Source organism: Coregonus lavaretus (genome assembly GCF_964263955.1).
Source record: "Coregonus lavaretus genome assembly, chromosome: 30".
NCBI lineage: Eukaryota > Metazoa > Chordata > Actinopteri > Salmoniformes > Salmonidae > Coregonus > Coregonus lavaretus.
Genome location: NC_140017.1, coordinates 23,850,992 through 23,980,728, shown reverse-complemented (window position 1 = coordinate 23,980,728; position 129,737 = coordinate 23,850,992). Strand labels below are relative to the sequence as shown.

Genomic DNA, 129,737 nt, shown 5'->3' with positions numbered 1-129,737 from the left:
CTTACCACCACCATCGGTCGGTCCGCCCGTCCCAGGCCCGGAACCCAGGGGGATTCGGCTCTCACTCCCGAGGGCGTATGACGGTACAGCTGCCGGGTGTCAGGGGTTCCTCCTACAGGTGGAGCTCTACCTAGCCACTGTACACCCGGTGCCCTCGGGACACGAGAGCGTTTCCGCCCTCATCTCCTGTCTCATGGGCAAGGCATTGGAATGGGCCAACGCCGAGTGGAGGAGGATAGACGCCACCACCATCTCCTACGCGGAGTTCTCCCGTCGCTTCAAGGCCGTGTTCGATCATCCACCTGAGGGCAAAGCGGCGGGGGAGCGTATATTCCACCTCCGACAGGGGAGGAGGAGCGCACAGGCGTTCGCCCTGGAGTTCCGGACTCTAGCGGCAGATGCAGGGTGGAATGAACGGGCCCTCATCGACCATTTTCGATGTAGCCTACGGGAGGACGTTCAACGTGAGTTGGCCTGCAGGGACACCAATTTCACCTTCGACCAGTTGGTCGACATGTCCATCCGTCTGGACACCCTGCTGGCCACCCGTGGACGTTCCGAGTGGGGTCCGTCCATTCCATCCTCCGGCACCTCCGAGCCGAGCCCCATGGAGCTCGGGGGTGCTGGCGCTAGAGAAAGGAGGAGAAGGAGCCCGAGGGGGTATGTCCCCTGCACCAACTGCGGCCGTGGAGGGCACACTGCGGCCAGGTGCTGGGGAGGGTCTCCAGAAGGAGGGGACGACAGGCCTCGCACTGGGGAGCATTCCCAGGTGAGTAGACGCCCCACTTACCCAGAGCTCTCTGTTGTGCACTTTTGTTTACCTGTTAGTTTTCCACAGGTTGCACCTCATTCCCAGCATAAGGCGCTAGTAGATTCAGGCGCAGCTGGGAATTTTGTTGACCGGAAGTTTTGTTTAGAATTAGGGATTCCCCTCCTGCCTGTCGACGATCCTTTTCCCGTTCATGCTTTAGATAGCCGCCCGTTGGGGTCGGGGTTGATTAGGGAAGTCACAGCGCCACTTAGGATGTGTACGCAGGGGGGTCATGAGGAGACTATTCAGCTGTATCTGATCGACTCTCCTGCGTACCCGGTGGTGCTGGGAATTCCCTGGTTAAGTACCCATAACCCTGCCATTTCGTGGCAACAGAGAGCTCTTAAGGAGTGGTCTGCTCAGTGTGAGGGGCGATGTCTGGGTGTTTCCGTAGGGGCGACCTCGGTGGAAAGTACAAACCAAGTGCCCGCATTGCACATTCCACCTGAATATGGGGATTTGGCACTGGTGTTCAGTAAGGCGAGGGCGACGCGGTTGCCTCCTCACAGACAGGGGGATTGTGCGATAGACCTCCAGACAGGAGCAGCGCTCCCACGGAGCCACGTGTATCCTTTGTCTCAAGAGGAGAGAAAGGCTATGGAGACTTACATAGCCGAATCTTTGAGACAGGGATACATACGGCCCTCCACTTCCCCTGCGTCCTCGAGCTTCTATTTTGTGAAGAAAAAGGATGGAGGGTTGCGCCCGTGCATTGATTACCGTGGTCTCAATCAGATTACTGTGAAATACAGTTATCCACTCCCTCTGATTGGACTATGACGGAGTCATTGCACGGAGCGCGTTTCTTCACAAAACTGGATCTCAGGAGCGCATATAACTTGGTGCACATTAGGGAGGGCGATGAATGGAAAACAGCCTTTAGTACCACCTCGGGTCATTACGAGTATCTCGTCATGCCATACGGGTTGATGAACGCTCCTTCGGTCTTCCAATCATTCGTGGATGAGATCTTCCGGGACATGCAGGGGCAAGGTGTGGTCGTGTACATTGATGACATTCTGGTGTACTCTCCTACCCGAGCCGAGCATGTAGCCCTGGTGCATCGAGTGTTGAGGAGGCTGTTGGAGCACGACCTGTATGTCAAGGCAGAGAAATGTCTGTTTTTCCAGGAGTCGGTCTCCTTTTTGGGTTATCGGTTGTCCGTGTCAGGGGTGAAGATGGAGGTGGACCGTGTGTCAGCTGTGCGTAATTGGCAAACCCCAACCACTGTTAAAGAGGTGCAGCAGTTTTTGGGTTTTGCGAATTACTACCGGAGGTTTATCCGGGGTTTTGGACAGGTGGCAGCTCCCATCACGTCTCTTCTGAAGGGGGGTCCGGTGCGCTTGCAGTGGTCAGCTGAGGCGGACAGGGCTTTTGGGAAACTGAAGGGCCTGTTTACTTCGGCTCCGGTGCTGGTGCATCCGGATCCCGCCTTACCATTTCAGGTAGAGGTGGACGCGTCGGAGGCCGGTATAGGAGCTGTTCTATCTCAACGGTCCGGCACGCCACCTAAACTCCGCCCCTGTGCTTTTTACTCTAAAAAGCTCAGCCCGGCGGAGCGAAATTATGACGTAGGGGACAGGGAGCTGTTAGCCGTGGTACAGGCCCTAAAGGTGTGGAGGCATTGGCTTGAGGGGGCTCAACACCCTTTCCTCATTTTGACTGACCATCGGAACCTGGAGTACATCCGGGCAGCTAGGAGACTGAACCCTCGCCAGGCTCGGTGGAACATGTTTCTAGCCCGGTTCGTATTTAAAATCACGTACATCCCTGGGTCCCAGAACGGTAAGGCAGACGCCCTGTCCCGGCGGTATGATACAGAGGAGAGGTCCGTTGAGCCCACTTCCATACTACCAGAGTCTTGTCTAGTGGCACCGGTTGTATGGGAGGTCGATGCTGAAATCGAGCGGGCGTTGCGTACCGACCCCAGCCCTCCACAGTGTCCTGTGGGTCGGACGTACGTTCCGCTCGAGGTTCGGGATCGACTCATTTATTGGGCTCACACGTCACCCTCCTCTGGACATCCTGGTATTGGCCGGACAGTGCACTGTCTTAGTGCTAAGTACTGGTGGCCAACGTTAGCCAGGGATGTGAGGGTTTATGTCTCCTCCTGCTCGGTGTGCGCCCAGAGTGAGGCGCCTAGACATCTGCCTAGGGGTAAGTTACAACCCCTGCCCGTTCCACAACGACCATGGTCTCACCTCTCGGTGGACTTCATCACTGACCTTCCCCCCTCGCAGGGGAATACCACTATACTGGTCGTTGTGGACCGGTTCTCTAAGGCCTGTCGTTTGCTCCCTATGCCGGGTCTTCCTACTGCCCTACAGACTGCCGAAGCGCTATTCACACACGTTTTCCGGCACTACGGGGTACCCGAGGATATTGTGTCTGATCGAGGTCCCCAGTTCACCTCCAGAGTCTGGAGAGCATTAATGGAGCGTTTGGGGGTCTCGGTGAGCCTTACCTCGGGTTACCATCCTGAGAGTAATGGGCAGGTGGAACGAGTGAACCAGGATGTGGGTAGGTTTCTTAGATCATACTGCCAGGGCCGGCCGGAGGAGTGGGCACGGTATGTTCCTTGGGCAGAAATGGCCCAGAATTCCCTACGCCACTCCTCAACTAACCTAACCCCTTTCCAATGTGTGTTAGGTTACCAGCCGGTTCTGGCACCATGGCAGCAGAGCCAGATCGAGGATCCTGCTGTGGATGAGTGGGTGCGGCGCTCGGAGGAGACGTGGAACGCTGCACACGTCCATCTGCAGCGGGCCATCCGTCGTCAAAAAGCGAGCGCCGATCTCCACCGCAGTGAGGGGCCGGTGTACGCACCTGGTGATCGAGTCTGGCTCTCTACCAGAAACCTGCCCCTCCGCCTGCCCTGCTGGAAGCTGGGTCGGCGGTTTGTGGGGCCGTTTAAAGTCCTGAGAAGATTGAACGAGGTGTGTTACAGATTACAACTGCCTATTGAGTATAAGAATATTAACCCCTCGTTCCATGTGTCTCTTCTCAGGCCGGTGGTAGCTTTTCCACTCCAGGAAGATGAGATCAGAGAGACTCCTCCGCCCCCATTGGACATCGAGGGGGCACCGGCGTACACTGTGCGGTCCATCTTGGATTCGAGACGTCGGATGGGGGGTCTCCAATATCTCGTGGAGTGGGAGGGGTACGGCCCGGAGGAGCGGTGCTGGGTGCCGAGGAGGGACATCCTAGACCCGTCTCTTCTGGCTGAGTTCCATCGTGGTCATCCCACGCGCCCTGCTCCGCGTCCTCCTGGTCGTCCTCGAGGCCGGGGTCGGCGCACGGCTGGAGCCGCGCGTCAAGGGGGGGGGTACTGTCACGGTTTCGGACGAGGCTGCTCCTCCTCCTTGTTCGGGCAGGCTTCGGCGGTCGTCGTCTCCGGAGTACTAGCTGCCACCGTTCTTTGTTTTCTATGTTTGATTGGTTTGGTCTGTTTAGTACACCTGTTCATGTTTAGTGTTGATTATGTGTCCTATAAGTTCTCGTGGTTTCTGTCTTGTGTTGTGTGTAATTGTTTTCCTGTCGCTTGGTGCAGTGCTGTTTGCTAGACTCTCTTTGTTTTACCGTCGCACTATTGTTCGTGCGCAGTTCGGTTTGGGAGTACTTTACGCACTGTGGCGTATGTTTCGCCTCCGGGTTGTTTGACCCGTGTTATCATTTTGGATTTTCTAGTAAAGTCTGGATTAACTGAGCTCCTGTGTCCTGCTATTGATTCGCACCACATCCGCATCAGAGTTCGTGACACCTGGGCATTGTTGTTCACTAATTTACTCGAAGTAGGGAAAGGATGGCGGGGTTGAAAAGTAATAAAGGGGAGTATATATATAAAAAAACATGGGGGATTGGAAGTGATGCAGACAATTACATTGATAGAAGATACAATCTATCTGCAATATTAAGCTGATCCATCCCCCCCCCCAAAAAAATGAAAAAAAAATAAAATTTGGTAAGATTTAGATATGTGAATACTGGCTATCCTTAGGCAAACATATTTTGAAGGGAAATAAGTGGGCAGAATTCATATTTTTTGTTATTCAATAAAAACTGAAACTTTAGAAAGGGTGAATTTTTCCCCAATATCGGGTTTTAAAAAATGGTGACAAAGTGGTTTCTGTGAGAATTACAGGTGAGGGGTGTTTAACCCTGGGGGGTGTTTGACCCCAAGCCACCCTATAGGTCTAAAAAGGGCCTAAAATGTCAAATTTCATCATGATTTTCACGCAAAAAAAGTGATACATGTACAGTGAGGGAAAAAAGTATTTGATCCCCTGCTGATTTTGTACGTTTGCCCACTGACAAAGAAATGATCAGTCTATAATTTTAATGGTAGGTTTATTTGAACAGTGAGAGACAGAATAACAACAAAAAAATCCTGAAAAACGCATGTCAAAAATGTTATAAATTGATTTGCATTTTAATGAGAGAAATAAGTATTTGACCCCCTCTCAATCAGAAAGATTTCTTGCTCCCAGGTGTCTTTTATACAGATAACGAGCTGAGATTAGGAGCACACACTTAAAGGGAGTGCTCCTAATCTCAGTTTGTTACCTGTATAAAAGACACCTGTCCACAGAAGCAATCAATCAATCAGATTCCAAACTCTCCACCATGGCCAAGACCAAAGAGCTCTCCAAGGATGTCAGGGACAAGATTGTAGACATACACAAGGCTGGAATGGGCTACAAGACCATCGGCAAGCAGCTTGGTGAGAAGGTGACAACAGTTGGTGCGATTATTCGCAAACGGAAGAAACACAAAATAACTGTCAATCTCCCTCGGCCTGGGGCTCCATGCAAGATCTCACCTCGTGGAGTTGCAATGATCATGAGAACGGTGAGGAATCAGCCCAGAACTACACGGGAGGATCTTGTCAATGATCTCAAGGAAGCTGGGACCATAGTCACCAAGAAAACAATTGGTAACACACTACGCCGTGAAAGACTGAAATCCTGCAGCGCCCGCAAGGTCCCCCTGCTCAAGAAAGCACATATACATGCCCGTCTGAAGTTTGCCAATGAACATCTGAATGATTCAGAGCAGAACTGGGTGAAAGTGTTGTGGTCAGATGAGACCAAAATGGAGCTCTTTGGCATCAACTCATCTCGCCGTGTTTGGAGGAGGAGGAATGCTGCCTATGACCCCAAGAACACCATCCCCACTGTCAAACATGGAGGTGGAAACATTATGCTAAGGGGATGTTTTTCTGCTAAGGGGACAGGACAACTTTACCGCATCAAAGGGACGATGGACGGGGCCATGTACCGTCAAATCTTGGGTGAGAACCTCCTTCCCTTAGCCAGGGCATTGAAAATGGGTCGTGGATGGGTATTCCAGCATGACAATGACCCAAAACACATGGCCAAGGCAACAAAGGAGTGGCTCAAGAAGAAAAACATTAAGGTCCTGGAGTGGCCTAGCCAGTCTCCAGACCTTAATCCCATAGAAAATCTGTGGAGGGAGCTGAAGGTTCGAGTTGCCAAACGTCAGCCTCGAAACCTTAATGACTTGGAGAAGATCTGCAAAGAGGAGTGGGACAAGAATCCCTCCTGAGATGTGTGCAAACCTGGTGGACAAATACAAGAAATGTCTGACCTCTGTGATTGCCAACAAGGGTTTTGCCACCAAGTACTAAGTCATGTTTTGCAGAGGGGTCAAATACTTATTTCCCTCATTAAAATGCAAATCAATTTATAACATTTTTGACATGCGTTTTTCTGGATTTTTTTGTTGTTATTCTGTCTCTCACTGTTCAAATAAACCTACCATTAAAATTATAGACTGATCATTTCTTTGTCAGTGGGCAAACGTACAAAATCAGCAGGGGATCAAATACTTTTTTCCCTCACTGTATATATGTAAAAAGCTATATGTAAAATTCATGTCAAACATACTTCCTCTCAATTAAGTTTCTATGTGAGAATTGCCAGAACAATCTAATACCAACGATATTTTCAGCTCCTGCTGGCGTTGAATCGCCATACTTGGCGCTATTATTCCTTTTCCGTCGTTTGTCAGTTTACGACATCAGGTTGAACTATCCCTCTAGGGGTCTCGGCGCTATGCCCTTACTAGGAATGGCAAATCAGTCATTCGCCATTTATTGCCACTAAAATGCCACAGTAATCCTTACAAATATCAGCAGTTTGGCATTTCACCGTAACATTTTGGAATGTTCATTCAAATTGTTTAACTGAAATTGTTACTAAGTAACATGCTCACCACAAACAGAACCCTTGTTGAACTCGAGAGTTAGTAGGCCAATCGAGGGTGGCCTTTTCACTGATGAGCTGTTTATAGCAAATCATTCCCCTCGTTCGTTGTTCGTTTTAAGCGTGGCTTCATTTGCATTCTCTGCACGTCGCGAACCAAGTAAGTCTTCTTCGGTGGGGTTTATCGCCGGTTGCCATCCAACGTTATGGAGCATTACCGCAACCTACTGTACTGGAGTGTGGGCCAGAGACAGGAAGAAAACAAATCCTACCTGCCAGCCCCGTTGCTCTTAAGAAATAGAACAAAATATTTGAGACTATATCTAATGACATTCTACTCAATATACTCTTTAAACTAATTTCCTGTATCCCATTCTCCCTCATACTAGATCTCATTCTCTCTCTTTCCCTCTGATACTGCCCACACTGTAGCAATACATGCTCCACGGTCTCTGTTTCCTGGCAATAATCACCCTTTCCTGTAGGATGCTTTCCTATTACATTTAAAGTCTTGTTCAACCGGCTGTGTCCCACCCTTAATCTTGTAAAAATAGCCTCTTCTCTTCTGTCCCTTCCTGCCGTCCTCCCTGACTTTCCTCTGTACTTGAAATGCCTGCCCTTAATATTTCTATTCTACTGCTCCTGCCATGTCTGCACCATCACTGTCCATATCAGGCGTTTTGCCTCTGCCTTGCTCATTGAAACTACAACATCCCCACTACTAAGGGCATTAACTGCCTCGTTCTCCTCCACCCCCACATGGGCTGGGACCCAAGTAAATCTTATCTGTATACCCATCTGTCTAATCCTGCCATGGGTTTGTAGTACATCATAAAGCAGGTCTGTTCTGCTACGTGAGCTTAAGGACTGCAGACTCATCAACACTGAACATGAATCAGAACAAATAACTACTCTGTCTGGCTTGACTTCCTCCACCCACTGCAAGGCCAACTATCAGATCCCAGGATAAGACCCAGATGCAGACAGTTCGAATCACAGAAGACAGAGGGCTGTGAGACAGAGGTTTAATCCTTGATACATGAAAAGTGGAATGTATACGGAGGGTGCGGGGCAACAGAAGATGAACAGCAGAGGGGCTAAGGATCTTACAGTTGGGAAAGGGCTGATAAAACGGGGGGAAAGTTTGCGGGACTCCACCCAGAGGGGCAGATTCCGAGTGGACAGCCATACCCTCTGCCCGAGACGATAACGGAGAGCCGGGGTCCGGTGCCTGTCATCGATACCTGGAGGTGGTCTTGAGAAGAGCAGACCGGGCTCTCTTCCAGGTACGGCGACAGCGGCGGATGAACATCTGGGCCGAGGGTATGTTGACCTCTTCCTCTTGCTCAGGGAAGAGCGGGGGCTGATAACCCATCGAACACTCGAAAGGCGAGAGACCAGTGGCTGAGCAGGTGAGGGTGTTGCGTGAGTATTCTACCCACATGAGTTGCTGGCTCCAGGTGGTGGGGTTGGCGAAGACGAGGCAACGAAGAGTCGTCTCCAGGTCCTGATTGGCTCGCTCCGAATGGATATTAGACTGGTGAAACCCGGAGGACAGACTGGCCGACGACCCAATGAGTGTCCAGAATGCCTTCCAGAACTGCAGAATGTGCATGGTGGGAACTTGGTTCGGACTTTCCACCGTCGTTGCCGCTACAGAAACACCTACACACCTCCCTAAACACTGATCAGACCATCCCTTGAGAGCCCTCTGTTGCCATGAAATAGTGGGGTCATGAGAAGCTAACCAGGGAAGCCCCAACACCACGGGAAACGCAGGAGAATTAATCAAATACAAACTTATCATCTCCTCATGCCCCTCCTGCGTTTTCATCCCGAGAGGCGCTGTGACCTCCCTAATCAACCCTGACCCTAAAGGGCGGCTATCTAGGGCATGTATAGGGAAGGGCACATCGACTGGCACAATAGGAATCCCTAACTTCTGGGTAAACTGACGATCAATAAAGTTCCCAGCTGCACCTGAATCTACTAGCGCCTTATGCTGGGACTGAGTAGAAAACTCGGGAAACACAACATTCATACACATATGCGCAACAGGGAGCTCTGTGTGAGTTGGGTGCCTACTCACCTGGAATGGCTCATCAATGCGCTGCCTACTGCCTCGATTCCTAGGAGGCCCTCCCCAGCACCGACTAGCAGTGTGTCCTCTGCGGCCACAGTTGGTGCAGGGGACGGCCCCTCTCCTGGTCTCCCTCATAGCAGCACCTCCGAGCTCCATAGGGGTAGGCTCTGAAGTGCTGGGGGATGCAATGGACGTCCCCGGATCCGGACGTCCGCGGGTAGCCAACAGGGTATCCAGTCGAATCGACATGTCCACCAGTTGGTCCAGGCTTAGGTTGGTGTCCCTGCAGGCCAATTCCCGACGCACGTCCTCCCTCAAGCTACATCGGTAGTGGTCGATGAGGGCCCTCTTATTCCATCCCGCGTTGGCAGCCAGAGTCCGAAAGTCCAGTGCGTATTCCTGCGCGCTCCTCTTCCCCTGTCTGAGGTGGAATAGACGCTCACCCGCCGCTTTTCCCTCTGGTGGATGATCGAATACCGTCCTAAAGCGGCGGGTGAACTCCGCACAGCTGACAGTAGCAGCGTCTATTCCCCCCCACTCGGCGTTGGCCCACTCCAGCGCTTTACCGGACAGACAGGAGATGAGGGCGGACACGCTCTCGTATCCCGAGGGGGCCGGGATACGACAGCTGTGCCGTCATAAGCCCTCGGGAGCGAGAGCTGAATCCCACTGGACCCGGTGGTGAAGCGATGGGTATCGATGATGGTGGTGGTGTAATCGGAGGAGGTGTAGACAGACCTCCTCTCTCCCATCGCTCCATTGTGTTCACCACACGTTCCATGGTGGTGCAGAGAGCCTGGATCATGGCCGCTTGTTGTTGTACGTGTTCTTCCATTGATCCGGCTGGCACCGCTGCTCCTGCTGACTCCATGGGTTGGTGTGTGATTCTGTCAAGGGCGTCAGTGAATTGCGGTGGGCGAAGTCAAACGCAGGACACAGAGCTTATCCGAAACGTACTTTACTTGAAAGTAAACTGAGCATAACACAATCTCCACACAGGGAGGAAATAACCCGCACACTAACGACAGCCGATCACGAATACAATCACACACAACACACAGTGTACTACAGAGGGTTAAATAGGGAAGACAATACAACATAATGGGAAACAGGTGTACATAATCAAGACATAACAAGTCTAACACAGAAACATGGATCGGTAGCAGCTAGTACTCCGGTGACGATGAACGCCGAAGCCTGCTCGAGCAAGGAGGAGGAGCAGCCTCGGCTGAATCCATGACAAACATGTTCAATTCACTCACAAACTTCATCTGAAAGTTTCAGTATTGATTGTTTTAAACCCAACAACATGTTTTAGAACAGTAATCTCAGTAGGAAATATGCTAACATGATTGCCATTGCTATCTAGATAGCTAGCTAAATCGGTTGCCCAGCAACAAACATCTTAAGAAGATTCGTAAGAAGATATTTGAGAAGTTCGTAGGAAAATCATTACATCTTAAGATATTGTTGAGGAATTGCACTTACGAACTATCTTATGAACTTCTTATTTTTCTTCTTCAGGTTTTGCGTAATAAGTGTTTTGTGAATCTGGGCTCTGGTTCTCTATTCCCCAGATGAGTGTAGCCGCCAGATACTAGGTAGGAAGGATGGTCTCGGGGTCCGAGGGTGTAGCAGCGGGGCTATAGCGGTGTGAAAGCGCATCCGGCTTAACATTCTTGGACCCTAGGCGGTAGGAGATGGTAAAGTTGAACCGGGTGAACAGCAGGGCCCATCGAGCTTGCCTGGAGTTGAGATGCTTGGCGGTGCGGAGATATTCCAGGTTCTTGTGATCCGTCACCACAATGAATGGATGTTCTGCGACCTATAATCAGTGCCTCCACTCCTCCAATGCCATCTTCACCGCGAGTAGTTCTCAATTCCCCACATCATAATTCCTCACCGTGGCGTTAAGATGATGGGAGAAGAAAGCGCAGGGATGCAGCTTAAGGTCCAGGGCAGAACGCTGCGACAGGACGGCCCCCACTCCGACATCCGAAGCATTTACCGCCACCACGAACTGATGGGACGGGTCCGGATCGATTAATATGGGAGCTGTGGTGAAGCGGTGCTTAAGGTCCAGGACCTTTCCCCACGGACCTGTCGGACGTGGACAACATGTTCTTGAGCTGAGCGGGAAAAGACTAGGATGTTGTCGAGGTAGACAAACACGAACCAGTTCAACATGTCGCGGAGAACGTTGTTAACCAGGGCCTGGAACACAGCAGGAGCATTGGTCAGACCGAATGGCATCACCAGGTATTCGTAGTGTGCACTAGCAGTGTTGAAGGCTGTCTTCCACTCGTCACCTTCCCGTATCTGCACCAGATGGTAGGCGTTCCGCAGGTCCAACTTAGAGAAAATAGTGGCCTCGTAGTGGCTCGAAAGCCAAGGCGATGAGTGGTAGCGCGTAGCAGTTCTTAACCGTGATGTCATTGAGGCCCCGGTAGTCAATGCACGGGCACAGGGTTTTGTCCATCTTCTCCACAAAGAAGAACCCTGCACTGGTGGGGGAGGCAGAGGGACGGATACACCCTGCTGCCAGGGAGTCCTCGATGTACGTCTCCATAGCCTTGGTCTCCGGACCCGACAGTGAATACAGCCGTCCTTGAGGTGGTGTAGTACCCGGGAGAAGGTCGATCTTGGAGTCATAGGGTCGATGCAGAGGAAGCGAAGTGGCCCGTGCCTTGCTGAAAACCTCCCGGAGGTCCTGGTACTCCTCGGGAACAGCGGAGAGGTCCGAGGCGTCTTCGGAGCCAACAGGAAGATGTCCCAGGGCAGGCTGCGCCGACTTCAGGCAATGGCCGTAGCAGAACGGCCTCCAGCCCATGATTGCACCAGCAGTCCAGATGATAAGGGGATTGTGTCGCTAGAGCCAAGAAATCCCCAATACCACAGGAACCTGAGGAGACTTGATGAGCATGAACTGCATTGACTCACTGTGGTTCCCTGACACTTGCAGGTTGATAGGAGTGGTATTGTGGGTGACTCTGCCTATAGAGCGCCCATCCAGTGCTCGAACGTCCATGGGAATGGAGAGGGGCTGAGTGGGGATGCCCAGCTCTAACATCAGGGTAGCATCCATGAAACTCTCATCGGCCCCAAAGTCAATGAGAACCCGGAGAGATTTCGACTGGTCGCTCCCACAGCAGGATGTCATGGAGAGGGGTGCGAGTAAGGGGAGAAGGAAAATTCTCTGTATGGTCCACCAGAGTACTCGTACCTACTGATGAGCCTGGTATTTTAATGGACAGGTAGACACGTAATGACCGGTAATCCCGCAATACAGACAACTCTTGGTGTTATGTCTGCGTAAACATTCGGTTGGAGACAGCATAGCTCTGCCGAGTTGCATTGGCTCCGGAAGAGGCGAGTCGGCAGACCTCGGAGACTCTCGGGGGAACTCGGGTAACCTCGGATTCTCTCTGGAACGTAGATGCCAGGGACTTCCGGGATTCCTCGGAGGCGAGGTGGGATCCTTGGGCGAGCAAGTGGGACCGGAATCATACCTCCTCTCCCTCCTACGTTCCCGTAGCCGCCCATCAATCCGGATGGTCAAGGCAATGAGCGAGTCGAGATCCGGAGGCAGCTCCCGGGCTGTGAGCTCATCTTTAACCTCCTCCAATAATCAATGAAGGAGTGTATCGAACAGGGTTTTGGGTTCCAGGCACTCTCGGCAGCCAACGTGCGGAAATCAACCGCATAGTCCTCCACACTGCGGGAGTCTTGACGAAGCTGGAGTAACTTCCGGGGTACGCTATCTTTGAGTGGTCCGAGGGGAAGGACGAGGGCTGCAGATGAAGGAACACTGGGAGAGAAACGCCGACAGGTTCCTGACTCTCCAGCAAAGCGTTCCCGGAGGAGGTAAGCAGGGTTCTCGTTAAGCCGGGGTGGCCTGGAGAGACGCGCTGCTGACAGCGGGGTTACTGAGGGGCTGGGAGGTTACTGTCATGGCTGGCTGCCTAACAGATAATCCGCGGAATTGCTCCAGCAATGTATTCAAGGCACGGTCATGACATAAGACCATAAGACCTCGAAGTAATGCCTCGTGCCTCCCAATGGTGGCTCCTTGGAAAGAGATGGTGTTGCGGAGCTGGTCCGAGTCTGCTGGGTTAGTCATGGCCAGTTCGTACTATCAGAACTCAGGATAAGACCCAGATGCAGACAGTTCGAATCACAGAAGTTTATTAACAAAACAGTGGGCAGGCAGACGACAAGTCAAGGGCAGGCAGAGGTCGGTAATCCAGGGCAGAGTCTGTAAGGTACCGAATGGCAGGCAGGCTCAGGGTCAGGGCAGGCAGAGGTCAGTAATCTGGGGCAGTGTCAGACAGATACAGAACGGCAGGCAGGCTCAGGGTCAGGGCAGATTGGTCAAAACCGGAAAACTATAAAAACAGGTGCTAGGGAGAAACAGGAGTACTGGAAAAACATGCAGGTAGGCTTGAACAGACAAGCACAAGACAGGTGAAACAGATCAGGGTGTGACTGCCACCTCACATTCCTGCACTACAAATGCTGACTCAGTACGTCCTGTCCTTGGATCTTTTGAACCGTCTGTGTAAATGGCCACAAAATCCTGATACACAATATCCAGACGTCTATTAAACAAATCAGATGGATCAACACCCTCCCTATCTTTCTGTAGTCTCTCCAACACTTCTAGATCAACTACTGGAGGTGGGAGTAGCCATGGTGGATTTACAGGAACATCTACCATTTGACTAAACTCCCTTCCATATAGTCCCATCTCCTTCGCCTGGCTATTACCCACCCACCCAAAGCTTGTGTTCTGTCCTCGCTCATGTTCCCATCATGCCTGTAAAATCATTTTCACAGGATGAGACACCCCATGTCCCTGTAGGTTGACCCAATAATTCATTGCCAGCTCCTGTCTCCAAATCTGCAATGGCATATCCCCCATCTCCACCTGTAGTGCAGCCACTGGGGAGGTACGAAACGGCCCACAACATATTCTGAGTCCTTGCCCCTGTATGACATCTAGCCTTTCTAATGAGGTCCAGGCTGCTGAACCATGCGCTATACTGCCATAGTCTATTACAGGTCAAATCAATGCAACATACATGGTCCTCAATGAGGAATGCCCAGCCCCCCACTCCTTCCCTGTCAGACAGCGAATCACATTTAGCACCTTCTCACACTTTCCCAAAACTCTCTCAATGTGTTCTGCCCAGGTCAGTCTAGTGTCAAAATATACCCCAAAGAACCTGAAGGCCCCCACCCTCTCCAAGTGTCTCCCATATAACTTCAAGCATACCTCACCTCCCACCTTCCTCCTGGTAAACAACACTGTCTGAGTTTTCTCTACAGAGAACCTGAATCCCCAGATTAATGCCCACCACTCTACCTCATCAATTGCTTCCTGTACCTTCCTGACTATGTATGGCACATTTCTTCCCCTCTTCCATAAGGCCCCATCATCTGCAAATAACGACCTCCCTATATCCGGCTGTACCTGAGTGTAAACATCATTGATCATGATTGAGAACAACAGAGGACTAATCACGCTCCCCTGCGGTATACTGTTATCCACCAGGTAGCTGCCTGATAGAGACTTCCTCACCCTCACCTGGATAGACCTTCCAAACAGGAAATCCTTTATACAGTTGTACATTCTTCCTCCTACCCCCATAATATCAAGCTTGATTAACAACCCCTCCTTCCACATCATATCATAAGCCTTCTCCACATCCAAAAAGACAGCTACAACAGTCTCCTTGTTCACCTGAGCCTTCCTGACTGGGTCCATAGTTCCCCTGCTCTTCCTTAACCCACTCTGATGTGGCGATACTAGCCCCCTGCTCTCCAGGAAGTAAGTTAGCCTCTCCGTAATCATACGTTCCATAATCTTACATACATTTTCCGATAGCTTGTTGGCCTCGTTGGGTCCTTCCCTGGCTTCCGGATTGGTACCACTACTGCCTCCTTCCAGCTGCCTAGTAGTTTCCCCTCCTCCCACAGTCTGATGTACAACACCAATACCTTATCCAGTGCCTCATCACTAAGATGGGACAACATAACATGGCACACCTCATCTTTCCCAGGTGAAGTTAACCCAGCCTTACCTTTTGCCCTTTTCATTTCTGCCATGGTAAATGGTGCATTCAACGCATCATTTACATCCTCCCTCCTATCCTGCACTCCAGGGTGCTCTTCTCTCATTCTCTCTCTCCCCCTCTGCCCCTCCTCTGACAAATTTGCCGAGCTATGCACTTGGACAAACGCTTTGGCCATCATCTCTGCCTTCTCCTCATCTGTTGCTGCCACATCCTCCCCACTCGTCAACACTGGATAGTCCCACTCCCTTCTGACCCCACTCATCCTCTTAATCATCCCCCACACTTCTCCCACAGGTGTCGCCCTTCCAATGGTGTCACAGAACCGAGGCCAACATGACCTCTTTGCCTGACAGATAGTTCTCCTCACCAGGGCCTGGGCCTGCTTATCCTGAATCAGATGTTGGAAGTTATGCATCCTTTTCAGTACTCTAAATGCCCTGTTCCTACTCCTCACCATTGCCCCACACTCCTCCGTCCTCCATGGGACTGCTTTCCTCCTCCTCCTCCCTGAACTCTTAGGTATAGCCTCAGTAACTGCCCCTACTAAAGCTGTTCTCACCCAGTAATTAATACTATCCACATCCACTCTCATATCCACCCGAGCCATCACCTGCGAATAGTCCGGGTAGCCATTTCATTAGCTGTTCTGGAGTCTTATGGCTTGGGGGTAGAAGCTGTTAAGAAGCCTTTTGGACCTAGATTTGGCGCTCCGGTACCGGTTGTCATGCGGTAGCAGAGAGAACAGTCTATGACCAGGGTGGCTGGAGTCTTTGACAATTTTGAGGGCCTTCCTCTGACACCGCCTGGTATAGAGGTCCTGGATGGCAGGAAGCTTGGCCCCAGTGATGTACTGGGCCGTACGCACTACCCTCTGTAGTGCCTTGTGGTCGGAGGCCGAGCAGTTGCCACAGTCAGGATACTCTCGATGGTGCAGCTGTATAACTTTTTGAGGATCTGAGGACCCATGTCAAATCTTTTCAGTCTCCTGAGGGGGAATAGGCTTTGTCGTGCCCTCTTCACAACTGTCTTGGTGTGTTTGGACCATGATAGTTTGTTGGTGATGTGGACACCAAGGAACTTGAAGCTCTCAACCTGCTCCACTACAGCCCCGTCGATGAGAATGGTGGTGTGCTCTGTCCTCTTTTTCCTGTAGTCCACAATCATCTCCTTTGTCTTGATCACGTTGAGGGAGATGTTGTTATCCTGGCACCACACAGCCAGGTCTCTGACCTCCTCCCTATAGGCTGTCTCATCGTTGTCGATGATCAGGCCTACCACTGTTGCGTCGTCGGCAAACTTAATGATGGTGTTGGAGTCGTGCCTGGCCATGCAGTCATGGGTGAACAGGGAATACACCAGATCCTTAATTTCTATCAGATTTTCCATCACTTGGCCATTTCCATCCATCCATTCCCAATTTAATGTGCATTCCTCCACCTACTGTGCAGGATGGAAACAGGATATCAGATCTGACTCCTACACAGGCTCAAGGGGATTCTGGGAGGGCGGGTCTTCCGGCGCCAGTCTTCAGATGTAAAATCCTTAAATCTCAAAAACTTTTCTGCCGCAGCCACAATAATGTCCAGTTTCTTAGATTTCTTTGAGACTTGTGCCGCACAGTTTATAACTGTTGCAATGAACGCCACAAAATCCACCTTTTTAACACCGAGTATATTTTCCCTGGCAGCAAACATTTACTACAGGCTGTGGTGCGTCCACTACCATATCTTCACTAGCATCACTTGTTTTCTCAATTATTTTAATCACCTCTGCATAGGAGATTTGATTGACCGCTCAAACTTTTGCCACCTCAATCTCCTTCACCCTTACAGGGCACTCCAGGAACTCGGGATCATGATCCCCACCACAATTACAACACTGTCGTCCTTCTACACATTGTTCTTCAATATACTCTTTCCGTCTGCACACACTTGAAACATGGCCAAATCCTTTACAATTCTTACACTGCAATGGTTTGGGGACGAAAGCTCTTACATAACCAAGCTTCACACGCGTAGGTATTTGCTCTTCATCAAAAAACAACAGGACTGACATACTTTCTTCTTTTTCTCCATTCACCCAGCGGTTCAGACGCCGGGCACGAACCACACCAGACATTCTCTTCAGGGATTCAACCTGAACATCCGTCGTCACCCCTGGTGCTCTACTCCGAAGTTCAAAACACAAAACGTATGTTGTCCAGATTCTTTAGAGGCTCAGAAATACAAAGACCACTCCTGGTCACTCTGACAGACTCCACTTTTCCCAGCGCATACTTCACCTTTTTCAACACCTCAAAGGGGTCTCCCACATATGAATCCTTACTCAACAAACGCATCCCAACAAGAAGCAATTAATTATCATTCATACAAGAATCCCCACTCCAATTTTAGAAAATTTCCATTTTGTTCCAGTTTTCGATACTACTGTTGTCCATTCAGAACATTAGTCTTCACCAACTTTGCTCGACACGTTGCTTGATTCGAACTGTTCATCCACTTCCGTCATCTTTCCACCCCTGCGCTACGTCATTGGAGCCTGTATTAACTATGAGGAGGTTTGATTAATCCCGTGTAGGTGTGTTATGCATCGTCTGAAAGTTCATTGCATGCGATTTGGAACCGCCAAACCGGGCTGCCTCCCGGGCGTGAGCCAGGTGCCCCATTCAAAACCCACGGCGAAGTCGGCTCAAAACAAAAGTGACATAATTAAGCACGTGTAGTAATCTTTTTCCCATGCAAAATTGATTGCTTTTGATAAAAACACTTTATATGCCTTCCCAATGTAAACTTGCTAGAAAATTCAAACATTTATTTTGCATTGTTGACAAAATGACCGAGAGGCGCAGATTAGGCCTACTGTTGGATTGGAGAAGGGCCCGTCTCCCTTCCTGCTTTCGCCCGATGACGTGATGGGCCTATGCCCGGTGCCCCGCAGCTCAGTACAATCGAATCCGCCCTGTGATTCAAAGTAAAGTTTCTGCATGAACGTGTGCATTTAGTTAGTGTGTCTGGTCCAATGGACACATGTTGTGCAACAACCACAAAGCAGCCCCTCGTGCATGAAGTTGACTGAGGACAGGTGTGGGGTTGCCTCATCACAGACACACACACACACACACACAGTAGACCTTGATCAAACAGAATGAACAAAAACATAACTGCACTGTTGTATTACATGCCCTCTTTTTGAAGAAAATAAAGTATAAAAAACACTAAGTTATTTATACCTGTCAAAAGGATTCCTCTAAGCCTAAAAGCTCTAAAAGTGAGTTGAAAAAAATATTCCTGTAGACGTAAGCATGAAGTGCCCCCAAGTGGTTATTTTCCGAATGTATCCATGTTCAACTGCTTCCTCTTCATAATGCAACAACTTCCCCTTCAAACTCTGTGCCTCACTTGAGGGTTTGCTGTCACCTGGGTCCGTGTAACGCTTATCAATGTAATGATCTAATACACTTATTTAAATTGAATAATAGAAAATTGGTTTCAAATTTTTTCAATTTCTCATTGGTTTTCAATTTTACGAGTGGATCAGAATATATATATATATATACAGTGGGAAAAAAAAGTATTTAGTCAGCCACCAATTGTGCAAGTTCTCCCACTTAAAAAGATGAGAGAGGCCTGTAATTTTCATCATAGGTACACCTCAACTATGACAGACAAAATGAGAAAATAAATTCCAGAAATTCACATTGTAGGATTTTTTATGAATTTATTTGCAGATTATGGTGGAAAATAAGTATTTGGTCACCTACAAACAAGCAAGATTTCTGGCTCTCACAGACCTGTAAGTTCTTCTTTAAGAGGCTCCTCTGTCCTCCACTCGTTACCTGTATTAATGGCACCTGTTTGAACTTGTTATCAGTATAAAAGACAACTGTCCACAACCTCAAACAGTCACACTCCAAACTCCACTATGGCCAAGACCAAAGAGCTGTCAAAGGACACCAGAAACAAAATTGTAGACCTGCACCAGGCTGGGAAAACTGAATCTGCAATAGGTAAGCAGCTTGGTTTGAAGAAATCAACTGTGGGAGCAATTATTAGGAAATGGAAGACATACAAGACCACTGATAATCTCCCTCGATCTGGGGCTCCACGCAAGATCTCACCCCGTGGGGTCAAAATGATCACAAGAATGGTGAGCAAAAATCCCAGAACCACACGGGGGGACCTAGTGAATGACCTGCAGAGAGCTGGGACCAAAGTAACAAAGCCTACCATCAGTAACATACTACGCCGCCAGGGACTCAAATCCTGCAGTGCCAGACGTGTCCCCCTGCTTAAGCCAGTACATGTCCAGGCCCGTCTGAAGTTTGCTAGAGTGCATTTGGATGATCCAGAAGAGGATTGGGAGAATGGCATATGGTCAGATGAAACCAAAATAGAACTTTTTGGTAAAAACTCAACTCTTCGTGTTTGGAGGACAAAGAATGCTGAGTTGCATCCAAAGAACACCATACCTACTGTAAAGCATGGGGGTGGAAACATCATGCTTTGGGGCTGTTTTTCTGCAAAGGGACCAGGACGACTGATCCGTGTAAAGGAAAGAATGAATGGGGCCATGTATCGTGAGATTTTTAGTGAAAACCTCCTTCCATCAGCAAGGGCATTGAAGATGAAACGTGGCTGGGTCTTTCAGCATGACAATGATCCCAAACACACCGCCCGGGCAACGAAGGAGTGGCTTCGTAAGAAGCATTTCAAGGTCCTGGAGTGGCCTAGCCAGTCTCCAGATCTCAACCCCGTAGAAAATCTTTGGAGGGAGTTGAAAGTCCGTGTTGCCCAGCGACAGCCCCAAAACATCACTGCTCTAGAGGAGATCTGCATGGAGGAATGGGCCAAAATACCAGCAACAGTGTGTGAAAACCTTGTGAAGACTTACAGAAAACGTTTGACCTGTGTGATTGCCAACAAAGGGTATATAACAAAGTATTGAGAAACTTTTGTTATTGACCAAATACTTATTTTCCACCATAATTTGCAAATAAATTCATAAAAAATCCTACAATGTGATTTTCTGGATATTTTTTTCTCATTTTGTCTGTCATAGTTGACGTGTACCTATGATGAAAATTACAGGCCTCGCTCATCTTTTTAAGTGGGAGAACTTGCACAATTGGTGGCTGACTAAATACTTTTTTTCCCCACACTATATATATATATATATATATATATATATATATATATATAATTTTTTTTTTTTTACAAAACATACACATACAAACGACAAGATACAGATGCACACAAACATCCACAACATCACCCCACCCAGACCCACCTGCTCACACCCCCATCTCCAGCACCAGCATCACTTTCCGCAACTTGGCCCATTCGCTTTCAACATTTAGATAATAAAGCATTTGACCTTTCCATTGTGTTAACTATGGAAAATTGGTTGAGTTCCAGATTTTAAGTATTTTAAATAATTGTTAGTTTTACATTTAAGGAATGACTCTGCCGTTGTGCTGTAGAATTTGTGAATTTTGTCTCTTGTGTAATCAATTCTATACATTAGTTTATGCTGGATTAAGCGTACATTTTTTAAAACTGTAATTTCGTTAGTCATGTTCCAACATTCCTTCCATCTTGTGCCAATATCAGTATTGGTTCCAATAGTTATTTTTTCCAAGAGATTGTCTGTTGGATAGGCTCTCTGAAAGGTTTTGTGTATTTGACCTATCATATGATTATCCTTATCTGACTCAAATAGGATTCCCTCAGATTGCTCTGATGTCCAAACGATTTCAAATCGAAAGTTCTTGATATGAAACTTTTTTAAATTGCACCTATTTTTAAATATCTATTTTGGTCATTCCAAAATTGATTTTTAATTCTGTCATGGAAATACATGTATTTCATATTACCAAGTAATTTACTGTTTCTATGCCTTTAGTTTTCCATGCAGACCAATTTATCGGTGAATTCTGAAAAGCTATCCAAGGGTTGTGTTTTTAGGGAGTGATATTGGTTCTTGTAGAATACATGTTATTTTCTTCCATATTGTAATAGTGTTCTTAACTATGAAGTTGTTAATGTTCTTAGCTTTATCCTTTGAAAATAGATACATGAAAAATTTCTGGGGATGAGCATGCGTCTCTTCAATATGTACCCATTGTTCCTCTTTAATGCATTTAACTAAATGCCACAAGTAAAAGCCTTGGGTAGCGAGTTGATACAATTCCAAGTCTGGAAGGTTAAAACCACCCTCAGATTTAGGAAGATGTACAACTTTCCTTTTTATTCTATGGGTTTTATTTTATTTGCCCATATAAAGTTTGCTATTAATGCACCCCTGTTGCCCTGTTAGCAGCAGGTGTGTGCAATTGTAATTAAGGGTGGGGCTTCCAAGTAGGCCTACCTTGTGCATACAATCTTGGCCTTTTGTACCATTCAGGAGGTCCCCCTTCACCTTGTGAAGGTTATTGTGTGAAAGGAGGACGAGAGTGGGTGCGGTGTACTTTAGTCCAAATTCTATGGATCAAGATTTGTAAGTATGTTTCAGGCGAGAGTGCCCATACCCTTGAACTATTTGTTATCTGTCAAATCCCCCACATTACACATGATCTGCAACAACATCATACATATGCATCTTCAAAAGTAACTTTTATGCATTCCTCCAAATCCCTAATTACATATAGCCTTCATAAAATGGAAGGGAAAGTCACTCAGTTGTTTGAAGGCATGTCGAGAGACATTGAACTATTGAATATAACCACTTCTCAGTATTTGCTTTGTACTGTATGTGGGGGGTTTGTAATTGACACAAGTGTTTGTACAAGGCATGGGTTCACTAGGAACCAAATGGGCTAAAAGAAGGAGGGACTAACCTAAACTTGTCCAATAACAAATGCTGGTTATCATTGCAAAAGTTTCCCTGCTGTAAAACATTTTGCTTCGGTATGCACTAATGAATACACCTCAGGTAGTGGTGCTTTGGATGAGTGTGCAGGCCCTGAGATGTTGCCACTGCTCCCCCCTCCTCCTCACTTCCCTTTCCCCTCACTTCCCTTTCCCTTCCCCCACTGGGCCAGAGAGGCCAGCTGTGGGGAGTGTGTGTGCTCTGCTTATGGAAAAAGTGGTGGGGGGAGAACAAGACAGTGGTTTATGGAGCAGCACAGTTTATGGTTCACTATATTGGATCACTTCAATGTATTGATATCACTCCGCGGCGGAGGGATACATCTGAGGTGAGGATATACAGATTTACTCCTGTGTACACCTGTGTCACGGCTGGGGTCCGCCCCTATATAGAGTTGAAGTCGGAAGTTTACATACACCTTAGCCAAATACATTTAAACTCAGTTTTTCACAATTCCTGACATCTTAATCCTAGTAAAAATTCCCTGTCTTAGGTCAGTTAGGATCACCACTTTATTTTAAGAATGTGAAATGTCAGAATAATAGTAGCAAGAATTATTTATTTAAGCTTTTATATCTTTCATCACATTCCCAGTGGGTCAGAAGTTTACATACACTCAATTAGTATTTGGTAGCATTGCCTTTAAATTGTTTAACTTGGGTCAAATGTTTCAGGTAGCCTTCCACAAGCTTCCCACAATAAGTTGGGTGAATTTTGGCCCATTCCTCCTGACAGAGCTGGTCAGGTTTGTAGGCCTCCTTGCTCGCACACGCTTTTTCAGTTCTGCCCACAAATTAGGCTAAACAAATTAGTTGCTGGATTTGTATTTACATTTTAGTGAGAAATTATTTGTTTCAGATATGTGCTCTCTGTGGCTACCACCAAATTCAGTTGAAGTTGACAAATTCCTTCTTTGTATCATACCTCATAAATTCACATTTTATACAGCCTGCTCTGTGACGGTGATCATTTTCCATAGAAACAAAGAATATCGTTTCATAGTAACAATTAAGTGACAAAGTTAACAATCTAAACTCTGATAATGTTTTTAGCCCTGTCATATAGTTCAACCTTCTTGTTTGTTTTGTTAAGTAAAATGAAAGTGGCCCCTCCTTGATTCTCTGGTTTTCTGGAAGCAGGCCACCACCCACACCACTCCCTCTCTAGCACTGCCTTTCTCTCTAGTCACAGCCAGACACAAGCAGACTGGTAACACACTACGAGAGGGGGGAAAAAAATCTGTGGAATTGGAATGAGCTGTTTAAGGGAGCCCTAGCTAGCCTCCCTCTCTGAGCCCAGGAAGTGGGAAACGTGAGAAAAGCTGTGCCTATTCTCTGTGAGTAGTTCTGAAAGGAGCACGAGGGGAAAATACCATATCTAGAAACCCCTGGAGCTGTGACTGTCCTGAGGAGAACACTCCCCTCACACATACTCGCCAACGGACTGTGGAGGCGTGAGAAGAGCCGTGGAGAGGAGCAGTTGACTTCAACCAGACTAAAAACAAGGAAGAGGGTAAAAAAGAGAGAGGGGGAGGAGAATAAGATGGAGGGCTTGCTTCCTGTGTTGCAGCGGCACCCTGGACTGTCTGTGTTGGTGTGCGCTCTGATGTTCCGGGTGGCCCACCGACTACTACAGAACCTGCCTGTGCCCAAAGTGGTGAAGGTGGATGACTTCCGCTCCTGGAAGTGGAGGAACCTCTCGGTCTCTATGGTCCACTCCCTCCTGACAGGGACTTGGGCTGTGACCTGGTGAGTCACTCTCTGCACTGGGACACCATTGTTCATTCATAGTGGATCCACATGATGTTCTGTTATTTAAGGGTGTGTGGAGCAGAGCAGTAACAGTCACTGGCAGGGGAGATGAGGAGAGGGATGTTCAGACCAGGGAAGGGGTGGGGAGACTAAGGCATTCTCAAATGGGGAGGGAAATGCCACAGTACTGCCTACACAATGGCCTCCTCAGGAAATAAATACTTGTTGAGCTCTGCAATACCACAGATAGAACAATGAGACAGATATTTCACCAGATGCATAAATGTGAAGCATCGACTTGGTGTTTCCACTCACTACCAAATATGGTAGTGATAGGAAGCCCTGTGGCCGGCAGTGGGAGAAGATGGAATGAGATGGATTTTGGCCGACATCGTGCAAATTTAGTCATCGACTAAACATTTGATCTCAATACAGTTTTCTGTTCCCAAAACTAGAATCTGTTACGAACAGAGTGGACTAAGTTTTCTAGACTTTACCCTTTGCCAAAGTCTTTTTTTAAATGGGCTGTTTAGGAGTGCAAATCTGAATGGAGTTATTGTGCACTTCACAGAGTAGCCGTTCCCTACTGGAAATATGCAAATGTATGCTAGAACGTGCCAATAGGATCTTGCTAGCTCGTGCTTGGCTCTGCCCACCTCCTTGCGTGTTCTGCCCACTGACTCATTTGTTCGCATTTGAAATTACGGGTGGTGGTCTATCTTGGTTTAGTTATACAATTCTTTGGCAATACTGCATAGGCAGCAAGATTGTGTTAATTTCATGCTTGTAGTTTAGAATTGCTGATTAGGGCAGTAAATGTTCCCATTTGTAGTTAATAACTATCAATATGTGCCAGAAGTTATTGCAAATTAGCCATATATTGAGTCAGCAACGATGGTGCCTGAATCAGATTCAGATTGTAGCAGTTTAGAAAGCACATCTGTTTTGACGTAAGAAAAGTAGGCTATTCTTGAGAATCCACTCAAGTCAGTTAGCCTACCTTTATTGTCACACACCATTTGACAAATGAAAAAAAAAAAAATATATATATATATATATATATATATATCACAGTTGAAGTCAGAAGTTTACATACACCTTAGCCAAATACATTTAAACTCAGTTTTTCACAATTACTGACATTTAATCCAAGTAAAAATTCCCTGTTTTAGGTCAGTTAGGATCACCACTTTTATTTTAAGAATGTGAAATGTCAGAATAATAGTAGAGAGAATTATTTATTTCAGCTTTTACTTCTTTCATCACATTCCCAGTGGGTCAGAAGTTTACATACACTCAATTAGTATTTGGTAGCATTGCCTTTAAATTGTTTAACTTGGGTCAAACGTTTCCGGTAGCCTTCCGCAAGCTTCCCACAATTAGTTGGGCCCATTCCTCCTGACAGCGCTGGTGTAACTGAGTCAGGTTTGTAGGCCTCCTTGCTCGCACACGCTTTTTCAGTTCTGCCCCAAATGTTCTATAGGATTGAGGTCCGGGCTTTGTGATAGGAACTCCAATACCTTGACTTTGTTGTCCTTAAGCCATTTTGCCACAACTTTGGAAGTATGCTTGGGGTCATTGTCCATTTGGAAGACCCATTTGCGACCAAGCTTTATCTTCCTGACTGATGTCTTGAGATGTTGCTTCAATATATCCACATAATTTTCCTTCCTCATGATGCCATCTATTTTGTGAAGTGCACCAGTCCCTCCTGCAGCAAAGCACCCCCACAGCATGATGCTGCCACCCCCGTGCTTCATAGTTGGGATGGTGTTCTTCGGCTTGCAAGCTACCCCCTTCTTCCTCCAAACATAACAATGGTCATTATGGCCAAACAGTTCTATTTTTGTTTCATCTGACCAGAGGACATTTCTCCAAAAAGTAAGATCTTTGTCCCCATGTGCAGTTGCAAACTGTAGTCTGGCTTTTTTATGGCGGTTTTGGAGCAGTGGCTTCTTCCTTGCTGAGCGGCCTTTCAGGTTATGTCGACATCGGACTCGTTTTACAAGAAATGTGTGGAGTGGTTGAAAAACAAGTTTTAATGACTCCAACCTAAGTGTATGTAAACTTCCGACTTCAACTATGTATGTGTGTGTATATATATATATATATTAGATTATGTATGTGTATATATTAGAGTATGTGTGTGTGTGTGTGTGTATATATATATATATATATATATATTAAACGATCCAATCATTAGAGTGGTGAAATAGCCTATTTCAAAGAGAGCAAGTAGGTGAACTGGAAAAACCTGCTGGCTAGACTGTTCTAAAAGCTGTTATGTGAAGTGGGGACTCCTGAAGGACTACAAATCGATCCTCCATTTAGGGTCAGATCAGAGCCATAAATGATTTCATTGTTACACACATTTTTGTTTATATATACCTATGCTATTTGTATAGCTGACTACAACACATACATGCATACATACATACATACATTGGCAGGCTATACAATATAGGCTAGTAATAGATGTATCAACAGTTGTTTCATAAGAAAGTGAAAGCAGTTTTATTCAACAAGCTGCTTGGACAAGCAGTTGTTCATGTAGCTCACTGATTATTGCCATACACGTGTTCACCCTGACCTGCTAGAAAGCACCAGGTTACTCATTAACAAGGGAATGTACTGTCTTACCATAGACTTTGCTATAGACCTTGTTAAGGCACGTATCATCTCGTAAAGAAGCAGGAGAATCTGTTACCAGTTAGTGATGCTAAGTGTCTGCTTAGTCAGGCTATTCTAGCAGGGTTTCCCAAACTCTGTCTTGGGGCCTCCTCTGGGTGCACGTTTTTGTTTTTTGCACCCAGTACCGAGTTTGGGAAACCGTATGCTACAGAAGTGAGCCATGTGTGTCTGAATGAGAGGAACTCAGACCTAACTGTCCATAATCATGTATCCCTCTCCTCTCCAGTGTGATCATTTGGCCTGAAATGGCAACCAACATTCACTCCTTCTACACGGCCCCAGCCTACATGCTCATCTGCATCTCATCAGGTCAGTCACTACCCCTTTAAGATGGCTGCTAAAAGAGCTGTGTGTGAAAGCGTTAATTAATTCCCAGTTTACCTTTATTTAACTATGAACATTGACCACCACTGGCATTGGAGAGTAGGGTTCATCGTGGGGAATCTGTAAACATGCTACTTTGATACTCACTCACTCCAATGTTGAACTTTGTTATAAAGGCTTCAGTCTGGCTTGATCAAATAAAATAAAGTTAAAAGGCATGGAGTGAATTCTGAGCACGTGCTCACACAGAACACACTGTACTTTCCCCCTCCATCCCTTTTTCCTAGTAAAAGCTGGTATATCCTGGGAAACTAGATACTCTCCCACCTTTCAGTGGCAACCAGATTGAGAGAATGAACAATGCAGATCCTCCCATCTCACGGGGCTCAAATAGGGGATGAGCCACACCCTCGGATCGCTAGGTGCACCAAAACAAATCCCACAAAGATCCAGCAGTCAAGAGCGCTGCTGAAAGATGTGATGACAAGATGTGACTACTGTTGGATGTTATTATTCCGTGTGTCTCGCATGCGTGTGTAACTGAGGATGGAGGTCTGAGGAGAGCCAGCCTGACAAACACAAACCTTCCGTTCCCATGAGACAGTTAGCCATATATAGACGTTCACACAACTCATTTTGAAATCCAATCTAAAGCGATTTTCCCTGTGTTTGCCTTTTAAGTGTAACACAAACGTTAACTAGGATGGACTATGCCAGTACAGTCCAATATTTTTCTCTCCACTGATGTACTTAGGACAGGGAAGTCCTGACCATTTGTTTATGGTACCACAATTATCAACCCTTTAGATGGCCTCCATCCATTGTTTGGACCTCCGATAAGTAATCCATAGAAATAGAATCTCAGGCTCTGTTCCAATATTCACACTAGCATAGAATTTGGAATGAAGCAATGTATTGGGCATGCATTCAAATGGGTATGTTGGTATGCACATTGGAACGTTGGTATGCACACCTGACGGGTGTGGCATATCAAGAAGCTGATTAAACATTGGAATATATCTGCACGTCGACTCGGTACTGGTACCCCGTGTATATAGCCAAGTTATCGTTACTCATTGTGTATTTATTATTACACATTTTACTTTTCTATTGTTTCTCTATTTTCTTTCTCTGAATTGTTGGGAAGGGCCCGTAAGTAAGCATTTCACTGTTAGTCTACACCTGTTTATGTGATTAATACAATTTGATTTACAACACTCCAAAAGGCCTTGAGAGACTGAGGCATTGATCTTTACTCTCCTTTGACAGGATACTTCGTGCAAGATGCAGGTGACATCATCCTAACTGGACACGCAAGAGGATCCTGGGAGTTCTTAATTCATCATTTCCTGGTAAGATAACTGACCTCAGTCTGTACCTGCTACCTGGTAAGATAAAATAAAAAAGAGGCCGTGGGTAAATTGTTACAGCAGCTACTGGTAGATTGTGTCTGAAGGTTAGATACGCAGTATTTTAATTCACTGGTTTTGTTTTATGGCCTTGTGAAACCAGACTGATCGCTGCGCTCACGCTTTGTTTCAATGAACTTCACTTGAAGTGAAACAATGTGAGCTGTGAAGGAATTGTAATATTGTATGGTGCTAAGAGATATCACACTCCTCCTTGTGGGATTTTGTGTCAGTGGTGGAATTTCAAAGGTGCTACAGAAAGGGCCTATTCTTTAATCTAAATTAATGCTCATGTGTCCCTGACTGCAAGGGAAAGGGGGATACCTAGTCAGTTGTCCAACTGAATGCATTCAACTGAAATGTGTCTTCTGCATTTAACCCTACCCCTCTGAATCAGAGAGGTGAAGAGGGCTGCCTTAATCGACATCCACGTCTTCGGCGCCCGGGGAACAGTGGGTTAACTGCCTTGCACAGGAGCAGAATGACAAATTTTTACCTTGTCAGCTCGGGGATTCGATCCAGCAACCTTTCAGTTACTGGCCCAACGCTCCTACCCGCCAAGACAACACCCACCATTGTGTGGGGGGATGTATGTTACGTTGAACACAGTGCATCTTGCCACTGATCAGAGGCACACATCGTGCTGAGCTTCCCTGTGTCTCTGATCAGTCAGTGGGCATGTATGTCCCAATATTCAGATCTTCTCTAACATGGCCCATACTGGAACACCTAAAGGCCACTAGTTGGTTGTTTTTTGGGGATCCATTAATCATACAGTACATTCAATATAAATTGTTATAGATTTTCCACCAGTTTTACTATTGCAAAGATTACGGTATCCCAATCGCCTTACTGCTGTAAGGTGGCAGAGTGCCATTGGTATATATTAACCCCTTTTCTCTCTGTCCTTCCCTTCCTCAGGTGCTCTGGTGCTTCCTGTATTCTCTGTACTCGCACCTCTACGTGGCCGGTGCTGTGGTGGCTCTCTTTGTGGAGGTTAACAGTGTCACCCTGCATTTGAGGCTAATGTTGAAGCTAGCATCACAGCAGTCGTCTTCTCTGTACCAAATCAACAAGTTCCTCAACCTCTTCACCTACGTCGTCTTCCGCCTCAGCGCACAGTTCTACCTCACGTATTACATCGTCCAGAACTATTCCTGGATGGACAAAGGAGGCTATTTCCTGGTTACCATGACCCTCATGAACACCATGATCCTGATCTACTTTTATCGTCTTCTCCGGGCCGACTTCTTCCCCCCGAGCAGGGCTCACATGGAGCGAAATGGCACCCACAACAACAACGTCAAAAAGTTCCTCAATGAATGACACCGAGAGCGACATGGCCGTATATCGGCTGTTGTGTTTGGTGTGTTTTGTTTTTTGGTTTGTTCGGTTACTGATATCATTCCTCATCAAGACGTCTCATCTGGTTGTGTTGTGTCAAGCTGTGTCTTCACAACAATAATAATGCTCTGTCTCTCAATGGCTCGTGTTGTAGAGGGAGGCGGCCAGGAAAGGATGGGGACAGTGGTACATGCCCTATAGTGATGCTTCTCTACTAATGATTAAGCTCACTGACTGAAGATCCCTCGCAGACACCCAAACAGGGCAGCATACAGTGAGACTGGTCCATTCACGCTGGCTGGGAGAATCCTACTAACTTACCTCTAGGATACTGTGCCACTTGTGCTTCTGATCATAGCTAATACATTTGTTTACAATTATAGGAATTTATATGATTCATGTGGAATGCATATTTAACAGAAAAAATAAATATAAATGCTAACATAATTTTGCTAACGTAATTTTGTATGTGTGTGTGTGTGTGTGTGTGTGTGTATGTATGTGTGTATATATATATATATATATATATATATATATATATATACAGTAGAGAAACAAACTGCACAAACTCTGTCAGGTGTAGTTTAGCAACATAGTTTTATTAAAATTTCCACTAATAGGATTTTGATATACACTACCATTCAAAAGTTTGGACACACCTACTCATTCAAGGGTTTTTCTTTATTTGTAGTATTTTTTACATCGTATAATAATAGTGAAGACATCAAAACTATGAAATAACACATATGGAATCATGTAGTAACCAAAAAAGTGTTAAACAAATCAAAATATATTTTATATTTGAGATTCTTCAAATAGCCACCCTTTGCCTTGATGTCATCTTTGCACACTCTTGGCATTCTCTCAACCAACCAACAGGTGGGGGGGGGGGGGGGGGGGGTTGGTATACAGAAGATAGCCCTATTTGGTAAAAGACCAAGTCCATATTATGGCAAGAACAGCTCAAATAAGCAAAGAGAAACAACAGTCCATAATTACATTAAGACATGAAGGTCAGTCAATACGGAACATTTCAAGAACTTTGAACGTTTCTTCAAGTGCAGTCGCAAAAACCATCAATCGCTATGATGAAACTGGCTCTCATGAGGACCACCACAGGAATGGAAGACCCAGAGTTACCTCTGCTGCAGAGGATAACTTCATTAGAGTTACCAGCCTCAGAAATTGCAGCGCAAATAAATGCTTCACAGAGTTCAAGTCACAGACACATCTCAACATCAACTGTTCAGAGGGGACTGTGTGAATCAGGCCTTCATGGTCGAATTGCTGCAAAGAAACCACTACTAAAGGACACCAATAATAAGAAGAGACCTGCTTGGGCCAAGAAACATGAGCAATGGACATTAGACAATGGAAATGTGTCATTTGGTCTGGAGTCCAAATTGGAGATTTATGGTTCCAACTGCTGTGTCTTTGTGAGACGCGGTGTGGGTGAACGGATGATCTCCGCATGTGTAGTTCCCACTGTAAAGCATGGAGGAGGAGGTGTTATGGTGTGGGGGTGCTTTGCTGGTGACACTGTCTGTGATTTTATTTAGAGTTCAAAGCACACTTAACCAGCATGGCTACCACAGCATTCTGCAGCGATACGCCATCCCATCTGGTTTCGGTTTAGTGGGACTATCATTTGTTTTTCAACAGGACAATGACCCAACACACCTCCAGGCTGTGTAAGGGCTATTTTACCAAGAAGGAGAGTGATGGAGTGCTGCATCAGATGACCTGGCCTCCACAATCACATGACCTCAACCCAGTTGAGATGGTTTGGGATGAGTAGGACGGCAGAGTAAAGGAAAAGCAGCCAACAAGTGCTCGGCATATGTGGGAACTCCTTCAAGACTTTTGGAAAAGCATTCCAGCTGAAGCTGGTTGAGAAAATGCCAAGAGTGTGCAAAGCTGTCATCAAGGCAAAGGGTGGCTATTTGAAGAACCTCAAATAAACAAATCAAAATATATTTTCGAACACTTTTTTGGTTACTACATGATTCCATATGTGTTATTTCATAGTTATGTCTTCACTATTATTCTATAATGTAAAAAATAAAGAAAAACCCTTGAATGAGTAGGTGTGTCCAAACTTTTGACTGGTACTGTGTGTGTGTGTGTGTGTGTGTGTGTGTGTGTATATATATATATATATATATATATATTAGTACAATCAATATTTTTGAGACTGTAACAAACTGTCAGACAAAACACAGTTTTACATTCATACTTCCCTGCTTGGTCTCAACAGGTCAACACCAATACGTGGGTGACCAGCATTCTTACAACAGCGACCATTCATTCCATAAATCTAACATAGTGAAATACATGTATCCCCTTGAAAGTAGCTGAATGTACAGCCATGTCTACATTTTCTTGAGGTTACAAGAATCACTTATATTTCTCTTTAAATTATTTATCAAAGTGAACCAAAACGAACAGGTCCAGATGATGGGTTAGCCTTGGGTCTTGGTAAGCCATAGTAATGCCTATACAGTATGTCTAGATGCAGTGTTGGGGAAGCTACTCTGAAAATAGTTTACTAAGCTACCAATTACTTCACATTGGAAGAAGTTAAGGTGCACTAAAGCTACCCTTAAGAAAAATATAGTTTATGTAACTAAAGTTACATTGAAAAAGGAAATTTTTCATGAAGTAGTTTAGATGAAGTTATGTAAATTGCAAGAACAGATGATCACTTTGGGGTCATATGGTAACATAATGTGTAATTTAGCATATTAAACGCAACAATATTTCAAGTGTGAATGAGGCAGGTGTGATGCCGAAAAAGAAAGGAAATGATTGCCTACTTCTCCAATCTTTTATTTTTGCAAATAAAAGTAGCGTGTAGTTCCAATAGTTAGCTACACCGCTACATGGCAAAAAAGTAATTAACTACTGAAAACACTACCTAGATTTGAATTTAATTGAACTACCACCAAGCTACTGCAAAATATTGTTAAATTACGAGTTGAACTACATGTACACTAAACAAAAATATAAACGCAACATGTAAAGTGTTGGTACCATGTTTCATGAGCTGAAATAAAAGATATCAGACATTTTCCATAGCTTATTTCTCTCATTTTGTGCACAAATTTGTTTACATCCCTGTTAGCGAGCATTTCTCCTTTGCCAAGATAATCCATCCACCTGACGGGTGTGGCATATCAAGAAGCTGATTAAACAGCATGATCAGTACACAGGTGCACCTTGTGCTGGGAACTACACTGCTCAAAAAAATAAAGGGAACACTTAAACAACACAATGTAACTCCAAGTCAATCACACTTCTGTGAAATCAAACTGTCCACTTAGGAAGCAACACTGATTGACAATACATTTCACATGCTGTTGTGCAAATGGAATAGACAACAGGTGGAAATTATAGGCAATTAGCAAGACACCCCCAATAAAGAAGTGGTTCTGCAGGTGGTGACCACAGACCACTTCTCAGTTCCTATGCTTCCTGGCTGATGTTTTGGTCACTTTTGAATGCTGGCGGTGCTTTCACTCTAGTGGTAGCATGAGACGGAGTCTATAACCCACACAAGTGGCTCAGGTAGTGCAGCTCATCCAGGATGGCACATCAATGCGAGCTGTGGCAAGAAGGTTTGCTGTGTCTGTCAGCGTAGTGTCCAGAGCATGGAGGCGCTACCAGGAGACAGGCCAGTACATCAGGAGACGTGGAGGAGGCCGTAGGAGGGCAACAACCCAGCAGCAGGACCGCTACCTCCGCCTTTGTGCAAGGAGGAGCAGGAGGAGCACTGCCAGAGCCCTGCAAAATGACCTCCAGCAGGCCACAGATGTGCATGTGTCTGCTCAAACGGTCAGAAACAGACTCCATGAGGGTGGTATGAGGGCCCGACGTCCACAGGTGGGGGTTGTGCTTACAGCCCAACACCGTGCAGGACGTTTGGCATTTGCCAGAGAACACCAAGATTGGCAAATTCGTCACTGGCGCCCTGTGCTCTTCACAGATGAAAGCAGGTTCACACTGAGCACATGTGACAGACGTGACAGAGTCTGGAGACGCCGTGGAGAACGTTCTGCTGCCTGCAACATCCTCCAGCATGACCGGTTTGGCGGTGGGTCAGTCATGGTGTGGGGTGGCATTTCTTTGGGGGGCCGCACAGCCCTCCATGTGCTCGCCAGAGGTAGCCTGACTGCCATTAGGTACCGAGATGAGATCCTCAGACCCCTTGTGAGACCATATGCTGGTGTGGTTGGCCCTGGGTTCCTCCTAATGCAAGACAATGCTAGACCTCATGTAGCTGGTGTGTGTCAGCAGTTCCTGCAAGAGGAAGGCATTGATGCTATGGACCGCCCGTTCACCAGACCTGAATCCAATTGAGCACATCTGGGACATCATGTCTCGCTCCATCCACCAACGCCACGTTGCACCACAGACTGTCCAGGAGTTGGCGGATGCTTTAGTCCAGGTCTGGGAGGAGATCCCTCAGGAGACCATCCGCCACCTCATCAGGAGCATGCCCAGGCATGGTAGGGAGGTCATACAGGCACGTGGAGGCCACACACACTACTGAGCCTCATTTTGAGTTGTTTTAAGGACATTACATCAAAGTTGGATCAGCCTGTATGGTGGTTTTCCACTTTAATTTTGAGGGTGACTCCAAATCCAGACCTCCATGGATTGATACATTTGATTTCCATTGGTAATTTTTGTGTGATTTTGTTGTCAGCACATTCAACTATTTAAAGAAAAAAGTATTTAATAAGATTATTTCATTCATTCAGATCTAGGATGTGTTGTTTAAGTGTTCCCTATATTTTTTTGAGCAGTGTATAAAAGGCCACTCTAAAATGTGCAGTTTTGTTACAACACAATGCCACAGATGTCTCAAGTTTTGAGGGAGCGTGCAATTGGCATGCTGACTGCAGAAATGTCCACCAGAGCTGTTGCCAGATAATTTAATGTTAATTTCTCTACCATAAGCCGCCTCCAACATCGTTTTAGAGAATTTGGCAGTATGTCCAACCAGCCTCACAATCTCACACCTCATGTACAGCGTCGTGTGGGCGAGCGGTTTGCTAATGTCAATGTCAATGTGGTGAACAGAGTGGCCCATGGTGGTGCTGGGGTTATGGTATGGGCAGTCATAAGCTACAGACAACTAACACAATTGCATTTTATTGATGGCAATTTGAATGCACAAAGATACTGTGACGAGATCCTGAGTCCCATTGACGTGCCATTGTCGTGCCTTTTTTTTAAGGTATGCGTTGAACGGATGTGGGTGGAGCAATGTCTACATAAGGGTGCAAATTAAACACACTCACAAAAGCTCTGACGAAGGGCTTGAGGCTGATACGTAAAGCTTAATAAAGGGTAGTGATACTAGCAACAGCAGTGTGCGGGTTTCTTTTTTTCTCTCTTATTCAATTGTTACCATGCACCTGCAACAAAGATAGCTCAAATGTGCGAGTGCCTTTTGAAGTTTTAAGGTATCTGTGACCAACAGATGCATATTTGTATTCCCAGACGTGAAATCCATAGATTAGGGCCTAATTTATTTATTTCAATTGATTGATTTCTTTATATGAACTGTCTCAGTAAAATCTTTGAAATTGTTGCATCTTGCGTTTATATTTTTGTTCAGTATAGTTAGTTCACTACTCCCCAACACTTTGTTTTGTTTTGAAGAGCTATATGGGCTCTTGGCAAATAGTAAAAATATAATAAAAATGCAGAATACAACCAAACATAGATATTGAAATGTAATGGTATACCGTGAACATTTACAGAACATGTCTTGTGGTTACTTACTGTAAAAAGTCTAATATACCTTAAGATATAATAAATTATAAAGCAATTGAGGGACTTGACGATGATGCAACTTAATGATGTGTTGAACAAATAAAGACAATTTGTTAAGGAAGGAATACATTGTCTTACTGTTTTGAATTATAGTCCCAGTCATAAAATATACAATATTTCATGGATCTATGCCGCCCTCTAGAGCTTTCTTGTGTGAACTAAAGAGTTGATTGATGGCGCAAATGCAAGACGAATAAACCACCTCCAGGTATGAAGCTTCAAAACTAAATGTACTGTATTTTGCAAGATTTGGAGTTAAAACCCTGCCTAATTGTAATTTTCCATTGGCTACTACTGGTAAGACACCCGACACTTTCCTGTATCCACGAGACAGGAAGTGTCGATGAGCATAGAATATAGAAAAGTGGCAAAGCAACATGGGCCTACTGTGAAAATCAAAGGACAGGAAACCCAGCGTTCTATCACCGGAGAATGGCGCCAATGGCTATAATGTTGCATTGTAGCCTACAAGATTGTGTATAATAAACAATGTTGCAACAAAAAAAGCATGTTTGTGCTACACTGTGTCCAATGATATCTGCCACCAGGGGGACTCGACCCGCGCTGAACTTACTTCCCAAATTCCAACGAGAACCTGGAGCAGAGTCAGAGGTCCGCCTAAAAAACCAAATCATTTGCAGACTACGCTTTTTCCCACTCACTTCCGTAGGTCGGGTCTATTTGGTGTAAGCGAATACCGTGAGTGTTGGAAAGATTCGGGTTAATTTATGTGAAAACCTCAAATATAGAAACCAAACTAAAAGTCAAAGCATTGTTTATATTGACTTTAAGACGGTTACCGCTCCGTGACAAAGAAACTCCATCCCGTCCCGTTCCAAGGTATGTAGCTCCAGCGACATCCCAGCATGGACTCTGTTCCAGTTAGCAGCTTTTTTATTTTGCCTTTGTAGACAAAACTTCGGTTTTGTTTAACCATCTTGGGAGATCATGTTTCAATGTGTCCATGTGTTTTGGTTCTTGAAGAGGCTAGAGCAGCTTCTAATCTTTTGAATTCTGACTAATGATTACAAATATAAAAAGCAACAAGACCATTTTTTTTTACAATCTATTCTCGGTTCAGTATGAATTAGCTATATTATTGTAAACAGCCTACAGTAAATACTTTTCTTTGTGCACAGAACAATAGGATTAAAATAGAGATGAGTGGATCATCTCCAGAACATAGGAGTTACTGGCTACTGACTCATAGGCTAATCATGTAGTGGCTTGTCAAACCACATGTTGCATAGGCTACTCTTGCTCATAATTGTCATGTTAACAAAAACCTAAATCTCTCTCACCCCTTATTCATTTTTTACCCTGTAGGTCTCTCTGATGACTGTTATCTTGGCCTAATGTCTGTCCGAGTGCCATCCATGAGTGTGCTGCCTCCAGTTCGAAGGGACCGCATCATTGCCCAGCTTCCTCAGGTAAGCATCTTACATGCTAGCAGTCAAACAGTCATTTGAATGTGTTACCTTGTATGGGCTTGCAAAGCCACACTTTACTTGGCACCCAGCATCATAACGCATATCATAATATGTCATAACGGCTGACATAACTTGTCATAACCTGTTATAATATGGTCATAACACTGTCATGACACATATATTTAGACCTGTTGTGACATATTGTGTTATTTTATGGCTGGTTATGACACCTATATAAGACTGTCAAAACCCACAAAACCTACCATACAAGGCAAAACATTCCAATACACCATAGCCTATATGTCAACAGTATGTTTATGTTATATATTATTTTTTGCAGTTGACCATTTAAAATTATTGTAATTGCACACACGTTGATGTCAGACATGCACCTACCCCAATGCTCTGTTGCTGGTGACTGGGATGAATGCAGGAGCAGATTTCAGGAGCAGAACCCGACACCCACTTTTTGACTAATAACTGACATAAGGGCATGTACAGTGCATTAGGAAAGTATCCAGACCCCTTCCCTTTTTCCACATTTTGTTACGTTACAGTCTTAATCTAAAATTGATTAAATACATATTGTTCTTCATCAATCTACACACAATACCCCATAATAGCAAAGTGAAAATAGTTTTTTTTTTTAATGTTTGCGAATGTATAAAAAATAAAAATGCACCTTATTTACATAAGTATTCAGACCCTTTGCTATGAGACTCAAAATTGAGCTCAGGTGCATCCTGTTTCCATTGATCATCCTTGAGATGTTTCTACAACTTGATTGGAGTCCATCTGTGGAAAATTCAATTGATTGGACATTATTTGGAAAGGCACACACCTGTCTATATAAGGTCCCCAAGTTGACAGTGATTGTCAGAGCAAAAACCAAGCCATGAGGTCGAAGGAATTGTCCGTAGAGCTCCGAGACAAAATTGTATTGAGGCACAGATCTGGGGAAGGGTACCAAAACATTTCTGCAGCATTGAAGGTCCCCAAGAACACAGTAGCCTCCATCATTCTTAAATGGAAGAAGTTTGGAACCACCAAGACTCTTCCTAGAGCTGGCCGCCCGGCCAAACTGAGCAATCGGGGGAGAAGGGCCTTGGTCAGGGAGGTGACCAAGAACCCGATAGTCACTCTGACAGAGCTTATATGATTATGATGGTGATAATGCTTCTTTATTTATAATATGATCAAAAAAACATGACTGTAAAGAATTAATTACAACAATAAAGGATTTAAGAAACAAACTTTCAAAGGAAAGGAAACTTCTTGGCATGGCAAAAACTAATTTGAATAAATGTGGGTTTTGACACTCTTATGTAGGTGTCATAACCAGCCATAAAATAATGCAATGAGGGAAAAAATTATTTGATCCCCTGCTGATTTTGTACGTTTGCCCACTGACAAAGACATGATCAGTCTATAATTTTAATGGTAGGTTTATTTGAACAGTGAGAGACAGAATAACAACAAAAAAATCCAGAAAAACGCATGTCAAAAAGTTTATAAATCATTTGCATTTTAATGAGGGAAATAAGTATTTGACCCCTCTGCAAAACATGACTTAGTACTTGGTGGCAAAACCCTTGTTGGCAATCACAGAGGTCAGACGTTTCTTGTAGTTGGCCACCAGGTTTGCACACATCTCAGGAGGGATTTTGTCCCACTCCTCTTTGCAGATCTTCTCAAAGTCATTAAGGTTTCGAGCCTGACGTTTGGCAACTCGAACCTTCAGCTCCCTCCACAGATTTTCTATGGGATTAAGGTCTGGAGACTGGCTAGGCCACTCCAGGACCTTAATGTGCTTCTTCTTGAGCCACTCCTTTGTTGCCTTGGCCGTGTGTTTTGGGTCATTTTCATGCTGGAATACCCATCCACGACCCATTTTCAATGCCCTGGCTGAGGGAAGGAGGTTCTCACCCAAGATTTGACGGTACATGGCCCGTCCATCGTCCCTTAGCAGAAAAACACCCCCAAAGCATAATGTCTCCACCTCCATGTTTGACGGTGGGGATAGTGTACTTGGGGTCATAGGCAGCATTCCTCCTCCAAACACGGCGAGTTGAGTTGATGCCAGAGAGCTCGATTTTGGTCTCATCTGACCACAACACTTTCACCCAGTTCTCCTCTGAATCATTCAGATGTTCATTGGCAAACTTCAGACGGGCCTGTATATGTGCTATCTTGAGCAGGGAGACCTTGCGGGCGCTGCAGGATTTCAGTCCTTCACGGTGTAGTGTGTTACCAATTGTTTTCTTGGTGACTATGGTCCCAGCTGCCTTGAGATCATTGACAAGATCCTCCCGTGTAGTTCTGGGCTGATTCCTCACCGTTCTCATGATCATTACAACTCCACGAGGTGAGATCTTGCATGGAGCCCCAGGCCGAGGGAGATTGACAGTACTTTTGTGTTTCTTCCATTTGCGAATAATCGCACCAACTGTTGTCACCTTCTCACCAAGCTGCTTGGCGATGGTCTTGTAGCCCATTCCAGCCTTGTGTAGGTCTACAATCATGTCCCTGACATCCTTGGAGAGCTCTTTGGCCATGGTGGATAGTTTGGAATCTGATTGATTGATTGCTTCTGTGGACAGGTGTCTTTTATACAGGTAACAAGCTGAGATTAGGAGCACTCCCTTTAAGAGTGTGCTCCTAATCTCAGCTCGTTACCTGTATAAAAGACACCTGGGAGCCAGAAATCTTTCTGATTGAGAGGGGGTCAAATACTTATTTCCCTCATTAAAATGCAAATCAATTTATAAAATTTTGACATGCGTTTTTCTGGATTTTGTTTGTTGTTATTCTCTCTCACTATTCAAATAAACCTACCATTAAAATTATAGACTGATCATTTCTTTGTCAGTGGGCAAACGTACAAAATCAGCAGGGGATCAAATACTTTTTTCCCTCACTGTATGTCACAACAGGTGTAAATATATGGGTTATGACAGTGTTATGACTATATTATGACAGGTTATAACAAGTTATGTCAGCTGTTATGACATATTATGACATGGTTATGACCGTGTCATAACGTGCTATGACACTGGGTGTCAAGTAAAGTATTACCAAGCCACCAATCTCACAAAGCTGTGTTCATTATGTTCTAATCTAGTGTTACAGTAAGAAGGCTGCTGTGCACACTAAAGATGAGTTCAACTCCAAAGTGAAGACTGCCTGCCAGGAGCAACGCACTGGCACAGTAGGGTGGGTAGGCCACAAAGCCTTTTCATGTTCATGATATACAGGTAGTTCCCTTATTGCATTATGGGGATGAGGGTGGTATGTTGTGTCTCATTATGATCTTTGATTGTCTCTCTGTCTGTGTCACCTTCTCCTCCAGTAGGTTTAAAATTGCCAAGGTCATAGTGGTTGGTGACCTGGCTGTGGGAAAAACCTGTCTGATTAATAGGTAAGCAAAGCTTGGATACTGCTGGTGGGTAGTACTAGATTGCAGTATGAGTCAACTGGGCAGTTTTGGTGAATATATAACTTGAACTACCCACCTTGAATACCGTAGGTTGTGTTTTTTCTAGGTTGTTTGTAAGTACAGATTGTCAGCCGATTATCCTAATAATTCACACTTTTTATCATTAGGTTTTGCAAGGATGCATTTGACAAGAACTACAAGGCAACCATTGGTGTTGACTTTGAGATGGAGCGGTTTGAAGTGTTGGGGGTGCCTTTCAGTTTACAGTTGTGAGTCTCTTTCTACTGCTGTGTTCTACAATATTAATCCCCAGAGCTAACCTGTGTCCCTTCACTCACCAATATCTTTCTCCTTTACAGGTGGGACACTGCGGGGCAGGAGAGGTTCAAGTGTATTGCCTCCACATACTACAGGGGTGCTCAGAGTAAGGGGAGTTTCTCTCTGAGCAGTTTTATTTTTTCCATATCATTCATTATGACCTATAACATGTTGCCATGTTCTTAGCAACAGATGTGATGAGGTTTGAGTTTACTAATGAATTTAATTCTGTTTTCCAGCTATTGTTATTGTGTTCGATGTAAATGATGTGGCATCTTTGGGCCATGCAAGGTAAAATACATTAGAATCAACTGACCTAACTGAATACGCATTTCAGCTGCACGTGTGCTCTGTAAACGCTATTTTACATATTTGAATGTCACTTTGTTTATCCACAGGCAGTGGCTTGAAGATGCCTTGAAGGAGAATGATCCTACCAATGTCCAGCTTTTCCTGGTGGGCACAAAGAAAGACCTGAGTGTATGTGTTTACTCTTTTGATATACATTCTTCAGAGGCACAATTTATCCGTTTTAGTCTTTCTATTTCAAGATCATACTTCATGATGAGGATACAACTTGACCACTTCTTAACCACTGTTCCAGTATTCACCTCTGTTCCAGTGGTATGTTGTTGCTTTAGGGAAGGTCAAATATGGATTATTTGGAGAGAGGCCAACAGCACCAAGTATCTGTGTCTTATTAAACACCAAACCACAGGAATGCATTTTCTCCGCCCATGTCGACTTCCAGAAGTCGAAGTTCAGACTATATACTGGATACTAAGATATTGAAAAAGCTTCTGTATAAAATGCATGGAATACTGTATATTATTATTATTATTATTAGATGTTTTGTATATCTATTGTGTTTGTATTTCCCTCTTCTCTCTGTTATTTCCTCAGTCTCCTGCTCAGTACTCTCAGATTGAACAGGATGCCATCAAACTGGCTGAGGAAATCAAAGCAGAGTATTGGGCCTTGTCATCATTGACAGGTGGGTGGGCTAATACATCAGATCAATGTTGAGATTGGTAGCAATAAGACAGGATGCGGCCTACTTGTTTGTAAGGCGGTATTATCATTTGTGTAAACTAATTGTTTAAACATCTGAGGAACAAATGTGACTTCATATTTTTTCCCCTCCTGTTCTTGTTGTAGGGGAAAATGTGAGGGAGTTTTTCTTCCGTGTTGCATCATTGGCATTTGAGGCCAACGTTCTGGCAGAGCTAGAGAAGAGTGGTTCAAGGCACATTGGGGACGTTATCAGTGAGTATACAGCTGTACACTGTAAACATATGGAAACATGCATTATGTAACATTAGTCTCCCGAGTGGCGCAGTGGTCTAAGGCACTGCATCGCAGTGCTAGCTGTGCCACTAGAGATCCTGGTTCGAATCCAGGCTCTGTCGTAGCCGGCCGTGACCGGGAGACCAATGGGGCGGCGCACAATTGGCCCAGCGTCGTCTAGGGTAAGGGAGGGAATGGCCGGCAGGGATGTAGCTCAGTTGGTAGAGCATGGCGTTTGCAACGCCAGGGTTGTGGGTTCGATTCCCACGGGGGTAAAAAATTAAATAATGTAAGTCGCTCTGGATAAGAGCGTCTGCTAAATGACGTAAATGTAAAATGTAATTAATAACATCACTTCTCTTGCCATGTTAACCGTGACTAGGTTACAGACAGACCCTTGTATTACTAACACAATAAGAATATATATATAAGAAACACATAAGAGCCTTTTTTCATGCGAGTTTATTTTGTTTGTTTCAGAAATTAACAGTAATTCAAACAACGTGTATGCAACATCAAAGAAGAAACAGTCAAACTGTTGTCAATGAAGACAAGCACATGACTACTACAGTAAAAAAGTACCAAAGCAAAAAGCATAATTTCCTTAGAAGAGAAACTGAGAACCCATGACCACTCCCAGAGACATGGAATTTGAAGTGAGAGCTAGCAGGCAGGACAGAGACTTTTTTGCCTTCACAGAGATTTGATTTTCATTTCTGCTGGCCCGGAAAGAACAGCTCCTTGGTTGGATGTGGATTCCTGTGGTGCCTGGCTTATTTTTGGCTATCTAGAGTTTCGGAATAGAATTTCCTCTGTGTCATTGCACTCCATACTGTACAACTCCAGTTCTTGAGCGTTGACAGAAATGGTTATCGCGGTACTGCTTAAATGGCTATGGAGTATGGACAATCATGGATGTCTTCAAATACCCAATATGGATATTTTTAAGACACTCTAGCATTAGACCTATTTGATTTTTTACAGTGTTGTTTTGTATAGTGTTTGCATGCTACATGTTTGTAACTTTAGCATAGATGGAAACTCATGACTTCATCCTGGGAGGTTATATTATGCTAGCTAAGGAGCATGATTACATTGTTTAGATAGTCCTATTTTTAACAGCACAGCGGCATTCATACCGTATGAGAGATGTGTATTAGTCAGATGTACCTTGTCTACGATAGATACAATAACATAACTGAGAATTATTCATTTTTAATGATGTGCGATATTTGAATGACTGATCTTATGTTATCCCTCTAGTTGCATACCATAATCAGAGTGAAAAGTGCATACATGTCTAGTTGTCCTTTTAGACAATAAAGATTATTTAAGTATTTTTTCTAATATGTTTAATTGCAGATGTAAGTTATAACTCTATAAAGATATACTGTATATCAAAAACTACTACACTTAGCTCAAAATATAGATATAAGCTTTAAAATCACTGCTCTGTATCAAATCAAACTACTGTTTACTGGTAATTAGACTTTATAATTATAAAACAAATAATTAAAAGTTATTATTAAAAGCTCTATATAGGATGAGTCGCTAATCTGTTATTAAATTATCTTTAATAACTGTTTGTCATATTAGCCAGGGCCTCTTAATATAAAACAATAATACATACAGTCTCTAGTGAAAGTCTACACACCCCTTGCACAGTCTTAACATTTTGCTGCCTTAAAATAAATTTAAAAAATGGATTCAATTAGATGATTTTTTCCTGTCTATCTACACAACCTACTCCACATTTTCAAAGTGAAATATATATATTTTTTATTAATAATAAATACAAAATAAGGATGCATTGATTGCATACTGTATGTCTTCACAACCCAGAGTTAATACTTGACGGAAGCACCTTTGGCAGCTATTACAGCTGTAAATCATTTTTAATACGATTCTACCAGCCTTACACAACTTAGGGCAACATACTGTATATCCATTGTTTTTGTCAAAATTGCTCAAGCTCAGTAAATTTGGTTGGGAATAATAATCATAAATAATATGCCATTTAGCAGACGCTTTTCTCCAAAGCGACTTACAGTCATGCGCGCATACATTTTTACGTATGGGTGGTCCCGGGGATCGAACCCACTACCCTGGCGTTACAAGCGCCATGCTCTACCAATTGAGCTACAGAGGACCACGGAATAGTTGATGGACAGCAATATTCAAACATTGTCTTGTTTTTCTTTAAGCAGATTTAAGTCAGGACGGAGACTGGACTATTTAGGAACACTCAACACCTCCTTGAAAGCCATTCTGTGTGTCTTTGGCATTACAATTTGGGTAATTGTTGCGTTTAAAAAATATATATATACAGTGGGGAGAACAAGTATTTGATACACTGCCAATTTTGCAGGTTTTCCTACTAACAAAGCATGTAGAGGTCTGTAATTTTTATCATAGGTACACTTCAACTGTGAGAGACGGAATCTAAAACAAAAATCCAGAAAATCACATTGTATGATTTTTAAATAATTAATTTGCATTTTATTGCATGACATAAGTATTTGATCACCTACCAACCAGTAAGAATTCCGGCACTCACAGACCTGTTAGTATTTCTTTAAGAAGCCCTCCTGTTCTCCAGTGTCGTCTGCAAACTTGATGATTGAGTTGGAGGCGTGCTTGGCCACGCAGTCATGGTGAACAGGGAGTACAGGAGGGGGCTGAGCACGCATCCTTGTGGGGCCCCAGTGTTGAGGATCAGCGAAGTGGAGATGTTGTTTCCTACCTTCACCACCTGGGTGCGGCCCGTCAGGAAGTCCAGGACCCAGTTGCACAGGGCGGGGTTCAGACCCAGGGCCTCGAGCTTAATGATGAGCTTGGAGGGTGCTATGGTGTTGAATGCTGAGCTATAGTCAGTGAACAGCATTCTTACATAGGTATTCCTCTTGTCCAGATGGGATAGGGCAGTGTGCAGTGTGATGGCAATTGCATCGTCTGTGGATCTATTGGGGCGGTAAGCAAATTGAAGTGGGTCTAGGGTGACAGGTAAGGTAGAGGTGATATGATCCTTGACTAGTCTCTCAAAGCACTTCATGATGACAGAGGTGAGTGCTACAGGGCGATAGTCATTTAGTTCAGTTACCTTTGCTTTCTTGGGTAGTGGAACAATGGTGGCCCTCTTGAAGCATGTGGGAACAGCAGACTTGGAAAGGGAGAGATTGAATATGTCCATGAACACACCAGCCAGCTGGTCTGCGCATGCTCTGAGGACACGGCTAGCATGTTAACAGCCTTGCGGGGGTTAACATGCTTAAATGTCTTAATCACGTCGGCCATGGAGAAGGAGAGGCCACAGTCCTTGGTAGTGGGCCTCGTCAGTGGCACTGTGTTATCCTCAAAGCGGGCGAAGAAGGTGTTTAGCTTGTCTGGAAGCGAGACGTCGGTGTCGGCGACGTGGCTGGTTTTCTTTTTGTAGTCCGTGATTGTCTGTAGACCCTGCCACATACGTCTCGTGTCTGAGCCGTTGAATTGCGACTCCACTTTGTCTCTATACTGATGTTGAATTGCCTTGCGGAGTGAGTAGCTACACTGTTTGTATTCTGCCATATTCCCAGTCACCTTGCCATGTTTGAATGCAGTGGTTCGCGCTTTCAGATTTGCGCGAATGCTGCCGTCTATCCACGGTTTCTGGTTAAGGTAGGTTTTAATAGTCACAGTGGGCACAACATCACCTATACACTTCCAGATAAACTCAGTCACTGTTTCAGTGTACATGTCTAAATTATTTTTGGAAGCTACCCGGAACATATCCCAGTCTGCGTGATCAAAACAATCTTGAAGCGTGGATTCCGATTGGTCAGACCAGCGTTGAATGGGCCTTAGCACGGGTACTTCCTGTTTGAGTTTCTGCCTATAGGAAGGGAGAAGCAAAATGGAGTCGTCGTCAGATTTGCCGAAAGGAGGGCGGGGGAGAGCCTTATAACCATCCCGGAAGTTTGAATAGCAATGGTCGAGGATTTTAGCAGCGCGAGTACAACAGTCGATATGTTGATATAACTTCAGCAGGCTAGTCCTCAAATTTGCTTTGTTAAAATCCCCGGCTACAATAAATGCAGCCTCAGGATATGTGGTTTCCAGTTTGCATAAGGTCCAGTGAAGTTATTTGAGGGCCGTCGTGGTATCGGCTTGAGGGGGGATATACACGGCCGTGACTATAACCGAATAAAATTCTCTTGGGAGATAATATGGTCGGCATTTGATTGTGAGATATTCTAGGTCGTGTGAACAGAAGGACTCGAGTTCCTGTATGTTACTACAATTACACCATGAGTCGTTAATCATGAAACACACACCTCCGCCCTTCTGCTTCCCGAAGAGATATTTATTCCTGTCTGCGTGATGAACTGAGAACCCATCTGGCTGGACCTATTCCGACAGAATATCCCAAGAGAGCCATGTTTCCGTGAAACAGAGTATGTTACAGGCCTTGATGTCTCTCTGGAAAGAAATCCTTGCCCATAGTTTGTCGACTTTGTTAAAGATTGAACATTAGCGAGTAGAATACTTGGAAGCGGTGGGTGGTGTGCGCGCCTCCTAAGTCGGACCAGCAGGCCGCTCCGAGTGCCTCTCCTCTGCCGGCGATGTTTTGGGTCAGCTGCTGGAATCAGTTCAGTTGCCCTGGGGAGAGCAAACAAAGGATCTGCTTCGGGAAAGTCGTATTCCTGGTCGTAATGCTGGTGAGTTACCGCCGCTCTGATATCCAATAGTTTTTCCCGGCTGTATGTAATGATGCAAAACACTTTCTGAGCTAATAATGTAAAAAATAATACATAAAAAACAAAATACTGCAAAGTTTCCTAAGAGCTAGTCGCGAGGCCGCCATCTTTGTCGGCGCCAGGATCCTTACAAGTCTGAAAATGACTGAGGTGGGTTTTCCTCTAACTTTTTACATGGGCTATACTCCATTAATTTTTATTTTCATCCTAACAAACTCTCCAGTTCCTGCCGGTGACAAGCATACCCATAACATGACGCTACCACCACAAACCTGTACTTTCTCTTTCGGCCTCTCTCATCAACAAGCTGTTTTCGCCCACAGGACTGTCGCAGTTGACTGGATGTTTTTTTCTTTGTCGCACCATTCTCGGTAAACCCTAGACACTGTCGTGTGTGAAAAGCCCAGGCGGCCGGCCATTTCTGAGATACTGGAACCGGCGCGCCTGGCACCGACAATCATACCACACTCAAAGTCACTTAGGTCACTCGTTTAGCCCATTCTAACATTCAATCGAACTGTAACTGAATGCCTCAATACCTGTCTGCCTGCCACGGCCACGTGACTCACTGTCTGTAGGAGCGAACCATTTTTGTGAATGGGGTGGTGTACCTAATAAACTGGCGTGTATGTTGCCCTAAGAGTTGTTCGAAGTTGGTAGAATATTATTCAAAATGATGGTGCTGGCTAAAGCTAAAACTGGCGAGTGTAGAGAGTATAGAGATATTGTTATCCACGTCGGCACCAACGATGTTAGGATGAAACAGTCAGAGGTCACCAAGTGCAACATAGCTTCAGCGTGTAAATCAGCTAGAAAGATGTGTCGGCATCGAGTAATTGTCTCTGGCCCCCTCCCAGTTAGGGGGAGTGACGAGCTCTACAGCAGAGTCTCAGCACTCAATCGCTGGTTGAAAACTGTTTTCTGCCCCTCCCAAAAGATAGAATTTGTAGATAATTGGCCCTCTTTCTGGGACTCACCCACAAACAGGACCAAGCCTGACCTGCTGAGGAGTGACGGACTCCATCCTAGCTGGAGGGGTGCTCTCATCTTATCTACCAACATAGATAGGGCTCTAACTCCTCTAGCCCCACAGTGAAATAGGGTGCAGGCCAGGCAGCAGGCTGTTAGCCAACCTGCCAGCTTAGTGGAGTCTGCCAATAGCATAGTCAGTGTAGTCAGCTCAGCCATACCCATTGAGACTGTGTCTGTGCCTCGACCTAGGTTGGGCAAAACTAAACATGGCGGTGTTCGCCTTAGCAATCTTATTAGGATAAAGACCTCCTCCATTCCTGCCATTATTGAAAGAGATCGTGATACCTCACATCTCAAAATAGGGTTACTTAATGTTAGATCCCTCACTTCAAAGGCAGTCATAGTCAATGAACTAATCACTGATCATAATCTTGATGTGATTGGCCTGACTGAAACATGGCTTAAGCCTGATGAATTTGCTGTGTTAAATGAGGCCTCACCTCCTGGTTACACTAGTGACCATATTCCCCGTGCATCCCGCAAAGGCGGAGGTGTTGCTAACATTTACGATAGCAAATTTCAATTTACAAAAAAAAAAAATGGCGTTTTCGTCCTTTGAGCTTCTAGTCATGAAATCTATGCAGCCTACTCAATCACTTTTTATAGCTACTGTTTACAGGCCTCCTGGGCCATATACAGCGTTCCTCTCTGAGTTTCCTGAATTCCTATCAGACCTTGTAGTCATAGCAGATCATATTCTAATTTTTGGTGATTTTAATATTCACATGGAGAAGTCCACAGACCCACTCCAAAAGTCTTTCGGAGCCATCATCGACTCAGTGGGTTTTGTCCAACATGTCTCTGGACCTACTCACTGCCACAGTCATACTCTGGACCTAGTTTTGTCCCATGGAATAAATGTTGTAGATCTTAATGTTTTTCCACAAAATCCTGGACTATCGGACCACCATTTTATTACGTTTGCAATCGCAACAAATAATCTGCTCAGACCCCAACCAAGGAGCATCAAAAGTCGTGCTATAAATTCTCAGACAACACAAAAATTCCTTGATGCCCTTCCAGACTCCTTCTGCCTACCCAAGGACGTCAGAGGACAAAAATCAGTTAACCACTTAACTGAGGAACTCAATTTAACCTTGCGCAATACCCTAGATGCAGTTGCACCCCTTAAAATTAAAAACATTTGTCATAAGAAACTAGCTCCCTGGTATACAGAAAATACCCGAGCTTTGAAGCAAGCTTCCAGGAAATTGGAACGGAAATGGCGCCACACCAAACTGGAAGTCTTCCGACTAGCTTGGAAAGACAGTACCGTGCAGTACCGAAGAGCCCTCACTGCTGCTCGATCATCCTACTTTTCCAACTTAATCGAGGAAAATAAGAACAATCCAAAATTTCTTTTTGATACTGTTGCAAAGCTAACTAAAAAGCAGCATTCCCCAAGAGAGGATGGCTTTCACTTCAGCAGTAATAAATTCATGAACTTCTTTGAGGAAAAGATCATGACCATTAGAAAGCAAATTACGGACTCCTCTTTGAATCTGCGTATTCCTCCAGGGCTTAGCTGTCCTGGATCTGCACAGCTCTGCGAGGGCCTGGGATCGGGAGAGACACTTAAGTGTTTTAGTACTATATCTCTTGACACAATGATGAAAATAATCATGGCCTCTAAACCTTCAAGCTGCATACTGGATCCTATTCCTACTAAACTGCTGAAGGAGCTGCTTCCTGTGCTTGGCCCTCCTATGTTGAACATAATAAACAGCTCTCTATCCACCGGATGTGTACCAAACTCACTAAAAGTGGCAGTGATAAAGCCTCTCTTGAAAAAGCCAAACCTTGACCCGGAAAATATAAAAAACTATCGGCCTATATCGAATCTTCCATTCCTCTCAAAAATTTTAGAAAAAGCTGTTGCGCAGCAACTCACTGCCTTTCTGAAGACAAACAATGTATACGAAATGCTTCAGTCTGGTTTTAGACCCCATCATAGCACTGAGACTGCACTTGTGAAGGTGGTAAATGACCTTTTAATGGCGTCAGACCGAGGCTCTGCATCTGTCCTCGTGCTACTAGACCTTAGTGCTGCCTTTGACACCATCGATCACCACATTCTTTTGGAGAGACTGGAAACCCAAATTGGTCTACACGGACAAGTTCTGGCCTGGTTTAGATCTTACCTGTCGGAAAGATATCAGTTTGTCTCTGTGAATGGTCTGTCCTCCGACAAATCAACTGTACATTTCGGTGTTCCTCAAGGTTCCGTTTTAGGACCACTATTGTTTTCACTATATATTTTACCTCTTGGGGATGTTATTCGAAAACATTATGTTAACTTTCACTGCTATGCGGATGACACACAGCTGTACATTTCAATGAAACATGGTGAAGCCCCAAAATTGCCCTCGCTAGAAGCCTGTGTTTCAGACATAAGGAAGTGGATGGCTGAAAACTTTCTACTTTTAAACTCGGACAAAACAGAGATGCTTGTTCTAGGTCCCAAGAAACAAAGAGATCTTCTGTTAAATCTGACAATTCATCTTGATGGTTGTAAAGTCGTCTCAAATAAAACTGTGAAGGACCTCGGCGTTACTCTTGACCCTGATCTCTCTTTTGACGAACATATCAAGACTGTTTCAAGGACAGCTTTTTTCCATCTACGTAACATTGCAAAAATCAGAAATTTTCTGTCCAAAAATGATGCAGAAAAATTTATCCATGCATTTGTTACTTCTAGGTTAGACTACTGCAATGCTCTACTTTCCGGCTACCCGGATAAAGCACTAAATAAACTTCAGTTAGTGCTAAATACGGCTGCTAGAATCCTGACTAGAACCAAGAAATTTGATCATATTACTCCAGTGCTAGCTTCCCTACACTGGCTTCCTGTTAAGGCAAGGGCTGATTTCAAGGTTTTACTGTTAACCTATAAAGCGTTACATGGGCTTGCTCCTACCTATCTTTCCGAGTTGGTCCTGCTGTACATACCAATACGTACGCTACGGTCACAAGACGCAGGCCTCCTAATTGTCCCTAGAATTTCTAAGCAAACAGCGGGAGGCAGGGCTTTCTCCTATAGATCTCCATTTTTATGGAACAGTCTGCCTACCCATGTGAGAGACGCAGACTCGGTCTCAACCTTTAAGTCTTTACTGAAGACTTATCTCTTCAGTAGGTCATATGATTGAGTGTAGTCTGGCCCAGGAGTGTGAAGGTGAACGGAAAGGCTCTGGAGCAACGAACAGCCCTTGCTGTCTCTGCCAGGCCGGTTCCCCTCTCTCCACTGGGGTTCTCTGCCTCTAACCCTGTTACAGGGGCTGAGTCACTGGCTTGCTGGTGCTCTTTCATGCCGTCCCTAGGAGGGGTGCGTCACTTGAGTGGGTTGAGTTACTGACGTGATCTTCCTGTCTGGGTTGGCGCCCCCCCTTGGTTTGTGCTGTGGTGGAGACCTCTGTGGGCTATACTCGGCCTTGTCTCAGGATTGTAAGTTGGTGGTTGAGGATATCCCTTTAGTGGTGCGGGGGCTGTGCTTTGGCAGAGTGGGTGGGGTTATATCCTTCCTGTTTGGCCCTGTCCGGGGGTTTCTTCGGATGGGGCCACAGTGTCTCCGGACCGCTCCTGTCTCAGCCTCCAGTATTTATGCTGCAGTAGTTTATGTGTCGGGGGGCTGGGGTTAGTTGGTTATACCTGGAGTACTTCTCCTGTCTTATCCAGTGTCCTGTGTGAATTTAAGTATGCTCTCTCTAATTCTCTCGTTCTCTCTTTCTCTCTGAGAACCTGAGCCCTAGGACCATACGTCAGGACTACCGGGCATGCTGACACCTTGCTGTCCCCAGTCCGCCTGGCCTTGCTGCTATTCCAGTTTCAACTGTTCTGCCTGCGGTTACGAAACCCCTACCTGTCCCAGACCTGCTGTTTTCAACTCTTAATGATCGGCTATGAAAAGCCAACTGAGAGACCTGAGCCCTAGGACCATACGTCGGGACTACCGGCCGTGGTGACTCCTTGCTGTCCCCAGTCCGCCTGGCCTTGCTGCTATTCCAGTTTCAACTGTTCTGCCTGCGGTTATGGAACCCCTACCTGTCCCAGACCTGCTGTTTTCAACTCTTAATGATCGGCTATGAAAAGCCAACTGAGATTTATTCCTGATTATTATTTGACCATGCTTGTCACTTATGAACATTTTTGAACATCTTGGCATGGTTCTGTTATAACCTCCACCCGGCACAGCCAGAAGAGGACTGGCCACCCCTCATAGCCTGGTTCCTCTCTAGGTTTCTTCCTAGGTTTTGGCCTTTCTAGGGAGTTTTTCCTAGCCACCGTGCTTCTACACCTGCATTACTAGCTGTTTGGGGTTTTAGGCTGGGTTTCTGTACAGCACTTCGAGATATTAGCTGATGTACGAAGGGCTATATAAAATAAAATTGATTGATTGATTCACAGCTGTAATGTCTACCAAAGGGGCCTCCACCAATTATTAACTCTGGGGTATGAAGACATAGGCAATCAATAACATTTTTTCTAACATTCTTTCACTTTGAATATGTGGAGGAGGTTGTGTAGAGCTGTAGGATTTTTTTAAATTTAATCTTAAGGCAACAATATGTGAATACTGTGCAACAGGTGTGTAGACTTTCACTAGGCACTGTATATACAATATGCTTGCATAGAAGCCAAAAGCATTGAATGAATTCACCACTCCAAGGCAATATATGATCTTAGTGACTTCTTGGACAAAGCACCATACAAGAGTAACATATAATCCTGGTCAGCACAGTTGGAGATAGCATACCCTACTCTGAATTGCATGACCTTGAGTTTGAGCACTTAACTGGCAAAGCTCTTGAAGGAGTCAAGATATTGTTTGTCAATTTGACTCTGTAGTTCCTCCGGGATGCAGTGAGAGTATTTGTATTTCTCCTTGATCCACTTCCCTCCCTCGCTGTTCTCAATGGCCACAGCAGCAACACCTGCAAATATGCATGACTTTTACTTGATAATAATTAAGATAGAAAACATTTTACAGTATACAGTTGTGATTAAGGTATAGATTTTTTGCACTTCTCAGTGTTACAACAAATTAAACCAAGTCTAGCCTACCTACAATGAGACACATTGTCTAGCACTGTGATTACACACTGACCTACAACAGTAGCTCCCTGCCTCTCCACCAGTTTGATAGCAGCCTTCATGGTTCCTCCGGTCTCTATCCACTGGTCCACTATCAGCACCTGTAGCCCTGCAGCACAGAGACAGACCAACTAGTGGTTGTGGTTGTGTCCCAAATGGTGCCCTATTCCTTACATAGTGCATTACTAGCTCTATGGGCACTGGTCAAAATAAGGGAATAGGGTGCCATTTGGGATCTACACTGTATTTCTATTCAAACTCCTAATTCACAGTATGCACACCGGCAGTCCTACTGAGATACAGGACAAAACACATTCAGAGAATCTCCTTGAAGGGGAAATGTTTCCTTAAATACAAAGGTGTTCAGTGGCTATACAAACACTATTTGCTATACAGACTAGGGCCCTTGGTTCCTGCACCAACACTAGAGGGCATTATGTCACAGGAAATAAGAGTGGTTATGTCTGGAGAGAATGAGGCCATGGTTTCATTCATTGAAACAAATACAAACAGTCAGAGCCAAAACAGGCCATACTGTATGTTGTCTAATGCTACATTCATGTTAATGAGTGTCTCTTTAAATTTCACCTCAGGATTCTACAAACAAGGCAGGACTCTTGAAACCTTAGATGAGTGGTGTCCGTTCATTGGCCATAGACTCAAAATGGTGACTTATTCACCAAGGAAAGCAATCCTGTCACACTGTGATGGTTAAACTGTGACTCACCTGGACTTAACACATCCAGGCGAACCTCCATCATCTTCTCTCTGCCTGAGTAGTCACTGTACTCTTGGCTCTGGGTTTGTATGCACAGGTGTCCTGCTTTGCGGATAGCCAGAAAGCCCTTTCCAAGGGTGGTGGCCACAGCCGATCCTAAAAACCACCAAGATAAACATGACATCTTAGAAACAACAGAGTTCATTTCACCAATCAATATTTTCTCTCAGAAGACTTATACACCTGATTGAAGTGACAGCAGCATTCCATGTAGATCAATCCATACAGATCCCTTTCACACATACTATGATTGATTTAGCAAGGCTTTTGTTCTGAATTGCATGATGTGATATTTTACTCTTAAAGTGTGTGCTTGTTCTGGCAGTTCCCCAAGTAGGAACTATACTTGTACTACCCCTAAATTAAGTATCATTCCCAGAGGGGTTAGGTTTCCTGGCCTTTCAGTGGAGCTTGCTGGATGTGAAATAAAATTAGAATGCAGTAAGTAGCATGGAGCCACACTTCAGCAACAACACATGTGCAGATTGGTTCAGATTGTATGTTTTCCTGAAACATTATTGACTGGTTGTTTACCAAGGATGAATCCCATTGCATCTATCCCCACTACCAGGTCAATGGCCTCCTTCTGGAATGGACAGAGAAGGTCCTTCACACAATCTGACAGGGCCTGGATTAGATACAAAATAAACCAGAATGAACCAGATTGACCACCCGGACTGCTATGGGTTTCCTTACAGTATCTTTACAGTATATGCACTGGGCAAAATACACATTTTACACACTGCAGGGGGAAATGTGTTATAGTTATAGGTTGTGCAATGGGTATCATAAGTATTCACCCCCCGTTGGATTTCTTCACATTTTGTTTCCGTTACAAACTGGAATTGTAATGGCTTAGCAGATAATAACAAAAGAAGAACAATATTTACATGGCTCAAAGAGAAGGAATATAATATCTATTGTTTACAGGAAACTCGTTCAACAATTCTAGATGAAGTTGTGTGGAAAAAGGACTGGAGGGGCGAAATATACTTCTCCCTTGGCGAAAGAAACTCAAAAGTGGTGATGATATTAATTAACAGTAATTTTGATCCGAATGTGCAAATGGTCCAAACAGATCCGCAAGGTAGATGAATGATTTTAAATATGTTGTTGGACCATAAACAGATATGGCTCATTAACCTTTACGGACCAAATAATGTTGATCCACACTTCATTGACAATATACATAATAAATGATCAACCCTGCAAGCAATACAAGACTCTATTATTATGGTGGGAGATTATAATACTGTTTTAAATAGCTCAATGGACCATAAATGAAATCATACTACAAACTATCCCCCTCATGCTCTTAAGGAAATCATGAATGTCATGGATACATTAGAACAGGTGGATATATGGAGGCTTAAATATCCTGACCTAGTGAGATATACATGGCGGAGACTCAATCAAGCTAGTCATCTTGACTTCTTTCTTATGTCATTCTCGTTGGCACCAAAAGTTTAAAAAGTGTTGATAGGGGACAAAATGCGGTCGGACCATCATGTAATTGGCATATACAATACTCTTACTGAATTTCCACGTGGGCGAGGATATTGGAAATTTAATCAAAGCCTATTGTATGATAACATGTTTTTAAATAGGACAGAGGAATTTATAACTGAATTTTCCGACATAACATAGGCACAGCAAATACCCTTATTGTATGGGACACTTTTAAATGTGCCTTAAGAGGCCGTGCAATTCAGTACTCATCTCGAAAACAAAAGCAATTTAGGTCAAAAGAGTCCTTACTAACAAAGGAAATAGAAGGTCTAATAGAACAGATAGATAGCAAGAAAAACTGTAACAGGCTCAGAATAAATTACAGGAAAAACAAAAAGAAATTGAGAAACTTATTCAAGAAAGATCAAGTGTAATATATTATAAAAATAAAGCAAACTGGATGGAATATGGGGAAAAATGCACCAAATTATTTTTAATCTTCAACATAGAAATGCTACCAAAAATAATTTATTGAAGCTGGTTACAAATGACGAAGTCACCCATGATTCACCAAATGATATTTTGAAGGAGGAAGCAAAGTACTTTAAGCATATGTTTTCGTTTCAGTTGCCTCCATCTCCTCTAACTGAAGCTAATTGTAGGGATTTGTTTTCTATTGATAATGTAAAATAATTAACAGCCATACAGAAAGACTCATGTGAAGGTGAAGTTACAGAGGAGGAACTTCTGAATGCAATTAAAGACTTTAAGTCCGGGAAATCTCCAGGGTTGGATGGCATACCAGTCGAGGTCTACCAAACCTTTTTTTGATAAACTCAGAGGACCGTTATTAGCATGTTTTAACCACTCCTATGTAAATGGTAGATTATCAGACAATCAAGATTTCATTATTACTGAAACAGGATACAAGTGGGAAATATAAAGATCCAGTCCATTTAAAAAACTGGAGGCCCCTTACACATCAGTGTTGTGATGCAGAAATTCTAGCAAAATGTATAGTGCATAGAATTAAAAAGGTATTGTCGGACATTATTCATTCTAATCACACAGGTTTTTTACATGGACGATACATTGGAGATAATATAAGGCAAGTACTGGGAACAATAGAACACTATGAAAAATCTGGGAAACCAGGCCTGCTATTCATAGCAGACTGTGAAAAGGCATTTGATAAAGTACGACTGGAGTTTATATATACAGTGGGGAAAAAAAGTATTTAGTCAGCCACCAATTGTGCAAGTTCTCCCACTTAAAAAGATGAGAGAGGCCTGTAATTTTCATCATAGGTACACGTCAACTATAACAGACAAAATGAGAAAGAAAATCCAGAAAATCACATTGTAGGATTTTTTATGAATTTATTTGCAAATTATGGTGGAAAATTAGTATTTGGTCAATAACAAAAGTTTCTCAATACTTTGTTATATACCCTTTGTTGGCAATGACACAGGTCAAACGTTTTCTGTAAGTCTTCACAAGGTTTTCACACACTGTTGCTGGTATTTTGGCCCATTCCTCCATGCAGAGCTCCTCAAGAGCAGTGATGTTTGGGGGCTGTCGCTGGGCAACACGGACTTTCAACTCCCTCCAAAGATTTTCTATGGGGTTGAGATCTGGAGACTGGCTAGGCCACTCCAGGACCTTGAAATGCTTCTTATGAAGCCACTCCTTCGTTGCCCGGGTGGTGTGTTTGGGATCATTGTCATGCTGAAAGACCCAGCCACGTTTCATCTTCAATGCCCTTGCTGATGGAAGGAGGTTTTCACTCAAAATCTCACGATACATGGACCCATTCATTCTTTCCTTTACATGGATCAGTCGTCCTGGTCCCTTTGCAGAAAAACAGCCCCAAAGCATGATGTTTCCACCCCATGCTTCACAGTAGGTATGGTGTTCTTTTGATGCAACTCAGCATTCTTTGTCCTCCAAACACGACGAGTTGAGTTTTTACCAAAAAGTTATATTTTGGTTTCATCTGACCATATGACATTCTCCCAATCCTCTTCTGGATCATCCAAATGCACTCTAGCAAACTTCAGACGGGCCTGGACATGTACTGGCTTAAGCAGGGGGACACGTCTGGCACTGCAGGATTTGAGTCCCTGGCGGCGTAGTGTGTTACTGATGGTAGGCTTTGTTACTTTGGTCCCAGCTCTCTGCAGGTCATTCACTAGGTCCCCCCGTGTGGTTCTGGGATTTTTGCTCACCGTTCTTGTGATCATTTTGACCCCACGGGGTGAGATCTTGCATGGAGCCCCAGATCAAGGGAGATTATCAGTGGTCTTGTATGTCTTCCATTTCCTAATAATTGCTCCCACAGTTGATTTCTTCAAACCAAGCTGCTTACCTATTGCAGATTCAGTCTTCCCAGCCTGGTGCAGGTCTACAATTTTGTTTCTGGTGTCCTTTGACAGCTCTTTGGTCTTGGCCATAGTGGAGTTTGGAGTGTGACTGTTTGAGGTTGTGGACAGGTGTCTTTTATACTGATAACAAGTTCAAACAGGTGCCATTAATACAGGTAACGAGTGGAGGACAGAGGAGCCTCTTAAAGAAGAAGTTACAGGTCTGTGAGAGCCAGAAATCTTGCTTGTTTGTAGGTGACCAAATACTTATTTTCCACCATAATTTGCAAATAAATTCATTAAAAATCCTACAATGTGATTTTCTGAATTTTTTTTCTCAATTTGTCTGTCATAGTTGAAGTGTACCTATGATGAAAATTACAGGCCTCTCTCATCTTTTTAAGTTGGAGAACTTGCACAATTGGTGGCTGACTAAATACTTTTTTCCCCACTGTAAATGCCTGGAGCATTTCAATTTTGGAGAATCTCTTATAAAATGGGTTAAAATCATGTATAGTAACCCTAGGTGTAAAATAGTAAATAATGGCTATTTCTCAGAAAGTTTTAAACTGTCAAGAGGAGTAAAACAAGGTTGTCCACTATCGGCATATCTATTTATTATGGCCATGGAAATGTTAGATATTAAAATCAGATCCAACAATATTATCAAGGGATTAGAAATCCAGGGCTTAAAAACAAAGGTGTCATTGTACACTGATGATTCACGTTTTCTTTTAAATCCACAAATTGAATCCCTCCACACTTTCATAGAGGATCTAGATACATTTTGTAACCTCTCTGGATTACAACCAAATTATGATAAATGTATTTTATAACATATTGGATCACTAAAAAATACAATTTTAATAGAAAGTTAGCAAAAATAGATAAGATCTTGCTACAATGGAAAGGTAAATACCTGTCTATTTGTGGAAAAAGTTTACCTATTTGCTTATGGTCTTACCTACGCCTAGCGAACAGTTTTTTAAATTATATGAGAAAAATATATTCCATTTTATTTGAAACGGCAAGCCAGACAAAATTAAACTGGCCTATTTATATAATGAATATGAATTCGGAGGACAGACATTATTACATATTAAAGCATTAGACCTATCACTAAAAGCTTCAGTCATACAAAAGTTATACTTAAATCCGAACTGGTTCTCTAGCAAATTAGTAAGATTGTCTCACCACATGTTCAAGAATGGCCTTTTCCCCTTTATTCAGATTACAACCTCTCACTTTCAGTTATTTGAAAAGGAAATATCCCAAATATCCCTATTTCTAAAACGAGCCATAGAAAGTTGGTTGCAATTTCAATTTAAACCTCCAGAAACAACAGACCAAATAATGCAACAAATATTGTGGTTAAACTCAAATATACTAATTGATAGAAAACCATTATTAATTTGAAAAAATGTTTTAAAAAGGTATAATCTTCTTAAATGATATCATAGGTAGGACTGGTGGAGTTATGTCGCACATTCAGCTAAGAAAAACATGGAAATGTCTGCTCTACCCAAAATTACAACCAAATAATTGCAGCATTACGGCAAAAATGGAAGAGGAAAGTGGAAGGGGGAAAAAGTAAGGAACTTGTCTGTCGGCCCTGCATTAAAGACCATAATTGGTTAAAGAAAATTGTGATAAATAAAAATGTATACCAGTTTAATTTAGGACCAAAGGATTGATAGCCATCCCATGTAGATTGCAAAATAGTTGGGAAGAGATTTTTGACGTACCGATTCCATGGCATAGTGTTTATGAACTGATACGCAAAACGACGCCGGATTGAAAACGTATAATTTTTCAATTTAAATTATTATACGGAATTCTTGCTACCAATAGAATGTTATTTATTTGGGGGATACAATCTTCCCAGCTCTGCAGATTTTGCTGCGAAGAAACAGAATCATTGTTTTGGCACTGTCCATTTGTAGATAGTTTTTGGTCACAGGCCCAGGAATGGCTGAAGGATTGCAATATTTACCTGGAGCTAACCCTGCAGATAGTACTACTGGGTGATCTGAAAAGTCATAGTCAATCGATCAATAATATAATAATACTTTTAGCAAAAATGTTTATTTTCAATTTACAATCTTTAGAAACAATGAGAATAGAAGGGTTCAGAACTTTTGTGAAACATCACAGTACAGTTGAAAAATATATGGCAAATAGAAATCCAATATAGATGGTGTGAAGAGATAGATGGGAGGTGTTGAATGGAGCTGAAGGATGGGACTACTAACAATAACTAATAACAACAACTAATAACAACAAGATAACTAATAATGTAAAGCATACTGTGTCCATAATATGTACAGTGGGGAGAACAAGTATTTGATACACTGCCGATTTTGCAGGTTTCCTACTTACAAAGCATGTAGAGGTCTGTAATTTGGATCATAGCTACACTTCAACTGTGAGAGACGGAATCTAAAACAAAAATCCAGAAAATCACATTGTATGATTTTTAAGTAATTCATTTGCATTTTATTGCATGACATAAGTATTTGATACATCAGAAAAGCAGAACTTAATATTTGGTACAGAAACCTTTGTTTGCAATTACAGAGATCATATGTTTCCTGTAGGTCTTGACCAGGTTTGCACACACTGCAGCAGGGATTTTGGCCCATTCCTCCATACAGACCTTCTCCAGATCCTTCAGGTTTCGGGGCTGTCGCTGGGCAATACAGACTTTCAGCTCCCTCCAAAGATGTTCTATTGGGTTCAGGTCTGGAGACTGGCTAGGCCACTCCAGGACCTTGAGATGCTTCTTACGGAGCCACTCCTTAGTTGCCCTGGCTGTGTGTTTCAGGTCGTTGTCATGCTGGAAGACCCAGCCACGACCCATCTTCAATGCTCTTACTGAGGGAAGGCCAAGGTCTCGCGATACATGGCCCCATCCATCCACCCCTCAATACAGTGCAGTCGTCCTGTCCCCTTTGCAGAAAAGCATCCCCAAAGAATGATGTTTCCACCTCCATGCTTCACGGTTGGGATGGTGTTCTTGGGGTTGTACTCATCCTTCTTCTTCCTCCAAACACGGCGAGTGGAGTTTAGACCAAAAAGCTATATTTTTGTCTCATCAGACCACATGACCTTCTCCCATTCCTCCTCTGTATCATCCAGATGGTCATTGGCAAACTTCAGACGGGCCTGGACTTGCGCTGGCTTGAGCAGAGGGACCTTGCGTGCGCTGCAGGATTTTAATCCATGACGGCGTAGTGTGTTACTAATGGTTTTCTTTGAGACTGTGGTCCCAGCTCTCTTCAGGTCATGCCGTGTAGTTCTGGGCTGATCCCTCACCTTCCTCATGATCATTGATGCCCCACGAGGTGAGATCTTGCATGGAGCCCCAGACCGAGGGTGATTGACCATCATCTTGAACTTCTTCCATTTTCTAATAATTGCGCCAACAGTTGTTGCCTTCTCACCAAGCTGCTTGCCTACTGTCCTGTAGCCCATCCCAGCCTTGTGCAGGTCTACAATTGTATCCCTGATGTCCTTACACAGCTCTCTGGTCTTGGCCATTGTGGAGAGGTTGGAGTCTGTTTGATTGAGTGTGTGGACAGGTGTCTTTTATACAGGTAACGAGTTCAAACAGGTGCAGTTAATACAGGTAATGAGTGGAGAACAGGAGGGCTTCTTAAAGAAAAACGAACAGGTCTGTGAGACCTGGAATTCTTACTGGTTGGTAGGTGATCAAATACTTATGTCATGCAATAAAATGCAAATTAATTACTTAAAATTCATACAATGTGATTTACTGGATTTTTGTTTTAGATTCCGTCTCTCACAGTTGAAGTGTACCTATGATAAAAATTACAGACCTCTACATGCTTTGTAAGTAGGAAAACCTGCAAAATCGGCAGTGTATCAAATACTTGTTCTCCCCACTGTATATAGGTTATAGGTTGAGAGCTTTTGTGAAAGAGCACAGTTAGAAAGATATGGCATATAAAAGCAAACAAGACATCATGAAAATGATTGGAGAGGTTGAGGGTAGAGGAAGTTCATGAGTAAAAACAAACAAAATAGAATTATTGTAAAATTGACTGTCCATAAAATGTATATAGTATGTATAAACTGAAAGTAGAGGCCTAAGCGTTGTTGTTCATTAGATTACTCCAATTAGGGGAGGGGTGGTGGGGTTGGAATGTAAAAGGGAAAAATATTTTTTTAAGGATATGTATATATTTGTCTGTATATTGAAAAGTGGGATTGAAATAGATTTAATTGTTATTTCTGTAATTGATCTACACAAAATACTCCATAATGTCAAAGTGAAAAGGAAATTCTACACATTTTTACAAATGAATAATAACATGAACCAACTAAAATACACTCACTGGTCAGTTTATTAGGTACACCATCCCGATCACGAAAATGGATCGCTCCTACCGACAGTGAGTCACGTGGCTGTGGCTTGTCATATAAAGCAGGCAGAAAGGCATCTAGGCATTCAGTTACTGTTCGATTGAAAGTTAGAATGGTCAAAATGAGTGACCTAAGCAACTTCGAGGGTGATATGATCATCGGTGCCAGGCACGCTGGATCCAGTATCTCAGAAACAGCCGCCCTCCTGGGCTTTTCACACACAAGTGTCTGAGTTTACCTAGAATGGTGTGACAAACAAAAAACATCCAGTCAGCGGCAGTCCTGTGGGAGAAAACAGCTTGTTGATGAGAGAGGTCAAAGGAGAATCGTGCAAGCTAACAGGTGGGCCACAAACAGACAAATAACGGCGCAGTACAACAGTGGCGTGCTGAACGGCATCTTGAAACGCACAACTTGTCGATCCTTGTCATGGATGGGCTAATGCAGCAGACGACCACACCGGGTTCCACTCCTATCAGCTAAAAACAAGAAGAAGTGGCTCCAGTGGGCACGCGATCACCAACACTGGAGAATTTGAGGATTGGAAAAATATTGCCTGGTCCGACGAATCCCGGTTCCTGTTGCGCCATGCTGATGGCAGAGTCAGGATTTGGCATAAGCAGCATGAGTCCATGGACCCATCTTGCCTGGTATAGGCTGGTGGCGTACTCATGTGGGGAATGTTTCCCTGGCACACGTTAGGTCCCTTGATACCAACTGAGCAACAAACGTTTCCGAGACCTTGTAGAATCCATGCCCCGAAGAATTCAGGCTGTTCTGGAGGCAAAGGGGGGTCCGACCCGGTACTATATGGGTGTACCTAATAAACTGGCCGGTGAGTGTATAGTCATTGCATAAGTATTCACCCCTTTGTGAGTCTAAATTAGTTCAGGAGTAACATTTGGCTTAACAAGTCACATAATAAGTTACATGGACTCACTCTGTGTGAAATAATAGGGGTTGACATGACTTTTGAATGACTACTCCTTTTTCTGTCCCCCATACATTTAATCTGTAAGGTCCCTCAGTCAAGTACTGATTCAACTACAAAGACCAGGGAGCTTTTCTAAAGTCTCATAAAGAAGGGCAGTGCTTGGTAGATGGGTAACAATAACAAATCAGACTGTTACGAACCCCGTGGCTTTAAACGTCTAGGATGGATGGAGAAGAGACCCGTAACATAATTCATGCAAATTAGAATGATGACATGGAACAGTGAGAACAAAAACTACACGACAACCATAAACTACCGTCAAACATAAAATGTTTATTTTTAAACACACGGTAAAGGTTTGGGAAAAAGGGCTGAGCAGGACCCAAGAAATGAAACAATAGTGTAAAAAAAACCTAAACTGATCTTGCCTGCCTCAAGAAACACACAAAGTTACCAAACAGAGTAACCAGCAAATGAGTGAGTACACAAAACACAGGACACCACAGTATCCATACTCACATACGAAAAGTAGTCTAACAAAGTTACCAAACAGAGGAACCAGCAACTTAGTGAGTAAACAAAACACAGGACACCACAGTATCCATACTCACATACGGAAATAGTCTCTAACAACAAACACAACTGACTGGCTTTTAAACAATGGGATGTGTGATTGAAAAACCAGAAACAGGTGGTGCAATGCAGAGGAATGTTCACTGATTGGTCCACCTTAGCAATCAGCAGACACCCCAACGACCACCAATCAGGAACATACAGGACACCTGTGATTAGGGCAGAAGGAGAGGAAAAACACAAAAAGACACAGGATACCTGTATCCGTAACACAGACATTGAATATATCTTTAAGCATGGTCAAGTTAATAATTATGCTGTGGATGATGTATTAAACCACCCAGACACATAAAAAAATACAGTCATCATTCTGAACTGAGCTGCAGGACAGGAAGAAAAAATGCTCAGGGATGTCACCATGAGGCCATTGGTCATTTAAAACAGTTATAGAGTTCAATGGCTGTGATGGGAGAAAAATGAGGATAGATCAACAACATTGTAGTGACTCCACAATAATTACCTAAATGAAAGAGTTAAAATAAGAATACAAATATACAGAATAAAAATATTCAAAAATATACATCTTGTGCATATGCAACAAGGCACTAAATTAATACTGCAAAAAACACGGCAAAGGAATACACCTTTTGGCCTAAATGCAAAGCCGTATGTTTGTGGCAAACACAACACATCACTGAGTAACTGCCTCCTTATTGTCATGCATCATGGTATGGGTAAGCTTGAAATCAGCTAGGACTGGGGAGTTTTTCAGGGTAAAAAGAAACAGGATGGCGCTAAGCACAGGCAAAATCCTAGAGGAAAACCTGCTTCAGTCTGCTTTATACCAGACACTTGGAGAGGAATTCACCTTTCAGCGGGACAATAACCTACAACACAAGGCCAAATCTACACTGGAGTTGCTTACCAAGAAGACAGTGAATGTTCCTGAGTGGCCAAGTTACAGTTTTGATTTAAATCTAATTGAAAATCTATGGCAAAACGTGACAATTGCTGTGTAGCCATGATCCCCAACACCTTGACAGAGCTAGAAGAATTTTGAAAAGAATAATGGGTAAATATTGCACAATCCAGGTGTGCAAAGCTCTTATAGACTTACCCAAGAAGACTTGCATCTGTAATCGCTGCCAAAGGTGTTTCTAACATGTATTGACTCAGGGGGGTTAATACTTATCTAATCAAGGTATACAGTTATATTTTTCATTAATCTTTATAAAATGTTTGAATATTTCTTCCACTTTGACATGACAGAATATTTTGTGTAGATCGTTGACAAAAAAAAGAACAAATCCATTTAAATCCCACTTTGTAACACAATGAAATGTGAAGAAATCCAAGGGGGGTGAATACTTAGAATACCCACTGTATTGTTCAGTTACCACATCATCTTTATATCCCTCTTGTAAGGCAAAAGTACTCTCCTGGGGAATATATCCCAAGAATTTGATGACCCAGATATGTTAAATACAACTGATTAAAGCCGCTCAACACTCACTCATCTTCTTTGGACATTTGGACCAGGAAAATAAAGGTATATCACTAGTACCTGGGAATTACAGTAGAGTCTTGATGGGTCCAACCAGGCAAATGTTGGTCCTTTGGTGTTTGGTGCCATTAGGGAAAGGTACCAGCCTTTCCCTCTGTCTGTTGGAACAGCCAAAGCGTCCATTCTGAATTAATAGTCCACACAATTATAGAGGCAGAGGAGCCTGGGCTGTGAATCTGTCTGCTGGCCTGGCCACCCATATCAGGTTCCAGGGGGTGTGTCAATGTGTAGACCATGACACAGAATACATACTGACATGGAGGCTTTACAGAGCTCTACTCATTATCATTAGTGCTAGACCCTGATATTGTTATTGCAACATTACAAAGATTTTAAAAAAAGTATTGCAACCTAAATGAAAAGTCATAATCCAGTTGAAATCAATGTCAAAACACATTTCAGATTCACATTCTGTTAAAGGTCCCCAAAGCACACACATCCCTGGGTCGCTCCTCTTTTCAGTTCGCTGCAGAGAGCGACTGGAACGAGCTGCAAAAAACACTCAAATTGGACTGTTTTATCTCCATCTCTTCCTTCAAAGACTCAATCATGGACACTCTTACTGACAGTTGTGGCTGATTCGCATGATGTATTGTTGTCTCTACTGTCTTGCCTTTGTGCTGTTGTCTGTGCCCAATATTGTTTGTACCATGTTTTATGCTGCTACCATGTTGTGCTGCTGCCATGTTGTGTTGCTACCATGTTGTTGTCATGTGGTGTTGCTACCATGCTGTGTTGTCATGTGTTGCTGCCATGCTATGTTGTTGTCTTAGGTCTCTCTTTATGTATTGTTGTGGTGTCTCTCTTGTCGTCATGTGTGTTTTGTCCTATATTTTTATTTTTAATCCCAGCCCCGTCCCCGCAGGATGCCTTTTGCCTTTTGGTAGGCCGTCATAGTTAAATTAAACACACAATTAGAGCAAAAGTTAATAAGATTGGTTAAAATTAAAATGTAATCTTTTATTGCAATAATATGGTGTATTCAGCTCAAATAGCACAGAAGATTACTCTATAATGGGGCAACAATATTTGAAATGTTGCTGTTTTAAATGATAAACAAAATCAAAAAATTATGCAATGTTGTATTTCATCGATTTTCAGTTGACTTTCCAATAAATTAAGTTCTAATGCTATAATGTTGTTACAAGTTAACAAATGCATCAAAAAGCTTTAATCATTAGAATTTAAATAGACTTAAAATGCTGTGGTGTGGTGGAGTCTGTGAAGATATACTGCATACAAATAACTTTGGCGAGTCCCAAACATAGAGAATGATAGAGGCCTCTAGTGGCCAAAAGGCCGTTTTGGCATGGGCAGCACCATTGAGGGCTTCCACCATGCTTCCGCCATTTTAAAGTAATCAAAGTAGTCAACTGGGTGGGGATTCCTATGGGTTGTAACCTCAATGGCGCTGCCCATGCTGTCACAGACGCTATATGGCACAGATATAAAGATGAGTCCTCTATCTATCTATATGATCCCAAACCAGCCCCTCTCCCTTACCAACTAGCTTGGAGGGTCCTACGTTGTCATGTGTTGCTGTCGAAACTCAGAGGGTGACGCCTCAATCAGACCAACAGCGTCATTGTGTTTTGGTACACCTGAAGTACATTCATTTACAATGGAATGCTGCTTCTGCCTTGCACACAGATTATCCATTATATTGACCAGATTCTCATGTGGCTGCTCTAACAATGGAAATAAATGTCTTCAAAAATGAAAGGCACTCAGGAGGAGGCACAATCAGGTGGGACCATTCTAGCCAATGAGATTGCTGATACGCATGTGAACAACAGGCACAACTCCAATTATATGTTTTTTCTCAAAGTTGCCAGGATGTAGCGGTCCTACTTATATCAGTACACTCGTAACAACCTAAGCATTACGAAAACTTCTATTCGATCAAATAAGTCACACCTAGCAAATAAGCCATTACATTTTGTGTTAACCAAATTCGACACTGTCATTGACCAACAAGGAAAACAACATCGAGCCCCCCGACGCTTATGGGGACTGTGTGCTCTCGTTCTCCGTGGCCGACATGAGTAAGTAATTTAAGCGTGCTAACCCTTGCCAGATGGCATCCCAAGCTGCATTCCCAGAGCCCATGGGCCCCCCCACCTTGCGGGGGTTGCAGGGGTGTGTGGTACGCCAGTGGTAGCAGGGTGAACAGGCTATGGCTCGGGTTCGCTGCATCTATGATAACATCTGCAAATCTGTGTATGTGACCAATAAACTTTGATTTGATTACCAAAACTCCTCCCTTGGTGAGAAAAATAAAGAAGAAAAAAAAGCCACCTGCTGGAGAAGACAGATTCTGGGTCCAGTTATCGCTCATGCTTCGCCTCTTTCTCTCTGCCTTTAAGCATTGCGTTGCAGAGGCAGTTGCAGTGCATTCTGTGTTCTGTGGGTCATTAGGATTTATCCAATTAATGCATCACATTGTAAGACTTGACAGAAATAGTAGCAAAAGGTGAATGTTGAACTTTTATTGCACACATATCCAATAACAATTTTGGATTACATAATGAAAAAAGTTTGACTTCAGAATTTATTATGCAGCATTGATGAAATTATGCTGTCAGTCTGAACAAACCACTACTATTCTGCTAGCATCACTTTTCTATGGTAATGAGGAAACCTTCAAAATGAAAGCCAGCATTTCAAAACATTGCAAGGTGGATAACGCATTCAAAAGATATTACATTTTAATCAATGTCGATTTTGATTGTGCTTATAAGCAAATGTAAAAAGGAATTTATGGAGAATTTAAGGAATTTTTCTAAAACATTATTTTAAGATCACTTGAGAAATACAATGTTCAGACTGGTATGTTGACAATGTTGGGCTTATAGTGAAAAATATATATTCTTTGTGCTCATGTAAAAGTGGGGTTGGGAGTACTCTAGAATCTATATATTGTGTCATTTCATGGGGCACTGAATATTACGGAGTGTTGCTGGCCTTTTACTAGACCCATTCCATAGGCCACAATGCAAATCACTGCATATAAAATATATATTGGCTTATAGTGAAATAACTATTTTTTGTGCCCATGTAAAAGTGAGGTTGGATGAACTCAGTAGGGTCTGTATAATCTATATATGGTGTTATTTCATGGGGCACTGAATAATAAGCCAGTATGAAAGAGAATTAGAGGATAAACTACTTCCAATTCAGAAATACCTGGCATTACAGTATCTGGCAATGTACGGGGTTGTTGTGGTGGATGTGACACTATACTATGAATTTTCTCATTGATGCTCCCGTTTTAGGAAACAGTCAGATGGTAGTAATTGTGGTGTTTATGTGTGCTTGTTTTCTAGAGCAGTCTTATTAGAGTGCAATGTGAATACGCTTTGTCACAATGGCATGCAATACTAAATTTTACATTAGTTATCAGACGGGAAAGAAGTTAAAGTTTAAACTTGAAGAATACAGCAGACTTGTGTAATGTATTTTAAACTGTACAGAACATAACTTTGCTGACCTTGATAGATAATCATCACAATATAACTTGTAAATAATCTTGTCTCTGTTATTGTTTTAGAAAATATAATTAATAGACCTATGCCTGTACCCTACACAATAGCTTTGAACATACCAGTATTGGTGTAAACTTTCTAAAGACAATATTAAAAATAAAAGTAAGTCAAATTATATATATATATATTTTTAAGGTGGTTGCAATGCTGTAAAAAAAACAGTTATACTGCACTACAGTGCAAAGAAAATGTGATATTCCCAAAGTTTAGCATGTCTTTGAAGGGGGACTTTCCAAGATATAAATCTCAGTAACAGTTAAACATTTATTCTGGGAGGTAGCCTACTTCTTTTGTTACATTTTTCAAGCATCTAAAAAAGACACAAACAAATAGGCCAACATGTGCTATGTAATTAGGCACGCCTCTCCATTGTTTTGTATAAAATTGCGCAAACTCCAAACATACACTACATGACCAAAAGTATGTGGACACCTGCTCGTCGAACATCTCATTCCAAAATCATGGCCATTAATATGGAGTTGGTCCCTCTTTGCTGATATAACAGCTTCCACACTTCAGGGAAGGCTTTCCACTAGATGTTGGAACATTGCTGCAGGGATGTGCTTCCATTCAGCCACAAGAGCATTAGTGAGGTCAGGCACTGATGTTGGGCGATTAGGCCTGGCTCGCAGTCAGCGTTCCAATTCATCGCAAAGGTGTCCGATGGGGTTGAGGTCAGGGCTCTGTGCAGGCCAGTCAAGTTCTTCCACACCGATCTCGACAAACCATTTCTGTATGGACCTCACTTTGTGCACGGGGGCATTGTCATGCTGAAACAGGAAAGGGCCTTCCCCAAAAGCACAGAATCAACTAGAATGTCATTGTATGCTGTTGCGTTAAGATTTCCCTTCACTGGAACTAAGTGGCCTAACCCAAACCATGAAAAACAGCCCCAGACCATTATTCCTCCTCCACCAAACTTTACAGTTGGCACTATGCATTGGGGCAGGTAGCGTTCTCCAGGAATTCGCCAAACCCAGATTTGTCCGTCGGACTGCCAAATGGTGAAGCGTGATTCATCACTCCAGAGAATGCGTTTCCACTGCTCCAGAGTCCAATGGTGGCGAGCTTTACACAACTCCAACCGACACTTGGCATTGTGCATGGTGATCTTAGGCTTGTGTGTGGCTGCTCGGCCATGGAAACCCATTTCATGAAGCTCCTGACCAACAGTTACTGTGCTGACATTGCTTCCAGAGGCAGTTAGGAACTAGGTAGTGAGTGTTGCAACCGAGGACAGACGATTTCTACACACTACCCGCTTCAGCACTCGGCGGTCCAGTTCTGTGAGCTTGTGTAGCCTACCATTTTGTGGCTGAGTAGTTGTTGCTCCTAGACGTTTCCACTTCACAATAACAGCATGTACAGTTGACCGTGGCAGCTTTAGCAGGGCAGGAATTTGACAAACTGACTTGTTGGAAAGGTGGCATCCTATGACGGTGCCACATTAAAAGTCACTGATCTCTTCAGTAAGGCCATTCTACTGCCAGTGTTTGTCTATGGAGATTGCATGGCTGTGTGCTCGATTTTATACACCTGTCAGCAATGGGTGTGGCTGAAATAGCCGAATCCACCAATTTGAAGGGGTGTATCTCGGTGTTTGTTCGGATAGCATTTCGCTCTGGAGCCTGCAGCCTTGCTGGCTTGGTCAGAGGCTATCGAAGGGCCTAATTAGCCCATACACCCTCGATCATTTTCACTCCCTCAGCTTTGGGACATTTGTGCATATGGCGGGGCCACGTGAACAAGCAAATGGAGGCCTAAGTGCGTGGGGAAGGAGAAGGGGGTAATTTGGGACTCAGCCTAAATTCTCTTACTTATACTTTAGTCTAAGAACGTTTTTATTCATTAACTCGAAAGTTAAGACTGCAAAACCACTATTGGTGAGTGATAACCACCCAGCACACTCTTGCATTTTTTTATAAAACAGTAACCGCTTTAACTTTATCACAAACATCATAAATTGATTATGGATGGGGGAAAGAGCAATCATATAAACTGCGGGGCAATAAGGTCAGAAATATACTGAAAGAAGTAACATTTCAAAGAAATGTATTACAAAATGCAGCAAACTGTCAAGCAACATTCATCTTCTCTCCGTTGGTCCCGTGTCAAACAGGGTTGTATTAGTGAGATCTCTGAGCTTTGATGAAGAGGCACATCTGACTCCTCCTTGACACATCATGTCTTCATCTGGATGCTCTGGAATACTCTGGACTTTTGGTACCTGCAATACCATGTGTAAATATACTGTAGGTCAAAACCATTGGGGTAAATGTGAAAATATGAATGAATGAAAATTGTATTTATAATTTCTATAACTAATGCCATAGAGATCCTATTAAATTACTAGAGGGGCTATGTCATACACCCTCAAAGTTCTAGAATGGAGTAAAAATGGCAGCCATATTGGTCAGGAAGAAATCCAATCTAGTCTAATTGGAATGAATGGCAGTAGAGGCATAATCCAGATTTTACTTATGCAGGCGGGAAAAAGTAAGGCGTGTGATATTGTGTAATATAATTATTGTCACCCTAAAATATTGTCATATAATTATAAATGCAGTTTATACGGGTTTTATACCAATGTTCTGTATAAACAGCCTTTATAATATACGTAAACAGGCCATAAATGTCTTTTTTTCTTGTAACGCTTTGAGGACTATTATACACTAGATATACAAAAGTATGTGGACATCCCTGCAAATTAGTGTATTCGGCAATTTCAGCCACACCTGTTGCTGACAGGTGTATAAAATCGAGCCCACAGCCATGCAATCTCCATAGACAAACATTGGCTTTAGTATGGGCTTACTGAAGAGCTCAGTGACTTTCAACGTGGCACCGTCATAGGATGCCACCTTTCCAACAAGTCAGTTCGTCAAATTTTGCCCTGCTAGAGCTGCCCCAGTCAACTGTAAGTGCTGTTATTGTGAAGTGGAAACGTCTAGGAGCAACAACTACTCAGCCGTGAAGTGGTAGGCCACACAAGCTCACAGAATGGGACCACCGAGTGCTGAAGCCCGTAGTATGTAAAAATCGTCTGTCCTCGGTTGCAACACTCACTACCGAGTTCCAAACTGCCTCTGGAAGCAACGTCAGCTCAAGAACTGTTTGTCGGGAGCTTCATGAAATGGGTTTCCATGGCCGAGCAGCTGCACACAAGCCTAAGATCACCATGCGCAATGCAAAGCATCGGCTGGAGTTGTGTAAAGCTCGCCGCCATTGGACTCTGGAGCAGTGGAAACGCGTTCTCTGGAGTGATGAATCACGCTTCACCATCTGGCAGTCCGACGGACAAATCTGGGTTTGGCGGATTCCAGGAGAACGCTACCTGCCCCAATGCATAGTGCCAACTGTAAAGTTTGGTGGAGGAGGAATAATGGTCTGGGGCTATTTTCCATGGTTCGGGCTAGGCCCCTTAGTTCCAATGAAGGGAAATCTTAACGGTACAGCATACAATGACATTCTAGATGATTCTGTGCTTCCAACTTTGTGGCAACAGTTTGGGGAAGGCCCTTTCCTGTTTCAGCATGACAATGCGCCCGTGCACAAAGCGAGGGCCATACAGAAATGGTTTGTCAAGATTGGTGTGGAAGAACTTGACTGGCCTGACCTCAACCCCATCGAACACCTTTGGGATGAATTGGAACGCCAACTGCGAGCCAGGCCTAATCTCCCAACATCAGTGCCCAACCTCACTAATGCTCTTGTGGCTGAAAACGTCCCTGCAGCAATGTTCCAACATCTAGTGGAAAGCCTTACCAGAAGAGTAGAAGCTGTTATAGCAGCAAAGGGGGGACCGACTCCATATTAATGCCCATGATTTTGGACAAACAGGTGTCCACATACGTTTGATCATGTAGTGTATGATTCAATATCAGTACTTGTTGCATTTACAACTTGTCTAAGTCCTATCATCAACTGATTTCAGCCAGTGTCTGGCTGAGGATTGACTGCATTTTAAAAAATGGAATGTTGGCATATTGGCAGTTAATTTGAAAAATTAATGGAATAATTCCTCTAAAACTGACTGGCTAGCTAGCTACCAAACATACAGTGCAGATACATTCTTAAAATTCATTATTTTACACAATATCACAGCACTGGCAAACCATGGTTGACCAACTCCCTGACCAAAATGGCTGACCTTTATGCTATCATTAGGTTCATGTCCATTCTAGTATTTTAGTAATTTATAATTATATGGCTAATGCCATCTTGTCGATAATGTTCCCTCACCTGAGAAAATATCATTTTGCATCTCCATGGACAGTCCCTTATCAATCTCAACTCCTCCTCTCTGCTCTCAGTCAAAGAGTGTCCTGAAGGTACACATCCCATTAGACTATCAGAGTATGAGGAGAAGCTGGAATTCCTTAACTCTTTCATAGAGGGGTTTAGGTAGGAAGGCTGCACCTGTGCTCTGCGCGCCTAGGTGAGACTACACAGCCAACAGGTGAGGTGAAGTGCCTCTAGGCCTACTCAGTTGTTTGCCTACTCTGTGACGCCATAATAGAGAAATCGACAGAACCTTCCATTTAATAAAATTATATTTAATAGAAGGATCTGGATAAATAAATTTTTGTTGTCGGCAGATTGTATTACATGCGTAACAGTGTGAACGTTTTGTAATACAACGTGTGCATTATTTCATTTTATCAATCATTTCTTATTGTCACTTTCTATTAAAACTCTTATTCTGATAATACCAACTGTAATTATTTGCCTATTAAAAATGGATTACAAAGGCTTTGTTATATAGTCAATGGAAGGTTCCCAATGTCAAAATGCAACACCAATGGAAACAAGCTATTTGATTGACAATATCTGGAGCACAGAATAATTATTGTTTTCCACCCACTTAATCCTTGCAGTAATGAGCATTCAATTAACCCATGGGCTTTAACAAGATTTATTCGAATGTTGCCTCAGGTGATTTTGCATCATTTCTCCCCGCCTTCTAACAATCCGATTCCAGTGCATTTGCGGAGAATCCAAAAGGCCTCCGCCTCTCATGGAAGCTCTTTGTAAATTCTGCCTTGTGACCAAACAGTGGCCTGATTAGAACTCACCGCCGATGTTTGTCTGGACTAGGGGCTGCACATGCAGACCTAGCTAATTGGGTGAAATATTTAATAGTCTATAAAACCTAATAAAATGTTGCCAAAGAAGTATATGGGTGGCAATATTTAAAATGCAAAGTCCGTTATTGTCAAATGAGTTCCATGACATAGCTAGCTACTTTAATAGATTAATTACCTGCCAGTACCACCATGCAGTGCCAGTCCAAGTAAATGACCCCATTCGACACCAGGGCAACATTTACGCGTCATGGGTACAGTAGTGCACCCTCTGACATGACCTCAACCTCAACTCTCCATCCTCCATCGGTAGTAGGTTTCAACCCCTGAAAGCACATTAATTAAACCCAGCTTGCTCAGACATGCTGCTGAGAGAGCGCGGATTGCGTGCAAGCTTTGCAAACCTTCCCATTCTAGACAAAGAAAGACGTTTGTTCCGACATTCTAATTTAGGTCACCACCAATGCCTTTTGTGGAATCTAAAAGATGTCCAATCTCTTGGGTTAGAAGAATCACGCCATCCTTGTTACCATGGAAAGCGCGAGAAGAACCTCCTCCTTGCTTGCAGCGTCACAAAAGTTAAATCTCGATTTTTGGTGAAAAGGGGGACGGGGAGGTAAATGGCGGTCAACGCACGGCAGAGTAGCCTAGGCTGCCAGCAGTAGTACACGCCATCCTATTAACCCTATCGGTTCTGCTTTCTTTGATTATTCGCCTATAAATAAATAGAATGAGTGTAAAAGACAAAGACGCACGCAAAAATGTGCCTTGCTGTCAATATACTTTCCTGTAGTTATTGTCTCATTCGGATATAACGAAATTCAGGCACAAGTAGGCTGATTATTTTATGTTGAACTGCTAGTAATTGTAGAATAGCCATGCTTTTATGTTTAAATTACTAAGCATCAGTTTGCGCACATTCTGAAATTGGCCACAGTCTCAATGGATTCTGTTGAAATAATGGAAAGTGTGTAATCGGCCACTGAAGGGGTTAATTTTATGTGTCAGACCCCTCCCATTATTGTCAGTCATCGTATTAATAATCGCACCACTAGAAGTGTCGCATTAAAGCCGGTTTTGGCGAGAGCCCGGTGAAAGCAGTGGTGCTGTCTCAGTGCGCGTGGTGCTGAAAGTGCCATCTGAAGTAATGTGGTCGTTATTCTTTTTCTTTCTGTCTTATCTGGACAGAAACTTCGTCAAGGGAGAATTCCCCAATTATTCCCTAGAAGCAGAGAAACAGAGTAAAGATGTGTTTTTCATGCTCAACAGCACTTTCTGTGCCAAAATGTCAGGCATGGGGGGAAATTGCCTTTACCAAGTGTCAGACGGAATTGAGGAGGTGCGCTCCGTGCATGACTCCGCGGGTAAACTGGTGGACTGCTCAGTAACCATCAACCAGATGCAGGTGAAGTCATTCATGCATGTGTGCAGATTGGGACTGAAGCACCAGAGAACCAACCCAGAAGATATGGAGTTGAGTTTTACAGACATGGCAGAAGCCAAATACAACTGTCAAGCGTTCCAAAAGACATCAAAGCGCACGACGGTCACCACGGAGAGGATAGCCGCGCCAACAGCACAGACACCGAAGGAGACGAGAGAGAATTCTGTCCACGAGGATGACAAGCAGGTGATACGGAGATCCAAGCGAGGATTCACTTATCCTGGAACCCTGTGGTGTGGAGCTGGCAACATGGCTGATAATTACGATCATTTGGGTATGTTGCGTAAAGTTTGATATTATTCTGTATTTTAGATGCACGATTATCTATTCTGACCACATCTAGCCATTCAACTGTTTCACTGATTTCGGTGCATGTTGGTTTGTTGTGTTTTTTAATATACACTCTCCATTTGCAGGAGAGTTCGCGGCGACTGACAGTTGTTGCCGCGTTCATGACCACTGCCCCTACGTCATCCATGCGTTTTCCTCAATGTATGGCTACACCAATTTCAAGTGGCATCCCCTTAGTCACTGTGACTGCGATAATGCGTGAGTTGCCTACAATATAGTTGGAACGCCTTTTTGTGTTTATTTGTGTGTTTGTATTGTATTTGCAAGACATTGCAAGACATTTGGAAATTGAGCAAGTTGAGGTGACTAAACTGCTTGGAGTAACCCTGGATTGTAGACTGTCATGGTCAAAGCATATTGATACAACAGTAGCTAAGATGGGGAGAAGTATGTCCATAATTAAGCACTGCTCTGCCTTCTTAACAACACTATCAACAAGGCAGGTCCTATAGGCCCTAGTTTTGTCGCACCTGGACTACTGTTCAGTAGTGTGGTCAGGTGCCACAAAGAGGGACTTGGGAAAATTGCAGTTGGCTCAGAGCAGGGCAGCACGGCTGGTCCTTAAAAGTACACGGAGAGCTAACATTGATGACATGCATGTCAGTCTCTCCTGGCTCAGAGTGGAAGCGAGATTGACTTTATCACTGCTTGTTTTTGTGAGAGGTGTCGACGAGCTGAATGTACCAAGCTGTCTGTTTGGAATACTGGCACACAGCTCGGACACCCATGCATACCCCACAAGACATGCCACCAGAGGTCTCTTCACAGTCCCCAAGTCCAGAACGGACTATGGGAGGTGCACAGTACTACATAGAGCCATGACTACATGGAACTCTATTCCACATCAGGTAACTGATGCAAGCAGTAGAATCAGATTTAAAAAACAGGTAAAAATACACCTTGTGGAACAGCAGGGACTGTGAAGAGACACACACACAGGTACATACAGTGGGGAAAAAAAGTATTTAGTCAGCCACCAATTGTACAAGTTTTCCCACTTAAAAAGATGAGAGAGGCCTGTAATTTTCATCATAGGTACACGTCAACTATGACAGACAAAATGAGAAAAAAAATCCAGAAAATCACATTGTAGGATTTTTAATGAATTTATTTGCAAATTATGGTGGAAAATAAGTATTTGGTCACCTACAAACAAGCAAGATTTCTGGCTCTCACAGACCTGTAACTTCTTCTTTAAGAGGCTCCTCTGTCCTCCACTCGTTACCTGTATTAATGGCACCTGTTTGAACTTGTTATCAGTATAAAAGACACCTGTCCACAACCTCAAACAGTCACACTCCAAACTCCACTATGGCCAAGACCAAAGAGCTGTCAAAGGACACCAGAAACAAAATTGTAGACCTGCACCAGGCTGGGAAGACTGAATCTGCAATAGGTAAGCAGCTTGGTTTGAAGAAATCAACTGTGGGAGCAATTATTAGGAAATGGAAGACATACAAGACCACTGATAATCTCCCTCGATCTGGGGCTCCACGCAAGATCTCACGCCGTGGGGTCAAAATGATCACAAGAACGGTGAGCAAAAATCCCAGAACCACACAGGGGGACCTAGTGAATGACCTGCAGAGAGCTGGGACCAAAGTAACAAAGCCTACCATCAGTAACACACTACACCGCCAGGGACTCAAATTCTGCAGTGCCAGACGTGTCCCCCTGCTTAAGCCAGTACATGTCCAGGCCCGTCTGAAGTTTGCTAGAGTGCATTTGGATGATCCAGAAGAGGATTGGGAGAATGTCATATGGTCAGATGAAACCAAAATGTAACTTTTTGGTAAAAACTCAACTCGTCGTGTTTGGAGAACAAAGAATGCTGAGTTGCATCCAAAGAACACCATACCTACTGTGAAGCATGGGGGTGGAAACATCATGCTTTGGGGCTGTTTTTCTGCAAAGGGACCAGGACGACTGATCCGTGTAAAGGAAAGAATGAATGGGGCCATGTATCGTGAGATTTTGAGTGAAAACCTCCTTCCATCAGCAAGGGCATTGAAGATGAAAACGTGGCTGGGTCTTTCAGCATGACAATGATCCCAAACACACCACCCGGGCAACGAAGGAGTGGCTTCGTAAGAAGCATTTCAAGGTCCTGGAGTGGCCTAGCCAGTCTCCAGATCTCAACCCCATAGAAAATCTTTGGAGGGAGTTGAAAGTCCGTGTTGCCCAGCGACAGCCCCAAAACATCACTGCTCTAGAGGAGATCTGCATGGAGGAATGGGCCAAAATACCAGCAACAGTGTGTGAAAACCTTGTGAAGACTTACAGAAAACGTTTGACCGGTGTCATTGCCAACAAAGGGTATATAACAAAGTATTGAGAAACTTTTGTTATTGACCAAATACTTATTTTCCACCATAATTTGCAAATAAATTCATAAAAAATCCTACAATGTGATTTTCTGGATTTTTTTTCCTCATTTTGTCTGTCATAGTTGACGTGTACCTATGATGAAAATTACAGGCCTCTCTCATCTTTTTAAGTGGGAGAACTTGCACAATTGGTGGCTGACTAAATACTTTTTTTCTCCACTGTACACACATACATATAGACACTCACTCTACACACACGTACACATGAATGTTGTATTGTAAATATGTGATAGTGGAGTAGTGGCCTGAGGGAACACACTCAATTTGGGTAAAGTGTTATGAAATATAATGTCATGTAATATTTTTAATTGTATATAACTGCCTTAATGTTGCAGGACCCCAGGAAGAGTAGCTGCTGCCTTGGCAGGAACTAATGGGGATCCTTAATAAATACAAATACAAATGAGCAAAATGCAATGCCCTTGATCCATCCGTTTAAATAATCATTAAAAATAATAAATAAATAAACTGCTTCATACACTTGAATAATTATGTTAGACAGTCAGAGACTGAAACCAATTATATTATGTACTGCCAGTCAAACCATCCAGACAGGCTACAGTAAGCTGGAGTGGCACATTTTCTCTTTGTCACACTGTCTGTGCAGGTTGAAGGAGTGTCTGAAGAAAGTCAATGACACCTCCTCCAGGGTCGTTGGCCAGGCTTTCTTCAATGTCATCGAGGTGCCCTGTTTCCAGTTCATATATGAAGAGCAATGTGTGGAGCGCCACTGGTATGGAGCGTAAGTACAGTATTTACTGTAGGTTCCAATAATGCGCATACAAATCAAATCAAAGTTTATTGGTCAGATACACAGATTTGCCGGTGTTATGGCAGGTGAAGCGAAATGCTTATGTTACTAGCGCCAACAGTGAACTAGAATGTCTTGCAAATACAATACAAATAATCAAAAAAATCGAACAAGAAATAACAATCCAAGCATTTTTAAGTGGCTTTGTAGTACACTACAGGGAGCACATCTTAAACTCTCCATCTCTCTTATCCACCAGGTGTAAAAAGTATGACAAGCTCCTGGTTGCAGTGCCTAGAGAGTCCATCCCGTATGATTTTGGAGGCATTGAGGTTATTGACGTGCTGACCGTGGCTCCTCTGGTACAGAAAGAGACAAAGAAAACAGGCACAGAGCAGGACAATCCTGAAGGCACAACACAGTCCACTGTGTCCGGCTCCCAGACCACTGGCCCCGAGGAGCCCTCCCTCGGGAACATTGTCACCACCGCTGAGGACTTCATCAAATTTCTGGCCACTGTCTCCACCTCTCAGGGTTCGACTACAGACACCACCAAAGGAGAGACACAGACCTCAGAGAAGAAGAAGAGGAAGAACACTGCAGGGAAAAAGAAGAACAAAAACAAGAAGAGGAAAGGGAAAGGAAAAGGGAGAAAGAGGAAGCAGAACATCGACTCAGTCTCAAAAGGAGCAGAGGAAGGGACTAGAGTTAGTTCTACCAAAGCAGAGGAAGTTGTCGATAAGAGTAACTTTGTGAATGAGCCTGAGAATGTTGACCAGTTGAACAGAAATGTAAACTGTTTCAGTGATGGTGAAATAGATCGTGGAGGGAAAGAGGAGCTTTCTAATGATGTCATGAGAGATGAACCACGTGTAGATGAAGAAATTGCTGCAGATGCCTCTGTCACCTCAGTCACTGCTGTCAAGAAGGAGCAGACAATGCTGGAAACCCCGGCTTTGACGGATCACACATCTCTCGCTGTAACCACCGGCACATCCACTGTGACCACACAGAAAACCAAAAGGCAGAGGTCAAGAAAGGGGGAAGGGAGGAAAAAACAGAGCAACATAACACCAACTGTCACCCCTAAAGGAGTTGCACGCCATACCGCCATTAAACAGGACCTCCCAACATCCACAACAGAGAGCTCTGGCACCCCGACCATCCCTACCAGCACTGCCATAATCTCTGCAGCGCAGCCTGTGCAACAAAGGTTAGAGAGCCACAGTGAAAAGGGACCTGTTACGGCTACTGCCGGCACCCCCATTGTGATTTTTATCAAAAGCAAAAGGCACAGGTCAAAGGAGAGTGAGAATAGAAATAAAAGGAGGAAAATCACTTCCACTCTTCCCATGGTGGGGGTTACTCTCAGAACCCCCACTGAAGAGGATCTTGGAGTGATCACTACTGAGAGCACAAGTGATCCAGCCGTCACCACCATCACTACTGTTAGCACTGCAGGGCAGCCAGTGTCACACAGACCAGAAAGTCACAATGAGAAGGGGTCCAAGACCACTACAACTATAACCTCGACTTTGAGTGAGACCAAAAGGCACAGGCCGAAAGAGAGAGAGGGAAGAAAGATGAGGAGAAAAATCATACCAAGTCTTTTGGCTGAGGGCACATATCTGCAGAATACCACTGAAGATGCCCTTCATACAGTCACTACTGACAGCACTGGTGTACTGAACATCCCCACAACCACCACTGTAGTCACTGCAGAGCAGGCTGAGACGCTAGTACCACAGAGCATAGAGAGTCACAGTGAAAAGGGACATCTCACCACAACAGCCAGTGACCTCGTTGTGACTGGGAGAAGACAAGGATCAAAAGAGAGGGAGGGTAGAAAGAAAAGTAAAAAAGTGACCATAACCACTGTTGTCAAGGATGAGGTTCCTATCCATGATGACAATGAAACCAAACTTGAAGAAATAATGACAAGTACAAGTCTGACACCCTCAGCGTCAGCAATCTCATCCAAAGTTGAAGAAGTAGGAGAGTTCAATCTACAGGAATCTGAGAACTACAGAGAACAGACCCTCTTCCCTGTGCAGACCAGCACACCCACTGTAAATCCAATAAAATCCACTATCCAGAAAACGGAAGCGAGACTAGGTAGAAAGAAAAGGAGAAAAACACCACAATGAGACTCATACTAACAATGTTGCTAGTATAGAATGAAAGAGTGCAATGATGTCCTAGATGACTAGCCTAGCTCTTGACTGTCAAAAAAACCTGCTATGCAGACTCAAACGTATGTATATTATGTGTTCGTCATCTTGTGTGTTTTGTCAAATCAACATTCGTGCACTATTCAACAGGAATCGTAACAACTGAATGAAGGATCAGGATAATTTATTGTAATATTGTATGTGCATTTAAACACCAATGATTAATAAAATATTTGAAAGAAGCATATGTGCAATGAATTATAAAAGTGATGATTTCATTAATAACACATACATTTTTGTGCATGTAGGCATATACTGTACTGTACTCCCAAGACAGCAGGGAATATTTAATACGGAAGAAATTAATGAATTCCAAGTTCAGGGAGTTCGCCATTTCATCTGCTTACCCATAAACTGCTTACTTTTCTGAAAACAATGCTTGCCATATTGTATACACAGACTGGCTCCAAGCCAAGAAAGCTAAGCCTTCTTCCAGGTTTAAATACTATTTCCTTTGAAATACTATTTCCTTTGACCTGTGGGGGACTTTGGACCTCTAGTCCCTTCCAATGCGATATAAGGAATTGTGATGAAAGGGGTCACATTCTTAAAAAAGGATTATGTGCTCACTGTGAACTATATTCTCCCCACCTAAATGAGGGTTGTAAGACCCTGTAAAACAGAGGCTCAAATCCCTCAGCTGATTCTCACATGCTGTCACGGCCGTCTTGAAAGGAAGCGGACCAAAGCGCAGCGTTTGTGGCGAACATGACTTTAATAGATGACGCACAAAATACAAAACAAAAGACGACTCATGAAGTCCACGGTTAACTAACCGAAACGGAACAAAAACCCACAACTCCCACAGGAAAACATACAGATAAATATGGCTCCCAATCAGAGATAACGAGCCGACAGCTGACACTCGTTACCTCCGATTGGGAGTCATTGACCAAACCTAGAAACGAACCCCACAGAAATGCAAACATAGAAATACACCCAAATACCCAACAAAACAAAATACACCCTGGCTCAAATACAAAAGTCCCGGAGCCAGAGTGTCACAGTACCCCCCCCTAAAGGTGCGAACTCCGGGCGCACCAGCATACAGTCTAGGGGAGGGTCTGGGTGGGCGTCTGTCCACGGTGGCGGTTCTGGCCCTGGTCGTGGTCCCCACCCCACCTTAGTCACTATCCGCTTCCGTAGCCTCCTCCACATGACCACCCCCCAACTAAACCCCACTGGATTAAGGGGCGGCACCGGACTAAAGGGCAGCACCGGACTAAGGGGCAGTACCGGACTAAGGGGCAGCACCGGGCTAAGGGGCAGCACCGGGCTAAGGGACAGCACCGGACTCAATGGCGGATCCTGGCTGGACGGCTCATGGCTGGCTGAAGGATCTGGCTGCTCATGGCTGGCTGACGGATCTGGCTGCTCATGGCTGGCTGACGGATCTGGCTGCTCATGGCTGGCCGACGGATCTGGCTGCTCATGGCTGGCCGACGGATCTGGCTGCTCATGGCTGGCTGAAGGATCTGGCTGCTCATGGCCGGCTGACGGATCTGGCTGCTCATGGCCGGCTGACGGATCTGGCTGCTCATGGCTGGCGGAAGGCTCTGGCTGATCCTGTCTGGCGGAAGGCTCTGGCTGATCCTGTCTGGCGGAAGGCTCTAGCGGCTCCGGTCTGGCGGACGGCTCTGAAGGCTCATGGCAGACGGGCGGCTTTGCAGGCTCAGTCCAGACGGCCAGTTCAAGCGCCTTTGGGCAGACGGGCAGTTCAGGCCCCGTTGGGCAGACGGCAGACTCTGGCCGTCTGAGGCGCACCGTAGGCCTGGTGCCGGAACTGGAGGTACCGGGCTGAGGACACGCATCTCAGGGCTAGTGCGGGGAGAAGCAACAGGGCATGCTGGACCCTGGGAACGCACATAAAGCCTAGTGCGGGGAGAAGCAACAGGGCATGCTGGACCCTGGGAACGCACATAAAGCCTAGTGCGGGGAGAAGGAACAGGGCATGCTGGACCCTGGGGACGCACATAAGGCCTAGTGCGGAGAGCAGCAACAGGACGCACAGGACTCGGGGAACACACAGGAGGCTTGGTGCGTGGTGTAGGCACTGGTGGTACTGGGCTGGAGCGGGGAGGTGGCGCCGGAAATACCGGACCGTGCAGGCTTACTGGCCCCCTTGAGCACTGAGCCTGCCCAACCTTACCCGGGTTGATGCTCCCCGTCGCCCGACCAGTACGGGGAGGTGGAATAACCCGCACCGGCCTATGTGGGCGAACCGGGAACACCATGCGTAAGGCTGGTGCCATGTACGCCGGCCCGAGAAGACGCACTGGTAGCCGGATGCGTTGGGCCGGCTTCATGACATCTGGCTCAACGCTCACTCTAACCCGGCCGATACGTGGAGCTGGAATGTACCGAACCGGGCTATGCCTGCGTACAGGAGACACCATGCGCTCTACTGCGTAACACGGTGTCTGCCCGTACTCTCGCTCTCCACGGTAAGTCCAGGGAGTAGGCGCAGGTCTCCTACCTGACTTCGCCACACTCCCTTTAAGCCCCCCCCCAAGAAATGTTTGGGTAGTACCCACGGGCTTCCAGCCTTGACTCCGTGCTGCCTCCTCATACCGCCTCCTCTCGGCTTTAGCTGCCTCCAGCTCTTCACGAGGGCGGCGATATTCTCCCGGTTGTGCCCAAGGACCCTTTCCAGCCAGTATCTCCTCCCATGTCCATGAATCCTTTGGAGCTGGGTCCTGTTGCCGCTTGACACGCTGCTTGGTCCTCTTATGGTGGGTTTTTCTGTCACGGCCGTCTTGAAAGGAAGCGGACCAAAGCGCAGCGTTTGTGGCGAACATGACTTTAATAGATGACGCACAAAATACAAAACAAAAGACGACTCATGAAGTCCACGGTTAACTAACCGAAACGGAACAAAAACCCACAACTCCCACAGGAAAACATACAGATAAATATGGCTCCCAATCAGAGATAACGAGCCGACAGCTGACACTCGTTACCTCCGATTGGGAGTCATTGACCAAACCTAGAAACGAACCCCACAGAAATGCAAACATAGAAATACACCCAAATACCCAACAAAACAAAATACACCCTGGCTCAAATACAAAAGTCCCGGAGCCAGAGTGTCACACATGCTACTCTGAGGAGTTTCACAGAATGAGATTGACATACTATACTGTAGCTTACTGCACAGAGCACAGATATAGATGTATAGAATAACTTATGTAATTATGTCCAGCAGTTCATGGAAGGTGCACATTATTTTTTTGTATTTCCCACTTAAAGGATATGAACATAAACAGCTCGAGGCCTCCAAACATGCAATTCCTGTTTCTGTCTTTTGTTTCTTGTCTGTTGTTTCTTGATTTAATTGAGCTAATTTACAATAAAATGCCAGGATATGTTACAGACTGAAAACACCAGCTAGGGTAATAGTAAAACAGTTGGACACTTCAGTAAGCAGTGACTGGTATTCAAAGCTTAATAACAAAGACAACTTTCATGCTACTGACCGTGTTCCAGACTGGGTCAGTATGTTTAAGCAATACTGGCAACGTAGTGGGCTAGTTGGATCTGAGACAAGGTATAATCGCTTCTCACCTCATACCACATAATATTAAATAATCTGCATTGTCTGTTTTTTCAATGGTCTTTTGAATGGAATCATACTGTATTTTGTATGGTCTGAGTACTTGTGAGGAACAATTGTTCTCAGTTGGCAAAGAAACAAGAGATTCTTCTGTATTTTTTAATTTCTATGAAGGAAAGGCATTCAACAATGCTAACATGCAGCTTTAATTAGTACTGCAGGCTGGCACTGATAGATCTCTTCTATTTGTTATGTACTCATTTCGTACTCCTGAGTGGCGCAGTGGTCTAAGGCACTGCATCGCAGTGCTAACTGTGCCACTAGAGATCCTGGTTCGAATCCAGGCTCTGTCACAGCCGGCCGCAACCGGGAGACTCATGGGCGGCGCACAATTGGCCCAGCGTTGTCCAGGGTAGGGGAGGGAATGGCCGGCAGGGATGTAGCTCAGTTGATAGAGCATGGCGTTTGCAACGCTAGGGTTGTGGGTTTGATTCCCACGGGGAGCCAGTATAAAAAAATAAAAAAATATTCACTAACTGTAAGTCGCTCTGGATAAGAGCGTCTGCTAAATGACTAAAAATGTAAATGAGAACATGATGAATACTGAAAATGACTGACACTGTTCTTACATGAGTTTAATTGAACTACAGGAAGTGTATTTGATGGGTTTTAAATAAATTCAAATGGATGAAATACACTGATAGAGGATAACATTTAAGTGTACTGTATATTACGGGACAGTAGCTGTAATGTGAATATGCTGATGTAGCACAGTAAGCACAGACAACATGTTTCAGTCGGGAATGCATTTAAAAATACAAAAAACATTGTGCTTGATGTCCTATACTTATTTTGTTCAGCACTTCTAAGTAATACTGTCAATGTTCTTCATTGTGTTACACACAGACTAGACATAAAGCCTGTATAGCTACTGTAGGCTAAAGCCTATACCCAGTCAGCTGTCAGGCATTACACTAAGCAGCAACTGGATATGAATCCAGAAACTAACAAGATAGCTATTAAAATGGCCTAAGACCCATGTGACAAAGATTAAATGGTATAGATATAATATACATGGTTCTAGAAATAGCCTTTTCGAACCCCTACTGAGAGATGGTTAATATTCAAATAGCATATGTTACAGTAACCTCGGGAGTGATTCAGAAATAAATAGTTTTCATTGTTTTTTGTTGCATCACATGCATTTGAAGTTAATATGCTTAAAACCTGGTTTAAACAAGGCATGCAGTTTTCATTGTTTCCAGTACATTCCACAAAAATTGCAAGTGAGGAACAGTGCTACCAAAGAAGTGATAGTCAACGTTTCCAACCATTTTCTTTAGGTTCATTTGAAACAAACCACTGTTATCAAATCCATTTTCCACATGCAATTCACAAATCCATGTTGGTCACCATCATCTTATCCTTCAATGTGACCAACTGAAGCGGTGAAGTGTATGCAGTATTATATAATGAGTCCAGTTCATTTACAGTACACTAGGGGTGAGTAACAGTGGGCTCGGGAGAAAGAGAGTCTCCTCTGGACCTAGCGATCCATCTCATCCAGCAGCGGTGTGGCGTCTCCAGCGAGGGACATGGGCGTGCTCTCGATCATGGGGCTGGGAGAAGGTCGTGGGGTCATTCTGGACCTGGTCTTCTTGCGCTCTGCCTCTTTCTCCTGGAGCCACTGCTCTGCCATCTTGCCCCAGTCCACCGCTGTGTGGGAAGTTGCCCTGTGGGTTGGGAGCAGGGAGAGAAGATAACTCACTATTTACTTACTCACTCACTCGCAATATAGCAGTTGTATGCTTCTAGAACAATTAGAGGTAAGTTATCTGCGGTTGGAAACCTCCGTAAGAAATCCTCTATAAGTACCCAGCTACATACATGGACCATAGTCTCTCCATTTGAATTACCCAAATTGAAAGATTTTCTCTATTTGGATAATTCTGTCTAAGAGCTAGTTTTGAGAAGTGACTTACTTTGGTGTTGGTGTCCTGTGGTGGCAGGAAGAGGATGATGATGGTGTGGAGGAGGAAGGGCGGTGTCCATGTCCGTGTGATCCGTGTGAGGACTGGGGAGTGGTGCTGGGGTACTGGGGCGTGGTGATAGTCTGCTGCTGGCTGGGGGTGGGGGTGGTGTACGAATAGCTGGGCGTCAGAAGGGGAGTAGCAATGGGCTGCTGAGCTGGTGTGGTAAACACCTGGGACAGAAAAAAGAAAGTTGAAGGGCTCATGTTGAACAGAAATATGAAAAACTGATAGAGATGAAACTCAAAAGTTTTTGTGATAATATTCAGATATACAGTAAGCATCTGTGTATTCCAAACGTACGTGATAGGGGCCGCTGCTGCCCCCTCCGCCGCTGCTGCCACCAGTGTAGCCGTACTGGCTGGATGCCCACCCGGCAGGTGTGGTGTTGGGGTTCTGGCCCTGGCCTGTTACCGCGGCAATGGCACTGAACATCTGAGAGGTCATGTTCTGAGGGAGGGCGTTCACTGCACGAGTCAGATCTGAGTGACAGAGACACAGGGCATACACAACACATACAACTTCATTCATTAGGAGAAGATTAAACAGAGAAACTGCTTCTTAAAAGTCCTTAACATGTTGATGATTCCAACCTTAGGATGCATGAAATGATAAAAACCAATTGAGGTAACATACAGTATATTATAGCCATATAGATCTTGGGGAGTAAGTATACACAGTAACTGACCTAGGGCCTGGACGATACCAGTATCACGATACTCGTTAGTATCGTGGCAAGGAAACAAAACACGAAGCGGATTAAATTTATTTAGGAAAACAGCCCTGATGTTGGAACCAAACATCATTATGTTGTCATCCAGAGTCACATCTATTTATTTTCCAAGCTATAGCACACAATATTATACATACAGAAGGTTTCTAAAGGACCAAAGAGAGAAGTCTGCTTCGTGTTTTCATTTTTGCCATGGAAAAAATATGGCGATACTAGTATAGTCCCGGCCCTAAACTGACCTGCAATGTTAATATTGGCTGGAGTGGCATTGATAGAGGCTGGGGTACGTGTTCTACTGCTGCTGCTGGGAGTAATCCCTGTAGGAGAAATACCAAATATCAGATAACAGAAGTGAATCTGTCATTAGAGCATGATTACCCTGGTCTGTATGTTTCATTGTGAGGCATTTCTAAGGCAGCATTCTGTAAATGCTCTGACCTGCCACTGGCTCCTGGAAATGGTCTTTGAACCAGCGGAAAAGTCCATTGACTGTGGGAAAAACCTGGCCTCTGTATCTGAACCCCTCAGGCGTGACAGTCACAAACTCAACCCTGCATGCCAGAGAAAAGTCATGACGTTCTGATTATGACATTCTAACAATGACATTACAGTGAATTCGGAAAGCATTATTCTAAAATTGATTAAATTGTTTTTTTCCCCCTCATCAATCTACACACAATACCCCATAATGACAAAACAAATGCAGCTTTTTAGAAATTGTTGCAAAAAACAATAAAACTAAAACTGAAATATATTTACATAAGTATTCAAATCAAATCAAATGTTATTTCTCACATGCACCGAATACAACAGGTAGACCTTATAGTGAAATGCTTACTTACAAGCCCTTAACCAACAATGCAGTTTTATTCAGACCCTTTACTCAGTACTTTGTTGAAGCACCTTTGGCAGCGATTACAGCCTCGAGTCTTCTTGGGTATGACGTTACAAGCTTGGCACACTTGTATTTGGTGAGTTTCTCCCATTCTTCTCTGCAGATCCTCTCAAGCTCTGTCAGGTTGGATGGGGAGCGTCGCTATTTTCAGGTCTCTCCAGAGATGTTAGATCGGGTTCAAGTCCGAGCTCTGGCTGGGCCACTCAAGGACATTCAGAGACTTCTCCCGAAGCCACTCCTGCATTGTCTTGGCTCTGTGCTTAGGGTTGTTGTCCTGTTGGAAGGTGAACCTTCGCCCCAGTCGGAGGTCCTGAGCGCTCTGGAGCAGGTTTTTATCAAGGATCTCTCTGTACTTTGCTCCGTTCATCCTTCCCTCGATCCTGACTAGTCTCCCAGTCCCTGCCACTGAAAAACATTCCCACAGCATGATGCTGCCACCACCATGCTTCACCGTAGGGATGGTGCCAGGTTTCCTCCAGACATTACGCTTGGCATTCAGGCCAAAGAGTTCAATCTTGGTTTCATCAGACCAGAGAATCTTGTTTCTCATAGTCTGAGAATCCTTTAGGTGTCTTTTGGCAAACTCCAAGCGGGCTGTCATGTGCCTTTTCCTGAGTGGCTACCATTTGACCACTCTACCATAAAGGCCTGATTGGTGGAGTGCTGCAGAGATGGTTGTCCTTCTGGAAGGTTCTCCCATCTCCACAGAGGACCTCTGGAGCTCTGTCAGAGTGACCATCGGGTTCTTGGTCACCTCCCTGACTATGGCCATTCTCCCCCGATTGCTCAGTTTGGCCGGGCGGCCAGCTCTAGGAAGAGTCTTGGTGGTTCCAAAATTCTTCCATTTAAGAATGATGGAGGCCACTGTGTTCTTGGGGACCTTCAATGCTGCAGAAATGTTTTGGTACACTTCCCCAGGTCTGTGCATCAACACAATCCTATCTCGGAGCTCTACGGACAATTCCTTCTAACTCATGGCTTGGTTTTTGCTCTGACATGTACTGTCAACTGTGGGACCTTATATAAACAGGTGTGTGCTTTTCCAAATCATGTCCAATCAATTGAATTTACCACAAGTGGACTATAGCAAAGTGTCTGAATACTTACGTAAATAAGGTATTTCTGTTTTCGCTTTGTCATTATGGGGTATTGTGTGTAGATTGACAGGAGTAAAAATAATGTAATCAGTTTTAGAATAAGGCTGTAACGTAACAAAATGTGGAAAAAGGGAAGGGGTCTGAATACTTTCCGAATGCACTGTACATGAGTGCATACATTTTTTTTACATTTACATTTTAGTCATTTAGCAGACGCTCTTATCCAGAGCGACTTACAGTTAAGTGAGTGCATACATTTTCATACTGGCCCCCCGTGGGAATCGAACCCACAACCCTGGCGTTGCAAACGCCATGCTCTACCAACTAATTGTGCGCCGCCCCATGGGTCTCCCGGTCGCGGCCGGCTACGACAGAGTCTGGATTCGAACCAGGATCTCTAGTGGCACAGCTAGCACTGCGATGCAGTGCCTTACACCACTGCGCCACTCGGGAGACTATGAAATTACATTACATTATCACAGTACTGTATTTATGAAGGTTCACTGAACAGTGATGATTACTGTGGATACATGTGACAAACCCTGCGGAGCTAGTGAGAGAGTGGTAAGTAAGGGTTAATGTTTATGTTCATGTCCTTTCAAGTCTCTAAACAAGCACCAATGATCACTCTTGCTCTTAGCAGGCAACAGAGGCAGAGACAAACAGGCACTTCATGCTTCCCCTACTGTCCTGACACACATTCTGTGTTTGGGTTTGGGTGAGGCAGTACCATTTCCAACACAAGAGCTTTTCTCTTTAGGGTGTGAATTGCACACGGGAAAAAATGACACTATGCAAATCCATGCATCCTATAAATGGGTGTTGATTTGAATGACAAAGGCAGCAGCTAGTGTGGTTGGCAGTCCTGAGGTAACCTTGGCTTTCCGCGGGGCTGGTAACCGAGCAGAAACTTCCCTGGCAGCTCTCTACAGGCAGACACATAGTAGGGGATGAATGTAGGCTTCTCCTTCTTGCTTTTCACCAAGACCTCCTCCATTTTCTGCAATTCAGAAAACAGGTCTCAAACACACACAAACTGGCAGATAGACTGATACACACATAAAAACATATTCATACACAATGATACTGTGAATTGAAAGAAAGTATATCCTTGTTCCAACCTTTCGGTCTCCACCACTGCATTCTTGAAAATACTTGTGACCAAGCAGATCGCGAGCAAATGCAGCCATTGGTTGAACGTATCTGGCTGTGATTTCATCCAGATCTTCAAATTCCTGGGAAATAGGTCACACAACCTACTAAAACAGTGAAACACATTGGTTTTGTGCCAAATGGCGCACTATTCCCTACATAGTGCACTACTTTTGTGGATTATATAGGGAAAGGGTGCCATTTTGGATGCACATATTTTTATTCATACAGGCATATACTGCTTCATAATGAAGAAGCCTGTGAATGGAGCTGACCTCAGTGTTGATCCACAGGGTATGTCCCAGGCTGAAGGCGTTCTCCTTGCCCTCCTCTCGTACATCAATGTGCTGGTAGATGCAATCAGCAACCTTCCAAGTAACAGTCAGGTGGTTCTCTCCCTTACTGCTGGGCCTGATGATCACATCTCCCTGGTCCATGGACTCCATCATCTTCTCTGCCTGCTTGAAGTTGATGTTATGGAACGATGGGTGGGCTATCACCCTCTTGATGTAGGCTATAGGGAGTCGAAAGCTGTATTTTAGCGTTCAGTATTATATTATTAGGGCTGGTTTCCCAGACACACATGTAGCCTAGTCCTGGACTAAAAAACACTTTAAATGGAGAATCTCAAATGAACATGCTACTTATTCCAGGACTAGGCTTAAACGGTGTCCCGGAAACCGGACCAAAAACAACTCTTACTACCATTACCAAAATCAACCAATAATAAAGATGAATCCAAAATGTAACTTTACAAATTTATTAATTCCAGATATGTTCTCCATCTAGAGATGTACAGTAAGCTCTCAGACAGGTACACACTTGTTCTCTGCTGTTTCTTCTTGGCCTCCTCCTCCTGCTTCACATCCTCTGTCTCAGTGTCAAAGTCGTAGTAGGTGTCCTTGGGAAGCTTCCAGTCATTGTTCTTATCTGACAGGTCTGACGTCCGACAGGTCAGATCCACACTGAGCTTCTCAATGTCAATCTTCATGATCCTGCAGTGCACTGTCATGCCCACCTACAGCAGGTTAAAGTTAAAGTGTTATATGACTTTGGTAATAGACTGTTAGTTATACTGAAATCGAGATATCTTTTTTGGGAAACTACCGTGATACCTTAACCCTTTCTTCAGGGTGCTTGACCACTTTGTCACTGAGGAACTTGGTGGGGATAAAGCCGGTGACTCCGTTGTCCATGCGACAGCGGACCCCAATAGCTTGGCCAGGGCAGGAGCCACTGTCAAAATGATTCCACACCTGCCAGAGAGAACAGAGGCTATGTCAAACTTTGTTGATCAAAAAGACAGCTGTGGCCAATATAATTATAGCAACAAATAATAAGCTAGGAACTTAAAACCCATAGCCCACCACTCTTCAGATTGGCTTTCAGTATAGATTGCAGCAGAATATGGAGTATATCAGATTCTCACCTCGCTGAGCTCAGGGAAGTTGTCCTGTTGACAGAAAGGACACTGCCACAGACCTGTCTCATCATTCCTTATGGCCTGGTCATAACTCTCCCCCTGGGGGCGCCGGTGAGCAATGCTTGTCACCACACTGGTGATAAGTTTACCTAGAGAGGCAGGACAGGACAAAGACAAACAGTGTTGAGATACCAATAAGGGATATATACATGTTTTCTACTATGTCAACTTTGGGGCTGTGACTCCCTGCACCCAAAAAAAAAAAAGCATGGTAGTGTTAACCCATCACTTTGAAAGAGATATCAATAAGGCTCTGGTTGAGAAGGAACAGTACGTACCGATGTAGAAGGTCTCTGGTGTCTCCTTGGTGAGCAGGTTGAAGATCTCCTCTGTGTTAGGTCCTCTGTAGGTGGACCTCAGGTCTTTGTACCGGCAGCTCAGCTCAGCACGGATGTCATACAGGGTGATGCCCTTGTTACCATAACCCTGTGGACACAAAGAGTCTCAAAGAGTGAGCACTACAATGTCATCAGATCAGGAGGAGTATGCAAGCTCTTCATACCCACCCAGAGTAGGACAACAGATGTGTTCCAAATGGCACCTTATTCCCTATATAGTGCACTACTTCTGGGACGCAGCCTACATCTCCCACACTGACCTGTCTTTCCAGCTCCTCAGCGAAGGCATCCAAGTCCAGGTCTTTGAGCCGCTCCGGGTTTTCCAGGATCTCCTCCAGTGCCCCGGCCGGGTTGGCGTCCTCCGCTGACTCATCGTACTCCAGAGCGTCCACGGCCATCTTCCTGGCCCACTCGTAGGTCTCTGGGTGCACCCGCGACCCATCCAGAACCTCAATATAGGAGTCAGTACTGCAGGTAGGGAGAGACACTTAATGTCAATGATTAAGTTATTTAGTGAATTGGCTGTGTGATGTCAATAAAATTAGTTTTGTCAAGCTATTCACTGTTACTATTATGAGTTGAATTTCTATTAACAATATGGTGTTTAGTCTCAGGTATTTTCTGCAGTATTGTAAGAATGACCATGCCCAATGTTCTGAGACTGACCTATCTCCCAGAGAAGCTGTGTCAATCTTGATGAAACCAGCACAGTTGATGAAGACCTTGGGGCCCATGTGACACATGGTGACCAGCTGAGTGCGGTTCTCCAGACGAGTATTATTTTGCTTCAGGATCTGGAAACAGATGGATAAATGTACATGTAAAGATATCTGTTAGAGGTCAGTACAGTAGAGCAGTGGTTCCCAAACTATAGGGTGCGCAGGTTCAGGCTTTCAACTTACTCTTGAAAGTTGTAATAGTAAAATGCACAAGGTGCAATTTCGAAATTGGGTAGTGCATCAGCAGTTTTTCTCATCATGTCTGTCATTGCATACCTTAGAGAGCTATTTATAATGTCCATTTGATCAACTAGGCCATGTCAGCTAACATTTTTTAGCTAGGTTTGTTTGCTCATAGACTTTGTCGTAATGTTTGAGTCACTCAGAAATCACATGAATACACATTAGACATGGCAAAATGTATAGAATTGAAAGAAAATGAGCTTTAAACATGCACAATGTTCTCTCCGCCAACAAGAGGGGTGTGAATAGTTTGTGTCGTAGAAATAGACGCGGGGGGGGGGGGGCTGAGTGAAGTTTGGGAACCCCTGCAGTAGAGTACTGAATTATTCTAAGATACTGTCATAATAAAAACATATAGGTAAATATTGCTACTGTATTTTGATCAATTCTATCTGGTAACACTTGGTATACAGTTGAAGTCGGAAGTTTACATACACCTTAGCCAAATACATTTAAACTCAGTTTTTCACAATTCCTGACATTTAATCCTAGTAATAATTCCCTGTCTTAGGTCAGTTAGGATCACCACTTTATTTTAAGAATGTGAAATGTCAGAAAAATAGTAGAGAGAATGATTTACTTCAGCTTTTATTTCTTTCATCACATTCCCAGTGGGTCAGAAGTTTACATACACTCAATTAGGATTTGGTAGCATTGCCTATAAATTGTTTAACTTGGGTCAAACGTTTCGAGTAGCCTTCCACAAGCTTCCCACAATAAATTAGGTGAATTTTGGCCCATTCCTCCTGACAGAGCTGGTGTAACTGAGTCAGGTTTGTAGGCCTCCTTGCTCGCACACACCTTTTCAGTTCTGCCCACATATTTTCTATAGGATTGAGGTCAGGGCTTTGTGATGGCCACTCCAATACCTTGACTTTGTTGTCCTTAAGCCATTTTGCCACAACTTTGGAAGTATGCTTGGGGTCATTGTCCATTTGGAAGACCCATTTGCGACCAAGCTTTAACTTCCTGACTGATGTCTTGAGATGTTGCTTCAATATATTCACATCATTTTCCTTCCTCATGATGCCATCTATTTTGTGAAGTGCACCAGTCCCTCCTGCAGCAAAGCACCCCCACAGCATGATGCTGCCACCCCCGTGCTTCACGGTTGGGATGGTGTTCTTCGGCTAGCAAGCGACCCCCTTTTTCCTCCAAACATAACGATGGTCATTATGGCCAAACAGTTCTATTTTTGTTTCATCAGACCAGAGGACATTTCTCCAAAAAGTACAATATTTGTCCCCATGTGCAGTTGCAAACCATAGTCTGGCTTTTTTATGGCAGTTTTGGAGCAGTGGCTTCTTCCTTGCTGAGCGGCCTTTCAGGTTATGTCGATATAGGACTCGTTTTACTGTGGATATAGATCGTTTGGTACCTGTTTCCTCCAGCATCTTCACAAGGTCCTTTGCTGTTGTTCTGGGATTGATTTGCACTTTTCGCACACCAAAGTACGTTCATCTCTAGGAGACAGAACGCGTCTCCTTCCTGAGCGGTATGACGGCTGCGTGGTCCCATGGTGTTTATACTTGCATACTATTGTTTGTACAGATAAACGTGGTACCTTCAGGCGTTTGGAAACAGCTCCCAAGAATGAACCAGACTTGTGGAGGTCTACAAAAAAAATTCTGAGCTCTTGGCTGATTTCTTTTGATTTTCCCATGATGTCAAGCAAAGAGGCACTGAGTTTGAAGGTAGGCCTTGAAATACATCTACAGGTACACCTCCAATTGACTCAAATGATGTCAATTAGCCTATCAGAAGTTTCTAAAGCCATGACATCATTTTCTGGAATTTTCCAAGCTGTTTAAAGGCACAGTCAACTTAGTGTATGTAAACTTCTGACCCACTGGAATTGCGATACAGTGAATTATAAGTGAAATAATCCGTCTGTATACAATTGTTGGAAAAATTACTTGTGTCATGCACAAAGTAGATGTCCTTACCGACTTGCCAAAACGATAGTTTGTTAACAAGACATTTGTGGAGTGGTTGAAAAACAAGTTTTAATGACTCCAACTTAAGTGTATGTAAACTTCCGACTTCAACTGTTGCTCTTATATCTGTGTAGTAACACTGTAATTACATTGTATTAACATGTTGGCAATCTAGATGCCTCAAGTGATCTATGTCTTACCCTGAGCAGGTGGGATCCCTTCCTGGGCCCCAAGCCACAGACGTACTGCAACAGGCTCTGGGTGTAGGGGTGGGCCATGGCCCGGTTCACATCCACACCCACTTCATTCACCCGGTTGATGAACTCACAGTACAAAGCATTCAGCAGGTCCTCCTTCAATACATGCTCCTGTGTGGGAGGCAGACAGAGAAGTCAGACTCACTCTTTACAGACACATTGATTCACAGACTTTGATTCAAACCAGACTATGATTATCATGTACAGTCAACTAGACTTGCTTCTGCATTTGGCCGATTCCACGCCAGCATGGTCCGAAAATATTCATGTAATCACCGATTTTTCTGGCAATTCTCACATAAAAACTTAATTTGGGTGGAAAGATTTTTAACATGCTTTAAAAATTTGTATCCCCCAAAAAAGTTTATAACCATTTTAGTCCCTTTTAAGACCTATACCTGCCTCCTGTAAGACCCTATGATCAGTGAACCATACATTTTACAGACAAAATCTTGGTGTTTGGAACAATATACTCGTCAAACACAAACAATTTCAAGAGTGGGATCTCTGCTACTTTTGAAGAAATTATCAGTTTTATATGTTGCCATTCTAGGTCATTAACCAATCACAGCCCTCCTGTAGGATTGCACATTCAGCAAATCACCAGAAGAGGGCGTTCCCTTTGAATCCATTTTCCCATTCACTGTGTCGGGGGTGCTCATAAAATGTATCATAACTTTAACTCACTCTGGAAATGTGATGTACTTGTAGAGTATATTGTTTAAAACAATCGGTCTAAACATGAACAAAATCAAAAAGGATACTTTTGAGACATTCATATTAATAGTTATAATGTTTAATAAATTCACATGTAAAATTGTATTTCAGAATGTAGCGATACTCCATATTTTAGAGAACAATGTTAAGAGTATAATGACAGGTGTTGTCTGTATCATGTACGGTTCACTGATCATTGGGTCTTACAGGGGGCATGTATAGGTCTGAAAAGGGCCTAAAATGGCCACTTTCATGATTTTAGTAGGGGTTTCTAAAGGATCTCTGTAAACCACCTGTGTGTTTTCATCAAAGCCACCGCTAGGTGATGATGATCTCCCAACCACGCCTGGCCTAATGGAGACAGGGGTTGCGTCCTGAATGGCACCCTATTCACTATATAGTGCGCTACCTTTGATCAGAGCCCTATTTGGAACTCAGTCTGGATGATGTCATCAGTACCTGCAAAGGGTGCAACTTGAGGCAGAGGATGTCCTCGTCACTGCTGCACACCTGAGCGTACTCCACCAGGGGGTCCTGGATCTTCCTGGCCACAGACACAGCCTGTCTCAGGAGAGGGGGGTAGTCCCGGAAATCTGCCTGTGGATTGGAGAAATAGAAAAATATGCAGAGTTAAAAGTTAAGAGAAAATCAATTGGCAATACATATTACAGATTTAAAAACCACATTGTGGACCACACAGATACTTTTGGGAGCTACAGTATGTAGAATACCTCCAATGTAGATACAATTGAGATTAAGAAATGTTTGTCTTGTGAGAATAAAGAAAACATGTTTAAGGAAATGAGGTCAGGACTTGACCTCTGACTTCTTGCTGTTCATGTAGAGCATGGCCAGTTCATTGTCAACCAGCTCCACCCCGATGGTGGGGAAGGAGGACTCCTGCTCCAGCTCACTGGCAGTGCGTTTAATGTCCTCAATCACCATCTGGGCGTCCCTGCACAGGGAGTGGAGGGGGAACATTACAAACATTCAGGAAGTAGTGCACTATATAGGGAATAGGATGCCGTTTGGGATGCATCCTCAGTCATGTTAGTAACCTTCTTCAAACAGCAGTCTAAGAAGGCCACAGGTGAAAGAAAGCAGGAGAGGGTTTCACACCTGTTCTCCCCAGCTATAGCGATGATGTGAGGCTTCTTGCCATTCAGAAACGTCTTCAGGGTTTCAATATCGTGGATCTAAAAGGTATGGTAGGACAAATATTAGAACATGGTCAACATTGGATGGTTGCCTTGTGTCCCAAATGGACCCTATTCCCTACATAGTGCACTACTTTTTACCAGAGCCCTATGGTACGAACAAAAAAAGTATGAAAATGTATGCACTCACTACTGTAAGTTGCTCTGGATAACAGCGTCTGCTAAATGACTAAAATGTAAATGTAAATAGGGTGCTATTTAGGACTCACCCTTGGTTTGGTTTCATAAATACCTTTTTTTCCCTTTCATCCTCCCTCCATGCGTTCCTCCTCTTCAGGAAGTAAGGAAGCCTGAGGAAATCCCCCACCTCTCCGTCACAGTTCACCAGGGCACAGAACACTGGGGTGTCTCTGCGGACAGACAGAGGTTTGCAGTGAATAATAACTAAGTCACAAAAACAGAAGTCCTATTAAATTACTAGAGGGGCCATGTCATAAACCCTCAAAGTTCCAGAATGGGGTGAAAATGGCAGCCATATTGGCCAGGGAGAAATCCAAACCAGTCTAATTGGAATGAATGGCAGTAGAGGCATAATCCTGACTTATGCAGTAAAATAAAAGTAAGGCATGTGATATATCAAAAATTGTGTAATAGAATTATTGTCAACCTAAAATATTGTGATATAATTATAAATACAGTTTCTCTGTATAAATAGCCTCTAAAATATATAAACAGACCATAATTGTAAAACATGTTTTCTTAGAAAGCTTTGAGTGATATTATATGATAGCCAGTGTATGGCTGTGGATTGACTACATAAATGTGGTAAAGAGGTCAACGTAACTCAACCAAAATAATGGAAATGCCATGGAAACGCGTAGGGTGAAAGATGCCGTAGGGGAAAGATCCCGAATCTCCTCATTGCCCCCCAGCAAAATTAGCCTACACGTGTCATCGTCACCAATCAACTGCATTACAGTTAAAAGGACTGACTACCACCACCGATTTCTCTATGCTAGCTATGCTACCAGCTTATACGAACGGGAGTTAGCATAGCAATCACTAAATTCTTCTAAACCTGAGAAGGAACTATTTCTAAATGTTATGCAGCCAAATACACTATATACAGGTAAAAGTCAGTAAATTAGAATATTTTGAAAAACTTGATTTATTTCAGTAATTGCATTCAAAAGGTGTAACTTGTACATTATATTTATTCATTGCACACAGACTGATGCATTCAAATGTTTATTTCATTTAATTTTGATGATTTGAAGTGGCAACAAATGAAAATCCAAAATTCCGTGTGTCACAAAATTAGAATATTACTTAAGGCTAATACAAAAAAGGGATTTTTTAGAAATGTTGGCCAACTGAAAAGTATGAAAATGAAAAATATGAGCATGTACAATACTCAATACTTGGTTGGAGCTCCTTTTGCCTCAATTACTGCATTAATGCGGCGTGGCATGGAGTCGATGAGTTTCTGGCACTGCTCAGGTGTTATGAGAGCCCAGGTTGCTCTGATAGTGGCCTTCAACTCTTCTGCGTTGTTGGGTCTGGCATTCTGCATCTTCCTTTTCACAATACCCCACAGATTTTCTATGGGGCTAAGGTCAGGGGAGTTGGCTGGCCAATTTAGAACAGAAATACCATGGTCCGTAAACCAGGCACGGGTAGATTTTGCGCTGTGTGCAGGCGCCAAGTCCTGTTGGAACCTGAAATCTCCATCTCCATAGAGCAGGTCAGCAGCAGGAAGCATGAAGTGCTCTAAAACTTGCTGGTAGACGGCTGCGTTGACCCTTGATCTCAGGAAACAGAGTGGACCGACACCAGCAGATGACATGGCACCCCAAACCATCACTGATGGTGGAAACTTTACACTAGACTTCAGGCAACGTGGATCCTGTGCCTCTCCTGTCTTCCTCCAGACTCTGGGACCTCGATTTCCAAAGGAAATGCAAAATTTGCTTTCGTCAGAAAACATGACTTTAGACCACTCAGCAGCAGTCCAGCTCTTTTTTTCCTTAGCCCAGGTGAGACGCTTTTCGCGCTGTTTCTTGGTCAACAGTGGCTTGACACGAGGTATGCGGCAGTTGAAACCCATGTCTTTCAAGCGTCTCTTGGTGGTGGATCTTGAAGCCCTGACTCCAGCAGCTGTCCACTCCTTGTGAATCTCCCCCACATTTTTGAATGGGTTTTTTTTCACAATCTTGACTAGGGCGCGGTGATCCCTATCGCTTGTACACTTTTTCTGACCACAGTTTTTCCTTCCCTTTGCCTCTCTATTAATGTGTTTGGACACAGAGCTCTGAGAACAGCCAGCCTCTTCTGCAATAACCTTTTGTGTCTTTCCCTCCTTGTGCAATGTGTCGATGGTCGCCTTTTGGACAGCTGTCAAATCTGAAGTCTTCCCCATGTTTGTGTAGGCTTCAGAACTGGACTGAGAGACCATTTAAAGCCCTTTGCAGGTGTTTTGAGTTAATCAGCTGATTATTTTGTGGCACCAGGTGTCTTCAAAATGTAACCCTTACACAATATTCTAATTTTGTGACACACGGAATTTTGGATTTTCATTTGTTGCCACTTCAAATCATCAAAATTAAATGAAATAAACATTTGAATGCATCAGTCTGTGTGCAATGAATAAATATAATGTACAAGTTACACCTTTTGAATGCAATTACTGAAATAAATCAAGTTTTTCAAAATATTCTAATTTACTGACTTTTACCTGTATACAAAAGTATGTGGACACCCCTTCAAATTAGCGGATTCGGCAATTTCACCCACACTCGTTGCTGACAGGTGTATAAAGTCGAGCACACAGCCATGCAACCTCCATAGACAAACATTGGCTGTAGATTGCCCTTACTGAAGAGCTCAGTGACTTTCAACATGGAACCATCATAGGATGCCACCTTTCCAACAATGGCTCAGCCGCGAAGTGGTAGGCCACACAAGCTCATAGAACGGGACTGCTGAGTGCTGAAGCGCGTAAAAAACATCTGTCTTCGGTTGCAACACTCACTACCGAGTTCCAAACTGCCTCTGGAAGCAACGTCAGTACAAGAACTGTTCGTCAGGAGCTTCATGAAATGGGTTTTCAAGGCCGAGAAGCTGCACACAAGCCTACGATCACCATGCGCAATGCCAAGCGTCGGCTGGAGTGGTGTAAAACTTGCCGCCATTAGACTCTAGAGCAGTGGAAACGCATTCTCTGGAGTGATGAATCACGCTTTACCATCTGGCAGTCCAACGGACAAATCTGGGTTTGGCGAATGCCAGGAGAATGCTACCTGCCCCAATGCATAGTGCCAACTAAAGTTTGGTGGAGGAGGAATAATGGTCTGGGGCTGTTTTTCATGGTTCCGGCTAGGCCCCTTAATTTCAGTGAAGGGAAATCTTAACGCTACAGCATACAATGACATTCTAGACCAGGGGTGTCAAACTCATTTTAGCTCAGGGGCCACATGGAGGAAAATCTATTCCCAAGTGGGCCGGACCGGAAAAATCATGGTGTATATATAACTTAAAAACAACAACTTCAGATTGTTTTCTTTGTTTTAATACGATCAACATACAGCATAAAGCTGGAGCCTGAGGACAGTGTGTCCAAAATAGTACAAGCACAACATCACTATTAATTATAAAACACGTCAAGTTTATTTGAAAATTCTAAAGAAAAAGAACACACAAACACACAATGCCTCAGTGATTAACAGAACTGTTTCACAGATCACAGAACTATATCAGGGTGTCATTTCTCAGGCAGAAATGTAGATAAAAATAATGAAATCCTGTTCCCCAAACAAGTGCAAGAACCACAGAGTCAAGAATAGGTTAAATATACAAATAAAATAAAATCAATTAAAAACAATAGCACATCAACATAAAAACATATAAACATAAAGCTGGAGCCTGAGGACAGTGTCCAAAAGCACAACATCACTATTAATCATAAAACACCTCAAGTTATTTGAAAGTTCTGAGGACAAAGAACACACAAACACACAATGCCTCAGTGATTCACAGAAGTATATCACAGATCACAGAACTATATCAGGGTGTCATTTCTCAGGCAGAAATGTAGATAAAAATAATGAAATCCTGTTCCCCAAACAAGTGCAAGAACCACAGAGTCAAGAATAGGTTAAATATACAAATAGAAACAATTAAAAACAATAGCACATCAACATAAAAACATAAACATAAATCTGAAAGCGTTGCTCAAACTCCCGTAACAGTCCCGTTATTTTATCTTTGAACCGCTTCATCTCTGCCACATGTTGGGTCGCGCACACATTTTTCAGACAGGGGAAGTGAGCTGCATCACCACCGGCAAGTTGCGTCTCCCCCAATGACAGCTTCAACTTGAAAGAACGTATGCTGTCATAATACTGCGTGACAACTTTGTTGCGCCCTTGCAGCTGTTTGTTCAAGTTATTCAGGTGCTCTGTAACATCCACCATAAATGCAAGGTCCTGCATCCATTCTGCGGAATGAAATTCTAACACTGGTTTGCCCTTTTCTTCCATGAACTGTTCAATTTCTTCTCGTAAATCAAAGAAACGCCTCAGCACAGCACCTCGGCTTAACCATCTTACCTCAGTGTGGTATGGCAGGCCATAGATGTGGTCTTTCTCTCTGAGAAGGCTGTCAAACTGACGGTGATTCAGGCTTCTGGATCGGATGAAATTAACAGTTTGGATGACCACCTTCATGACGTTATCCATCTTTAATGACTTACAACACAAAGCCTCCTGGTGCAAAATACAGTGAAAAGTCAAAAAATCACATCCTTCATTTGCAGATTGCACTTTCTCTCTGAACTTTGTCACAACGCCTGCTTTTTTCCCGATCATTGAGGGCGCACCATCTGTAGCCAGGCTGACAGCGCGGGACCAGTCCACTCCGACCCTGTCCAGCGCGCCGACGAGTGCGGTAAAAATATCAGCTGCTGTCGTTGTATCTGTCATCGGCACCAACTCCACGAACTCCTCGGTGACGGTCAATGTGTCATCAACTCCGCGGATGAAAATGGCCAGTTGTGCAACATCTGTAATGTCCGTGCTTTCATCAATTGCAACCGAAAACGCAATAAATGACTTTACTTTTTGCTTCAACTGGCTGTCCAAATCCACTGAAAGATCGGAAATCCTGTCTGCAACTATGTTTCTTGTCAGGCTGATATTTGCAAAAGCCTGCCGCTTTTCAGGGCACACAATCTCCGCTGCCTTCATCATGCATGTTTTTACAAATTCACCCTCACTAAATGGTTTTGAAGCCACTGCGATTTCATTAGCAATGAGGTAGCTAGCTTTCACTGCAGCGTCACTGATGTCTCGGCTGTGAGTAAACACAGACTGCTGTTTCTTCAGACCCGCCAACAGTTCATTCACCTTCTCTCATCTCCGCTGTCCTTGAAAGTTGTCATATTTGTCGGCATGAAGACTCACATATTGGCGACGAAGGTTATATTCTTTCAGCACTGCAACATGCTCTGAACACACCAAACATACAGCTTTCCCATTCAATTCCGTGAATAAATAGGATGACCATTTTTCTTGGAACACTCTGCACTCTGCGTCCACTTTTCTCTTTTTTGACAGAGACATATTGGGGCAATGAGGGTGCCAAAGCACATAATGTTAAAAGTAGAAGCCGTAATAAATATCGCGGGCAAAACAAAGTAGCTCATTGGCTGCACGTGCTTGACCTACTTGCTCTGCCCCGGTATAAACAGTTTGCTTGCTTAACACAATTGCTATTGCGCCATCCAGTGGACGCAATTGGAACAGCAGTTTATTTTATAGAAAAATTGCAGCGCATTTTTATACTTTACCCAAAAAAAAAAAAAACTTCCAAAATCTTCCAAAAATCATCTCGCGGGCCTGATTAAACCCGTTTGCGGGCCTGATCCGGCCCGCGGGCCGTACGTTTGACACCCCTGTTCTAGACGATTCTGTGCTTCCAACTTTGTGGCAACAGTTTGGGGAAGGCCCTTTCCTGTTTCAGCATGACAATGCCCCTGTGCACAAAGCGAGGTCCATACAGAAATGGGTTGTCGAGATCGGTGTGGAAGAACTTGACTGGCCTTCACAGAGCCCTGACCTCAACCCCATCGAACACCTTTGGGATGAATTGGAACGCCGACTGCGAGCCAGGCCTAATCGCCCAACATCAGTGCCTGACCTCACTAATGCTCTTGTGACTGAATGGAAGCAAGTACCCGCAGCAATGTTCCAACATCTAGTGGAAAGCCTTCCCAGAAGAGTGGAGGCTGTTATAGCAGCAAAGGGAGGACCAACTCCATATTAATGCCCATGATTTTGGAATGAGATGTTCGACGAGCAGGTGTCCACATACTTTTGGTCATGTAGTGTATATCCAAATCGGACTTTAGTAACCACATTGTGGGCTGGATTTGACAAATATCTACATTGTTTGATCAGATTTGTTGAATGTGCGCCAATCCGGGGTCCTTCTATCCACCACGGTCTGCATTCCATTGACCTCTTTACCACATCTATTGACTGAATGCAATGTTGGTATATTGGCAGATCATTTGAAAAATGTATGGAATCATTCCTCTAAAACTTGCTGGCTAGCTTGCTAACAAACATACAGTGCAGATACATTCTTGAAATTCATTATTTTACACAATATTTTATCACAGCACTGGCAAACCATGGTTGACCAACTCCCTGACCAAAATGGCTGACCTTTATCCCATCATAAGAAGGTTCATGTCCATTCTAGTATTCTAATTCCTAATTCTATGGTCACAAACCATAAGTCATTCAATTTAGCTGACTGTAAAAGTGGTAAAGACAATGAACTGAAGGTAGTGTCAGTGTCCCAAATGACACCATATTCCCTATATGGTGCACTACTTTTGCCAAGAGATACACAGGGTCTAGTCAAAAGTAGTGCACTACATAGAGAATAGGATGCCATTTGGGACACACCCAAAGTGAAGTCAGAGACAGTGTGCAGTACTCTACCTGCTGGATGAGAAGGCCACTCCCAGCACGCGGATCCCTTTGCCCTGGGCCTCAGACATGAGCTCCTCGTCCTCCTCCACTTGTTGGTCGGGCCGATAGGGCGCCACCTTTAGCCAGTTATACAGCTTCCTGCTGCAGGCCTGAGGGGCGGGCAACCACTATCACAACACTGTAGCAGGCTCAACATATATCAATGCTCTGAGCCGCCTGCTTTGGAAAGTCAATACCAGAATAAGAAAATAAGTCATCAATACCACAGTAGCAACGACGTCACATCAATGTAAAGAAAATAAGAAGAAAAATCTAATGAAATGTTGAGGTAATGTCTTCACAATATATAATAATAGATGTTGCTGCAGAAGATGTATCCTCCTCCTTGGGTGTGTGTGTGGGGAGGTACCTTGATGACGTTCTCCTTTGCTTCTGCAATAAGCTTGTTCTTCAGCTCTTTTGCCATCTGCGGGTAAAGGAACTGTTTGAGGGAGCGTTCAATGGCCAGAGTGCGCTGTCTGTTCCACTCCTGAACCTGGTGGCTGAACTCGTCTCTGTAGTAAAACTGCTTTATCTCTTCATAGTACGCATGGTCACCTCCGTACCTGCTCAACAAACATAGTGATATAATGGATACTTGACTGACTCAGGACACTATACATGTAAACAGAGCACATTTTGGAATATATTTTTACATGTTATTAATATGTTATTACACAAAACTCAGAGGCTGCATCGCAAATGGCACCCTATTCCCTACATAATGCACTACACTATTTAGTGAATATGGTGCCATTTGGGATGCAAACTATGTTATTAATATGTTATTACACAATGTTATAATAACAAGCCCTCACCCCTTCACGCCAATCAGGTCAATACAGATGTTTATGGTGAGCAGGCCCTCTTCCTCTGCCTGCAACATCTTGAGGAACTGGTCTCCATTCAGCTCCTTTACAGGCTTGTTTTTCAGGTATTTAAAGGAGTAGCCATAATGGGCCTCATCCACATCCTATAGGAGAGATTAGACCACATACATGTATGGTAGAGTACTCCAAACTAGATAATGACATATTAATATATGCACTAACCGTAAGTCCCTCTGGATAAGAGTGTCTGCTAAATAACTCAAATGTAAAAATATGACTCAATGAAAAGAACATCACTTGTTTTTTCTATACAATATGTACAGTGCCTTCAGAAAGTATTCATACCCCTTGACTTATTCCACATGTTGTTGTGTTACTGCCTGAATTCTAAATGGATTACATTGATTTTGTTTATCTCACCCATCTACACACAATATCGCATAATGACAAAGTGAAAACATATTTTTTGAAATGTATTGAAAATGAAATACAGAAATATCTCATTCACATAAGAAGCACCTTTGGCGGCGATTACAGCTTTGAGTCGTCTTGGGTAGGTCTGTATCAGCTTTGCACATCTGGATTTGGGGATTTTCTCCCATTCTTCCTTGCATATTTTCTCAAGCTCTGTTAAGTTAGATGGGGAACGGCGGTGAACAGCAATCTTCAAGTCTTTCCACAGATTTTCAGTGGGATTCAAGTCTGGGCTTTGGCTGAGTGATAGATTAATTTGTATGGTTATTTTAATGACTAAAGTGTTCCACCCCGATAGTGTATAAAATGTGTAAACTGTGTTAGAGTTATAAGAAAATAGAACCACTAATAGGGAAGATGTTAGAAACTGCTGAAACATTCTATACTGTGGAAAGTTACAGGCCGCCAAAAGGTGGCCAGAGCAAAGTCCTTTGTGTGGACGCATATAAAAGGGTCTGTGTGTGTTTTTGGCGGGAGAGCGCTCTCATTGAATAAAGATGGCTGATCCCTTGCAGACTGGACAATTTGTTTAATTCATTCTTAACTAGAGTCTTACACCCTCTGGGGATTATTCAAAGTTTGAGTATTAGAGAAAGAATTCTCGTGACACTGAGCCACTTAAGGACTTTCACATTCTTGTTCTGAAGCCATTCCAGCGTTGCTTTGTCTGTATGCTTGGGGTCATTGTCCTGTTGGAACATAAATCTTTGCCCCAGTCTTAGGTCGTTTGCACTCTGAAGCAGGTTCTCATCAAGGATATGCCTGTATTTAGCTCCATTCATTGTTCCCTCTATCTTTACCAATCACCCAGTCCCTGCCGCTGAAAACCATCCCCATAGCATGATGCTGCACGGTAGGGGTGGTGTTAGACAGGTGACGAGCTGTGCCTGGTTTTCTCCAGACATAGCGTTTTTTTGCATTCAGGCAAAATAGTTAAATCTTTGTCTCATCAGACCACAGTATCTTTTGCCTTATGCTCTCAGAGTCTTTCACGTGCCTTTTTGCAAACTCCAGGCATGCTGTCATGTGCCTTTTTCTCAGGAGTGGCTTCCGTCTGGCCATTCTCCCATAAAGCCTAGATTGGTGAAGTGCTGTAGAGACTGTTGTCCTTCTGGCAGGTTTTTCCCATCTCAGCCAAGGAACTCTGTAGTTCTGTCAGAGTGGTCATTGGGTTCTTGGTCACCTCCCTGACCAAGGTCCTTCTTGCTTGGTTGCTTAGTTTGGTCGGACGGCCAGCTTTAGGCAGAGTCCATTTTTATTTATTTCCCAATGATGGAGAACACTGTGTGCTTAGAAACTTTCAACACTCTAGAAATTGTTTTATACCCTTCCCCAGATATATGCCTCATCACAATTCTATCTCGGCGAACTACAGACAGTTCCTTGAACTTCATGGTATAGTTTCTGCTCTGACATGCACTGTCAACTGTGGGACCTTAAATAGACAGGTGTGTTTCTTTCTAAATCATGTCCAAACAATTGAATTGGCCACAGGTGGACTCCAATCAAGTTGTAGCGACATCTCAAGGATGATAAAAGGTAATTGGATGCACCTGAGTTCATGTGGAGTGTATTTCATTTTCTAAAAATACAATATAAAACAAAAAAAAACACGTTTTCACTTTGTCAATATGAGGTATTGTGTGTAGATGGGTGAGATAAAAAATATATTTAATCAATTTTGAATTCAGACTGTAACAACAAAATGTGGAATAAGTCAAGGGGAATGAATAGGGAAAGTGGATAACTAGTCAGTTGCACATCTGAATGCATTCAACCAAAATGTGTCTTCCACATTTAACCCAACCCCTCTGAATCAGAGGAGCAGTGTGGGGGCTAACTGCCTTGCTCAAGGGCAGAACGGCAGATTTTTCCACCTTGCCGGATCAGGGATTCGAACAAGCAACCTTGCGGTTACAGTCCCAAAGTTCAAACCGCTAAGCTACCTGACGCCTCTGAAAGTATTGTATATCCCATGAAAGACCTAAATAAACCACTAATACAACCAACAAAGAAGTCGAGATAATTGCAGACTAGGGTTGCAAAATTTAGGTTTTCCAGGAAATCCTGGTAGAAGGATAAATGATTTATTGCTTATTCACTCCTGATTGCAGCAATCTTCCAACCGGGATTTCTGGAAAACCTGGGAATTTTTGGAACCTTACCGTGATTTTTCAACCCTATTGCAAATAGATGGTGTATACCTTCTTTCCCTTCTTGGTGGGTTTGATGTTGATCTTGGCTCTCTCCTGGAACGTCTGTCGGAGCACATGTCTGACTAGAGGCTCCCGAGCGATCTGCATGGCCACCATGTAGCGAGTCCCCTCCAGTACTGCCTCCGCTGTATTGAACTGGCTGCACAGGCAAAGAGAACAAATCAATCAATCAATCAATCAATTTTATTTTATATAGCCCTTCTTACATCAGCTAATATCTCGAAGATAACCCAAATGGTTGGGTTATCTTTATATGAAAGTGTATTCTGTATACATTTACGTCATTTAGCAGACGCTCTTATCCAGAGCGACTTACAGTTAGTGAGTGCATACATTTTCATACTGGCCCCCCGTGGGAAATGAACCCACAACCCTGGCGTTGCAAGCGCCATGCTCTACCAACTGAGCTACAGGGGACTACAATGTGCAATAATGTGTTGCTGGTTAACCTGCAGATGTAGTCCTTAGCCAGCTCCATTGGCTCAGCAGGAAACTGCTCTGTCTCGTGACGCTGGTAACTGTCACGTAGGTTCTCTCCAAACTGCTCTGGAGTCAGACCAAACTTCTTGGCCAGGCCATCTGATAAGAGAACCCTTTAAATGGTGGACTCAAAAACTGTTGCAAATACAGTCGGCTCGTGATACAGCAAGTGCACTTTGATTGGCAAACTCTGTTTAAGTACACTAGTCACAGTTTTTCAGTAGCACATTCTTTCGCAGGTTTTTGTATTATCACGAACTAACTGTATAGACCTGAGATGTATGGCACACAAATCTGTCTGTAATAGGTGCTGATAGTGACACCTACTGGACACACATGATAAAGCACTCACCCAGTCCTGCACCCTGGCAGATGCTGTACATATCCCTGCGAGATGCAAGCTTCAGGTCCGGCCCCTTCGGCTGCTCCTCTTCTTCCTCTTCCTCCTCCTCTACTTCCTGCTCATTACCTGCAAACAGAAGACATGAGAATTACTCTGATGAGGGCAAAAGTCCACAGTGCTTTCACGATCTTACAATATATAATCTAAATTGTACCATCTTCATCCACTTCTTTGATCTTCTTCAGCTTCTTCTTGCTGGACCTGGCTGCATTCTGCATCTTTGGAATATCCCGGCCATAGTACAGCAGGAAATGGTTGTAGACGTCGCTCAGTTCATCACTAGACTGGACATCCTTCAGCCTTGTCAGACAAACATAATCAGGTCAGCATTGTGATACAACAAAGATAATAAAGGTGTCATAACATGACATTTATATTTTAGTCATTTAGCAGACGCTCTTATCCAGAGCAACTTACAGGAGCAATTAGGGTTAAGTGCCTTGCTCAAGGGCACATCGACAGATTTTTCACCTAGTCGGCTCGGGGATTAGAACCAGCGACCTTTCGGTTACTGGCACTACGCTCTTAACCACTAAGCTACCTGCCGCCCCTGGACTAGCGTACTGTCCAGGGGGTGTACTTGTTACATCAAGCTGCCTCACACTACAGAAACAGGAGATAGGCTCCTGCCCTATGGTCCGTTCTGGCTCAGACAAGGCATACTTACAAACATGTTTGACATGACAAGCCTTACCTCTCTAAATCTGAAGTGTCTAGTGGTCGAATGCCATCAGACAGTGGCTTATCTGGGTCTGCTGAGATCTGTTCAAACTGGTATCCCTGCATCTTCTGGAACAAGCGTCTCAGGTTCTGTTTGCGGGTTTTCAGCTGGGTCCACTGAGGAGGAATGACAGTCCCACATTAAACAGAATAAATTAAGGGATAAAGTTAACAAAAATCCAATACTACAGTATATTACCTTCTCATCCCACTGCCAAACCTTCCACAGATCATTGATATTGAGTTCAGGCTCCACATACTCTTTCCTGTAGAACGCTATGAACGGAACCTAGAGGTGAAACAATAAAAGACAGTTGTATGAACTGTGAAAAATTATATGGAAGAACTCAACTTTACCTACGGTAATAGAGGGACTGTAATACCTCAAAGTGTTGGTTTCTCATGAAATTCAAAGCCTCTTTTATCTTCTGGATGGTGCTGGGGCCTTTTCTGCTGAAGGTAGTGGTTGGACCTCTGTCCAAATAGTCTGTGTTCTCCTGAAAACACAGAATATTTTATTTAAAAAACACAAGCATTTTAAAAACAGACCTACAGTGCATTCGGAAAGTATTCAGACCCCTTCCCTTTTTCCACATTTTGTTACGTTACAGCCTTATTCTAAAATGGATTCAATAAATGTTTTCCCTCATCTATCTACACACAATACCCCATAATGACAAAGCGAACACAGGTTTTTAGAAATTTTAGCAATACCTTATAGTGGCTTGCGAAAGTATTCACCCCCCTTGGCATTTTTCCTATTTTGTTGCCTTACAACCTGGAATTAAAATGGATTGTTGGGGGGTTTGTATCATTTGATTTACACAACATGCCTACCACTTTGAAAATGCAAAATATTTTTTCTTGTGAAACAAACAAGAAACAGAAAACTTGAGCGTGCATAACTATTCACCCCCCCAATGTCAATACTTTGTAGAGCCACCTTTTGCAGCAATTACAGCTCTATAAGCTTGGCACATCTAGCCACTGGGATTTATGCCCATTCTTCAAGGCAAAACTGCTCCATCTCCAAAATGGATGGGTTCCGCTGTTGTACAGCAATATTTAAGTCATACCACAGATTCTCAATTGGATTGAGGTCTGGGCTTTGACTAGGCCATTCCAAGATATTTAAATGTTTCCCCTTAAACCACTCGAGTGTTGCTTTAGCAGTATGCTTAGGGTCATTGTCCTGCTGGAAGGTGAACCTCCGTCCCAGTCTCAAATTCCCTCAAGAATTTCCCTGTTTTTAGCACCATCCATCATTCCTTCAATTCTGACCAGTTTCCCAGTCCCTGCTGATGAAAAACATCCCCACAGCATGATGCTGCCACCACCATGCTTCACTGTGGGGATGGTGTTCTCGGGGTGATGAGAGGTGTTGGGTTTGCGCCAGACATAGCGTTATCCTTGATGGCCAAAAAGCTCAATTTTAGTCTCATCTGACCAGAGTACCTTCTTCCATATGTTTGGGGAGTCTCCCACATGCCTTTTGGCAAACACCAAACACGTTTGCTTATTTTTTTCTTTAAGCAATGGCTTTTTTCTGGCCACTCTTCCGTAAAGGCCAGGTCTGTGGAGTGTACGGCTTAATGTGGTCCTATGGACAGATACTGCAATCTCCGCTGTGGAGCTTTGCAGCTCCTTCAGGGTTATCTTTGGTCTCTTTGTTGCCTCTCTGATTAATGTCCTCCTTGCCTGGTCCGTGAGTTTTGGTGGGCGGCCCTCTTTTGGCAGGTTTGTTGTGGTGCCATATTCATTCCATTTTTTTTAATAATGGATTTAATGGTGCTCCGTGGGATGTTCAAAGTTTCAGATATTTTTTTATAACCCAACCCTGATCTGTACTTCTCCACAACTTTGTCCCTGACCTGTTTGGAGAGCTCCTTGGTCTTCATGGTGCCGCTTGCTTGGTGGTGCCCATTGCTTAGTGGTGTTGCAGACTCTGGGGCCTTTCAGAACAGGTGTATATATACTGAGATCATGTGACAGATTATGTGACACTTAGATTGCACACAGGTGGACTTTATTTAACTAATTATGTGACTTCTGAAGGTAATTGGTTGCACCAGATCTTATTTAGGGGCTTCATAGCAAAGGGGGTGAATACATATGCACGCACCACTTTTCCGTTATTTATTTGTTATAATTTTTTGAAACAAGTAATTTTTTTCATTTCACTACACCAATTTGGACTAATTTGTGTATGTCCATTACATGAAATCCAAATAAAAATCAATTTAAATTACAGGTTGTAATGCAACAAAATAGGAAAAACAACAAGGGGGATGAATACTTTCGCAAGGCACTGTATTTACATAACTATTCAGACCATTTGCTATGAGACTCGAAATTGAGCTCAGGTGCATCCTGTTTCCATTGATCATCCTTGAGATGTTTCTTCAACTTGATTGGAGTCCACCTGTGGTAAATTCAATTGATTGGACATGATTTGGAAAGGCACACACCTGTCTATATAAGGTCCCACAGTTTACAGTGCATGTCAGAGCAAAAACCAAGCCATGAGGAATTGTCCGTAGAGCTCCGAGACAGGATTGTGTCGAGGCACAGATCTGGGGAAGGGTACCAAAACATTTCTGCAGCATTGAAAGTCCCCAAGAACACAGCGGCCTCCATCATTCTTAAATGGAAGAAGTTTGGAACCACCAAGACTCTTCCTAGAGCTGGCCGCCCGGCCAAACTGAGCAATCGGGGGAGAAGGGCCTTGGTCAGGGTGGTGACCAAGAACCCGATGGTCACTCTGACAGAGCTCCAGAGTTCCTCTGTGGAGATGGGAGAACCTTCCAGAAGGACAACCATCTCTGCAGCACTCCACCAATTAGGCCTTTATGGTAGAGTGGCCAGACGGAAGCCACTCCTCAGTAAAAGGCACATGACAGCCCGCTTGGAGTTTGCCAAAAGGCACCTAAAGGACTCTCAGACCATGAGAAACAAGATTCTCTGGTCTGATGAAACCAAGATTGAACTCTTTGGCCTGAATGCAAAGCGCCACGTCTGGAGGAAACCTGGCACCGCTCATCACCTGTCCAATACCATTCTTACGGTGAAGCATGGTGGTGGCATTATCATGCTTTGGGGATGTTTTTCAGTGGTAGGGACTGGGAGACTAGTCAGGATCGAGGGAAATATGAACGGAGCAAAGTACAGAGAGATCCTTGATGAAAACCTGCTCCAGACCACTCAGGACCTCAGACTGGCTTCGGGACAAGTCTCTGAATGTCCTTGAGTGGCCCAGCCAGAGCCCGGTCTTGAACCCGGTCTAACATCTCTGGAGAGTCCTGAAAATAGCTGTGCAGCAACACTCCCCATCCAACCTGACAGAGCTTGAGAGGATCTTCAGAGAAGAATGGGAGAAACTCCCCAAATACAGATGTGCCAAGCTTGTAGCGTCATACCCAAGAAGACTCGAGCCTGCAATCGCTGCCAAAGGAGCTTCAACAAAGTACCCACTACAGAATGGCGCCGGAGAAGATGGCTGCCGTTTTACAGCCCTCTAACCAATTGTACTATTATGTGTGTTTTTCCGCGTTATTTGTAATTTATTTTGTACATAATGTTTCTGCCATCGTATCTTATAACCAAAAAGAGCTTCTGGATATCAGGACAGCGATTACTCACCTCGTATTGGACGAAGATTTTTTCTTCAACGAGGCGTCCGCGAAGGATATCCTACAGACACCCGACAAGGCCCAAATCCCCGTCATTCGCATGAGAAAGAGACAGAGATATTGTGGACGTAGGTCGGGGTGCCTTGTAAGGATCCGACGGCAAGCGAGTAAACTGCCTCTCCCATCAATCCTATTAGCCAATCTTCAATCATTTGAGAATAAATTGGATGACCTAAGATTACGGTTATCCTACCAACGGGACATTAAAAACTGTAATATCTTATGTTTCACTGAGTCGTGGCTTAATGTCGACATGGACAACATACAGCTAGCGGGCTATACGCTACATCGGCAGGATAGAACGGCTGACTCCGGTAAGACAAGGGGTGGCGGTCTGTGTATATTTGTAAACAACAGCTGGTGCACAAAATCTAATACTAAGGAAGTCTCGAGGTTTTGCTCGCCTGAGGTAGAGTATCTTATGATAAGCTGTAGACTACACTATTTACCAAGAGAGTTTTCATCTATATTTTTAATAGCTGTCTATTTACCACCACAAACCAATGCTGGCATTAAGATTGCACTGAATGAGCTGTATAAGGCCATTAGTGAACAGGAAAACGCTCATCCAGAGGCAGCGCTCCTAGTGGCCGGGCACTTTAATGCAGGGAAACTTAAATCCGTTCTACCTAATTTCTACCAGCATGTTAAATGTGCAACCAGAGGAAAAAAAAACTCTAGACCACCTTTACTCCACACACAGAGATGCATACAAAGCTCTCCCTCGCCCTCCATTTGGCAAATCTGACCATAACTATATCCTCCTGATTCCTGCTTATAAGCAAAAACTAAAGCAGGAAGCACCAGTGATTCAGTTAATAAAAAAGTGGTCAGATGACGCAGATGCTAAGCTACAGGACTGTTTTGCTAGCACAGACTGGAACATGTTCCGGGATTCTTCAGATAGCATTGAGGAGTACACCACATCAGTCACTGGCTTCATCAATAAGTGCATCGATGATGTTGTCCCCACAGTGACCGTACGTACATACCCCAGCCAAAAGCCATGGATTACAGGAAACATCCGCACTGAGCTAAAGGGTAGAGCTGCCGCTTTCAAGGAGCGGGACTCTAACCCGGACGCTTATAAGAAATCCTGCTATGCCCTCCGACGAACCATCAAACAGGCAAAGAGTCAATACAGGACTAAGATTGAATTGTACTACACCGGCTCTGACGCTCGTCGGATGTGGCAGGGCTGGAAAACTATTACAGACTACAAAGGGAAGCACAGCCGCGAGCTGCCCAGTGACACAAGACTTCCAGACGAGCTAAATCACTTCTATGCTCGCATCGAGGCAAGCAACACTGAAGCATGTATGAGAGCACCAGCTGTTCCGGATGACTATGTGATCACGCTCTCCGTAGCCGATGTGAGTAAGACTTTTAAGCAGGTCAACATTCACAAGGCCGCAGGGCCAGATGGATTACCAGGACGTGTACTCCGAGCATGTGCTGACCAACTGGCAAGTGTCTTCACTGACATTTTCAACATGTCCCTGACTGAGTCTGTAATACCAACATGTTTCAAGCAGACCACCATAGTCCCCGTGCCCAAGGACACTAAGATAACCTGCCTAAATGATAACCTGCGTCTGTAGCTATGAAGTGCTTTGAAAGGCTGGACATGGCTCACATCAACACCATTATCCCAGAAACCCTAGACCCAATCCAATTTGCATACCGCCCCAACAGATCCACAGATGATGCAATCTCTACTGCACTCCACACTGCCCTTTCCCACCTGGAAAAGAGGAACCCCTACGTGAGAATGCTATTCATTGACTACAGCTCAGCATTCAACACCATAGTGCCCTCAAAGCTCATCACTAAGCTAAGGATCCTGGGACTCAACACCTCCCTCTGCAACTGGATCCTGGACTTCCTGACGGGCCGCCCCCAGGTGGTAAGGGTAGGTAACAACACATCTGCCACACTGATCCTCAACACGGGGGCCCCTCAGGGGTGCGTGCTCAGTCCCCTCCTGTACTCCCTGTTCACCCATGACTGCAGGGCCAGGCACGACTCCAACACCATCATTAAGTTTGACGACGACACAACAGTGGTAGGCCTGATCACCGACAACGATGAGACAGCCTATAGGGAGGAGGTCAGAGACCTGGCCGTGTGGTGCCAGGATAACAACCTCTCCCTCAACGTGACCAAGACAAAGGAGATGATTGTGGACTACAGGAAAAAAAAGAGGACTGAGCACGCCCCCATTCTCATCGACGGGGCTGTAGTGGAACAGGTTGAAAGCTTCAAGTTCCTTGGTGTCCACATCACCAACGAACTATCATGGTCCAAACACACCAAGACAGTCGTGAAGAGGGCACGACAAAGCCTATTCCCCCTCAGGAGACTGAAAAGATTTGGCACGGGTCCTCAGATCCTCAAAAAGTTCTACAGCTGCACCATCGAAAGCATCCTGACTGGTTGCATCACCGCCTGGTATGGCAACTGCTCGGCCTCCGACCGCAAGGCACTACAGAGGATAGTGTGTACGGCCCAGTGCATCACTGGGGCCAAGCTTCCTGCCATCCAGGACCTCTATACCAGGCGGTGTCAGAGGAAGGCCCTCAAAATTGTCAAAGACTCCAGCCACCCTAGTCATAGACTGTTCTCTCTGCTACCGCACGGCAAGCGGTACCGGAGTGCCAAGTCTAGGTCCAAAAGACTTCTCAACAGCTTCTACCCCCAAGCCATAAGACTCCTGAACAGCTAATCATGGCTACCCGGACTATTTGCACTGCCCCCCCCACCCCCACCCCATCTTTTTACGCTGCTGCTACTATGTTAATTATTTATGCATAGTCACTTTAACTCTACTCACATGTACATATTACTTCAACTACCTCAACTAGCCGGTGCCCCCGCACATTGACTCTGCACCGGTACCCCCCTGTATATATAGCCTCCCTACTGTTATTTTATTTTACTTCTGCTCTTTTTTTCTCAACACTTTTTTGTTGTTATTTTATTTTACTTTTTTATTAAAAATAAATGCACTGTTTGTTAAGGGCTGTAAGTAAGCATTTCACTGTAATGTCTGCACCTGTTGTATTCGGCGCATGTGGCCAATAAAATTTGCTTTGATTTGATTTGAGAACCAATTTAAACCAATTTAATCCATTTTAGAATAAGGCTGTAATGTAACAAAATGTGGAAAAAATGAATTGGTCTGAATACTTTCCGAATGCACTGTAGACTGTAGCATCAACTTTAACTAATTGTCTTATGAGACCTAGCTAAAAGATCCTCACTCCAGTACCTGCATGGATATGGTGAGAGTAGAGAAGGCATTCCTATAGATCCACTCAGCCTCCTGTTCCAGCTCATCATCCTCTGCAGGCTTCACACAAGTGGAGCGCAACTAAACAAATTAAATGTACAGATTATTGTATGGGACAATATACAACGTTTTTGAGAAAGATAATTAGACATTTTGTATTTTATTTAGTAAATGGTATTTATTGGTTTCTTTTCATTTTGATAAGAGATGAAAATGTAATGAATTTAAGGTTATTTGTGGATGTAATAATCAAAGTGTACCGATTTTAAGGTTGTGTCATTATATTTGGGGTGGTGTGGGGTCACGAGAAACTATTGTGAAAAAAATCTGGTCTGCAAAGATTCTTGCTGAATAATTTTTTAAAATATATTTTTTCTTTATTTCACCTTTATTTAACCAGGTAAGCCAGTTGAGAACAAGTTCTCATTTACAACTGTGACCTGGCCAAGATAAAGCAAAGCTGTGCGATAAAAACAACAACAACACAGAGTTGCATATGGAATAAACAAAACGTACAGTCAATAACACAATAGAAAATATATATACAGTGTGTGCAAATGTAGTAAGTTATGGAGGTAAGGCAATAAATAGGCCATAGTGCCAAATAATTACAATTTAGTATTAACACTGGAGTGATAGATGTGCAGAAGATGATGTGCAAATAGAGATTCTGGGGTGCAAATGTCCAAAATAAATAACAATGTAAATAACAATATGGGGATGAGGTAGTTGGGTGGGCTAATTACAGATGGGCTGTGTACAGGTGCAGTGATCGGTAAGCTGCTCTGACAACTGATGCTTAAAGTTAGTGAGAGAGGTAAGTGTCTCTAGCTTCAGAGATTTTTGCAGTTCGTTCCAGTCATTTGCAGCAGAGAACTGGAAGGAATGGCGGCCAAAGGAGGTGTTGGCTTTGGGGATGACCAGTGAGATATACCTGCTGGATCTAAGATAAGGCGAGGATTTGCCTAGTTTGAATACCACTGGGCTACAGAGTCAAGCCCTTAACAGTTATAGGTGAATTTCAGGCGCTCACGTGTCCCTATGACTATGAATATGTCCCAAATGGCACCCTATTTCCTATAGAAGTATACACACCTGGAACCTCTCTGGCATGTCAGTGGAGCGGATCTCATTGTCCTGGTCCGTCATGTGACTGCTCTCCAGCTCGCTGGGCTCATAGATCTCAAAGATACTGCGTCGGCCCACCCTCTTCTTGGCTTGCTTCTTGGGCCGGTCCCATGACTCTTCATCTGCATCCTCCTCCTCCTCTGCATTTTCATAGGCTTCAGTGTCAAACTCGGCAAAGTCAAAGTCCCCTCCGAATATCTCCTGGGCCTCCTGAAGGGCTCTGTAAAAAGGGAGTGGTGCTCAGTATTAAATAATGCAGATGAGTAAAGGTAAACATGGCTCTGTCCCAAACGGCACCCTATTCCCTTTATAGTGCACTACTTTTAAGGGAATAGGGTGCCATTTGGGACACATCTAACATATCAAATTCTATTGCACAGATAGGACTTCTTACTTTCGGGTGAGCTTGCAGGTGGAGAGGCTACTGCAAATGGGGAACTAAGTAATTAAATTAAATGTCAGAATCACTTACGCATCTGTATATCCAGGCAGCTTCTTCCTCCACTTGGGTTTCTTCAAGGGCTGTCCGTCATCATCCACAATAAAGTCATCGATATCTGAGGAAAAAAAATATTTTCAAATGGCTTTTTAAAAAGCTGCTAACTCAAAACCACTCCACTGTTTATAGATGAAGCAACTGCAATGTTTCATACCAGACTCTTCATCGTCCTCCTCCTCATCCTCCCTGGGATGCAAAGGCACATCCAATGCCTCGCCCTCATCCGCTCCTGTCCCCATGAAGATCTCATCCGCTATCATGTTCTTCTCATGGGCCTCCCTGACGTCGTCATCTCCCTCCTCATCCTCATCGTCCGACATGTCTCGCAAACGACGGAACTTTTGCTGTTTATGGGGATAAGGAAGGAGTAGAGGTATCAGAAAAACATTTTAGTCAATCTCCTTTTACATACTATTTTTAGAGAGTGGGACTTTGGGACATGACATGAGACCTCAGCTGTGTGCTATACAATGTCCATGATGACAATGCATTTTGCTTGCCATAATGGCATCGAAATATTTACCCTTTTCACTTTTACTCCCAAATTCTCCTCAATGAGATCAATATCATCATCATCCAAGCGGTCGTCAAAGCCTGTAGACAGAAAACGGAAGATACTCAAACACCAAAGGTGATTATTGTTGGTACACATGATTCTGCTTCACACTGTTTGGTGTAACAAATCATGAAGGCTTGAATCTGAATGGGCAAAATTTAATCAAAGGGTTTACGCCATTATAGTTTATTCAAAGCCTGAAGAGATAGCCTACAATGTGGCTAGGAAGCAATCACAATGCAGCCCAGACAGCAATAAATACAGGACCAATTTATGAATGACCACTTACTTCTCTTCCTCTTATGGTGTCCAATTTCCTCCCCAGAGTCACTATCTCCTTCTTTATCTCTCTTCCCTTCCTTCTCCTCCTCTTCCTCTCCCTCCCCTTCATCCACACCATCATCAATCAGACCACGGAGGTTTCCATCATCATCTTGGTCCTCTGTATTCTCCTCTTCCTCCTCCTCATCTAAGTCACAAATCAAGAAGTTGTACATCAAGTAAGATGACACATGACATTGTGTGTAGCCTGCACATTGTTACCATTGATCTTATTTAGGGTCATTGTGATGATAAACTGTCAAGGGACATCTTTGAAATGAAAACAAAATTATTCACATGCTGTACTCCCAAATTCCTCCTCAGACTCCTCTGCTTCACTCGCGATGAAATCCATGTTTAGGGACTGTTGAAGAGATAATAAACAACATGATTTTCATTAGCTGGTTGAGTCAAATAACATTCTTTGGAAATAATGCTATGGGACATGACATAGGACAAAATTACTCCAAAAACGTTAACTAATTTATTACACCATATTTGACAGTTTAAATGTTTTAAAGTATGGCTATGTCATAAGAAAATCTTATTGTAAACAATGAAATATTAGGCTACAATAAACTATGATGACAAGACGCTGCTGTCTGCCATGGCTGACTGGTAAAGATGCAGAATATTATTAACGTTATAGCCAGGAAGCGAGGACATTGCTAGATATCAAAAGGTTTAGCTAGTTAGCGACAATAGAAATGCATATAACTTTGCAAATAATCAAAGGTGACCTTAGCTATCCAACGGATATCAGGCTGGAGCTGCAGGTAGCAATCTTCTTAGCTACAACAAGATAGCTAGCTAGCTTGCATAACAACAATGGAAAGAAATGGCTACCGAGCTAGCCCCATCTATTGTAGCTATCATACAGCTGTATTGCCAGAAACAGCTGGCTGACTCCCATTGCCCATAACCGTACATACCTATGCGACAGGAGTCAGGACTGGCTCCTTTTTAAATTGACTGATTAGCAAAGCGGGATATGGAAAATAGATTCATTTCCCAACAACCAAAATGTGTTAGCTAGCAAGGCGCAAACAAATTTCCAAGACTGGAACACAGAAAAATCCCTCAAATTCTAAATGAAGGCGAGGCACGTCACAGATTAACATAGCTCTCCTTGGATGGTAGAGTGCAATCCTTGCAAAATACTTTTCAAAGTCTTCGTGTATTCTTTTTCTAGTGTTATGGTATGCAACATAAAACAGTTTGTTTTTGCATTACTATTCGATGACTTTTTGTAATATTTTTAAAGTAACATAGAAAATGTTATTCAGTTTAATTGGACCTTGTGTTTACTGTATTATATAATCAACTCCAGAACACAAAATTCACTTCAAATATAACTTTATTTTAGTGTTGTTACACAATGTCACAGAAAATTGAATTTATCTGAAGCTCACAATTTCAAGTATCAGATTGTAACGGGCTATAATAATCAGAACCAAAATCACAATTAAAAAACTCCACAATCCTACAGTTTTAAACCAACTTTAAATCATCTTTGAGATGATCAAGGTGCATCAGATTCCTCCTGCAGGACTGCTCTATGACACTTGCTACACAGGTCGCATTTGAACATCTCCAATCTAGATATGCAAAGAGTACAGTAGTTGTAATTTGTGAAATTATGGAAAACTTTCCCCCATTCATTCAAACATTGATTGAAGTGATCAGAGTGTGCAGAGAATACTGAGACAGACATATGATAGACAAGTGTCCTACTTACGTGAACATGTGGCGGGATGTGCCTAAAACATACAGTACGTTACAACACTGGCAATGTCGACTGCTTCCAAACACTGTAGGAAGGCAGTAGAATTATAACGTACACATTCAAAAACAATCGTATAGCCTGTATGCACAGATATCATTATTATTGTTATTATTCACCTTCATATTGTCGTAGGTAGCAGCAGCCTTCTCTGGATGGAGGCTGTGAAGCCGGAAAGCATATTCTGTTTCCACCATACCAGGAGATATACACTGTCCAGAGGAAAACAGAAAAACTGGGTTAGTGTCAGTTATACATTAGATGTCTCTAACGATTACATTATGCATTAGCTAGATAAATATGTTGATTTTAAACATCAATGTGGTATGTTGCCAATAATAGAACACCATTGTTTTCAGTAGTGTACTGTTGGTGTACTGTACTCACAATATGATAAATCAGCACAATTCAGTGCTGGGTGGCTACGGACGATTTATCATCTCATTTACAATAGAATGAAATCTTTCTAATAAAAATACTAGGAATAAATAACTTACCGTGGCTCGAATGTGGGTTTTAGCCTCTCGCAGCTCTTGCCGCAGCTCCTCTGTCAGGGCAGTCACAGCTGTTTATATTTATGATGTGTCCATCATCCACCTTCCTCTCCCTTCATACATAGACTGGTATGCCTCTCGTGTGCAGATAGACAATGCAATGATTTTCACCTGTAAAATACATCCGTTAAATATCAATGTGATATTAAATGATGGAGTGCATGACACAGAACGTGACGCCATCCCTTGTTTTTTTTGTTTTTTTTTTATAAATATGGATAGTGACATTAACACAGAGATTAAAATGTACATCAATAACAAATGCTTTTAAATGATGGAAGCATGACACAGAATAGCGACAATAATCCCTTGCTTTTTGACTGTAAATCGCTCGAGTGTCTTCTAAATCACTTAAATTAAAAATAAACAAATATATAAATATGGACAGCAGTTGACATAAACACAGAGATCATTGAGAGTCGCACCTACATCAATCATTTTCCTCCAGCCATCTGTTTTGCCATTCAACAGTGGCTCTGGATGGGCCAGGCCAGCATTGTTGATGACCACATCCACTCCCTGATGGAGAGTCTTGATGGCAGAGAACATGGAAAGGATATTCTCAGGTCACATTTGTAGGGAACAATGGTGCCACTATGCCCATTGCTCTGATACTCTGCTGGCAGTTTCTAAAATCAAGAGGTACGAGGACTTCATGCACTATGTTCCATAGGTTAAAATGCCGTGGTGAAGCCTGTGGGGATCTATTTTCTCATAGCTGGATGTGATGACTACCTTGGAAGGAATGCATTGATGATTAAGTATGAAGGGTTTGTACTGTACTGATATAAATTGTTTCCCCTAACAAGCTGTGATTAATGTGAGGAGCTGTTTTAGGGAGTAGGGGGAGATAAGAACTTGTGTCTCAAAATATTAGACTACACTGCCTCTTTGTGATCTGTGAACCGTCCAAGGACGTGTACTGCAAAAGTGCTGACTTTCTGGATAAGTTGCAAAACAACTAGACACCTGGCAACAGTGGAGCGCCAAGGGTCTGGGACCAGCCTGTGCGCCAACGGATTGGCTGAGTAAGTCTAAACCACGCTCAGTCTCTACTCTGATTGGCCAGCAGGGAGCGGGAACTATCTCTGTCCGAGTATTTTAAGAAGAACTCATAACAATGGCTTAGTTCTCTGAGTGCCCTGCGAGGTATTTCAGTGGACCCGTATATACGAACATCATATTTACCATTGAAGTGGTTTGCATTAATTAAAATACTAGTCTATTTAGAAGACGTGTATTGACCTCTTTTGTTCCTAATACCAGATTTGAATTGACGCAATTTAACAAGCCATATGAGAATAATTCACAAATGTGCTTCATTTGACACAGAATGTTTTCTACAATATCATATTCTAGTGTGAGGACTGTGGAACACATCATAAAAGTAATGAAACCGTTTGCAAAGAATACTTCACAATTTACATAGATCAGGCGTCATTAGACTGTAGTAAGCTATAATAGCTTGTTAATGTTAATAATGTTAGGCTCCTTTAGTCCAATATTGGGCTAAGATAGTAGAATAGTAGCCTAGTCATCACAATTGAAATAGTAGCAACAACAAATAGGCTACACTTACGCTTTGCGTCACATCACATGGCCCACAGCAGACAACCTTCATGCGGTGCTGGACAAGAGCCTTGCAAATAGCCGCTCCGATTCCAACAGAAGCCCCAGTAACAAGCGCCACTCTATCTTTCCAGCGATCCATAGACTAAGCTCTCTGTCTGCCAATAAAAAGATGTGTGTTAACTTAAAATACATTTCAGAGAACACAGGACCTGATGGTTTCACCATTTTTGATAGACCTTTTGACCTAAGGAGAGTTGAATATGTAAATCCCTTTACAATAAATTGATGTTAACTATAAAAGTGTAGGTAGGCTAAATCATGTTTATGATCAGGGAAAGGAAACAATATAAGGACATTACATTTTACCAGACGCTCTTATCCAGAGTGAGTGCATACATTTTCATACTGGCCCCCCGTGGGAAACGAACCCACAACCCTGGCGTTGCAAGCGCCATGCTCTACCAACTGAGCTACAGGGGACTAAAGAGCATGTTGGCAGATGCCAGTGGTGGAACCACTTCACACAGGTGTCAAGTCATTATACACTCCTAGAAAAAAAGGTGCTATCTAGAACCTAAAATTGTTATTCGGCTGTCCCCATAGATGGGTTAGCTGACAACATCACGAAAAACGATGTACGCGCTTCCATGGGGCAGAAGTCAGCGTGTTGTTGTGATTCTGGATGGCCAGATAGCTAGCAAGAATTACAAGAAACTGCCATGTTGGGAATCGTAAGTGGCTCGTTTCAGCTCATTTCATCATGTTCTTGATACCATGTCTTGTTTTGAGGTATTTTGACTGATTTCATGTCAATGCTAATATGGCTAAAATTCGCTAGCTAACAAACCAACAACTGTAACGGTGTATTTGAGAAACAATAAGTGCTCATTGTGCAAATGTATTTATGTTTTCAATAAACATTGGAGACCATATAGTTTACATTTTGTCAACAATCGAAGCCAACCCCATCTGTTTTGCCCCATAGTTGTGCACGCGTCGGTTTTGTTGCTAAACAACCAACCCCTCTATAGGAAAACCCTTTGAAGAACCCTGGTTGGTTCCCAGGTATAACACTTTTGGTTCCAAATATAACTGTTTTGGGTTCCATGTAGAACCCTTTCCACAGAGGGTTCTACATGGAACCCGAAATGCTTCTACCCGGAACCAAAAAGGGTTATCTTATGGGGACAGCCGAAGAACCCTTTTGGAACCCTTTTATCTAAGAGTGTATGTCAATGAGCTCCAACATGGATTTGTAAATGCTGTCATGTGAGGAGTATTCGAGGAGCATGGAAATTACACATTGACTCCTGGGGGTACTGGTGTGGTCTGACATCCAGGGCTGGTTTCAGGCATAACCCACCTAGCAAAATGTTGTTGAAAAGACATTGAAAAGACGACTATGCCCGACGTCCAATCTACATTTGGTTTTGGTTGAAAATACGTCCTTTTCATGTCATTGAAAATACGTCGTTTTTATGTTGTTGAATAGACGACTATACAAAGACGCCAGTCTACGTTTGGTTTTGGTTGAATGTGAAAGTTAAAAATATGTATTTTTGTTAAACATAATTTCAACGAACTTGCATAAAAATGGACACAGTATAAAAAAATGATCTATGGACAATGTTATTAACAATCATTCATCACTCCAGTATTGACACACATTATTTATTTACAACATTCAAGTGCTAATTGTCTTTATTCCACTACTGAAGAAGCATGAATCAAATCACCTACTCATATTTCAAACATCCAGCGTGACAAAAGCAAATGTTTGTATTATTCCATGCCTCACCATTAAGTTAATTATTGCCAAAACATATTAACAAAAGGGGTTTCCATTCAGTTTTGATATTTCATATTTACATTTAATGTAACATTTAGTAATCATCATTATGAATGCAACCAACAGATAATTTATTTGTACATTTATATTGTTTACAAACAATGGAGTAAAACAGCTTATCATTTTGGGTTGGACATGGCATCCTATACTTACTCTTTTAATCAATGGCATCAACATATTGGAAAACCAATCAACCGACCAATCAACCAAAACCAGTGAACAAATACCTGAAAAACTAACACATATCTTGGTCCATCTTAGTATGAAAAACAGTATCAATTCAGTTTGTATTTACACCTTGTCTAAATTGTGCATGGTATGTACAAAACGTTATTGACATCTGCTCTTTCCATGACAGACTGACCAGATGAATCCAGGTGAAAGCTACGATCCCTTATTGATGTCACTTGTTAAATCCACTTCAATGAGTGTAGATGAAGGGCACAGGTTAAATAAAGATTTTTAAGCCTTGAGACAATTGAGACATGGACTGTGTGTGTGCAACATAAGCGATTGCTTAGGGCCCCCGGGCTGCTAGGGTGTAGAATTGCAGAAAACCTCCTTTAAAACTGCAACATTTTCTCTACGGCCCATGGCAAAATGTGTATAATTGCAGGAAATGATTTAAAAAAAAAATCTCCACAGGTCAAGAGGGGGGCCACTAAAATGTTTTGGCGTGAGGTGTGAGCCCCCCCAACCAAATCTTGCTTAGGGCCCCCAAAAGGCTACCTGCTGACATCTCTTGGGGGTGACTCTATTTTTGCCTCAAAGGTCAGTACCCAGCTAGCACATAACGTTCTGAGAACCATATGTTTCTTAGGGCTTGGTGAGAGCGTGGATGTCCTATGGTTATTTAGCATACAACTTTCCCACAACTTGCTGGGAATGTTGCAGGATAGTTGCTTGGCTTTGGAACATTATCAGTACATTTAACTATTTATTTTATTTTTTACATATACATTCCGTTCTAAGCATCAACAAAACTCTCTCTATCCTCTATCTTGTTAAATGTGTTCAGGTTTGTTGGACGCGCCCACTAATTGGCCACACCTGATCTTAATGAGTGCTTGTTTCCTTTGAAATGGGGTCTGTTTGAATAGACTCAAATAAACAGCTATGTATGCGTAAAAAAAAACATTGCATGCTAGCGCCATACTGGTGGTGCAGTGGACTAATTACATGGATAGAAAACAGAAGACTATACGTTCGAATCTCACTGATGCCATGTCACAATAAGAAATACATGTGTTTGCATGATTAATGCCTAAGGAAATAAATTTCCAAGTGTCCTGTCTGTGCTTGGAGTTAAAAAAAGTTAACTCAAAATAAGCTAGCAGTGTTATTAAAAGTGTTATTGAAACATTCAGTGAACGTTTTAAGGAAGTTATTCAAAAACCTCTAATTAACCTCCAATTTCCATTCTCAGAGCGTTAATAAAACCTCCCAGAGTAAAACGTTCTCAGAACCTCTCTGCAACCAAAAATAAACATTCCCAGAACAGGCAAAATGTTCACTTCCATTCTCAGAATGTTTAAAAATATATATGTTTATCAGTCAGGAAACTTATGGCTTCGTTTCCAGAACCAATGGGAAACCAAAAACGTATGCTCCCACAACTTCCAAATAAACTAAATGTGCTAGCTGGGTACAGTTTACTCATCATGTGAGAGTACACCACATCTCAAATCATATAATTATATGCCAACTATCTAATCAGAGTAGTACTGAGGAAATAGTCAACAAGGAGTGTCTCACTAATATATTCAATAGTTTTGACTGTCTACAAATCGCTCTTGACTGGGGTATATGACATTTGTTAACGAATGCCTATCAATTTATAAATACCAACAGCCCTATGTAAATAAATCTTATCAACAGGTATGGATACAACCTAGTGGGAGGGGTTGCCTTTTCTAGAGGAACTTTCCACCCAACATTTATAAACCAGGTGCTCTGCTTATTGGCATCACTTAGAAAATAACTGAATCTGTTTGACCCAACCAAACACAAATCACAATGCGTTTACTTATTTCATCATTTTGAAGATTCAAGGGGCAGGTGAATTTATTTATTTATTTATTCAATCCTATTAACTAAAATGGGTTGAAACTTACTGTATTTGTTGTATTTGTGTGTACTTGCATTGGGTATACAATGTTGGGGAAGCTACTCTGAATATGTAGTTAGCTAAGTTATTCATTTTTAAGTTAAAATACAGCAAAGCTATGCTTGAGTGGAAAGTAACTAAATATACTACAAACTACAGTAAGAACTTGGTACTTTGGAATTTCACAACAATACTATAGAAATGCATAAATAAAATAGTACTTTTGTCTGAAATGTAATACAACAAAGAACTGATGTGACTCACAGTAGCAGATCAATCAGAAGGCAAAATGCTCAGTGTGTATGAAATATAAATGGTCAATTATAGAGACATGATCAGCCCAACAGCCTGCTTATTATAAGGAAATATCTCAAGAAATGCACTGGAATGACAGGGAAATGATGACATTTTGTCAAAGCTTACCCCACTATGTGGTGATGAAACTACTGAATTAGACACATGATTTTGAAATTCAACTACCACTTTCTCAGAGAATCAAATGTTCTGAATTTACATTTCTATCACCTGTGGCAGGTAAAGCTTTCAAATGGTATCTGTCAAAAGCCAATAATATTGGGTGTTTCTGTATAGCTGTCTGTATATGATTGACAAAGGTTGACCTTAACAGTGAACTTTGCAACACATCTTATGATATCATTTATTTACAATTTAGGAAGTTAAATACTCAGACAGAACTTGTTTATGCTGTATCTTAAACACTAAAATACCATTGGATGATTCATGATGTGCTTAAATCTCTTCTCTAGATTGGTGCTACCAGTCCCATGTTACATGTGGTGGCAACTGCACAGGTAAACCTTACAGTGCCTTTGGAAAGTATTCAGACCCTTTGACTTTTTCCACATTTTGTTACGTTACAGCCTTATTCTAAAATGGATTAAATAGTTTTCCCCCTCATCAATCTACATACAATACCCCATAATGACATATATAAATACAAAAAACAGGAAATATCACATTTACATAAGTATTCAGATCCTTTACTCAGGACTTTGTTGAAGCACCTTTGGCAGCAATTACAGCATTGAGATTTCTCTGTACTTCGCTCCATTCATCTTTGCCTCGATCCTGACTAGAATCCCAGTACCTGCCGCTGAAAAACATCCCCACAGCATGATGCTGCCACCACCATGCTTCACCGTAGGGATGGTGCCAGGTTTCCTCCAGACGTGACACTTGGCATTCAGGCCAAAGAGTTCAATCTTGGTTTCATTAGACCAGAGAATCTTGTTTCTCATGGTCTGAGAGTCTCCAGGCGGGCTGTCATGTGCCTTTTACTGAGGAGTGGCTTCCATCTGGCCACTCTACCATAAAGGCCTGATTGGTGGAGTGCTGCAGAGATGGTTGTCCTTCTGGAAGGTTCTCCCATCACCACAGAGGAACTCTAGAGCTCTGTCAGAGTGACCCTCGGGTTCTTGTTCACCTCCCTTGTTCTCCCCCGGTTGCTCAGTTTGGCCGGGTGGCCAGCTCTAGGAAGAGTCTTGGTGGTTCCAAACTTCTTCCATTTAAGAATGATGGAGGCCACTGTGTTCTTGGGGACCTTCAATGCTGCAGAATTTTTTGGTACCCTTCCCTAGATCTGTGCCTCGACACATTCCTGTCTCGGAGCTCTACGGACAATTTTGCTCTGACATGCACTATCAACTGTGGAACCTTATATAGACAGGTATGTGCCTTTCCAAATAATGTCCAATCAATGTAATTTACCACAGGTGGACTCCAATCAAGTTGTAGAAACATCTCAAGGATGATCAATGGAAACAGGATGCACCTGAGCTCAATTTTGAGTCTCATAGCGAAGGGTCTGAATACTTATGTAAGGTATTTCTGTTTTTTATTTTTAATACATTTGCAATAAATTCTCAAAACCTGTTTTCGCTTTGTCATTATGTGTGTAGATTGCTGAGAATGTTATTATTTTTTAATCCATTTTAGAATAAGGCTGTAACGTAACAAAATGTGGAAAAAGTCAAGGGGTCTGAATACAAGGGGTCTTTCACATATGTGACCGGTGTAGATTGCCTCTGCGTTTTATTTTGATTGGCAAACAGATGACCGGAGGATCAGGGTTGGTCTAATGATGCTTTATTTTCTGATAAAGAAACAAACAACATTCTTGCCCTTATGCACCAACTCCTCTGTAAAGTATAAATGAACAACAGGGGACATGAATAGCCATAATAATAATATGCCATTTAGCAGACGCTTTTATCCAAAGCGACTTACAGTCATGCGTGCATACATTTTTACGTATGGGTGGTCCCGGGGATCGAACCAACTACCTTGGCGTTACAAGCGCTGTGCTCTACCAGCTGAGCTACAGAGGACCACCCATGCTAGCACAATGACGACATGTACAGAGAAAAGTACAATAACTAGCTAGCATGTACAGCATTCACAAATCAACAGATAAAAAGTTTATAAATGCATAAAATCACAATATACTGGTAGAAGAAGACCATACTATTACAATGTCAGTGACTATATAAACTCAATATCTGTGTTTTAACATATCGGATTGATGAGGATTTTCATGGGACAATTTTACATGAACCTCTTCCACATACAGTAGAAAGGGAAGAGGTAAGGGGGGCAGGGAATGTTTATCAGGGAGAATAAAGAAGGAGAAGGAAGTGTGCAACATTAAAAAGGGCACTTACAACAACAAAAGGAATGTACACTAATATCATGCATGGGAACTATTCAGATTTTGTGTAATTATAAAACATGGAATTCAACACTTGTTACACATAAGTTTAGCTAAAATCAAAGTTCTTTACACATAACCAATGTTCCGTCTCATTATTCGCTGTGAAGGACCTGACGGTTGGGCAACGGTTGCTGGGGCATGTGGCGGAAGAGCCCAGTCTCCAATTAACATTCTGACGAGAGGGTACCAAGAGGCCTTCCATGGTTTCATCACAAACAATGGTCACACTGGTAGGTTTCTATATAGACGCTGCATTACATTTACAGTACAATGTCCCCCTGCTAATGATACAGTATATCAGCATGGTGTATTGTAGTTGTATTGAACACGAATAGCAAGGCCTCTTCACCCTTCCAATGCATTGATATTTCACAGATCTAAGCTCAAAGCTCCCTAACATAGACTGAATATTACAATAGTACAGTACATGCAAGGTACATGGATTCCACATATCTCCTCTTACATGGACTAAAGTTTTCATCTCTCTGCAGTTCAAGTGGACATGCCTGCCACAGCGAAGGTTCTTGGTGGAGATATGGCGGTGCCATACATACAAGGCAGTACAGCTCCACCTGCACTGGGGCAAGGATGGA

The 129,737-nt window shown here is 43.5% G+C and overlaps 4 protein-coding genes and 1 pseudogene across 7 annotated transcripts; 3 read left to right on the top strand and 2 right to left on the bottom strand.

The window, feature by feature from the left end:
- Nucleotides 1–23,245: 23,245 nt before the first annotated feature.
- LOC311105410 (TLC domain-containing protein 1-like) lies at nucleotides 23,246–30,028 on the top strand. Its single transcript, XM_084147561.1, has 4 exons — nucleotides 23,246–23,810; nucleotides 26,731–26,813; nucleotides 28,098–28,180; nucleotides 29,159–30,028. Exons 1-4 carry the CDS (start codon nucleotides 23,605–23,607, stop codon nucleotides 29,561–29,563), a joined length of 777 nt encoding a protein of 258 aa, XP_084003687.1. The 5' UTR covers nucleotides 23,246–23,604; the 3' UTR covers nucleotides 29,564–30,028.
- A 6,013-nt stretch (nucleotides 30,029–36,041) lies between these two features.
- rab34a (RAB34, member RAS oncogene family a) lies at nucleotides 36,042–43,438 on the top strand. Of its 2 annotated transcripts, XM_084148570.1 has the most exons (11): nucleotides 36,042–36,265; nucleotides 36,752–36,855; nucleotides 39,977–40,068; nucleotides 40,208–40,273; nucleotides 40,459–40,560; nucleotides 40,651–40,715; nucleotides 40,849–40,900; nucleotides 41,008–41,089; nucleotides 41,513–41,603; nucleotides 41,768–41,875; nucleotides 42,377–43,438. In XM_084148570.1, exons 2-11 carry the CDS (start codon nucleotides 36,781–36,783, stop codon nucleotides 42,442–42,444), a joined length of 801 nt encoding a protein of 266 aa, XP_084004696.1. In that variant the 5' UTR covers nucleotides 36,042–36,265; nucleotides 36,752–36,780; the 3' UTR covers nucleotides 42,445–43,438. The 2 variants fall into 2 exon arrangements, with proteins under 2 accessions (XP_084004696.1, XP_084004695.1); XM_084148569.1 differs by lacking the exons at nucleotides 41,513–41,603; nucleotides 41,768–41,875; nucleotides 42,377–43,438 and having other exon boundaries at nucleotides 36,183–36,265; nucleotides 41,008–41,494.
- Nucleotides 43,439–52,202: 8,764 nt separating this feature from the next.
- On the bottom strand, nucleotides 52,203–64,955 carry LOC311105447 (adenine phosphoribosyltransferase). Its single transcript, XM_084147602.1, has 5 exons — nucleotides 64,800–64,955; nucleotides 54,065–54,158; nucleotides 53,480–53,626; nucleotides 52,766–52,861; nucleotides 52,203–52,592 (listed from the first exon to the last, which is right to left on the bottom strand). Exons 1-5 carry the CDS (start codon nucleotides 64,920–64,922, stop codon nucleotides 52,450–52,452), a joined length of 603 nt encoding a protein of 200 aa, XP_084003728.1. The 5' UTR covers nucleotides 64,923–64,955; the 3' UTR covers nucleotides 52,203–52,449.
- A 1,577-nt stretch (nucleotides 64,956–66,532) lies between these two features.
- On the top strand, nucleotides 66,533–80,835 carry proca1 (protein interacting with cyclin A1). 2 transcript variants are annotated; one of them, XM_084148330.1, is made up of 5 exons: nucleotides 66,533–66,844; nucleotides 74,698–75,146; nucleotides 75,289–75,421; nucleotides 78,218–78,352; nucleotides 78,621–80,835. In XM_084148330.1, the coding sequence occupies exons 2-5, from the start codon at nucleotides 74,714–74,716 to the stop codon at nucleotides 80,506–80,508; spliced, it is 2,589 nt and encodes an 862-aa protein (XP_084004456.1). In that variant the 5' UTR covers nucleotides 66,533–66,844; nucleotides 74,698–74,713; the 3' UTR covers nucleotides 80,509–80,835. The 2 variants fall into 2 exon arrangements, with proteins under 2 accessions (XP_084004456.1, XP_084004455.1); XM_084148329.1 differs by lacking the exon at nucleotides 66,533–66,844 and having other exon boundaries at nucleotides 74,250–75,146.
- A 4,502-nt stretch (nucleotides 80,836–85,337) lies between these two features.
- On the bottom strand, nucleotides 85,338–122,596 carry LOC311106168 (transcription elongation factor SPT6-like; annotated as a pseudogene). The gene is made up of 41 exons: nucleotides 122,459–122,596; nucleotides 121,315–121,514; nucleotides 120,829–120,996; nucleotides 120,413–120,543; nucleotides 120,287–120,308; nucleotides 118,846–118,912; nucleotides 118,517–118,696; nucleotides 118,195–118,265; nucleotides 117,826–118,015; nucleotides 117,645–117,729; nucleotides 117,140–117,392; nucleotides 116,024–116,125; nucleotides 109,447–109,560; nucleotides 109,263–109,352; nucleotides 109,038–109,180; nucleotides 108,498–108,643; nucleotides 108,293–108,409; nucleotides 107,910–108,039; nucleotides 107,449–107,599; nucleotides 104,759–104,913; nucleotides 104,311–104,506; nucleotides 103,911–104,050; nucleotides 97,196–97,313; nucleotides 96,866–96,942; nucleotides 96,566–96,701; nucleotides 96,206–96,343; nucleotides 94,973–95,140; nucleotides 92,540–92,667; nucleotides 92,134–92,341; nucleotides 91,814–91,961; nucleotides 91,482–91,624; nucleotides 91,168–91,308; nucleotides 90,875–91,070; nucleotides 90,328–90,566; nucleotides 90,022–90,135; nucleotides 89,776–89,900; nucleotides 87,347–87,459; nucleotides 87,148–87,225; nucleotides 86,479–86,657; nucleotides 86,128–86,348; nucleotides 85,338–85,878 (listed from the first exon to the last, which is right to left on the bottom strand). The product of its transcript is annotated as a transcription elongation factor SPT6-like (transcript).
- Between the last annotated feature and the right edge of the window lie 7,141 nt (nucleotides 122,597–129,737).

Coding starts and splice junctions, on each gene's coding strand:
- LOC311105410 (XM_084147561.1), top strand. CDS start 23,605: ATGGAGGGCTTGCTTCCTGTGTTGCAGCGGCACCCTGGACTGTCTGTG. Junction 26,814..28,097: donor GCTCATCTGCATCTCATCAG/GTCAGTCACTAC, acceptor CTCCTTTGACAG/GATACTTCGTGCAAGATGCA. Junction 28,181..29,158: donor TCTTAATTCATCATTTCCTG/GTAAGATAACTG, acceptor TCCCTTCCTCAG/GTGCTCTGGTGCTTCCTGTA.
- rab34a (XM_084148569.1), top strand. CDS start 36,781: ATGTCTGTCCGAGTGCCATCCATGAGTGTGCTGCCTCCAGTTCGAAGG. Junction 36,856..39,976: donor TCATTGCCCAGCTTCCTCAG/GTAAGCATCTTA, acceptor GTTCTAATCTAG/TGTTACAGTAAGAAGGCTGC. Junction 40,901..41,007: donor GCATCTTTGGGCCATGCAAG/GTAAAATACATT, acceptor GTTTATCCACAG/GCAGTGGCTTGAAGATGCCT.
- LOC311105447 (XM_084147602.1), bottom strand. CDS start 64,922: ATGGACGCTTTGGCTGTTCCAACAGACAGAGGGAAAGGCTGGTACCTT. Junction 53,627..54,064: donor TGCAATGGGATTCATCCTTG/GTAAACAACCAG, acceptor GGTGGTTTTTAG/GATCGGCTGTGGCCACCACC. Junction 52,862..53,479: donor CCTGGATGTGTTAAGTCCAG/GTGAGTCACAGT, acceptor TCTGTGCTGCAG/GGCTACAGGTGCTGATAGTG.
- proca1 (XM_084148329.1), top strand. CDS start 74,576: ATGTGGTCGTTATTCTTTTTCTTTCTGTCTTATCTGGACAGAAACTTC. Junction 75,147..75,288: donor TGATAATTACGATCATTTGG/GTATGTTGCGTA, acceptor CTCCATTTGCAG/GAGAGTTCGCGGCGACTGAC. Junction 78,353..78,620: donor GAGCGCCACTGGTATGGAGC/GTAAGTACAGTA, acceptor CTTATCCACCAG/GTGTAAAAAGTATGACAAGC.